The sequence below is a fragment of the Delphinapterus leucas genome, chromosome 7 (genome assembly GCF_059928025.1).
Source record: "Delphinapterus leucas isolate spDelLeu-1000000601 "Yukka" chromosome 7, BTC_Dleu_Yukka2, whole genome shotgun sequence".
Lineage (NCBI taxonomy): Eukaryota > Metazoa > Chordata > Mammalia > Artiodactyla > Monodontidae > Delphinapterus > Delphinapterus leucas.
In genome coordinates this window covers 102041598-102185776 of record NC_143135.1, presented here as the reverse complement: position 1 = coordinate 102185776, position 144179 = coordinate 102041598, and positions in this window count along the sequence as shown.

Here is a 144179-nt window from a genome sequence, read left to right as displayed (position 1 = left end):
CTCAATATGACTGTTCAAATGAACCACCCAGGGGATTGAACTACGTGGCCTTTGAGGGCCCTTCCTAGGTTGAAATGTAATGTTGTGAATCAAGCTGTCTTATGAGGTTTGAGCTGAGTTGAGAAGACTGTCTCCCCTCCTTCACGGACAGGCAAGGACCATCCTTTCTGGACCATCCACTCTACCCGGCCTGTATAGTGGTTCCCCCCTTATCCGCGGTTTCACTTTCTTCGGTTTCAATTACCACGGTCAACTGCAGTCTGAAAATATTAAACGGAAAATTCCAGAAATAAACAATTCATAAGTTTTAAATCGCATACCGTTCTGAGTAGCGTGATGAGATCTCATGCTGTCGTGCTCTGTCTCACCCTGAATGTGAATCATCCCTTTGTCCAGCACATGTGTTAGCTGCTTGGTAGCCGTCTCGGTTATCAGATGGACTGTCAAGGTATTACAGGCTGGCATTCAAGTAACCTTTATTTTACTTAATAAAGGCCCCAAAGTGCCAGAGGAGTGATGCTGGCAATCCGGATACACCAAAGAAAAGCTGTGAAGTACTTCCTTTCAATGAAAAGGTAAAAGTTCTTGACGTAATAAGGAAAGAAAAACTCGAATGCTGAGATTACTAAGATCTATGGTAAGAATGAATCTTCTGTCCATGAAATTATGAAGAAGGAAAAGAAACTCATGCTAGTTTTACTGTCACACCTCGAACTGCAAAAGTTAGGACAACAGTGCATGATAAGTGCTTATTTAACATACAAAAGGCTTAAATTTGTGCAAGATATTTGAGAGAGAGTGACAACATTCACGTAACTTTTAATGCAGTATACTACTTAATTGTTCTATTTTATTATTAGCTGTTTTTCATCTCTTACTGTGCCTAATTTATAAATTAAAATGTATCATAGGTGTATATGTATGGGATAAAACGTAGTCTATATAGGGTTTGGTACCATCTGAAGTCCCAGGCATCCACTGGGGGTCTTGGAATGCATCCCCCAGGATAAGGGGAGACTATTGTATAAAGGGCTGGAGGGGCACGTGGGGATGGGGGTGGGAGATAGATAGGACACCATGAGAAAGGCAAGGCAGAAAGAAGCCCAGACAATTTGTGATTTGCAGATCTTTACATTATAACAATGAATATTAAGTAAATCAGTATGTTCTCCATTGAAGTGATAAATAATCAATCAGCTATAATAGCACAAAATATGTCTGAATTCTAATGTGGCCATAAAATAAAATGTCAAATCTGAGACAGACTTTTTTTTCGAGAGACCTGATATGAACTTCCTGAATTCCTCTCTCATCCTCACTTGAGTGCAGGCAATGGCTGTCTCCATCCTCTGGTACCTATGGGGATGATCTCAACACCTCTGTCCCCCTCATTTGGAAACCTTGAGGAATGACTTAAGATACAAGAGATAGTCACAGCCCCTGGTGAGAATTTAGACTCTTAATACACACACACACACACACACACACACACACACACGTATACGCCTGACAGACCTGCATCTTGTCGTACACCATTCAGCAGATTGTGCTGTGAAACCCAGCTTCAGCAAAGAAAGAAAGGGGGAAAGAAAAGGGGAAAGAAAAGATCTAAATCAGGATAACATAAATAAGCCTGTGGCAGGCAGAGAAAAACCCAAACAAGTAATAACACCAGGGAAAAGTCACTGCTGAATTTATATGAAAACAGGATGTCACAAAAGCTGTTTGAGAGACCTCTGAGAGGCAGAAATCACAAAAATTCTTTCCTGCCAGCCTGTGGTTTGAAAGTGTAAGAATTACTCTTTTGTGAAACATTGGTGACGAATTTGATTATTTTCTGTCAGCAATCAGCCTTTTTGTCTTATCATACTTAGTAGATTTGTGACTATTTCTTGCTCTCTCTCTGAAGTGTGTGTGTGTGTGTGTGTGTATTTAAGTCACATTTGCATCTTTGCTCTTTTCTACAGCCTCTTCTCTTTGAACTATCAACGTGTTCAAGTTATAAACAAATAAACAAAACTCTATTTGCTCTTAAACCCTCATTGTTCCTCTAGTCCCTATCTTTTTCCAACCTCTTCCAGGACAAATATATATAGGATAAATGCATACATATTGGTCCAAGCTCATTTTGAGCCTCAAGCCCACAACTGGCCTTTTTTTAAAGCAGAGTTTCAGTTCTTCTTTCCTTTTTCCTTTTGTCAATGGCTTCTTTCCTCAAGGTGAGTTCACTGCTGTAGATTTCAGTGGAGCAGAAAGGATGGCCGGCAAGTGGTCAGCCGATTCTGTCTCTCTGCGGGATTGATGGGACCAGTCCCTTTGCAGTTCCTTCCATCACTCAGAGGTTTGGTTTGCCTTCTGGTTGCTTTGTTTCCAATGTCTCATATGCCAACCTAATGATGGGGACAGCTGTCTTCACACCTCAGATGCTATCAGCCCTTCCATCATGAGGAAGAGGTAGGATGTGTTCCTCACTGAGAACTTGGCCTCAAATCCTAGTCCCCTGACACAACAAAATCTTCTTGTTCAGGACTGTCTACTACTCTCTGAGCCACTCCTAAGCAGAACACACCCATCCACCAGTAGCAGACACCTCATAACTTCCTCCTTGCGCCAACACTCATGCTGGGCAGTAAGGCATTATTGAACATTTACTGTGTGTTCTGCAGTAAGCCAGATGCTATGGGCAATAAATTGGAAATTGTAAGGCATGGTTTCTGCCCCTCTGGAGCTTATGTTCTAATTAGAGAGAAAATCCAAAAATATGAGCGTCCATTATCAAATGCTCAAAGCGTTTCTGTTGATGCACGTGCCTCTCTTTTTAACCTCAGGTCTCTGGATTATTAGGCTTTTTCTGTTACTTCTATCTTGTCTTAAAGCAAAAGGTACATGTGGTTCTTCTCTCCCATGGCTATTCTCAGAACCTGTGCTTTATGTACCTCTTATGTCAAATAGATGATGGCTCCCAAAGATGTCCACGCCTAATCCTGAAGGCTGTGAATATGTTACCTTTCATATCAAAAGCACATGAGATTTGGTAAAGGATTTTAAAATGGGGAGATTATCCCGGATTATGTGGTTGGACCCAATGTAATCACAAGAGTCATTATATAGAGAGGCACGAGGGACGGAGTCAGAGACGGGGATGTGACAATAGAAGTAGAGGTAGGAGTGATGCAGGATCCGGAGCAAAGGATGTAGTCAGCCTCTAGAAGCTGGAAAAGTCAAGGAAGTAGATTCTCCCCCAGAGCTTCCAGAAGGAACCCGGGGCCCTGCCAACCCATCTTCGACGTCTGACCTCCAGAACTGCAAGACAGTAAAATTGGTGTTGTTTTCAGCTACTGAATGTGTGGTCCTTTGTTACAGCACCAACAGGAAACTAATACACAACCACACCATCCCTGGTTACCTGACCCGCATTTGCGTCTTTGATCTCCTTTTCTACAGGTCACGTATTGTCAATACATTTAGGTCATAAACAAATAAACAAAACTCCATTTGTTTTTAAACCCTCAGTGCTTCTCTATCTCCTATATATTTTTCAACCTTTTATAGCCAAATTACTTCAAACATGGCCTAAGGCAGTGATTCTCAAATCTATCACCAAAATCACCCATGGAGTCTTTAAATAATACATCTTCCCAGGCTTCCCCACAGACCTGCCTAGCTGGGGCTCCCCATCCATCACTGATCTTTGGCACCTACCACACTAGAGAGAAGATTCTCAAGGAAGTTTATGACATTGCTCCTCCTCCCGCATTTGCATAATCACTCAACCCACTGGCTTTTCCTTAGTCTGCTTGCTTTGAAACTCTGCTGCATTTAACCATACTTCAACTTCTTCCTGAAGATTCTTTCTTGGCTTCTAAGTCCCTTTACTGGTTCTGCTTTCCTAATTTCTCCTTAACTGCTCATTTGTTTCTTTCCTAACCTTAAAGATGAGTCATCAGATCTATCTGTTTATCTATCTATCATCTATCTATCTATCTATCTATGTATCTATCGGTCTATATCTATCTGTCAGTCTATCTATCTATCTATCCATCTGTCTATCTATCTGTCGATCTACCTATCTATTATTGGTCTATCTATCTCTCTATTATCTATCTGTCTGTCTATTATCTATCTCTCTAACTATTGGTCTATCTTATCTATCTTTCTATCTATCTATCTATCTCTGGTATTTTCATTGTTCATCTCCTTCCTCTCTCGCACGGAGCTCAGCTATTCTCATGGCGCCACAGAGTCCCTCCATCTTCTGTGTGGACAACTAACTGCTAAGCTTGTAGCTTCGGCTCTGACCACTCTTCTAACTCCAGCATCACTAACAACTGGATGCTAAACCCTTCTCTGTAAGTAGCTACCCTTTGTTAAATGCTTTTAGTCTTCACCACAACCCTACAAGATCTTAGCCCTGTTGTCACAGATAAGGACACTTAGGTTCCTTAGGAGGTTATGCAACCAGCCAGAGGTCATATCTCCCTGTGAACCAGATTCAGAATGTGCCCTCAACATTCCGTTGGTCACCAGAATTCTCGATTCTTCTTCTGACAAGCTTTCAGAATCAAACTATGTAGGGAGCTGACCTCCTTCTTTGGGGGGTTCTGAAGGCCTAAGTCCATGATCATGCCTATGTTTCTTACTAAAGCCAAGAGTGAATCTATCTGTGTGTACATCTCAAAGATGATCTGTCCAAGAAAAGACAGCAGCTTTTCTCAAAGTGGGGAACTCCCTATTTTTCCATTTATTTAAAACTTATCCTTCAGTGCTCAACTGAATGTCTCTGTGCACAGAGCTCTTCCAGACCAAGCCCACAGGGAAGAAATCACCCCTTTACTGAACTAAGGGTGTTCAGGATGTTCAGAATAGGGACGATATAGTAAACACTCCCGTCCACACCCATCCCAAACCCAAGTATCTGGGAACATGATTCTAGGGTGTTGCCAAAGGTGATTCAAATGATGACATATTGTATTAAACTTGGGAATACTTTTCTCTGCTATCTAGTAACTGGTTTTTCTGAGCAGGACACCTAGCTTAGAACTGTTTCCTATCTCTGAGTAACTTCTCTGCTCTCATGGGACAGGAATCCTCTCTCTGAGCTGGTCTTGGAAACTCCCCTTTATTTGTGAAGGTCGATCTTTGTTCCCCAAGAGGTCATTCAGCCCAGATCTGCTTCATCACTTTTCTACCAAGGTGCTTAGGTGCTCTGTGCAAATGTAACCAGTCCTAGCTTCCCGGAATTCCTAAGATAAGTATGCAGATGGATGGTTCCCCACCCCTACCCTCAGCTGTGCAATGGGAGATGGGAGAAGAGAGGGACCAGCCCTGATCAGCACCAGGCAAAGGCATTCATTACCAGCTTGACCTTAGAGAAGGATGTATATTCCTACATGGAGGAGGAAAGTGTGAGCTTCTTTTTAATGCACCAAGCTTAAGTAGAGACCTGAAGGTAGAAATAAGAATGAATGATGGACAAAGTTGGCCATAATGAGGAAACTAGTCTGGTTGAGCTGGAGCATTTATGAGACGTGAAATTAGTTAAGTGTGCAGGGTCAGATTCTGAAGGCTCTTAACCACCAGCCATTAGCCTTGGTGTTAGGGCATTGAGTATCCTTGTATATTTTAAAGCTGGAAAGTGATCTAATGCTTAGGTTTCCACAAATAACAAACCAAAAGGAAGAAGAAAAAAGTGGCCAAATATCTTAAATTCCTCTTGGGCTTATTGCCTGAATTATCTTGGACCCCAAACACACAGACTTGTGCAGATTTTCTTGGATTATTTATTTTGGTTTGAATGTACACAGTGGAGAACTCGATGTGAGCTTGGCTGGATGCTTCAGAGAAAAGGACTGTGTTGTATATGCATCTGTTGATGCAACTGGTACCCGGACCATCTGTGGGTGGTTCCTGCCATTCTTAGCAGCCCTCCTCTCTTGCAGAAAGAAGGCTCCTACACTGAGTCATTTGGTGGCCACTGAATTTTATTTTAGAGATGTGTCCTAAATACTGAGAGCTTCCCACTCACTATGCAGAAGAGAATGCCCTTTGAGAAGAGGATTCCTATTTGTCTAACAACAGCACGCTGCCTGGGCAATCTCTCTCTTTTGTCACAGGCTGGATGAGGACACGCTCAGCCTTTGAGCTCCAAGGGTGAGTGCATCCAGGGAGGATGCTTAGCAGCCTGTTAGGGTTTGAGTCTGAACTATACCTTTATGTCACTCTACATGTGAAGATGCGTGTACATCACCATTTCAGTGTTCCAGAAGAATCAGAATCATAAAATTTGAGAACTAGAAGGGACGTGGGAGTCCAACTGCCTACAAATCACTAAACTCCCTTTATAGCAGATCCAATTAAGAGTCATTCTGGAATGAAATAATGCCGTTTGCAGCAACATGGACGGACCTAGAGATTATCATACTAAGTGAAGTAAGTCAGAAAGAGAAAGACCAATACCATATGATATGATTTATATGTGGAATCTAAAATAGGACACAAATGAACCTATCTATGAAACAGAAACAGACTCACAGACATAGAGAACAGACTTGTGGTTGCCAAGGGGGAGGGGTGGGGGTGGGTTGGATTGGGAGTTTGGGGTTAGCAGATGCAAACTATTATATATAGAATGGATAAACAACAAGGTCCTACTGTATAGCACAGGGAACTATATCCAATATCCTGTGATAAAACACAATGGAAAATAATATGAAAAAGAATGTGTGTGTGTATATATATATATATATACACACACACATTCTTTATATATATATATATATATATAAAACTGAATTACTTTGCTGTACAACAGAAATTAACACAACATTGTAAATCAACTATACTTCGACTTTTTTAAAAAAGAGTCATTCTGCTTCTTCTGACGGAATACTTACCACCTTACAAAGATATCTAATCCACAGTACCCATTAAGCTCATACCCTGCTTCCATACAGCACTTCCAGAGAGCCTGAGTTATATGTCTGAAGCTCACCATAAATCATACCTGCAGAGCCAGCAAATTCATATCTAGGAATTTATCTAAGGAAAGAAATGAATCAAACAATCAATTAATCAAGGTATTATATTCCTCTCAATAGTAGTAAGGAAATTAAGTGAATTACAAATCTTGCTGTAGAATAATAAATATTAATGGAGAAAACCAGTAATAGCTAATATTTTCGGCACTTGCGCTGTGCCTTTGCTGAGAGCTTTATATGTATTAGTTCATTCATTATTCACTCAGCTCTGCGATGTTTACGGAATGTGTGTCTATGAGAGTGGGTTTTGGAGGCTGGACGGGTTGGGGATTCTGTGAACACGTTAGGGTTTGTGAGGACCAGCTGGCAGTGTCTCCTCCCTCACATCCCCTACTCTCACTTCTGAGTTGCTGTCCCGCCCCCAGGCCTCTGCCTCCCTGGAGTTGAACAAAACATTTCCCCAGTTTGGTTACACCGTGAATGGGGCCAGTTACCTTTTCCTCCCATCCTGTCAAGGCGGGCACCCCCAGGAGGTAGGATTTCTAGGAGTGCTTTGAAGAAAGAGGAAACAGCATTGGGCAAAGTTCTGAAGAAGGAAAATTGAATCCAATGGGTCTTTTACATGCATGTTAATACTTAATTGTTTTCGTTGTTCTTTGGAAGCCAAAAATGCCTCCTAGCTTTCTGGACCTCACAACCCTGGGGAAGAACTGTGTTATCTGTCAGACACTGGACTGTAAACCCGGGTTTCTGCTAGCTGTGAGCGTAACCTTTGTGAGACCTGGACCTTAGCTAACATCACAATGATCAGAACTGTATCCAGGTCCCCACGAGCTCTCAGTTGAACTGCAATCCTTCTATAAAGGGGGACGGGTTCATGTCAGAGAGTCTTTCTTATGCCGTTCTTAAAAACTTGACCATTTTTTTTTTATGATCAAGTATGATTTCAGTAATACAGAATTGGTTTCTTATTAAATCAAAGGAGAAAGATATCAAGCGTGGTAGGTATTATACTTTAAGTTGATTACAAAAAGCATTTATTGAGGGTTAACCACTAGGCACTGGATAGAAAATCAATTACACGGTAGTTAAACATCCAATAATATGTGTTTTAATGAACGATTCATATTTAACACCTCTTATGAAATCATGGCCTCTATTGGAGTTTGGGGGAGCTAAGCTGCAGTTGGGATGTCTGAGTTAACTCTTGAAGAGCCTGGCGCCATTTAAAAACAAATTGACATGTAGTTGATTTACAAATATATTGGTTGCAGAAATATCACTCATAGGTGGAATCTGATGCCATGTTTTGTCAAACAGCATTTCACAGCCTCATGGGAACTGAGGGCTGGTTCACTTCGATTCTAGCATCGTGCCTCCTGACCCACACAGCTTCTAAGAGTCACCATCTGGACTAGGCTCAAAGACGACGCCGACATCACATTGGCCTGAAAGAGCAAGTCGTTACTTTGCAGCACTCACTAGGATGATGCTGTGCATTATGAAATGACATTTCCAGGTTTCTTTAGGTCACGTGAAGAGCCACGGCATCCCAGTCCATAGAGACCCATCTCTCCATCATCTGCCGTATCGCCTCTTACGTGATGTGTGATAACCTGACCCAGAGACCTTTATCTTGGAAAGGTGTTTGTATGTACTGTGTGCGTGTTTAACTCAACTCAGTTGCTATTCGTGCTTTCTCTTTTCACTACACTGTCCAGTCGAATGTGGTTTCAGGATAGAAAGAGGCCATCCGGTTTCGAAACATGCCAAGACACCCACACTCCCAGCTTCATTGAACGTTGCTCTGGAATTCCCTAGCTCTGCTGCTGCTCTGGGTTCTATAATGTGTGGCTACTCTTTTCAAAGGAGTTCATAGTCTGTGCCTCTAGAATCAGACCATGGGAGAGTCCTTCAGTTTAGCCAATTCACAGCTATTTTACAGAGTTATAGGAGAGGTGAAGGAAAGAGCAAAGAGTGGAAGACAAGAAGAAAATGGCAGTGTGCATGTGGCAGTTGAAAGTGAGAACCAGTGAAAGAGGGAGAATACAAAGTGGGTACTTCATAGGTAGAGGACGGCGGTGGGGAAGGTTAGCTCCCATGTGCGAGATGCTGAGTGGGCAAAGGACCATGGGAGTGAGTAAGCTGTTGACTCAGAAAACACCGGCTTTGGCTGACAGTATGGAGATCACCAAACAAAGCTGAGGAAGGTAGGATGGTTAGCACTTAGGAGCTTGGGCTGTGGACCCTGGCCGACTAGATTCTTTCTGCCACTTGCTAGCTTTGTGGTTGGGAAGTCAACCCCTCTACGCCTGGAGACATGATGCCAAGTACCTAGTACAAGGGCTACCACATCCTAATCACACAGTAAACCTTGGCTGAACAATGTGTGCACAATGATATCTACCTTATATGGTTGTTCTGTCCAGATAAATTGCAAAACCCACATGGAACATTTAGTGTATTGCCTGACGGGTAATAACTGTAACATTAATAAAAACAATTCTTATTATTACACATATTAGTAGGATATCCAAGTGTTTGATTTTCTGTAGTCATTTAATCTTATTATCTAAGTGATGTCCTTCCTGTTATGATTACTGGGACATATTTTGTGAGCTCTTATGATTGTGAGTGACATAAGACATGTTTTCAAGATACATTAAATAAGTGAATCAATTAATCTGTAGGACTTCAGAGTGGAAAGTCACCTTACTGAACATCTAGTCTAGCCTGTAGATTTTATAGGCATAGCCTATAGATCCTTTTCTGACAATATATAAATATTATAACTAAAGCAGAATGGCATTTTATTAACGAGGAAGCTGAGGCCCAGAGAGGTTAGTTGGTTTGGGCTGGGTGACCCAGTACATGAGGACCAAATCAGAACTACAGCCCAGGTCTTGCAGCTCCCAATGTGGTAGCATGTCATGTCAACCAGATCTTCCCTTCTGGGGGACAAGGGTGGCTGGCCAGTTGCAGAGCCTGGAGGCTACTGCCTGAGATGTGACTTCATTTTGCAGTTTCAGGGTCTATACCATCATTTCAGGGGAAGAAATGCAGCTCGAGTCTATGCTCCAGGTTCCTGTCCTCACAGGGGGTGTTTGAGCCCCAGTTGGAGGGCTCTGGGTTCCTTTGTTCCGGTTCAGAATTCTTGGCAGTTCTGGTTAGGCTTCCTGACTTGATCTGAATTTCTAAAGCACCCAGCTCAGGATCTGAGATTTGGAGAGGCATCACCTAGCAGCTGTCACCATAGGTTGTGGGAAGGGCACATGAGGAGTGCCAGGAGCCAGATGAAAGAGGTCAGTGCCGCTTGGGGAGGGAAGTGGCAATTCTCCTTAGACGGCACATCCCTACTTTTTATGGCTGATGTGCTGGGTGGATCAAAGGGAATCTGCAGAGAAAAAGTAACAAGGAAAGAGAAGATATGGTGACTGTGGGGGGACAAGAAGTGAGAAGGGTGTGTGGGGTACCTGCATCCAGGAAGCATGTGGTCTCACTTCCCTTCCAGCCTGGCTGACTCCAGCCCGTTCCCTTGGAACTTCAATCCGGTGAACCCTAGGCCAAAGGATACATGACAAGTACTCAATAGGTATTTGATGAATGAATGAATGAACCCATAAATGAATAGAACTTTAGGGAAGTTCTAATAGCTGAAAGCTATTAGAGGTCCTTAATGGACCTCAAGTGATGAAGATAATCAACATGGTTGCAATGATTAATTCCAATAAAGCAACTCTAAAATAAAGCACTAACAGAAGCTTGAAACTGCAGAGTTTATAGTCATCAACATGCTTATTGTTGTCACCATCTTGATGGTGACCTGCCTGGAATTGTCCCCCCTCTTTCCAGCTGCCCTAACGAGGTGGGAAGGCTTAAGTCTAGGAACCCAGCAGAGGAGGGGTACATCTGTTGTGTGTCTAATGAGGCTCTTAGGGTGGAGGAAGGTGAGCAGCTTTCCCCAAAGGCACCAGTGTAATCCTGAGATCTGTTTCCGCACAGCTTGGGGGAACGTATCTGAAGATTCGCTCAATTGCAAGTACAGATGAAAATGATACTGAAAGGCCCCAGGCCACATTCTTCCAGGGACCTTGTGGAGACTGGGGAAAAATGACTTTTTTCAACAGGACAGCAGTGCTGGCTGGGAGGAAGGTGAGGAAACAAGGTGTAGGACTCCTTCCTCGGTCCTTCCAGGAAATAAGCGGAGGTGTCCTCATGCCGCAGACACAGCCAGCCGTGTCAGATCCACACTTGTGGCTGAAGGTTGCTGACACGTCGCTGAAGAGCTCTAGATGCTGGGATGCCCGAGAAGGATGGCAATGGCTCTGTCGTGACAAAAATCACGCTGGACAGCAGCCAGGCGGGGACGGGGGCTGCAGAGAGCGGGGCCCTGAGAATCTGAGCACGTGTCAAAGCAGTTTTATCATCGGGAAAGAAAACCGAAAGCGAAGCATAATGGAGGACTCAAGGCAGACAGGGTGTGTCAGTGAGATTTAACTTGTTTCAGAGCAGAGGGAGTCACGAGGGCCCCCGTCCTTGATTGGAGTGGACCCGCGAGGTGGGCACAGCTGGAGGGCTGGAGCTCTTCATCCCAGACGGGATGTGGCTCCACCCGTCCCATGAATCTCTTCACCAGCATCTTGAATAAAAGGCAAGTAGAAAGAGGGCAGAACATAGCCTGCAGATTAAATCTGGTCAGAGCCAATATCTGACAATCCCCCATGCTGTTAGCCAAATGAAAGCTAATGCAACTATGAATTAGCAGCTCCGGGAGCCAGGGAGGAGGGAAGTGGGTTCTCCTCCGACTCAGCTCCAGCCCAGATGGAGACGGAGACAGGAGCCCCGGGAGGCCAGTGTGTGCCCCCCAAGCATGCAGGTGTTGGAGGGGGTGGCGGGTGTGGGCGCCCCCCTTGGGCTGCCCCGCTCTGGTCTCAGAGTCGTGCCTTGTCTCCTATGGAGCCCACATGAGCGCTGCCTCTTCTGGAAGGTTTCACTGGCAAAGGCGCCCTGTCCCCTCTGAGAAAAATTGGTTCACGCTCTCATCTTCCTCCTGCCCACCTGGAGCGCGACTCTTTCCTCACAGTGAGCCCTGGACAAGGTTCCCTGGCCTGGCCCTCGACATCCAAATGAAGTCCCCACCAGGCTGAATCCAGTGACAATGTATCCCCCAAACCTTGAGACTTGGCCATTTCCCCACTTGGTTTTCACTCACCGCAACAGGATGTTAATGAAACAAAGAGGACAAAGGGGAATGCGGACGCCTTCCTTTCACTTATGGAGATGGCTCTTTAATGCTCCCCTTAGAGGACATGCCTGCCCTTGACCCCTTACATCAGTCATTCTGGTCCCCCAGACCCTGCGGTCGTGCCCACCTCCCAGCCTTCCACTGCCCATGGCACTCACGCTCAGAAATGTATTCAGTATTGATGCCTGTGGTTCATTTAGCTTTCGGTCCGTGATTTAATCTCGCCCTGGGCTCGTCCTCACCCGTACTCCGTGGCAGTGTCAATGTGCTCGCAAGCGCGTAAGAGGCAAAGTCGGCCATGTCTAGGCGATTCTGTGTGCACAGTGCAGTCTGTAAAGGGGCTTCTTTTGATGATGACGGTGATAATGATATCAGATCGTGCTGAGAGGGGCAGAGAAAAGCTGTGATTAGTTCCAGGAGTGAGGCTTTCTGTGGCAGAGATGGAATCTCCATCCCTCACTGAGACACAGCTTTCACTGGGAGTGAGAGGAGGGAAAGGAGGAAGATGAATGTCTTACCATGAGGGCTGCTCAAGGCCCAAAGGCATCTCAACAGCCAACCCCCGAGACCCCCAAGAGAAAGGCCCAGTGGAGAAGCACCAGGGTCCATGACACTGATGGGAACATTTATCAGAGATCTGCAAATGGAGTGCCGGAGCAGAGACTTGTCCCAAGAGACTTTGTCTGCAGTAGGTGGGAGGTTGGAGGGAATATCTTAGAATAAAATCTTTTAATGTTCCTCTCCACAGCATTAGAGCCTCCTTACTATGACAAATCGGCGCCCCTGCCTACTGTACTGCCTGCATGTTAATGAGCAGAGCCCCGGTAACGGCGCCATTGGGTGGGGACAGTTTACAAACAGCTTGGCTTTGAGATGCTCAGGGACAGAGAAGGAAGATGAGGTTGCATGAGAGCAGCAAGCCCGGAGGAAGAGGCTGCCTCCCTGCAAGCCCTGGGGTCTCAAGGAGAGCCCCCAGGGAGTGTCCTTGCTCTAGGAGGGGCCACACAGAGAGAGCCAGGGGAGACCTGAGACTCTCTTCCACTGAAGGACCCCATTCATTAAAACAATATACAAAACACCCTCCAGTGCAGGCCACACGGCTCCCAGGATGAATGCAGGTCACTGTCCCTGACTGGCTGCCACTTTGTGGTACTTGAGTGACCCTCTCTAGCTGGGAGAGCAGGGGAGGGAGTGGGACCTGGGCTTTTGCAGAATGTGTAAGCCCTTGTTTTCTCAATCCAAGGTAACTGATTCTTTGTCACCAGGTTCTTGAGGTCACTTTGTTACCTTGACAGGGTGATACAGTGGCCAGTGTTAATCAGGCCCTTGGGAACACTGGAGATTGTGTGGTGGTGGTGATGATGACGATGACATCATGTAACAGGTACCCAGTGCTCACCATGGGCCAGACGTGGCAGTAGGTGTTCTAGATGCCAGTATTATCTAATCCTTACTCAACTATTTGCTTGATAATGCTGTGACTCCATTTTTATTAAGGAGTAAACTAAGTCTCAAAGAGGTTAATAACTTGATTACAGTTATAAAGCTCTTAAGTTATGGAAAATGCAAAAATATTCATCATTGGAGGAATGTATACAGAGCTCCCTTGGACTGTGTTATATTACAGAGTACTTGAACCAGAAGGGAACTTAGATATTATCTGGCCCAACACTTTTTTTTTTTTTTTTGCGGTACGCGGGCCTCTCACTGTTGTGGCCTCTCCCGTTGTGGAGCACAGGCTCCGGACGCGCAGGCTCATTGGCTATGGCTCACGGGCCCAGCCGCTCCGCTGCATGTGGGATCTTCCCGGACCGGGGCATGAACCCGTGTCCCCTGCATCGGCAGGCGGACTCTCAACCGCTGCGCCACCAGGGAAGCCCTGGCCCAACACTTTTTATTACTTGGGTGAAAATAACTGAAGCCAGGAAAGCTGAAGAGACTCCTGTAAGGCTACAGCCCTGGAAGTTGGCAAAGCTGGCGTGAGAGGCTAGTTTCTGTCGAATTCTAGCCCTTTGTTCTTTGCACTTTGGCAGACCCCTTGTCTCATTGTCTTCCCGTTTGGAGTGCTGCAGGATTTTCATTTTTAAGTAACTTGTTGGTGGCTTGTGGTGAATTAAGTGCATGATGGAACTAGAACATCTACAAATTGGAAAATAACCAGGGGGAAGCTTGTGTCCATTGAGCAATTATAGGTGCACTGAGACAGACAGACACCTGGGAAGCCCACCATCTTCCCCAGGGAGGCAGCCACCTCCATCCGGCCTGCCTGGGGAACACTGCAGAGTTGGAGGTGTCTGGTTCTGGTCCTGGTCCTGGGACACTTGTTCATCCAGGCTGGTGCCCGAAGACTGAAAAAGGATGAAGAGGAGAGTGGGAAAATGAGCAGAGATGAGGCCTTCCCTCTTATCTACCTGAGTGTGCCCAGCACATGCTCCAGACTGGAGTGATATAAATGTCAGTTTATGTACCACACTGGGCTGGCTGCCAGGAAACACCTGCAGAGTAAATTAAAGGCAGATTCCTAAGGCCTTCTTCCAGAACTTCTGATTCAGTAAGTCTAGGTTATGATTCATCTGTATTTTAAAAAATTGCTTCCCAGGTGATTCTGATTATCGGCCCAACTTGGAGGCACTACTGAAGGCTCTAATGTCACCAGGCAAAACACAGGGGAAGCTGGAGAGATAAGCGACAGTGTGGTCAGTTAAATAAAAGAAGATGGTATAGGGTTTGGAGGGATGTTTTTGGTTTTGTTTTAACTATAACTCCTGGGCTATTGCTAAGAGAGACACTGAGGATGATTCCAACATTGAGAAACAAGAAAAAAAGGTTTTATGGGTATGATCCACTATTTGAATGCAAATGAAATTTTCCATAATTACAACTTCTTGTCCAACATGAAGGCTCAATTGAAATAAAATCATGAATGGTGTCTGAATTATCTAGATCAGTTCTCCTGTATGCATTGTCCCTGGTAGTCAACAGATAAAGCTTCCATCACACTAGGTAATTATCTGGATAAATGAGGCAACTAATAACTCCACAGTAAACCAGCCATAAGTGAATTGTCTAAGTGACAACTTAGACTGATGGACCCAGAGGAGAGGAGGGAACCAGAGCGTGGTCCAAAGGGCTACATGGCAATCATGACCTCATCCGGTGCTGTCGTCATTTAAGGGCTGAATTACTGCCTATAGGAGCAAAGGTGGGGGACAAGGATAAATTAGAAGTCTAAGGTCGTCCCTCAGTTTCCCAGCAGGCAGGCTCCCAAAGTGAAGTATTATGAGCCATGTGACTGGAAGAATACAGCAACTTCAGTACTGAGAACATGGTCTTGCACGTAAGATGAATGTCTGGACACTCTGTGGTAGCAGAGGGGGGTGAACACACACACACACACACACACACACACACACACACACACGCAGCATAGATATGGGAAAAAATTTACGTCTCTCCATTGTAAATTTAAATGAAGTCCGGAGTAGTGAAGGCCATTTGTAAGGTCTGCTGAGCTAATGGATTCATAATGACTTTTAAAGCTTCACTCGGGTAAGAAATACGGTTCATTTTTTAATTGCATATAATTATACTTTTTCATAATCTAGGGTGGCATAGCAAAAGTAAATCTACTGGCTTAGTTATCAATCTTTTTATTATCTGGAACCCTGCTGAAATAAAAAGAAAAAGAAACAACTATTGTTTTTCTAATCTAGGAAAAAGGATTTTTAAAAATACTCTCAATGTTAAATGAGTTATGATGCTTTTGATGGGAAAACACTGGTTAGCTGCAACGGTTGATACTCCTTTGGGGGAATGCTCTTTGTAGAAGTGCCGGGGTGTTCTGACCTACCTGTGGTGCGCACTGCTTCTCATCCTGGAGGAGTGGCATTTGATGGTCTGTTCAATAAGCTAAGCAAAGAGTCCATTTTTATCCCTAGAGGTGGACTCTGTGAAAATCTTCAAGCTTGAAGCGGCAGGAGATTGGGGGAAGGGACAGTGAAGAGAGTGGTAGGAAGTCAAGGAGGTGAAGTTCCTGGGAACATAATCAGATTTATCTTTCTGCTGGGTTTCTCCTAATGATTTTCCCAAGGCCCTCCTAGGACCCTGTGGTTCACTCAGAGTGACCCTGGGGAAGAAGATGTATCTCTGAAGGACACGGGATGATAACTTGGCCAGGAAGATTCATTGCTTTTGTGGAGATAAGATTTGCTGTATTCTCAGTTTCTTGCAAAGTGGAAATGCTGAATCAATCGTATGTAAGGAAGCAGCCTCATCTGGGAGGAGTGAGGGCGAGTTCTGGTCTACAGGACCATGCCAAGGGAAGGAGGGACGTTTTGCTCACGCAGGTACAGCGTAGTTCTCCACATCCAACTCTCCTTGTGTCTCATCTCACTAATCCGAGAGATGCCCTCAGCCTGCGAGAGGCACCGTCTCTAGGAGACAGCAGTTGGGTGGCCAGTGGAGGCCTGTTAAATGAGGCAGCCTCTCGACAGCACCGTCCCAGCCCTTGCTGAGCTGCCACGTGGGCCTGTCTTCTCCCTGGCCCAGCATCCCATGATCCCTTGAAAAGGCATCAATTCCGGTCGCCCCATGTTTGAGTGAATCAATTATTCAGTCATTGTTGGGGAGGCAGTAACCCAGAAAGAAAAACTAATTAAGCTCTTAAAGGTTGAGCAACCCATTTGGGTCTGATGGAGATGAATGATGTTGCAGTACATCTCAGAAGGGGGAGATGACTTCCTGTGAAGTGACAGCAGTTAGCAATGAACATCTCTGAATCCCTTCAAACTATGTTTTACCATCCTCCCCTAGTCCCAAACCAACATACACATCAAGCCCATTGACAGCTCAAGGATGCTACAGATTTTGCATCTTACACCTAGAATAGCAATAATGACCATCACGGTGGTGCCTGCGGTATGTGCCTGGTGCTGGCTAAGAGCTTCTCTCACTGAAGCCTTTGCCCAGGCAGGTGCTAGGTCTGGGCTTCACCCGCCACAGGGACTCCTTTCTCCTTTTTGCCTATTCTAGGCTCCAGGAGCTATGCTCATGCCTGGTGGTGCCAAAAAGCGGTGTTTTAATCTTTACTCCTGTCTCTAGAAAGAAGCAGAACCTCACATCTCCCATGGAGAACTCCTTTACTCTCCTTTACATCCTGTAATCAGTGTGGGTTTCCTGAAAAAGGTGGAGTTTAAGGTACAAAAGTGGTTGTAGACAGTGAAAAGACACTTGGGTCCAGAAAGTGTCTTTATTTTACAGTTTAAAGTATGAACATTGTGATACACATGGAAACATTGTGAGTTTTGCTAGCTAGGGAATCCCACTAGGGATCATCCAGACCCATTTCCAAGTAGATGATGTTTTTAATCGGTGGTGACCTAGAACAGCTGGTCCCTTTATCCTAGGGCATGTGCTTTATTCCTTTAATTTCCCTCATAGCGGGCAAGACACAGGACAGCTGAGGATCCTGGCACTGCCACTTGCCAGCTACTTGACCTTGAGCAATTTACTTAACCTTTCTTAGCCTCAATGTGCTCAACCACAAAATGGGTATAATGATACCTAGTTTTCAGAGTTGGAAGAATTACAGAAAAGATAAAGCTCAAGTACCTGGAGTCAGAGACCTGGTACCTAATCAGTGCTCAGTAGGTGGGTTTTGTCCTTGTCACTGTTATTACTATTACATCACTAGATTCAGAAAACTGGGTACAAGTCACTCTTCTTCCACTTGCTGGCACTTTGACCTTGGATGACTTGTGTAGCTTTTCAAAACCTTAATTTTGGCATCTGTGAAGTGTGACTAGTAATTTCTACTTTACCAGATAGCAGTAGGTTTAGCAGCAACAAACGGAAAAGCCAGCCACAATGGTTTAAACACGTAGGGAGCCATTGATCTCACTTAACAAGTCTGCCAGGGACACGATGCTACAGTTGGTTCAGCAGCTTGACCTCAGCAGGACCAGCACCTGGGCGACTCTCTGGGGTTCTCTTGGCCTTTTCCACAGGCTCTGCCCTTCGTGGTCCCAGTATGACTGCTGTCCATTTAAGGCATCATCTTTGTCCTAGGCATGGAGGAGGGGGAAGAGGAAGCACAGAAGATAAGCCTCTTTTTGTCAGAAAAGCAAAAGCTTTCCCTACAGCCCACCCAGCAAACTGATGCTCACATGTCACTGACCACAACGGGGATGAGGGTCAGACCAGCCAGCCAACAGAGTTTGCCACGTCTTGTAATAGGGTTGCTGAGAGAATATATGAACTGGTGTATGTTAAAGCATTTTGTAAGTGCTTTACCAGAGAAAGTGATTATTCTCACCCCAGCCCTTGCACAAAGCAGAGGCCAGTCAACTGGTTAAGTGATAACTTTATTGTTCAGGCCTTTTAACCCACACAGAGATAAATGGAAGGCGATGGGTGTTTTAGGACTAGCCGACAGTTCATACCCTCTTTCTGACCAAGCTGGGAGATATCCTGTTTGATTCTGTCAGCGCGATGATGTTCGAATTGGGCTTGGTGGCTTCAATTGTCTCTGCTTGATCTAACTATGAGGCCACGACCTAGATAAATGCGGCAAATTTCTAGTACCAGCAGGAGGTATTGCTGAAAGACCCGTTCACCAGTGATGGGGTGATGTGAAATTAATCACAGGTAGTCTTCTTAATGTGTGCCCTCCCGTTCGTGTACCCCCACGACGTCCTTCATCAGCATCCACTATTTTGTAACAGCTTTAGGGAGGTTTAATTTACATACCGTAAAATTCACTAAATGTGCAATTGAATGGTGTTCAGTAAATGTACACAGTTATGCAACTATTGATACCATCCATTTTAGAATAATTCCATCTCCCTGAAAAGGTCTCTCATGCCCATTTTCAGACAATCCCCAGAATTGCCCCCCACCCTACACTCACGCCCGCCTTGCTCTGGGCAATTGCTAAAAGCTACTTTCTGTCTCAAGGTTTGCCTTTCCTGGGCATTTCATGTCAACAGAATTTCCAAATATGTGGTCTTTTGCTTCTGGCTTCTTTCACTTAGCATGTTGTTGAAGTTCATCCGTGTTGTAGCATGTATCAGAAGTTAGTTCATTTTGATTTTTAAATAGTATTGCATTGTACGGCTATACAGTTGATGATAAACATGTGAATGCCTTCCACTTTTTGCTTATTATGAATATACTGCTACGCACATTTTATGTACATGTCTTTTGTGGCCGTGTATATTTATTTCTCTTCAACAGATACCTAGGACCGGATTTGTTGGGTCATGCCATAAAGTTATGTTTAACATTCTAAGAAGCTGCCTAACTGTTTTCCGCGTTTTACCAGAGTGGAACGTTGGTTACAATCCATGAACCTACATGGACCCATCATCACCCAAAGTCCATAGTTTAATTCAGGACTCACTCTTGGCGTTGTACATTGTATGGGTTTTGACGAACGTATAACGGCCTATGTCCACCGTTACACTATCGTACAGAGTAGTTTCCCTGCCCTAAACATCCTCTGGGCTCCACCTATTCACCCCCCCTCCCAACCCTCGGCAGCCACTGATCTCTTTACTGTCTTCATAGTTCTGCCTTTTCCAGATGTCATATGATTCATCATAAAGTTTGTAGCCTTTTCAGATTGGCTTCTTTTACTTAGTAATACGCATTTAAGTTTGCTTCATGTCTTTTCATGGCTTGGTAGCTCATTTCTTTTTAGCCATTGTCTGGATGTACCACGCTTTCTTTATCCATTCATCTGCTGAAGGACATCTTGGTTGCTTCCAAGTATTGCCAGCTATGAATGAAGTTGCTCCTATAAATATGTGTGCAGGGGTTTCTGTAGACATAAGTTTTCAACTCAGTTAAATACCAAGGAGTGTGATTGCTGGATTGTATTGTAAGCGTATGTTTACTTTGTAAGAAACTGACAAATTGTCTTCCAAAGTGGTTGTACCATTTCATACTCCCACCAGCAATGAATGAGAGTTTCTGTTGCTCTTCATCCTCACCATCATTCAGTGTTGTTAGTGTTTTGGATTTTGGCCATTTGGATAGGTGTGTGGTGGTATCTCATGTTGTTTTTATTTGAAATTTTCTAATGACATATGACGTTGAGCATCTTTTCACATGCTTGTTCTCTAGGTATGCATCCTCTTAGGTGAGGTGTCTGATCAGCTCTTTTGCCCATTTTTTTAAACCAGGTTATTCATTTTCTTATTGTTGAGTTTTTAAAAGTCTGCTTATATTTTGGATATTAGTCCTGTATCAAATGTGTCTTTTGCAAATATTTTCTGCCAGTTTCTGACTTGTGTGCTTTTGCCCATTTTTAAATTGGGTTGTCTGCTTTCTTATTATTGAGTTTTCAAAAGAATTCTTAATATGTTCTGGATATAAGTTTTTTATTATTCATCTGATTCAGAAAATGTTCTCCCAGTATGTGACTTACCTTTTAATTTTCTTAATGGTGTTTTTTAAAGTACAAAAGTTTTAAATTTTGATGCAGTCCAATTTCTTAATGTCTTTCTTTATGGATCATTCTTTTGTTGTGTATTGAAAAACTCTGCCTAAACCAAGGTCACAGTGGTTTTCAACTATGTTTCCTTCTAAAAGTTTTATAGATTTACCTCTTACATTTAAGTCTATATGAATTTGGGGTAAATTTGTGTGATGTGAGGCAAGGATCTCAATTCACATTTTTGCATGGGACTATCCAACTGTTCCAGCACCATTTGTTGAAAAGGTTATTCTCCCACTGAATTGCTTTGGCATCTTTTTAAAAAATCAATTGGCCATAAACCTAAGTCTTTAGTTCTGGACTCTCAATTCTATTCCATTGATCTATATGCCTAACCGTATATCAGCACGACACTGTAGGGGTTACTGTAGCTTTAAATCATGTTTTAAAATCAGAAAATGTAAGTAATCCAACTTCGTTCCTTTTCAGAATTCTTTGGGCTATTCTGAGTTCTTCCATTTCTGTGTAAATCTTGGCATTGTGTTGTCAATATTTAAAAAAAAAAAATCCTGCTGAGATTTTGATAGGAATTGTGTAAAATCTAAAGATAATTTGGGAAGAATTACCATATAACATTTTTGAGTCTTTCTATCCATGAACATGGAATGTTACTCTATCTATCTGAAACTAATTTCTCTCAACAATGTTTTTTAGTTGGCCGTGTACGAATTTTTCACTTTTGTTAAATTTATTCCTAAGTGTTTAGTATTTTTAGGCTACTGTAAATGGTATTGTTTTCTTAGTTTTATATTTGGATTATTGCCAGTATACAGAAAGAAAATTAATTTCTGTATGTTGATTTTATATCCTGTGACCTTACTGAATTCTTTTATTAGTTCTAGTAATTTTTATTATAGATTCCTTAGGATTTTTAATATGTAGGGTCTTCTACAAATAACAACAGCTTTCCTTCCATCTTCCTTCTAGTCTGGTTGCCAAGTATCTGTTACTGAATTTGAAATTTTACAGAACGCTCAAAAACAGTAAAGAGGAGGTCCGCAGGGGAGCTAGTGTGATGACTTGGGGGAGGAAGAGCCTGCAAATTGGGGCTGGGGTGGCAGAAGGGACCAGGGAGTCCCTCATTAGCCTGTGATGAGTTTGGACTCACTTATTCACCTTGCAAAGCACTAGGATGAAGGAACTGGTATAAGAAAGGCATGTCCACGTTTGATGGTGGAGACTTTGAGAGTGGGACAGAAGATGCGTTATTGTTGAGCCCCTTTCAGAGAAATTGAACTACATACTCCAGTATTTTTTATTTTGTTCCATGAAGAAATGGTTTGTTCCCTTCCCATTATTTTGGATGTCCTTTTCTGCTCAGTAGGGAATGGCTGGTACACTGTCCCTTCCAAGTGAAGGTGGGGAAACAGTGACACGAAGGTAACCAGTTGAACAGTCAAGAGGCCTTGAGAACATGAGTTTATCTGCCATCATAGCAGTAATTCCAAACCATAACAACCATGCTTCCTCCTCTCCAGTGAAGAGCCTTTTAAATAATCCCTCATTATTTATTTTTTAAATAAATAAATAAATTTGTTTATTTATTTATGACCATGTTGGGTCTTTGTTGCCATGCACGGGCTTTCTCTAGTTGCGGCAAGCGGGGGCTACTCTTCGTTGCAGTGTGCAGGCTTCTCATTGTGGTGGCTTCTCTTTTTGCGGAGCAAGGGCTCTAGGCATGTGGGCTTCAGTAGTTGTGGCGCGTGGGCTCAGTAGTTGTGGCGCAGGAGCATATGGGATCTTCCTGGACCAGGGCTCGAACCCACGTCCCCTGCATTGGCAGGCAGATTCTTAACCACTGCACCACCAGGGAAATCCTCCCTCATTATTTAATATGCAATGGCTATATGGTTATATGAGCTGTTATCTATTGATGTTGACTATTAATAAATGATTAGACCATATTGTGTGGGTTTTAATAACTCCATAGGGAGGGAAGTGTGGCCAGGAAGTGAAATCTCAAGCAATTACACATTAGTAGGTTGAGTTATTTTTTTTCTAACACGCAGAAGCTGTTCACTTACAAGTAAATTGAACACATAAGCCCGCAGCCCTTACTTAGGATCCTGTCCATGCAAAAAGAAGGCACTCACAGCAGATGCATGGTTCCTGGTGGGAAGAACCTGCGGGGAGCAGGCGTGGCAGGGACTGCCCAAGGCAAGAGCTGATGCTTGTTAGGTTGGATGCATTGCACTGCACCTTGGCTTTTCAGGTGGGCTGAAAACCTCCATGGGGACAGGAATGTTGAAGGTCATGGTCATATCTGTGTGATGCCAACCAGGGCTTTTAAAATGTATTCTTCCAAATCAGATAGGTCCCCCCCGCAACTTGGCCTGCTTGACTGCTTTCCAGATAAGACCCAGGAAGGCACATGGCACCCCTTGCACACATGCCCTTCCCCATTCTAGACAAACAGGTGAGAGACTATTGGAAAATCAGGATTAGAGTGTCAGCCAGGGAGATTGGACAGAGGCAGAGAAAGCACCAGGCTTCAGCCCCAAAATGGAAATGGACTCAAAACGTTTTCTTGTCAGCAAGGATTTTCCAATCAATACCAAGCCTCCTTGCTACATCCTTATTCTTTTTCTTCTTTTCTTGCTGTCTGCTGAGGGTGATGTTGAATTTCTTTCTCTAGGCAGCTGTAGAAATAAGGTCCTTATACTCTCCTAGGTACCAGGTGAGAACACAGCACGTCCATACCCACCCAGGTGAGAACACAGCACTCCTGGGTGTCAGCCTACCTCAGGGCTCTGCAGCATTTGTCACCATCTTTCCTCTTTGCTATAACGGAAATTGAATCCACTTTTCCAGCCTCACTGCTCCCATCTGGAAACTGGTGAATTTTCCTAGGATGCTCTAAGGAAGAATGAGTACAGGTACATGACTGTTCCCATTCCGCATTTGAATTGTTTAGACAGCCAGTCCTACTCAGGGTCCTCACTGTTACAGTTGCTACTAGAAAGCAGATTTGGACATAAAACAAATTCATTCTCTAGGATGGCCATCCTAGAGGGTTCACTAAGGACTCCCTTCAAAAGAAAGTTATTGTAAGTTTGTCTCAAGCATGGATCCCACAGCACTTGGGCTCCTGGAAGACAGGGAGGTTCTCCTCTGTAAACTCCTTCTCTTTCCATAACCAACAGTGAATGCTTGTGGAGTGATTGAGAGCAAAGGATGGAGAGGGAAGGGAGGGAGGGGAGAGAGATACTGATTCCAGTGTGTCCATTTGTAAATAGGGAAGAACATTTTGTATTCTATTACAAGTTAATCACTAAAGGGATGTTGCCTATAAGCTAAAACTATACATAATGGTCCATCACTGGGGACCCTGCTTCCCAGGTGATGAGCATTAAGCTAAAATACCTTTGTTTAGCTCACAGGAGATATCCTGACCAGGCCCACTTGTGAATGACTGCGGGGAGGAAGAAATTAACACATCCCCTCCGGAGGCTGATGGGGACCAGGAAGTGTTTGACTTTATTCTCTCGCCTTTTAGTATAAAAGGAGCCTGAATTCTAACTCAGGCAAGATGGTTCTTTGGGGGCGTGAGCCCACCATCTTCTCCGTTTGCCGGCTTCCAGAATAAAATCGTTATTCCTGGCCCCAGCCACTCATCTCTCCATTATTGGCCTGTCGTGTGGTGAGCAATATGAGCTTTGACTCGGAAGCACATTCATCCAATTTGATTTCAGCACAGATGGTGTGCCAAGCAGTGCAGAAACAGGCCCTTCCCTCAGGGAGCTTAGCAATGGGCTGGCGAGGCAGACACATGTGGATGATGCACATAAGTTCTGTGCTGGGCTGAGCACAGAGGGCTGTGGGAGCTCAGAGGTAGGATGTTCAACTCCCCGAAGGTTTCTGAGAGAAGGTGAGTTGTACACTTCTTCTATGTGGGAAGGAAGATGGCGGGGGGACGTAGGGCAGAGCGAACAGAATGTAAAAGCCTGGAGACAAATGGCTTTTCCGAGTGTTCAGGGCAGCTGGGAAGAGTAGGTGTAGAAGAGGGTGGTCAGCTATGACGCTAGTGCGATACCCAGTCTGTAGATGATGAAGGGCCTGAGAAGAGGCTGTGTGAAGGATTTGGGACCTGATCCTGAGAGCAAGGAGGGCGGGGGGGAGCATGGGAGCAGTGTGACCCGATAGGCAGTTCAGTAAGCCCCCCACATTGTGTTGCATATGGGATGGGCTGGGGGAGCAGAGCTGAATGCAGGGAGGTGATACAGGAAGATGGCAGACCCAGTGGTGGCACAGGAATGCAGAGCATCCTGTGCCCACCCCTCATCCTCAGCAGCCTTCCTCAGCATCGGTTCCAGGCAGTCACTGCAGGAAAGGGCAGAAGACTGAAACCAAGAAAGTGGATGCATCACAGAGACAGCTTTTAAGCTTGGAGAAACTTTGAGGGACGAAGGGAAAACGCCTGCCGTGGAGCTCTAGAGCGCTTAGGAAAAGTAGCGAAAGGCCTGCCCCCATCAGTAGAGTAGGGTAGCAAGGCGATGGGCATCAAGCATGGGTTTGGAGGCATTGAGGAGTAACCCAGTTCCAACGCATTGCACACAGGGCTCCAGAGGCACGGGTGAGATCCAAACGTTGCAAAGAATGGGGGAAGAAAAGGCTTTGGTGCGCACAATAGGGTTCATTCACGAACTTACTGAGTGGCTCCTGTTACCACAGTAACATGTCAAGGGTTTTGCAGATCTGGGAGGAAAAAAAAGAAAAAAGCGAAACCCTAAGTTAACAGTAATCAAAGCAAATTAGGTCACTGTTACGAGTTATTAATTTTAATGCATTAAGAAAAGTGTGCGGGGGGAGTGAAGGGTTTGTGTGTGTGTGTTTTTTAAACATGGCAAATGGGAAACAGCAAAAAGTACAACAATAATTATGCTGAAAGCAAAGTGAAGTGTTCCATAAAATGTAAGAAATGAACAAATTACATGCCCCTCCTTCCTCCTCCCTCCAGTGTAGTTAGGGGTGGGTGAGGTGAGGAAGGGGCCCGCAGCCTCTCGTGCAATAACGAGCTCTCGGTTCACATCTCCCTGCATGTTCACGGGTGTTACTTAAGCCAAGCTGAAATTCAGCACTGAAAAGAAAGCACAGAGGGGCATTTTTCTGGGCTGAGTTATGTTTAGTGCGGAATCGCTCTTAGGCAAATGTGCCATATGATGAGGGGAAATTGGAAGCCGTGAATAGATTCTCCAGGAACGTTCGTACCCAAGGGGACTCCGGGCAGGCTGGCTTTTTTTGGATGCTGGGCCTGGCTGACTCATTCCACAGCCTACTTCCCTGATGGGGCTCTGGGTCCCCCAGCTGCAAATCTGGGTCATGTGCGGCTCCAGCCTGAACAGGCTTGGTATGCTTTTGTTCTGTCTTATTTGGCTTCCCTTTTGTTGTTGTTGTATTTGTTTGCTTTTTATCATCTTCGGTTTTGCTCTGCATCTTTGAGGCAGGACAGAAAATTCTGCGTTCCAGATGATGTCATGTGTAGAACTGACCTCCTTTTTTCTATACACACAGTCTCCCCCTCCCCCCGACCCTCTGACCTCTTCCTGAACACACCCTCATTGCCCACATGCCCACACATTCCCCCTTTCAATCCCTGTCCAGATGGCATTTGAGTCATTAGCTGCTTTTCAGATTTGGGAGGAGAAGCTAGGACTCAACTCTGTGGCTGCATCACCTCCCTTGACTCTTAGGATCTGACCACACTGTCCTCCTGGAAACTCTCTTCTCCTTTGCCTGTAAGATCACTTCCTCTCATGTGCCTTTTCTCCTTCTGACCAACTCAGTCACAACTGGCTGTGCATCGTCCCCATTCTCTGAGCCCTGCTGGCTGCCCACATTCTTAAAAGCTCCTAAGGAATCTGTGCATCTGAACTTGATAACTCCCCCTCTCTCTCTCTCTCTTAGGGTGATTTCATCCTCCCTTTCTCATAGTTTTACCAATTGGGAATCAGCTCATAACTCCCAAGCCCAGAATCTGGCCTTCACCTTTCACCTAAGCTCAGAGGAACCCACTGGAGATCTCCATCCATGTAGCCCGTAAGCACCACAAAACCATTTTTTTTTAAATCGAAACTCAACTTCCCCCTCTCCTCGGTAACCTCTTCTACTCTTATCCTCCCCAAGCAAACAAAGAAAACAAAGCAATATCATATAAAACAACAGCAAAAACTCTACTTGTCTTTTATTTCTTGTTGACATTAAAACATAGCATCTGCCAGCCAGTCGTGCAGGTGAGAGGCACTTGAGTTGACCAGGATCTCACCCTCTCAGTCCCTGCACGTGGATAATACTTCTGCAGTAGCCCACAGTCCTCCCACTGTCACTGCTGTGGTTCCAGCCATCACCCTCTCCAGCTCATGGATGGCTCTCTCAGAAGCAGTGTCAGCCTACAGGGTCTCCCTTCTCTAGTCTTCTCTACACTGATTTCAGAGCTGTCTTTCCAAGACCTGGACCTGATCAAGGCATTCCTACCTAAGGTCCTAGAATAAGCTTCTCATTGTGTAAAGGATGATGTAAGAAGCATTTCAAGGTCCAGTGAAATCTGGCCCCAGTCACCTTCACCGCCCTCAATTCTGGCCACTCTTCCCTACCCCGTGACTAGCCCCATATCCGATAGTTCCTAATGCTCCGTGCACATCCGTCTGTCTGAGCCTTTGCCCCTGATCTTCCCTCTGATGGCATCCACGCCATCTCTTCTCTACCTAGAAAATTCCTACACATCTTCAAGACCCCTGAGACCCCCCTGAAGAGTGAATCTCCCTTCCCTGGACTCTTCGGAAAATTGCCTTTACCGTAGCACTTTTCACAATCTCCTGTGTTTAACTGCACGCATTCCCGGTTCCCCCATCAGATTCTGAACCCCTTGAGAGACACCATCTTTGAATCCTCATCGAACATGGGGAAGTTAATTTTTTTTTATTCTTTATTCATGTTTTATTCTTTTCCTCAACGAAATTCTCACTTACAAATGGAAAAGTTCTGAGACGTCATCATAACCTATTCAAGACTGTAGATCCCAAGGTGGCAAAGCTGAAGTGAATTGAGAGGTAGAAGTACTAGAAATACTGATCAGACAGTCTCCTCTGGAGGATGGTCTCTCTCCAAGGTCACACATTCTAGGGATGGATACTCTGAGATCTGAGAACACATCAAGGCACCAGGTGGACGACACAGCAAGCTCCTGTACCTGGCTTTTATGTGAATGTTTCTGAAGGTTCAGGAGTCAGAGGGCAGGGGGTGGGACGGTGGACAACACTTGAAATTCTGGTTTCTTTTCTACTGTATTGTTAGGTGATTTGAGTAAAAGTCATTTCCACATTTTCCAGTAAAATAGTCCAAAGGGAGAGTGGTCAAAGGAGAACTTTCATTTTTCATTTATTAAAATACTGTTTATTTTTATGATAAAGAGAGAAGGAAAAATGTAAGCCTGGTGGAATCCCACAGAAGTCTGACCGATCTTATGCCTAGCATTGCTAAGTAAGAACAGGTATAGAATGTTGGGTATAACTGAATTGTACATATCAATATATGAGTGTGTATACACGTAGTCATAAATCCAACTAATATTTGTTGAGTAGCCACTGTGTCCCAAGTAAGCAGTGTGTGTGTGTGTGTGTGTGTGTGTGTGTGTGTTCCACATGCTATGTTGGGAAGCTTTCCTTTGAGTAATTTGTATGACCCTCATCTCATCTGTCTTAAGTACTTTCTGGACACTGGGAGAGAAAGCACATTTCTTTTCCCAGAAGCTAATTTACCTTGTGAGTGGAAAGCTCCATTTTAATTGATTCTATATTTCAAGATCCAAGTAACCTATAATCTCAGCTCAGTTGTCAGTATTTTGCCTGCCCAGCCCCTTAGCCTTGGACACGCAGATGGCGCAGGCAGAGAGCCACTGGCACGGCTCAGGAGGAGAAGGAACAGCAGCTCAGGGCGATAATCTCCTTTTGATTTCTTTCCCCTTCCATTTCCTACACCCTCTCTCAAATCCACTAAAACGGGGGAAAATCCATAGCGATTAGAGAAACTTCTGACCGAGACCTCTTTCTCCTTTGGCTTTCATTTTTTTCCCGCACCATCTTTAGTATTCAGAAGGCACCCAAACATCACAGGTTTCCATGATGCTTGGCTGTGCTCAGTATCCCAACCACAGAGTGGGAAGGAATTCTTACTGGAGATTTCACCGTTCGTTCCTTTCAGGCCGAGGCCAGGTGGCTTCTGTCACACTCCCAGGCATAATTCTGCCAGCGAGCCACTGGAGCAGTGATGTCAACAGTCCTGCAGAGACAAAGAGAGCATGTAGAGATGTGAATTAAATGGGGAGTAGCCTCTGACTGGACAAGGTACCCAGGGAGTCTCTCAGCTGTCCCGTAGAGCCGTGGGCCTACCTGGCAGAACCTGGGAAGGTGGACACACACAGGACTTCAGGTTGGCCCTACAGAGAGCTGCACGGGTCACCAAATGAGAAGAAAATACTCAAATTAGCCCAGTTAGGTTCAATGATGATCCTGGGCTCTATGTTAGGAATATTGACTTTCATTGTACAACCCACTAGCTAGACACTTGTCTTCCCATCTTACAGAAGACAAAACTGAATTGCTTAGCTCAGGGGGCACAACTAGCAGGCAGTTGATCCAGATTTCAACCCCAGGTGTGCCAGGATCCTGCCCTTTGTTACCGATGGGCAGGATGGACCTCCAACACTGTTTTCTGGTATCTCCTCCGCTCCTCTCCCCGGCCCTGATGAGATGTGTGGACAAGGCGTGGGAACACTGGGGAGTGCTGTGCAAGGTTGGGGTCATAGAAAGGACGTCAGGAAAGAGAAGCAGAGTGCCTCAGCTCTCTGCCTGCCACGCACAGGACAGGTGACTCTTCTGGACATGGATGTCCCAGGTCCTGGTGTGCCTGATTCCTGGCGGCCTCAGCCTTCCAGAGAGCCCTGTTCTCTGTCCGCTGTAGGTACAAGGAGGGTAAGTGCCTGGGAACGTACAGGGCAGAAGGGGGAGGGGGAGGCAGGTGCCCGCACAGTGGGGAAGTGGCGGAGATGGGAGGGTGGGAAGGGCAGCCAGGTAGTTTTAATGCTGATTCCCCGGGGGTGACTCTGGGATGCCGGTGTTCTTGGACCCTGCAGAGGGTGAAGCTGGGAACCTGGCGGTCACTGACAGCAGGAAGACATAATGCCAAGGAGGAGAGGGCGGGTGGGCAAGGTCCCAGGCGCTGGCATCTGCTCTCCAGCTCAGCCCTCATGCTGAGTTCAGCTCAGGCCTGACAGCCTCCTCCATCTAATCTGAAAATTCCCCCATCTGCCTCAGGCGGTTCTGTGACTCCATGCCTGTGTCATGGGGCAGCCACTGACTTTTCTTGCTCTCCATTCCATCCCTTCCTCGTTCCCAGGCTCCCCTCACTGGAAGGAAGCAGTGGCCTGCAGCTGCCTGGCAACCTCATCACAGGGGCTGGGCCCCCTCTCGATGGTCAGGACATACGCATGTGTGCGCAGGATCCCAGGGCGTTGACAGCCCAGGGAAAGGGCAGGAGAGCCTTCCAGTTACCAGTGGATTGTGATGGTGGGTGGCAGGTGGAGAGATGGCAGAGGGGCATCGGCCAAACCTTTGCAAGGGCTTTCACGACCTGTAAACTCTCACCCTTTTCCCTCGTGGAAGGAGAGAGCTGGGAAAATGAGCAGAGATCTTTCTAGAATAGTCCCTTTTAAGTTCACACACACCCTTTCCCTTTGCGCTAAGACCACAGCTCCCAGGCATAGTTATTATTCTTTCCCGGTCTCCTCTGCCACACCACACACACACACACACACACACCAGACACACACAGTCACGCTGAATATCCATGCTGTTGGGAAGTGAATCAGGCTACTAACAACTTCTATCCTCAACCTCCAGGGAACCTAACCAGGAGGGGTGGGGGAGCCAGGTGAGGTGTCAGTGGGCTGGGGGACAGTGCATCCAGTGTCACCACTGTAGTCAAACAGTGGCGGGGCTGCAGATGAGCACGGGCGCAGCCACGTTTGCTTGGAGAGGCAGGGGTTTTAATGGAGCCAAGCTGCTCCTTTTACTTTTCCTTCTTCCAAATCCCCAAATGGCCCTACCTTTTAATAAATGCCGTGCTGGGGCCAGTTTCTGGGAGGAAGTGAACAGAAGAGACTGTTGAAGAGCAGTCTGCGGGTCTGGTGTGTGAAGCCACATATGTTCCTTATTGCAAATGGGTAAATATAAGAATGACATAAAATTAATGGGCATTAGATTTCCCATGTGCCTCGAAATCCTCTCTATTTTAGATCCTGATCATTTTTTTCATTGAGCAAATATTTTGGAGTGCTTGATAAGTGCCTGGTACTCCAACAGGCACTGGCAGAGAGCTCTCTGCAGGTTGTAAACAGGACAGTGAGACCGAATTTATGTTTTGAAAGATCACTGTCTCTGCAGTGAGGAGAAGGGATGAGCCACAAGAAGACACGAGGGTCAGGAAAACTAGTTGGGTGGGTTCATCCAGGTGAGGATGATGGTGGCCTCAGTTAGGAACATAGGGAAGGAGCAGGGGGCATAGAGTCAAGAGATGTCTCCCAGATGTAAACCCACTGTTTATTGAGTATCTACTATTGACAAGGCACTGTGACAAGTGCTGGGAGTAGAGGGATAAGCAATATTGAGGAGTAAGATGAAAAGAGCTTAGTGTTGCATTGGTCCTGGGAGCTGAGGGTCAGGGAGAAGCTGTGACGACTGATGCTCTAGCTTTGTGTTTGAACAGACAGGTAGATGGGCAAGCCCTCACAGCAACTGGGACCATGTGAGGAGGAGAAGGTTTGGAGGCAAAGCCAGTGACTTCCATTTTGGACATATCAAGCTGAAATTGGTTCTGGAACCTTTAAGTAGAGATGCCCAGTAAACAGTTGATTATGTGGGGCTGGAGCTCAGGAGAGCTCCAGGATTATGAAAAGAATCTGGGCAGGACCCCCAAGAAATACTAACATTTAAGAAAGGAGCAAGATGTAGCTGTCCAGTTTTCCCAGCACCACTTATTGAAGAGGCTGTCTCTTCTCCATTGTATATTCTTGCCTCCTTTATCAAAAATAAGGTGACCATATGTGCTTGGGTTTATCTCTGGGCTTTCTATTCTGTTGCATTGATCTATATTTCTGTTTTTGTGCCAGTACCATACTGTCTTGATTACTGTATCTTTGTAGTATAGTCTGAAGTCCAGGAGGCTGATTCCTCCAGCTCTGTTTTTCTTTCTCAAGATTGCTTTGGCTATTCGGCGTCTTTTGTGTTTCCATACAAATTGTGAAATTTTTTGTTCTAGTTCTGTGAAAAATGCCATTGGTAGTTTGATAGGCATTGCATTGAATCTGTAGATTGCTTTGGGTAGTATAGTCATTTTCACAATGTTGATTCTTCCAATACAAGAACATGGTATATCTGTCCATCTGTTTGTATCATCTTTAATTTCTTTCACCAAGTGTCTTACAGTTTTCTGCATATAGGTCTTTTGTCTCCTTAGGCAGATTTATTCCTAGGTATTTTATTCTTTTTGTTGCAATGGTAAATGGGAGTGTTTCCTTAATTTCTCTTGGAAGGTGTGGAAACCTAAATTGATGTTATAAAATTTTATTTCCGGGCTTCCCTGGTGGCGCAGTGGTTGAGAATCTGCCTGCTAATGCAGGGGACACGGGTTCGAGCCCTGGTCTGGGAGGATCCCACATGCCGTGGAGCAACTAGGCCCGTGAACCACAACCACTGAGCCTGCACATCTGGAGCCTGTGCTACACAACAAGAGAAGCCGCATTAGTGAGAGGCCTGTGCACCGCAATGAAGAGTGGCCCCTGCTTGCCACAACTAGAGAAAGCCCTCGCACAGAAACGAAGACCCAACACAGCAAAAATAAATAAATTAATTAATAAACTCCTACCCCCAACATCCTAAAAAAAAAAAATTATTTCCTTGGGTCTATAGCAATACACCCCTTCCCCCCATCTGGTGTCATAGGAATGTCTTGCGTCCAACAGCCCACTCTCTCTAACATGCATCAATTAGAACACTCCCTAACAACATACACAAAAATAAACTCAAAATGGATTAAAGACCTAAATGTAAAGCCAGACACTATAAAACTCTTAGAGGAAAACATGGGCAGAGCACTCTATGACAAAATCACAGCAAGATCCTTTTTGACCCACCTCCTAGAGAAAGGGAAATAAAAAAAATAAATAAACAAATGGGACCTAATGAAACTTAAAAGCTTTTGCACAGCAAAGGAAATCATAAACAAGGCAAAAAGACAGCCCTTAGAATGGGAGAAAATATTTGCAAATGAAGCAAGTAACAAAGGTTTAATCTCCAAAATTTACAAGCAGTTCATGCAGCTCAATATCAAAAAAACAAACAACCCAATCCAAAAATGGGCAGAAGACCTAAATAGACATTTCTCCAAATAAGATATACAGATTGCCAACAAACACATGAAAGGATGCTCAACATCACTAATCATTAGAGAAACGCAAATCAAAACTACAATGAGGTATCACCTCACACCAGTCAGAATGGCCATCATCAAAAATCTACAAAAAATAAATGCTGGAGAGGATATGGACAAAAGGGAACCCTCTTGCACTGTTGGTGGGAATGTAAATTGATACAGCCACTATGGAGAACAGTGTGGGGGTTCCTTAAAAAACTAAAACTAGAACTACCATACAACCCAGCAATCCCACTACCGGGCATATACCCTCAGAAAACCATAATTCAAAAAAAGTCATGTACCACAATGTTCATTGCAGCTCAATTTACAATAGCCAGGACATGGAAGCAACGTAAGTGTCCATCAACAGAGGAATGGATAAAGAAGATGTGGCACATATGTACAATGGAATATTAGCCATAAAAAGAAACGAAATTGAGTTATTTATAGTGAGGTGGATGGACCTGGAGTCTGTCATACAGAGTGAAGTAAGTCAGAAAGAGAAAAACAAATACCATATGCTAACACATATATATGGAATCTAAAAAAAAAAAAAAAATGGTTCTGAAGAACCTAGGGGCAGGACAGGAATAAAGACGCAGACATAGAAAATGGACTTGAGGACACAGGCAGTGGGAAGGGTAAGCTGGGATGAAGTGAGAGAGTGGCATGGACATATATACACTACCAAATGTAAAATAGATACCTAGTGGGAAGCAGCTGCATCACAGCCAGGCAGGGGGTAAATACAATGAGTGACTTGGTGGTCCGTGGCGTCTCAGCTGGATAGGGAAGAGAGTGAAGATGCAGGATCTGTAGGATAAGGAGAAAGAAAGAGGCCAAAGAGGTGTTTCAATAATATCCAAGAACCTATCTGTCTTAGAACACATTCTGAGCTATAGCCAAGAAAGATCAGGAAAATTAGGAAGCTGTGAATAGGAAATAAGGCATCTAAATTTATTCTTTCAGAAAAAAGGACCATGGCACGGCCCCACAAGAACAAAATGAACGCCAATAGAACCTCTTCACAGGAAGACTTCTTTAACTGGAAATCCCAAATCCAGATCGAATGGATTAAATTCCACAGTGAAGTGAGGATCTTTGCATTTAGAGAGATTTCACTCTACCTTTTGTTCCTCGGAACAGTGATTTGATAGCATTATTATAATGCTGTGTACTTGTCTATGTCTAATCGATAGGTCTCTTGAGATCTACTCATGCATCTTATAGTGGTAAAAAAAGACATTTTATAGGTAGAGTCAGCAGTGGGAGAGCATATCAGACTGTGTAAAGGCAATAAAGCATGAGTGTTAGGAGCATGAGTTTTGGGGGGCAAATCTCTAACCTCGCCAATTATTGTCTGTTTGACTTTAGGAAAGTGATGTAACCTTTCAGAGCTTTCATCTATACGATAGACAGAATGATGAGTGCTTCATGGAACTGATATGAAGACTAAATGATAGAATTAAATGATGAAATAAATGATAGAATTATAAACACAGCATTGTGCCAGGCGTGTAGTAATGGTTCAGTAAATGACAATTAGTGAGAGTAGTAGTTCTGTTACTGATTAAGGCAGAAGAACAGTCTAGACTCTATGGCTCATCCCTAGCTAGCAACACCTATGGCCCACATTTGCTGATGCCAACTGAGCTAGTCCCACACGTCACCCCAGCCTGTGCCACTGCCTGTCCTCTTTGGAACCTCACAGGCTGAAACTTCTCCGCATCTACTCTGAAAGTCATGTACTCTTATCTAGCCCCTCTCAGGAAGTGCTTCTCTCCCAGAGCACGGCTGACTGTGGGAGCTCAAAAGACTTCTGCACAACAGGCCTCACTAAACCGAAGCATGTCTCAGCCACTGCGGCTCAAGCACCCAGAACAACCGGATCGCAGCTCTGGTATCTCCCCCAGCCAGAGGATCAGGCTCGCCACCCACGTGTCGAGGCCTTGGGTGGTGGCTCAACATCAAGGACCTGGTTATCAATTATTCTAATTGTTATACCTCACCACGGCCAGAGCTGCTGAGGTTTAAAGCAGTTTCCATCCTCCAGATCCATGAACTTGCCCTTGGCTTATTGAGCCCAACCACACTAGTTTAACAGAAGTGATTTTAATTACTCAACTGGAACTACAGAAGGAAGGAAGTGAGGAGGGTGTGGGGCTGTGATCAGTGTTTAAGCAAAGGGCTGGCATTCTCCTATCTTAGGGGCAAAGCCACTCCTGATGGCTATACCTCCCACGAGCTCTCTCCCACCCACACCACAAGAGCATCCATGCTGAGGGATCAGACATATTGAAACCCACAAAGTTTCTATGCCTTAATTCTAAAAATTACATGTTTATTTAGAACTTGGAAGGTATGGAAACTTAAGTTGATGTTATAAAATTTTATTTCCTTGGGTCTGTAGCAATACACCCCTTCCCCACATCTGGTGTCATAGGAATGTCTTGCTGGTCCAGCTGCCACTCTCTCCAATATACATGGATCAGGATTTCACACATGTACTGAGATCCATTGGTAGTGGCTGCCTGGCCTTCAATGTAAGAAAAGACGCTGAAAAATAACACTATGCTTGACTAGTAATGTCTGCCATGGGCACAGGCATGAAGATTGGAACTACCCTTTCTATGTATTTGCAAACCCCATCTTAGATTACAAACTTCTGGGAGGCAGAGAACGTATCATTTTCGTTCTCTGTGTAAATGTACCTGACATATGTCATGAGTTGATGATGGCGACAAATATTTATACCAAAATACAGTATTTTAACTAGTTGTAGCCAGCTAAAATCTGATAATTGTCCTTTACCCCTTAAGCTTGCTCATCAACTTGTCAGAGAACAAGCGATACAGATTACAAAGTCTTCACTCCTTATCCGAAAACTACTTGGCTCGTCTAAAGCACTGTCGTAAATATTAGACACCAAATTGTCAAAATAGATAAAGAGGGAAATTTTGTGGTGTGGCAAATTCTTCTCTTCTCCTACTAAATCATGTTTATTTGCTTATTTGAGATTCACTAGATGTCCCCAGCATCCAGCAATGATTTTGAGGCTCAGCTGGACACATGCAGGGGAGAGGGAACAACCTTATGAGCAAATGAATGACCGACATTTTTTTTGCTTCAGCATCATTTATCTCACTCGAGTCGTGTGTCCTTCAACTGCTACGTCATGGGTCCCCGTCTTCCCTCTGAGAGGCATGTATATCATCATGTGCTAACCTCATAACACACATGCCAGAGATCAGCGTGGACTCCAGTGGAAGCCCAGCTTGAAGAGAAGAGTCACAAGTCCAAATTCTGCCTCACCCCTGTAAAATTCCCACTAACCTTCTTTCTAAGTTGGACTATTCCTAAGTTGGTATCCCCTACCCCATGGTCTATATCAGTAAGTTTGTTGTTTTGCTTTTTAATGAAGGAGGAAAAAGGCTTCTGCAATGAAGCCTCACGGGCTGGCTTTCTACACTGATCAGTTGAATTTGAGAATCTAGTCGTAGGCCCAGAGGATGTTCAGAAGAGTCTGTCTCTCTCATGCGCCTTTGTCTTGCTCTTTATTAGCTATGATGTTAATGAATGGCTCTCAAAGTGTGGTCCCAGAACCAGCAGGAGCAACATCACCTGGGAACTTACTGGAAATGCAGATCTGGGTGGTCCTCCGAGACCTACTGAATTGACAATGTGCGGGTGGGACTCAGAAATTTGTGTTTTAATAAATCCTCCAGGTGCTTTGAGGCATGCTAAACCTTCAGAAACACTGATCTCCCTGAAAAAAATAGCACATGCTGAGAATCAGGTGACCTGAAATAGACTCCGGTTTTCCCACTGACCAGCTGTAAGATCGTAAGTTACTCACACACTCTCTGGACCTCAGCTGCTTTATAAGGAAACTAAGGATGACTTTACCTCTGTTACCCATTCGGAGTATCAGTAGGCTACAGTTCATCAGTAGGTGTGGAAATGCTGTGAGCAGTTTGAATATATTTTTCATATGACTAGACTTTTATTCATTCATCCGTTTAACAAATATTTTTCATCACCTATATGCTCTGGGTCTGGAGGACACTACAGGAAGAAGACAGATGAGGCCTTTGCTGTCATGGAGTCTACACTCCACCCCGTATCGTTTGTGATACTGTTTAATATTTGCAAACAGTTACACAATCCATTTTGAGATTAGGTTCAGATCTCTCACGGGAATGGGAAAATGTGAATTGCTTTTACCAAAGAGTAAGAATCAGGTTATGTCAAGCATAACAAAGCAGGAGTTGACTACAATGCAGCTAAAGCAATATGAGCTACCAGGAGGGAACATAGGAAGAGATTTAAAAACTGTCAAACTGGACCTTGCCTCTCTACGATGGAGGCTTGGATGAATGGTACTCTAGGCCTCATCCGGCTTATGATACTCCAGTTCTGCTCTCTCCATTTGAGCCAACTATTGTGGCTTGGCTTGGACGAAACTGTATGCTATTCGGTACAAAGAGTAAAGCAAAGCATATACTTCCTGAGCTCTTTTCCAGAATCATAATTGGTTAAACCTCTACCATCTGAGATATGGGCCTGGTGAGAATAAACAAATGTTCGTCAGATGGATGGACCCCAGGGCACATTTTTAGAAGCAGGGTTTTAATCCTTAGCCACTATCATTGACAATCAGCTGCGTTTTCTCTTCTCTTCAATCCAGAGCTAAAATTCAATTTCCTAAATTTTATGAAAAGAAATGAAAAATATGCTGGGGGGAAAACAGTGGCTCAGGAGAGTTTTTGGACTTCAAAACCCTCAAAGATCTTTTAATGATTTAAGTGTAAAGGAATCAGAAGCATACTGATGAAATTCCCCTTGATATCCACATGGTGCTTACAAACTCTGGAGGAAAGGTTCCAGCAATGAAATCTGCTATTTTTTTATCAAACCCAAACCATTTGAGATGACTGGTGAACTCCAGTATGGTGCGGTCATATCTTTTTCACAATAATCCCTTCTCCTCAAAGGCAGAAGGGGAAGGAAAGGCCTAATTAAGGAACATTGGTTTTGGAGGTCAGCGTCTTAGAGGGGGTGTCAGGTTACATCATACCCTGAGCTGTTTGCGATGTTTACACTGACCCACCGGTGTGCTGTGAATATACAAAATTCAAGTGGTAATTGTCTAATCCTCTGCTACTTTCCAACATGCATTTGGCAAGACTTGTTGCATCTTAAGTTTGAAAACAGCAGATTTCCAAGCTGTCATAATATTGAGGTCTCACGTGTATTGCTTGCTCTGCATAATTAATTGTAAAGTGATAATTGTACACTAAGATATTTTCATTCAAGCATGGAAGTGCAAGTCTCCGTGTCTTTGCCTCCAGCGGACAGAAGAAAAAGTGAAGCGGTGTGTGCTTTCTAAGCATTGACAATGCCTCTCCTTTCACTGAGGCCAGCTGATAAGGGGCTTGGAGGATCTTCAGCGGGTCAGGCTTTGGCACCTACCTGTTGTGAACCCTGCGCAGTACTTTCTGTAGGTCTCACCCAGTCTTGAAGGTTGTCCCAACAAGCATAGTCCAACTCTGGTGTTCTTCCCTCTGAGTTCTGGTGGCCCGCACAATATCCGTGTATAATGTATCCCTGAATTTTGTACTCTCTGTAATTCTTTCTGGCCTTACTGTCTTTGTAAACTCTCTGAGAACAGAAACCATGCCTCATAATTCTGTGTCTTCCAAATCACCCTGCAGAGTTCTAAGAATATGGTGGCACTTGATATATACTTTCATTAGCTTGAGTGCCATAACAAATAACTCCAGCATCTCATCGGCCTACAACAAGAAATGCTGACCCCTTATTAATGTCACAAGGGGGGCTGTGGGTCAGATGTGCCTCTGCTCCACGTGACTGCATTTAGGGCCCTGGGTGAAGCAGTAACACCACTCTGAGACATTCCTTTCTCATGACAGAAGGCAGAAATTGGTCAAGCCAGATCAGACACCTACGGTCAGAGCATCTACTCACATGAGGCATCCCTCATCTTTACTCATCTCCTGTCAGCCAAAGCAAGTTGTAAAGCAAAGGCCAGTGCAAACCTGACTAAGGGGCGAGGAAGGAAACTCTGCCTACAGGGAACACTACAAGTCACATGGCAATGGGGGGAGGCAGTCGAATTGTGGGGAGCAAAATACAGCCTACCCTAATGCTGCCGATGGATTGTACTCAAGGTGGGGAGAGCTGACCTGCTCTTCCTGAGCGAGGATGGATGTGCTGCCTGGTAACAAGCTGCCTCTGAAGCAAGCATGTAGGCATCAGTCACAGGGACCCCTCCCTGGCTTTGCAGACCTTACGATCCATGTACCTCTGCTCTGCCCAACCACTTCCTGTGTTCTTCCGTCAGCACTTAGGTGATGGTCTCTTCCCAAGCAGACTTGGAAGGAGGTATTTTTCAAGTATTCTTTGGGTTTCAAATAACAGAAACTGACTCCACGTGCCTAAAGCCATACAAATTTTTGCTAACATAAACAGAAATCCAGAGTTAGGTGCTATTGAATAAAGGCTCTGGGTCTATTTTTCCATCTTTGTCTTAACTGCTTCTTTCATGGATTGCCTTTTGCCCCCAAGCAAGCCTCCTTCCTGGCCATAAGATAGCTGCCAACAGCAATCTTGGCAACATGATTCTGGGTTTACATCCAGGGAGAGAGAGAGAGTGTGTGTGTGTGGCTTTCCGTCACTCTCTTAAGAGGGAGATGAGTTTCCAAACACCCCTCAGCAATCCTCCCTTGCATCTCGTTGGCCTAAAGAGGGCCACTTCTGAACTGATGACTTGTCAGGGGATTGGATAGCCCTTAGACCCGTCAGGCTCATCCAGGGAGCTGGTTGTTTCCCTAAAGAGTATTGCTGCTATTCAACGGAGGGGAAATTGAACGGATCTTGGAGAGTGAACTGCATTCCCCAACTACATTTGGAAAATCTGGTATCCCAGATAGCTCATGGAGAAAGAAAATCGGAAGATGGGCGAGATGAGCCCAGCCTCCCTGGGCCCTGCTCCTCGTGTTGGATCCACATTCGAATCAAATTGGGTAGTTCAGGCCAGAGGTGCATTCTAAATTTCACCTGCCTGTCAGCCACTCTTGTTAACTGTGTTTGCTTGGCTGAGAGCCTTTCCAAGGGAGCCGGTGGTTCCCTAAGGATCGCCTCTCGTGCCTGCTTTGACTGACTGTCACACCTCAGATGTCAAGACTCAGCAGCCCCTAGCATGTCACCATGATGAAATGGCACTGGTAGTCATGATCACGAAAGAAGTTCATCACTAGTTTCCATTATCATGTCAAGCCCTTCTTGGCCACGCTTCACCTGCCACACCCGTGGGAACGAAGGGAGAGGCTGGTAGTTAGGCTGATAAAGCGGGATGCTCCGTGGTGCCTCAGGTTCAAAACAGAGACCCTGGACTCATAATGAATGGCAGGTGCAGAAGCCCCATAACTACACAGCATGACCTCCAGGAGGAAGGCGAAGTGCCTTGCCCTTCCTCTGCTTAACTAATAGGCAGGCTGGGTTATTTCTATCTAGCAGCTCATGGTGGGCTGACTGTTCTGGATGTGTGTGAGAGGTCCTCCTGGCTGATGTGCAGTGTGGCAGGCGCTCAGGGCTGGGGCCGGTGAAAGTGCTGAAATCTTCACACACACTTGCTGGAGGAGTATGAGATGGGCAGGGGTGATTGGTGTGGACAGAAGTGAAGAAATATCTCAGACGGTGGCAGACAGGGTCCAGAGAGGCAAGGAGAGGGAAGACCGGCTTGAGGTACCCATGGGCTTCACCTTTACGTCCTGAATGCCACGTAGCTTGCTTGAGGTGTGGATTGCCCACATATCTCTGGGGAAAGTGGCTGTGCTACTGATGGCTGTGCTTGGGTACTATCTTGTCTTTCTGAAAGGAGAGCTGGTCTCCAGACGGGCTTTCTGGAGGCCTGACTTACTTCATCTGGGCTTCTGAACCCCACCCCAGTCCTGCCAGGACTCTGAATGGTTTGGGCTCCTCCATGGGTGCCTGGGCCTGGAAGCAGCCCTCCAGGGCTTCTTTCCTGGTCTCTACTGAGTCCTCCCACTACCCACCGGGGCAAGAAGAGGAGATTGCTTCATAATAATCCCTCTGCCGCCACCCCCATCTCCCACCCCTACCACTTCCTGGGGGTTTGTCCACATGTAAAGTCATTCCTCTTGGAGCGGGGAAGAGCGAGGCCAACAGAAATCTGGGCTGAGCCTTCCCTTCTCTGGCCATCAGTGGCCAGCCGGGCACAGAGGTAATTTAATGGTTGGGCAGCCTTAACGCTAGAATGCCCTGCTCAGTGTCTGCAACAGAATCCACATCGGATTGGGCCATATGGAGACTTCACCAGCAGATGCACTGGTTGCGTCCCTCTGTTGCAAAATCTCCATTAGGTTTTTTTAATTAGACAAATATCAGTGTTTCACTCGGGATGAGAAACTGTTTTCTGATTGCAACAACAATGCCTCTTTCAAAAAAGCAGCTCAGCATAGGGACTGCCTTTCCTCTGGGTGCCTCCTTCCCCCTTTGTAGCTCCTACTCGGAGAGGAAGGGTAGACCTGGGAGTACGTGATCATCGTTGTCATCGGCAGTATCCCGAGCTCTGCCATACCTTGGAGCTTCCTGCTTCTCATTGCTTCCCCTGCCTCCCCTCCCCTCCACCCCACCCCCTTCTGATCACAGTGACTTCCCCACCCCGCAACAGAGGGTAAAATACAGGAGGAGTGAGAGTGGCCCAGGGCAGTTGCAGAGGGGATTGTAAAGCCCAGCCTTCCTTCTTCTTGGCTGTTGGAACATATATCTTTCTGTCTTGCTCACTGCTAAGCCCAAGGGTCCGGGGCAGAGCCACTGCTGGGCTCCTTCTGCTTCTTATATCATCTGATAGCAAGGACACTCCACCAGAGCTGTTCCCTCGACCAGCTAAGTGGAGCCAGAAGTGTTGAACACTTACTGAATTCCATCAGAGTACACATACTGTTTCCTGGGAAGCGGGGCAGGAAACAGCGGCTGACGTGTTAACATAGATTGGTTCTTTGGGGCTTGGGACCCGACCCACCTGCCTTAGTAACCATGTGACTGTGAGTATTGTGAGTCTTGGAGAGATTGACAAACTTGCCCAATGTCACCATCCACAAAATGGGGATACTATTATTTACCCCGTGAGCTTGTGCTAAGAATTGAATGCGTTAGTTTATGAAAATTCCTCAACAGGGGTCTGGGCCTTCGTACGCTCTCCATAAGTAGTAGCAAGGTGTATCATGAAAATGCCCTACTGACCACAAGTCTGCCCATAGGTGCCTCAAAACCTTGTTATGCCCCTTGTCATCCAGATGGATGACTACAAAGTCCCGATCGAGGATTTCAAGACTTTTCTACTTGTTAGCCACCAACTCCAAAAAGGCCTTAAAATCCCCCCAGATGATCCCTTCTTCGCAAAGTACTCCTTGGTTGACCGCTTCCTCTTCTTTTAAATGAGGGCCTTTATACCAAGGGCTGTGCCTCCATCAAATGGCTGCCCCCTTTCCCTTCCTGAGCATGAAAAGCCCACCTCCATGGAGGTCTTTTCAAAGTCTGGATGCTTCTGGGAGTGGAAGATGAACCCGTATATCAGTTGCAAGGCACAGACACATGGTAAAGGAAAGGATATCCGGTGGTAGACTCCGGGCTGAGTCAGTTTGTTGCTTTGAGTTCAGGTAGACAATTTAGGGTGATTTTAATGACTCTGAAATGTTTTATCTTTTACAATCCCCACAACTGCTGCTCCACCGCCTTAACAGATTGCTGGCTTTCCATCCCTTGCTCCCTGCCATCTTCAGTTAACGCAGGGTCCATTAGGACTTGAGAAACTTATTATTGCAATAAAAAAATATATCCTATCCATATCACAGACCATATATCTGAATCTTGCCTAACACCCTCCGGGGATTAATACATATTTTAACCCAGTGTTTTACAATGCCGATGCTTCGACCCCCTACACAGCCCTTCCCACTGATGCTGAGACAATAGAAGCAAAAGGTCATCTCTGAGGTCAGGATGCCGCTTCTCCTGGGTTTTGGGAGAACGAAGCGCATCTCCCCTCCTCTGGCAGGCCTCCCAGGAGACACCGCGCCTCCCGAAAGAGTGGAAGACACCACAGAGAAGGGGACCATCGTGACCCCAGTCAACAGAGCCTGTTCTCAGTTGTAAATTACCCATGGGGGGGGTGCATGTGCGTGGGGTGTGTGTCTAAACTGAGATCAACATCTCGTCACCAGAGCCACCCCTCGGGACCTGGTGCTCAGCTGGTGTTGCGGGCACCTTGGGTGCGCTATGCAGCGTGCCTGGTGTTTTCTCCAGCTACAAAGAGTGCTTGCTCTTTTGCTTTGAGGAAATATCAGGCTAGCGAAGAAGTCCACACTCAAGCCCATGGCCATTTATCCATGATCAAAAAAGCCCGCAGCTGGGACCTAGGCTTTAGTTCCACAACCCCCTCTAACCCCTTCCTCTCCATCCCCACCCCCTCCCTGCCCCACTGTGGCTAATTCACATGCCGGCCATTTCTCTAAGGATGCCCCCCATTCCCCCTCAGCCCCTGGAGGATGCAGATTACATCTCCTACCCTTCAGGGTCATGGTTCCCTGTACCTTCATACCTTCATCTAATTTGTAATTACATGTTTATGTGACTTTTCCAACATTCATCTTTCTACTTAGATTACAGGTTCCATAAAAGAAGGAACTATTCTAGTTGATCTGTTGAAGAATCCCCAATTTCTAGTAATAGGACACACTTAACTGTGTTAAATGAATGAATGATTTTGAGCAAATTACTTAACTCTCTTAGCCTTCATTTTTCTTAATAATAATAACAATAGCCAATGCTTCTAAAGTGCTTACCTTATGCCATGCCTATTCTAAGTATTTTATATAATAATTAATCTTCCTAACAACCCCATGAAAGGGTCACTGTTATTTTCCCCATATTACATATGAAAAAACTGAGGCACAGAGGGGTTACATGACTTGCCCAAGGTCACACAGCTAGTAAGTGATGGAGCTCCAGTTTGAACCCAGGGAGTCTGACTCCAGAGCCCCTGCCTTGGTTGGACAAAGTGATCACAAAAATCTCTTTAGCTCTTGGCCTCTATGAATTTAGAAGCTACCCATTGGCATATCCACCTAGATTCATTTATTTAATAACTGTTTATCAAATGCATGTTATGTGTCTGGGAACTGGAGCTACCACTGTAAACAAAACAAAGATTCCTGGAACGTACGTTCTGATGAGGAGATCAGCATAGTTAGCAAACTACACAGCAGATTTGGCCAGTTAGATAAGAAGTGCTACAGAGGAAGATAACACAGGGGAGAGGTTTGGGGGTCTTGTGGGTGGTGGTGTAATTTCATGTCAGGTGGTCAAGGTAGGTTCTGTTGAAAAGGCAACACACGAGTAGCGACCTGAAGACAGTGGGGGGGTGGGGGGCGAGCCATACAGAGACCCCCGCAAGGGAAGGGCCTGGACGGGATGGAGAACGTGTAGAAAATGAGTGGGAGAGGCGAAGCTGGAAGGTAGCAGAAGCCAAGTCCTGCTGGCTCTGTGTTCATCTCCGTCACTTTACACTCATTTTCTGTTTACAAGTTTGGTCCACCATTCCATTAGACTAAGGGAAAGACACATTCATCTTTGTAGCTCCCAAAGTCAGCTCTGAGCCCTGCCACAGCTGGTACTCAGAACACTTTTTGAATTAATGCTAGAAGTGCTAGAAGAGCTTCAATCCTAGACTTCTTTTCTTTTCTTAATTTTGTTGCTGAAGTTCTTTTAAGCTTTATAACCTGTCCTTTCAACCTTTCAACCTTTCAACGAAAGGTTCCTTGCCTGGCCTGGAATGTGCAAGATTTCAGATGTCTTTTTCTGCTATTTCACTGTGTTATGTGCCATTGGCAGTGACCTTCCATTTCAACTTCCTCTGTATTGCAGCCATCCCAAAGTGTGGAGAAGACTATGATAGTCTTTGGTGAATACAGTCATAGCTATATTTGTCACAGATAATGATTTGATCAAATGCAGACCCCTCCCTCTCAGGAGATGGCACAGTCTTCAGTGCAGATGTGGAAGTACGTGGAGCTTAAGATCAGTCACTGTGTCCAAATAATGGAGGGTCTGGGGATAGAGTTCAAGGGCATTTCCAACTGGAAGAGATATAACTTTGCACTTTGACCAAATCTCAAGTCGAAATTCAAGTCCAACAGCAACTGTAATAGTGACACCCTCTACTGTTAGGTTCATTGACTGTGTGCCAGGCCCCATGTGGGTGATTGGACACACATCAGAGAGGTGCTCTCATTTGAAAAAATAAGGAAGCTGTGGGTTCCTTCGTAGACTTGCCTCCCTCTTCTGAGCCTTTCATCATGCTTTTCCTATGTGGAATAGAATAACTCAGAAGCAGAAAACCGGGGTTCAGCCAAACCACTCTGATTTCCCTCCATGGTCCCCAGAAAGGCAGAATAAGTCATGACAAGGCAGATGTCCCAGAAGATTTCCATCAGGTCCCTGAGGCCAGATGCAGCCTCGTACGTACGTGGGGCTACAGAGGAGAGCTCTAGGGTCTAAAGGGATGGTAAACTTTCAGGATTTAATTTTATAATGTGTACAATTCACATCGTCTGCTTTTAATACTATTCCTGATTATTAGTGAATATAATGTTCCCATACATGCTAAAAACAATGAAAGGAAATGAGATCTGAAGCAAAAACACTGTTTCCTGCAGCAGGAGAATCCCCGTCTGCTTATCTGCTGGAAGGAGAGTCAAGTTATGGGCAGAGGCAGCGAGGAGATCGTTTGTAAGGTCCTCACCATCTGGGAGGCTCTGTGACTTGTCTCTTTGGTAGCCATCTTGCTGTTAATACCTCCCTTTTCTGAGCCTCAGTTTCCCTCTGTTGATAAAAGACTAAGGATCCCAGTTCTTTCCCAGCCTCCCTACCTTTGAATGCTTCCCTTTAGCAAAATCCACACCACCAACAAAAAGACCTTGGCAGCTACACAAAGCAGAATAACTTTGATTTCAGAGACTAGGAGCCACGTCTTTGAACCTCCTGCCTCTTGAGTGGTCATCTGGCAGAAAGAGGCCCATCAAAAAGTCTTCAAAGGAAATGAAGGGCATGGGGAGAAAGAGGACTGGTGTCTGCAGTGAGAGGACCTGGAGTGGGGCAGGTCGGAGCTGGGACTCACCGCAGTGTGATTGCAGCCTAGGGCTCTGCACACCGCCCAGCTGTGAAGCCCACCTGGCACTTTGTTCTACAAAGCTCCTGGTTTAGCAGATAAAACAATTTTTGACCCGGAGACCTGAACTGACAACTTTGTGTACAAACCCCAAACAGAATCGCCCTATCAGCTCTTTCATCCCCACCACGCTTCCCCACGCTGCTGCACCAGGGTTTTTGCACTGCTGGGTGTGGACGAGGGAACCCTGGGGTCCTTCGGGGAATTACATCCTCCCTGAAGCCGCTCCCCAGCCTCCCAGCATGGAGTGACAGCCGGTTTATAGGGCTCCGTGTTGTCAGGCCGTGGAGATGCGCGATAGCTCCATTTCACACGTCTCCAGTGTTTTGTAAAGGTTCACAGTCAGACAGGTTAGACAATGGTGGTGCCTTTCAGCAACCGAATCTGAAACCCATCCAGCGTGTAGGCTGAGGCTGGTGATGTGATTGTAGGTCACAAGCGCGACAGTCCAATAAGGCCTGAAAAGAAAGACCCTCCCTCCCCACTCTCTGACCCCTGGGCAGGGAACGGTAAATGCCACACATGGGCTCCTCAGCTTGGAATCCCAATGAGAAAGGGCATACAGGGCATATAGGAAGTGCCTATCTAGTGTGTTGATGAATTACAATTCTTTAGGGCTGTTTACGTCTTTGATACCATTTTGCAAATGAGAAAATAAGGCAGGTGAAGCTTAGAGGATTTCCATTCATCTCACAGGAAGTCTGTGTACCCGGTTGAGACCCGCAGCTAGCAGCCCCCTCTATGAGCCCCTCCTTCATTAAAAAACATTAACCGTCCTCACCCCACCCCCCAACTGTGCATGGCAAGTCCTGCCCTCCAGGATGGAACCCTCTGAATCAAACCTAGCTCAGCCTCTACAAATTGAGCTGTGTGGCCCTAGAGCCATCCATCCAGCAGTGGTACAGAGTGGACACTAGGCGTAACACTGCCCTTTTTGCCCACCCAGGGAATGACCCAGACGCCCCCAGCTTCTCCTTGGAAACATTGCCACAAATACCTATCTGAAGATGGGTTTGTACATTACCTCCTATATCTGCATCATCATTTTCATCATTCATCATTATCATGATGTCAATTATTTTTTATCTACTTGACAATAATACTTGTAGCTGTCCTAGATACCTTCAAAGAACATTTTCACAGTTTCTATTCTCTGGGTGGGGTCTTAATGTCTCAGAGGGATAGCATCCATGCTTACAGATGCAAAGAGAACGTTACAAACATGAAGTGAAAGTGGACTAAAAATAGATAAGGAAAGATTAAATATGTACATTATGCAAACCTCCCCCTCTTGACCACCTCCCCCCCCCAAGCTATAGATGTGCTAAATGATAGCAGGGGGCAGATTTTCTTGGCCCAAGTAAGAACAGTCTTATAAAACAGATGATTTTTTTCCTTGCTTGTCAAAAACATATAGAGTCATCAGTGGAAAGCCATCAGCAGCTGAGCTAAGAAGCGTGGCTGAGAAATTTTAAGGAAATATTATTAGGAATGACCTCTTATTCACAAAAGATTTTGTGACCGAAAGTCTGTTCTGTTGATGTTGCTTCAGACCAGGTCTCTTTTATCAACTGTAATATCCCTACGAGTAATCAGCCTGATTGGCGTCAGAGACGCAGTAAATATCAAGGCACAATTTAACCGGCAACAGCAAAATAGCAAGTAATCATACATGTGTGGGCCTTTGGCCATAAAAATGCAGATGTCTACCTTGAATGTTGATTTAAACCACCTAGATTTTGCGCCAAATGAAGCTTGAAATGTATCATCTGAAGTACAGTGTCCAACAGATAAAAATATTCCTAAAAGCTTTGCCTTTGTATGAAAAAGACGTTTCCAAGGGGATGGTCCTCTTAGAGCCAGGCAATTTGCTCTATGCCATTTTCATAAAATCATAGTATTTTCAAGTTGCAAAGGACCGTCGGGGTCTTATAATCCAGCCGCCTCCCAATGCAGAAACCCCTGCTCAAGAATTACCTCCAGGCTGAGCTTGAAATATGCTGTCTACCCAGGGCAGATCTATTATAGGGTCACCTTGGGGAGGGTCGATTCTGTTCCAGGGTGAACCAAGGGACTACGTTCATTGTTGGGCACCTGAAGCTGATGTGAGCCTCCAAATCAAGGTGCCCAAATAACCCAGTCTCCCTAGAGGAGGTGGCAGGAGGACTGGTGATAATTTGGAAATTTCTTTGGTAAGACCATCTTCTTATTTTTCCAGCTGGCAGCATCCATTGTCATGCTGACCTATTAAGGTGATTACAGAAATTGTTGGTGGCCCAATATATCTCATTTCCATCATTGCCAGCCTCCTGCAATCACAACCTCTGGACATGTCATAAATCCAATAGACTGAATGGCTCCAGGAGCTCAGCAAAGAGGCTGCAGCTTTTTTGTTTCCACTTAGGCCAGGGTTATGAGTAGTAATAAACTCAGCAGTCAGGTCCAGAAGTGTGATAATAGGGGGAAATGAAAAAGGGTTCGAGAAAGAAAAGCAAAGCCAGAAAAATTCTCAGCGTTCCTTGCTTTGCTGAGTTCTCAAATTCATTAGCCACCCCAATTATTCAATTCCTCAGTTTTAATCTGTAATTAAACACTGCCACAGACACTATATCTACGGTGGGTGGAACTTAAGTGGCCTCTTCTTAATAATTGTGCAACTATGATCCCTGCATTGTTAACCCAGAAAAAAAGAGAAAAAAACTTTATTAAATAAAAAGAAAGAGAAGAAAACCATGAATGCCTAAAGCTCATACCAAATGGTAATTGCAGAGAGACATTATTTCCCTCTAAATATAGCAAAGATGACTACGAGGCTTCCAGCATTTTCCTATAATAATTTCTTAAATCAAAAGCATATTTGCCGATTTGAGGATGTATCCCATAGCTATTCTTTCTGGAGTAATTAGACAAGCTAGAGAACAACAGGCAGAGGTACCATATATTGCTGGCTGAATGATGAGACTATTTTTTGCTTATTTCACAAGGTTGAAGAATCCTGGGCTTCCTTTAAAAAAATGATTATTCGGATGAAGTAATGAAATAAATATAGACAGAGATGTTGGATGAAGTATTTTGGTAACCAGATTTCTGTTTATTTAAAGAAAAACTCCCTGAGAGAGGGAAGGCACATCTACATAGCCTCAGAAGGAAATGTGATTAAAACACAGGTAGGAGGAAAATAGAACACAAAAGTGCATCTCTTCCACAATGATAGGCATGTAAGAACTAGATTGTTCCATACAGGACATCGGAAGGGAGCCGCGTCCTAGCGTTTGCCCAGCATCTGTCCACTTCCTAACACGCCGCATTATAGTTGTTGGTTTTCTCACTCATCTGCCCCATTGATTGTGGACTCTTGAGGGAAAGGAGTTTGCCTTCCACTTTTGTACCCACAGGAATTAACACCTTGCCTGACACACAGCAAGTACCATGTACGTTAAACAAATCTGCTGCATTAAGGCAGTTATAGTTAGGAGTACATTCTTTTTAATTCCCCTTTGTAAAGTCTTAAACTAATTTTATGAAATACACACTTCAAAGTCATGAGAGAATGTATATTACATACATACATGTACATGTGTGTATATACATATTTCAAATAGGCCAACTTGACCCAAAGAATCAAACTAAGAGTAAGCCAGGAACTTTAAGCAATGGGAAGGAAACTCTTCCTCTATAGGAGAGACACAAAAGTATGCTCCTTCTGGCCGGAACTGGGTCTCTTTTGTCAGTTATGTAGACCCTTCCACCAAGTGGGTGTTTCCTTGCCAGGGTCAACCATAGCGCCTTTAGGTGGCCCCAGAGCTCTGTGCACACTCCACGAAGGTAACACCATCGGACCAAGGCTCTGTGGGTGTTTCTGACTGGAGGGTGACACCCAGGGGCCAAGATGTGCTTTGTGGACCCCAGAGTGCTGGGCATTGGAGGTGTTACTCATCGTCCTGTGGGGGAAAAGAATGGGGCCGCAGAGGTTCTGTTGCAAGGCTCTTAAAATGTTTCCCACTACAGTAGGGGTGTCCCAAGAGCCACCTGGCAACCAACTGGGGTCACCACAGCTGTGAATTATAAGATGGCATCAGTGCCAGGCAAACTCATTGGTTGTTTCTTTGCTTCGAGGAGGACAACCAATTATTGAAAGAGTTTGCACTGGGCACCCTCAAGATGCATGTATTTTATTGAGACCGTCAAGTGAGAAAAGGACTTTTTTAGTCTCTACCCTCAAGAAGTTTATAGTTATGTAGGGGAGATGAGTTCGAATTACAAATCCATGCTTGGGGCTAGTCAGCAATTTGTCAGTATCATATGATGGCATTAGACACCCAGTAGGGTCATAATTCAGATGATCTTATGGGGTATCAAGGGCTTTTAGCCCCAAAAGAGGTTCCCTGCAAGTTTATGACTGACCCAAGCCATCACCCATTCTTTCTCCAGTCAACATCCTGTTTCTTGGCTGATCGAATTGACCCTGAGTGTCCTCTGACTCTCCACATATCCTTCCCGAGAAAATGGGGCTTGATTTGCTGTGACTGTGCAGATTTTTCAGACTAGCAACTAGCTGTCTCCTCTTCGAGAAGCCCCTGCTCCCCAAGGGAAAGTGGACAGCTTCTTGCCACAAGGGTGAAGATGAATCCTTTGTCAGCTTTTCCCACAGAAAAGAAAAATGATGAGAACTGAACACTAAAAAGAATCTGTAACTTGAAGCAGGTACCATGTACTGGTTTGAGCCAATATCCCAGCAACTCTCTCTTGGTTCCATATTTTGGTCTTTGCCATTGATTTCTACCTTGAGTCTCCTCCAGGTCCCTTTCTTCTCTCCCCTCCTCTCCTAACTTGCCCTCTTTTCCTATAGTTTCCAAGAAAAATCAGCTACTTGACTTAACTTGCAGTTATTTTGAAAGTGTCTTTAAATAAGTGCAATGCATTCCTTCCAACGGAATACTCTGGAAGAGCTCAACAGCCCTGAAGATATACAATCAATACTTTGCCTGAACCATTGATACCCTTGCCCATCACTTAAATATTATTACAGGAAAGATTTCAACAAGATCACGGCACATTATACTTTAAAGTTTGACTTTAAAGGATGCCTGGGCCTTGCTGAAAGGCATTAGTAATGGAATTCTTTATCTCTGAGCTTAATTTATTCTGAGGAGAATAGGGCCATTATCTTAAATCTATTTTTTTTCCAACAGAGAAAACAGGCCTCAGAAGTCCAGCACTTATAAAGAAATTATTGTTTAATTACTTTTTTGTTTAACCCTTTGCAGAAGGAAAGGGAGTGGGAATGCATTATTGGCAAATGAATATGCATTCCTATTGGGTTGCCATCAATAGACTTCCAGTATTTCTTTTCTTGTCATTTCTATTCCTATGCTTCTCGGCATTTCTCACATACAAGAACTCTGCAGTCAAGGAAACCTGAGTTGCACTGAATCCACTTTCGTTTTGAGCATGGGTGATGAAGTGGTCTTTGGTTTGAAGAATGTAAGCGATCAGTAACTGAAGGATTAGTGTTCTGGTGTTAGGCTCCATACTTGGTGTAAATTAGACACGCGAGAGCTGTGTGTTGACACACCTGGGAACAGACACACTTGCCTGTAGCTCCTTGACTCTGGCAGAGTATCTCCACTGTGCAAAACACCTGGTTTGAAGAGTAGAGAAAATGATCTATCAACGGACTCCTCCTTTTACAAAACACCAACCACCAAGCAGTTAATAGGCACACTGTTGCTTCCCTCCATCCCAGCAAATTTGCTTAACTGAAGGGCAGTTTGGGATTTGTAGAAGGAGACTTGAGCTCCAGGAAAGACTCTAAGAAGATGCCATATGTCTAGGACCTCTTCCAGGGCCTCTACTTGCTTCTTTTTTTTTCATTCTAATATGTAAAACTCAACCACTAGGCCCCCATGAAACATTTTGGGCCAGGTTTGGTGATCACTTGTGAACTAAATAGAACCAAATATTATAGAACTTCAGGAATAGCTGCTTTGCTGGCCTTAGGCTTCATCAGCCTCCCTAATCAGCCCTTTTGCTTGATGGCATCTTTCCCTCATCCCTAGGATTCATCTGGTCAGACACGCCAGTTGGTGAGAATGGCATGGCTTTCCAGAGGTTGAGGGGTGCTCCAACTTTGAGGAATGTTTGTCTTCCACTACATTCTTGCAGATTGATTAGATGGAAGGAGAAAAGTAGGCACCATTATAATTCCAGGATCAGAGAGTTTATCAGCATTTCACATCTAACTTTCAGCTCCGCTCCTTCCCTTCCCTTTCCTTCCCTTTCTTTCCCTTCCCTTCCTTTTCCTTTCCTTTCCTTTCCTTTCCTTCCCTTCCCTTCCCTTTCCTTCCCTTTCCTTTCCTTTACTTTCTTTTCCTTTCCTTTCCTTTCCTTTTCCTTTCCCTTCCTTTCCTTTCCTTTTCCTTTCCTTCCCTTTCCTTCCCTTTCCTTTCCTTTCCTTTCCTTTCCTTTCTTTCCTTTCCTTTCCTTTCCTTTTCCTTCCCCTTCCTTTCCTTTCCTTTTCCTTTCCTTCCCTTCCCTTTCCTTCCCTTTCCTTTCCTTTCCTTTCCTTTCCTTTCCTTTCCTTTCCTTTCCTTTTCCTTTCCTTTCCTTTCCTTCCCTTCCCTTCCCTCCCCTTTCCTTCCCTTCCCTTCCCTTCCCTTCCCTTTCCTTCCCTTCCCTTCCCTTCCCTTCCCTTCCCTTTCCTTTCCTTTCCTTTCCTTTCCTTTCCTTTCCTTTCCTTTCCTTTCCTTTCCTTTCCTTTCCTTTCATTTTCTTCCCTTCTTTTTCCTTTCCTTTCCTTTCATTTCCTTTCCTTTCCTTTCCTTTCCTTTCTTTTCCTTTCCTTTCCTTTCCTGTCAGTTAGAGTATGTGACACTTTTTTCTTTTTTTACTGCTATTATCAGAGATTTTGTGTTTGCTGGTTGCTGGGTCACATTTTACAAGTGCACATGGCTTGGATGACCTCCATCCACTTCTTAGCTATCTTCACACTTGCAGAGTGAAAGGCTGTAAAGAATCCAGACCAGCTCTTTTTCCATCAGCCTCTCTGGATGATCGTTATCCGCAAGTCAGAAAGTCAATGCACTTCCCGAACTGGAGTCATATATGTAAGAAATCTCCATTTTACAAGAATGTAGAACATCTCTTGGGTTTCTTTCCACCCAGGTGGGTCAGTTAGTTTGTAACTGAGTCTAACTGACCTTCTACCTTCTGTTAGCCTTTACTACCTAGAGTCACAGGGAACTGAGAAGTGGGAGAGATTTTCCACCTGCTTTTGAATCCCTGCCCCATGACCCGTCTTACAGCATCCCTACTGATTGTACAAGATACGTAGGTTCAGAGGACCATTGGAAAAGGGAGCCTGGATTGTAATCATCAGAATCACCATTTATGTTGGAATTTACATACTCTATGTTCTAAGTTAATGTGCTATCTTTTTAATTGAATATAAGCTATGAAGACTTTGGCTAATCATATTTCTCACCCAATGGACATTGTCACCCATTTAAAAAGAACTCTCTTTTCTATATTTTTTTACCTTTATTTCTGGTCCTCGCTCCTATTTCCCTATCTCTACCCCTAGGTAACTATTCTATGTTTAATATATGTCTTTGAATATATATGTAAATATGTAGCATTTCCTATGTGGATGACTTTAATTTACCTAAATGACATTGTACCACATATATAATTCTGTTTTCTTCTTCCACCCAACTCTATGTTTAAAAATTGCTATTGTTCATGTTTACCCAGTTATTCTCTCTAATTGATGCAATTATGAAGTTTTATTTAGCCATTCCTTTTTTTTTTTTTTTTTTTTTTTAGCCATTCCCTTTTGATAGATCTTTAGGTTGCTTCTATTTCCACTCCCCAGTACCATGAACCTGTTTGAGAATTCTGGCATTCATACACCCAGACAAGATTTCTGGGTCTTAGGATAAATAATTTTATTAAGTACTGCCAGATGTATTCTAAAATAATTGACCAGTTTACATTCTCACCACTAGTTCACAGGGGTTCTGTTTCCCCTCCATGTTCACTAACTTTCAGTATTCTCCACTTTTCTAGTTCTTGCTAACCTAATTGGTACAAGTAGCATTTCATTGTTACTTTCACTTATTCTCATTACTGTTAACTTTGATGTTAAATCTTTACTCTCAACTGTCCACAAGATAGGAAGGAGTAGCACCAAAGAACAGAACCAGGGCCAACAACCTGAGGTTGCCAGAAATGGAACACTTGGGTCTACGGGGCAGCTGTTCAAACTCCCCAACTTTTCTGAGCTGCAGGCCTCATAATGACTGCTCTACTGCTGAAGGAATTCAGTGACTCGATAGTGCTTGATGGGCTTGGACAACCCAGGCATCTACTCCCCCTTCCTCAGGAGAGGCAAAGTTACGTGCCCTCCCTGGACCCAGCTGCAACGGGAGGTGTCATACATCAGTGGATATGTGCAGACTCACTTAGTTTAATGTTTCTGTCAAAGTAACCCACAAGTGCCATCTTATCAGAGGATCAATTTCATATCAGAGGATCATTAAATTCCTTTTTCATGAGAATAAAATGGGCTTTTGCTGCTGCCTGTTGAAACTGGAGATGAAATCAAAGTGGAAGAGATTTAACCAAATTTTCCATCTTCAGAAAATAAGCTCCACTGTAAATGTATCTTTGATGTGGCATTGTGCAACACGGAGAGAGGAGAAATAAAAATATCCTAATGGTTCTGTTATACACAAACAGGGGGAGGCTGTAAATTTAACCCTCTGTGGAAGCAGCGTTTCACTCTCTTTCCCACTGGCAGTGAGGTAGGGAGTGGGGTTGGTTAGGAGTTCGATAGGTGAGTGACAGAGATCTAACCCCCATGATAGGCGGTGCTGGGGTCCAGTTGAATGGCACATTCATTTGTTATTTTTTCCCAAGTAAGAGAACACTTGGGGAAGGCTTCTGATTTTCTATGAGGGTTTGAGCACCTTCAAGGGAAGCCTTCCTAAGCTGTGTGATCCAGGGCTGGCCTCATTCCAAGACTGACCTCTTCATCTTGGAGTTTCCCATCAGCTTGGGAGGAAGGCTCCACCCCCAACCTGGTAGGCCTGGGGCCAAATTTCTGCTCTTCCCAGCGGGGGCACCTGTGCTCCTCTGGTCCAGTGGCCAGAAGGGATTGTTTTAGTTATGAAGTTGTTTGCGGTCCATATTTGTGAGGCACTTTTCTTAGGCTGATAACTTGGATTGTTGCAAAAACAGGGAATAAAGAGGTCAAGGCACAGCATGCTGGGAGCAGATCAGCACAAGAAAGGCACTTGGGGCCCATTACTCCCTGCAGCTCCTTCCCTGACCTTTTCCTAGCGTCCTGCGATTGCAAAGTCCTAGAAGAACAAATGAACAGAGCCAGAAGCATCAAACAGAAGCCATGGTGATGCTTATGAAAGTAGCCCTAGGAGGAGCGCAGTACTAAATGCGATTGGGGGTAAGGTGTGTAAACAATAGCAAAGGAGAAAATGTGCTTGGATAAGAAATAAGGAGGAAAACAGACACAGAGATGAAACCTATGGTGAGTGTGAATTCTCAAGTGCTAGAGATTACCGACCGCACCACCCCTCCCCCAGGGGTCTGAGCAGAGTCAGAACTCTGGGTGGCATTAAAGTCCTGGCCAGTTCACACAGTCTCCCATACCCTGGATGGAGGGCACTGAAGCCGCCGATGGGACCCACATATTTTTGTAGGGCATCTGTGCCATTATTCCATCCACTGGGAATACCCCTCGCTCTGCCTGCTTCTTAGATTTTGATGTGTTCTCCATTCCGAGTAAAGAGCAGGAGAAGTCTTTAGAAAGCATGCCTGTCAGTGGTTCTGCAAGGGCCACGGTTACCTGGAGGGGGTGTAGAGGAGAGCCCGTGAAGCCCGCTCAAAAGCCCAAAGCCCAGTATTGGGAGAACTCAGCGAAGCCTTCTTACTGGCTCAGCTTTGCTCTGAGATGCTGCCCTTTCTCAGGGCTCATTTTCCCCTTCACAGACTAGCAAAGAGGCAGTTCTGCCTTGGACGCTGTGGGGTTAGTTGCTTAGCTATCCAACCACCTGGCAGTGGATTAGAGCAGTCACGGTATCCTGGAGAATCACGTCTCTGTGATTAATGGAGGCCTTGTCTTTTAAAAGGCCCAGCTACATTTTATATTTGCCATAAGCCATGCGTGTGCTCTTCAGAGAAAACAAGAATAAAAAAAGCCATTTGCAAGATAAGTAAAGAGAAATGTAATCCCTTAGTGGAATGAAGGGTGCTTTGAAATGAATGGGGGATAATCCTTTCGTTGTCTGTTACAAATGCACTGTGCTTCTGCATTATCTGGCTATGAGAATGTGCCATTCGCTCTGGTGACAAAGCCACTGCAGTTTCTCCTCTTGATGTCATTTTAAGTGTGTGCTACAAAGTAGTGTTTATCGTCTGGGGTCTGAGGCATCTGCCCGATGGGGGCAGCTGGGTCGTGTGGCCACTGAGGGCTCCTGACAGGATGAGTTCTGTTTCAGGCTGTAAAAGGGAGGCTTAAGGCAGGGATGGAACGAATGTCCATCCCCCACCTGCTCCAGAGGTGGAAGGACCTGGCGCTCTATTCACAGGGTCTTTCAGTAACCAGAAGAGTCATAACTCAGACCCTCGCTCCATCTAAGACCTGGGACTCATCTCCCGCTTCCGGGATCTGGCATGTAGTTCTCTTAAAGGGAGAGCAGGAAAATTCCAAGGGCTTCTCAGAAGTTTTGCTCTGAATGTTTCTTCCTTCCTCCCACCTCTTCTCTCAAGCCCGCTCTGCTTTTCTTTCCCTTCCTCCCACAAGAAAGATGCTCCTTGTTGGGAGGAAGCTATCATGGAAGCACTAGGAATGATGGCAAGCTGCAATATCCGAGAATCTCTGTTCCTGGGAGTTACTTCCTTTGAAGCTCAAATTTTCCCATGCTAATCTGTTGAGTCTCACAGAGAGCTTTGGAGCCCTACACCCTGTAGATTCCCAGAGAAGATGGAGTGTGATATGAATGATTTTATATCTCCCACTCTCAGTGCCTAGACAGCTCGAGAACTCATCTGATCACTGGTCAAGAAAATATTGGAGGGACGGGGGTGGTGAATGATCATGTCGCTTCCTGCTTTAAAGGCTCCAGTGGCCTCCAATAGCCAAGGACAAAAATGAAGTTTTGTGGCAGGGTCTGCAGAGAGCTCCCTGCTGCAACCCCAGCCTGACCAGACAGCCTCAGCTGGTACCACTCTCCTCTTGTTCTTTTAGCTCTTTGCTACTTTTTCTCCTGGGACCCTCATGCACGCTACTCTCTCTCCATTTCCTGTTTGTCTAATAACTTCTACCCATCCCTCACAGCCCAGCTGAAGCGTCACTTCCTCAAGGAACCCCCCTTGGACCCAATGAGTAGATCGGGCCATCTCTTCTTTCGTGGCACCCCGTAGCTCTTTATATTACTTAGCGTGATTAAAAATGAAGAATCAGTTGAGGAATTTGCTGCTTGCTGTGATCTCCTCACACTGGAATACAGGTTCAAGAGGCAGGAAGCATGCCTGTCTTGTTCACCACTATATCCCTACACTGGGATAAATACTTACTGCACTGAACGAAGAAATAAATTAAAACAACCCTAGCTTTCTCTAGTTTGCATATATAAACCTCAATTCATCACTTCCTTTCATTCCCTTAGAAGGGAGACAGGAAGCTTGATTCCCAGTAAAATCACATTATCCCCCGAGGTCACCCCAGACGTGATGATTTAGGCATGTCAGGCCTGGAAATAGATTTTGTCATGACTTCCTGCAGCTGCACCCTGGGGAGAATTCTGCTGAGGCTCCTTGAAGTTCATCATTGGCGTTCCTGCCACCTCATTCAGCGTCCAAAAGCCCACACAGAGCACTGAGTCACGTGTGGCTCTGGGATAGGCATGTACAGAGACCGTCTCATGGGTTTGCATTCTACCTCCTGAGAGCTTACAGTCCAAGAAATAGAAACTGATTCTAGAAGTAGTAACTGTATCTAGAATATCCTGGCAACATGATCAAAACCTGAAACTATGAATGTTAAGGCATTTACAACATACATGTTTAATAATATAACATATTTCTTAGCAGGAAAGAGCCAGTTTAAGTTCATTTGGAGGTAGGAAATGGTTAGCTGGCTGAGAAAATTAGAGAAAGAGGATGTGGGGCTTGGAAGTCCAGGCCAAAACAAATGATTTTCTCATAATAACCCAGATAGCCAGGGCTTCAAGAGGGTCAATTCCTCCAGAGTCTAAAACTTCTAGCCTTTCAGGTGGCTGGTTCACTGGTTCTGTTTAGGGCATGAGCTCAGCAACAAATTAAGTAAAGCGTCCCCAATAAATGCTAATAAGTCCCAAGAGGAAACAGGGGCATCCCCGTGCATACCAAATGCACTCATTAGCATCCCTGCTATTATGAAGGATAGCAGAGTGACCTTGCAATCATTAGAAGCTTAAAACGCTATGACTTAAGTTTAGGGGGATACATATTACATTGTAAAACCTAATTAGTGCTACCTTTGCTAATTGCTGCCTAGCACTGAGCTGGATAAAATAAATGCATGATGGACGTTCCAGGGCAACAGACATAACCCCATCACCGTTTTTAGAGGAAGTGAAATTATAGGAGAAGCGCCATTTGAAAAAGTGTTTATCTGAATTGTTTTGAGTGGTTTGAAGGAAGCAGGGAAGCGTGGTCAGTGAGTGGATTTATCTGCATGAACCCTAAATGCTGACGTCTTCTCTGGAGAACATGGTTCTTCTCCTGTGCTTCTCTAATGTGAACTCAGGGATGCCAAATAAGAGGGGAAAATTACTAGGGTACCAAAATCCCTCCCCGGCATGCAAACAGCTGTGCAGGGAGATAGTGAAAGCGTGTCTAAACAGGCAGAATACTCAGCACTGGCCCAGCCCAGACCCGCAGCCGGGATGTCAGGCAGTATGCTGTGTCCAGGGCTGGTTTTTGTCCGCTAGACGAGCTGGGCCTGAGTCTCTCTCATTCACACGGGAGACCCAGTGGGCTCCCTGCACTCACATGGGGTGTGAGGAGATTCACAGCCCCTTTACCACGCCGTGGCTGACAGTGCGCGCAGTGCCAGGGGCACAAAACTCAGATCTGACCGCAGTCTCTACCCTGTTACTGCAGATGACATCAAAATAGCAAAAAAGGATTGACCCTCCACCCACACCCACCCAAACCACACACACACACACCTCACACACTCACACACACGCAGCCTTGCCTTGCTTTAGCTGTGCTCAGCATTCATAATAAAGTTGTGAAAGGGAAATCATTTTCTCAGGGTTGTCATTTTTTTTTCCTCCTTAAAGATAAGTGATAGCTGATTTTTCCAAGAAAAAAGTCTGTCACTGTGCCTCTCTCAGAGCCCCTCCTGCGTGTATCCTAAATGGCACAGATTAAAATCAAGTCCTAGATATTACAGCCAGAAGCCGTTGTAAAGATAGTTTAGAGCTTTGTTTTCATGGTGGGTTCTGAGGAGGGCTGGGGTGCTCCGAGGTCCCCCAGCCTCTGCTGGGGCAGCAGGGTAGGAGGGGGACCAAGAAAAACAGAGCATGCTGGGACCTCCTGCCACCAGACCAGCCCCTCTTAGCTATTTTATATAGTGAGTTTGCACTTAAAATTTCATTTGGAGAAGAAAACACTTCCACTGCTAAAAAAATGGCTGGAAATCACCAAGGCCATTGAAGACCTGGGAGGCTCTGTGACTTCCCTCAGACTGCACCCCAATGCTGGTAGGGCCGGGACCGGCAACGAGGCCTCACGTTCAGTGATCTGTCTCCAGGTCGGGGTGGAAGGAAAGTGAAGAGTGCCAACTGCTCCCAAATCCGTAACAGGTGACTCCCTAAATAACATCAAACCCAGCCTTACTTTTACAGACATTCTTAGGTGGTCTTAGATAAGATGCCTTCCCCTGAGCTAGACTTCCCAAGGATCGTGCTCCTCTTTGAGGGATAACAGGGACTTCAATGAAGTGGGGAAGGGGGTTGGCTTTTGCCCACTAGCGCTGCTCCAGCATCACCTCCACCACTGCCATAGCTCTAGGCTCAGCAGGTCCTGGTGGCCGTTCCTCTCTGACTCAGCTGGTCAAGGCTGGATTTCAAAGCTAAATTGCTTCCCTGTGGTTTCCGGTGTCTGTGCATTTGCCTTGATTGTTAGCCCACGTGGCTTCTCTGGGGTCGCCTCCTGCCATTTGCTGCCTGACAGTGTTAGTGCAGCGAGACAGACTAGCGGCCGAGAACCTTCTGCACCTGCAGCTCAGGAGTCCCTCCATCCAGCGGGCGGGACCTGTCAAAAGAAGCAGGATTTCATAGCACTGCTATTTCACCTGCTTCCTCCCCCTCACTGTGCTTCCTCCCAGCTCCCCTGTCCTTTAAAAGCACTGAAGATAAAGCAAACAAACAAACAACACAAAAAACAGAGCTGCTGATAATTAAAATTAAATCTTTGTTCCACCAATGTCTGAAACTCTGGGAAGTCATTATCAGAGTCACACAGTGATATTTTGATATTCCAGAATCTTTTTGATATGAGGAATAAAGTTCTAAGGCAGGAGAAGAGAGAGCACCGTGCTATTTCCTAATCAGCCTTTATAATTTGCAGTATCTTGGGACTCTTCTCAGATGTTTCCACTGTGGCTTATGTATGCTTCAAATCCATGTGCCATTAAATGCAGAAGCTGGGCCCTGAATTAATGAAGGGAGCTTCAAAAGCGTACCTCTTTGGCAGACTGAAGATCTGAGGGCGGACTCAAAGAGGGTGATGGGGCTTTGAAAATCCCTAAGCACAAACAATAAACCTCATTAAGTAAAGTCAGTGGAGTGGGCTCAGGAACGGAATAAGGCAAGTGGGGAACAGAAGAGGCAAGACAGACTGAGGCCTGGCTCAGTCGAGGGGGCTGGGTTTGGAGTGGAAAGCATTGTGTTTGGGGAAATCACATGACCCCAGAAGAAGCCGTGTTAAGGAAAGTAGTCAGGAGGATGCTGGAAGAACCCAGGGTACAGGCAGCCACCACGAGGATGGTGATGGTGATGGCCTCCCGGCACGAGCATGCTGTGAACTAGAGGCGCTCTGAGTTTAAGAGTGGGGCTGCCGGCTCCTGTCTTACTCACCCCAGCAGCTTCAGGAACGTCTAAAGAAGGCAGAGCTTTTGAGCAGGGTCTATAAAGGAAAAGAGGAGCTGAGGGCAACTGCTCGGCCATCCAAATGAAGTCCCCAAAGGTTGGTGAGGTTGTGAGTCACCCTGTCACACAGAAGCTGAGCTGGGACTTCCACAACCCTCAAGGCACCTCTGTGTGCAGTCAGGTAGTAGGAACCTTAGGGAGTTGATCGGTGTTCAATGGGAGAGTTCTTCATGAGATTCCACCGAAAACTGGCCAGCACTTTGGACGATCAGAGTGCCAGACCAGTGGGTAGAGTTTTCAGAAGTATCTTAGTGCCACCGGGTAATACGTGGAGACATTTCATTAGGACACAGCAGGAACGTGAAGAACTGCTCGGTGCTGGAGCCCATGCTTCTCCCTCTAGACCCTCCTGCGGGAAAGCCGAGACCACTGGGCCAATGCAAACCCTTCCTGGACCATCATTGCTAGTCAAGGCCATCTCTCGTAGGTACCAGGCACTCCCTGGGTCCAGGTGGGAGGCCAGTTCTCTCGTGAAGCTGCTGAGCACCACAAAGCATCCCCCTCCACTCCCAGCCCTCTGCCTCTAATAATTATATCTTCATTTTAATTCAAGAATTTAACTACAGAGATAAATTTAAATATACTGACCCTTTCCCCTAGAATGAAAGGACGGAGGATCCTCCACCAGATAGTTACATGTGGTTGCAGCTGGGGGTTTATTTAAACTAATTTTATTATTCATGACACTGACAATTTATGCAGTGAATGCAATTATAGGCTATGATTGGCTGCCACCGCTAAGGGCAAAAAGTGTCACTTCCCTGGATGTGCAAGAAAGAAAGGCAGAGAATATTAGAAAAATAATCAGTCCCAGGGATATTTTTTATGAAGTGTTCCCCCCAAAACCTTCCCTGAAAAAAAAAAGGCTAATTTAATTTCCCAAACACCCTGCAAAATATATCTAATTATCCACTCCTAAATTGCTCTCATAATTTCTCCAAAGTTCTCTATTGTTTATGCCTCTGTGAGTTCTCCTCTGCAAGCAAAGAAGCTGTCGTCTCGATGTGCAAGTCCCAGTAAAACCTACACACGGTGATGCTTTCGCTGCTGGGTTCTGAAGGCCTGTGCAGCCTCCGATACGTTTGTCCGTTTAATTAGGAAGTATTTGAGGAGCAGACTTGAATTGTTATCATCTACAGTTGAAGGAGGAGTAGAGGGAATTGACTTTTTCTTCCCCTTTTTCCTAAGAGGAGCAGTTAAAAAATATCATTAAACATCAAATCAAGACTAACTGTGGTGCATCTACACGGTGGATACACCTTGGCAGTAAAAAGCTGTGAGTTACTGATACACGCAACAATGTTAGATGAAATCTCAAAATAGTTATGCTAAGTGAAAGGAGCCCTGCAAAAAGGAGCTCCTAGCATGTGATTCCATTTACATAAAGTACTAGAAAAAGCAAACTCATTTTTAGAAACAGCAGATCACATAGTTGCTTGAATGGGAGGGAGAGAGAGAAAACTTTGGAGGGAGTGATGGAAACGTTCATTATCTTGATTGTAGAGATGACTTCACGGGTGAATACATGTCAAAACTGATCAAATGGACCCTTTAAATACGGGCAGGTTATTGTATGCTGATCAGACCTCAATAAACCTCTTACAACAAACACACACCCCTAGTTAGATCTTGGCTCCAGCATTTACTAGGTATGTCAACTTAACCTCTCTGGATGGTGGTTACTCATCTGTAAAGTGGGGATGATAAGATCTTCCCTGCCTACCCCGCAGGGTGTCACGAATATCAACATGAGAAGACAACAGCCCAGGTATATACATACTGATAACTTCACAAATGGACTTCCTCAACCTCGATCCCTGGAGAGGTAACAGGGGTCAGTGCTACTGTCCCAGAGCCTAGCAAACAGTCAGCACTCAGTCTTTGTTTAATTGAAATGATGGACGTCTGATGTTTAATGCTTAGTAAAACTCCATTGGCACCACAGAGTCTAATTATTATCTATTGATTGAATTTCTGATAGGGACTCATAGAATCCTGAAATAGCACATCATAGGATGGAAGGACATCAGGAGAGCCTCGGCACCACATCCTAGTCTCAGACAGATGAGACGTAAAGACGTCTAGTACCCGATTTGGGGCCCAGCCTTTAAAAAGGATGCTTAAGCATCCTTTTTTTTTTTTTTTTTTCCGGTTCGTGGGCCTCTCACTGTTGTGGCCTCTTCCGTTGCAGAGCGCAGGCTCAGCGGCCCTGGCTCATGCGCGGCATATGGGATCTTCCCGGACTGGGGCACGAACCCGTGTCCCCTGCATCAGCAGGCGGACTGTCAACCACTGCGCCACCAGGGAAGCCCTTAAGCATCCTTTTTAATGGAGGAGAAAGTGGTGATCAAGACGAAATTCCTAGAACTTTCTATGTGCTCTCCTATGCTATTCCCTACTATAGGAATTGATCAGTTGAGAGCCTGGTGTGAATCTGGTAAGAGCCCTTTAAACTCACAGCACAGCCAAGTGGAACTGCAGTGGGGGAGCTCCTGCACTTCAAAGCCTCTTGCAGACCTCAGAGAGCTCCAAATTGTAAATTGTCTGATGCCAGCCTCGTGGCTGCTGTCTACATTAGCATCGCAAACTCTCAGAATTTTCTCCCTAGCTTCCTGGCAATCAGTTCAGCCCACTTGATCACACATCTGCCTCACTCCAACCACTACTAAACATTTGTTTATGTCTCCCTTTGCAGATCTCAAAGTACTTTCGTGTAATTATCACATTTAGTCCTCACCTTGGTTCTGTGGGGTGTTTAGGATAGATCCTTCTAGGACTCCTGTTTGTGGTTAGAGGAATTGATGCCCGTGTCAATGAAAGATTTGCCCAAGATCCCTCACTGAACAGAGTAGAGAGAAGAACCAATTCTCTACCTTCTAACATTGTTTCCCATACTCTCTCTACTCACGCCATCCCCAGGGAGATGGGTGACCTCACCTCCACTGGAGGCAATGTTATGCCTATTCCCACTTTTCAGATGTGATGGGGAGAAGTAATGTGACCTACGTAATAAGGTCACCCGGTGGCTGAGTGGGGATTAGGTCCTGGCAAATGCAGCCTCCTTTCCACTCTACCAACTGCACCTCCAACACAGGCAAACCTTGTTTTATTGCACTTTGCAGATACTGCATACTTTACAAATTGAAGGTTTGTGGCTGTCCTGTGTTGAGCAGCTCTATCAGAGCCATTTTCCCACCATCACTTGCTCACTTTGTGTCTCTGTGTCACATTTTGCTAATTCTCACAATAATTCAAACCCTCCACCAGCAAAAAGATTATGACCCACTGAAGACTCAGCTGACAGTTAGCATTTTTTAGCAATAAAGTATTTTTTAATTAAGGTATGTACATTTTTTAGGCATATGCTATTGCACATTCAGTAGACAACAGCGTAGTGTAAACGTAACTTTTATATGCACTGGGAAACCAAAAAATTGGTGTGACTGGTTTTATTGCGACGTTCGCTTTGTTGCAGGGGTCTAGAGCCGAACCCGCAGTATCTCCGAGGTATGAAGTTCATTTCAAACTCTTGAAATGTGTGTGTCATTCTGCTGCCTTTACATTCCTGGCCAGGTTTGGGGAACCCTAGGGGTGTCAAGGGATGGTGGGGAAGAGAGGTTGAGAAATGAAAACCAACTCAGTGGACCAGCCCAGATCCCTGCCTCTCCCATCCCCTCCCCGTGGTGATGGATGGGTTGCAGAAAAGCATACCTCACTCCTTGCTGAGGAAAGAGCGGTGACCCTTTTGACTTCAAGAATTTGGAAAAATAACAGCATGGAAGCTAAATTTGGGCAGATAGGAGAGTCCTCCCTAGAAAGCACGCTGACCGTGACCATAATCAGTAAGGCTCCTTTCTTCTTAGCCTCCAATCCCCAAAGCATCACCTGCCGTTCCACCAACAAAAGTACGCTTGTCTTTTTGTCTTAAAGTGATGTGTGCATGCTTGTTCTAATATTCATGGGCTACGTTCAAAACTGAGCCCGGGCAATTATCAAGAGTTTTGGAAAGTCAGACTCAGTTGTTTCAGATGACACGATACCTCAATTATTCAGAGGCCACCTTTTCCATACTGCCTTCTATAACTTTGTGTCCTGTTCACCTTGCATGGGTCCCTACACATCCCCCCCTCCACCATCACTCTGCCTTTCCCAAGGTCTTCTGGGAGGCTAGTCAGGGTGAAGCAGTGCAGGGCAGGAAGAATGATCTCTAACTCATGTGTTACCCTTAGATTTTGACTTTCCTGAGCCCACTTGGAACCATTATCCTCTTTTTTGAATGTTGAAGGTTTCTTTTTTCCCCCCGAGGAGACATTTATGAAACGGATCACCATTGGACTGTGAATTTTCCTGTCAGAGGTGGGACAGAATAAAGAATGTGACTGTTATTCTCTGCTCATAAAAGGGGCCTCCCTCCAGCCTCTTTGTCAGTTATTCAAGACAATCTAAGCCCTCCTGGCACTGGGTCACCCTGCAGACGGGTGTTCCCCAGTCGAGGCCCAGCCCAGCGTTCGGTACATGGGACCAAGCTGTCCACTGATGGCAGCGCTCGGCTCTCCAGCCCGACTGTTCAATAATGCTCTAATTAACTACTGCAGACTTCAGAGGACCCACTAACTGTAATGGAGAGATCAACAGAGGCTGCACAGATTTAGATGTGCATACTAATTACTGAATTAGCCATCACCTGTTTTGGAATGTAATGCTGAAACATGGCTGCGTTTTCAGGCAGAGGACCTTCAGTTTAAGAAAAAAGTCCATCTTTCGTGAGAAAAGTGAGCCCCACTTCTTCTCTGATGAACCAGACCCTTTTGTTGGCACCGGTAGGTGATAAAGCGAGGGCTGAGGCAATGCAAATGAAGCGGGTACATGAAGTACCCGTGCACCTAGACCTCAGGGGAGACTCTGAAGGGGAAGACAGGGACTGCTCAGAATGGATATTAATGAGGACTTTGATATCAGGGAGGGAGCCATGCTTGGCATCTGTGTGTTTCACGGCTGTACCCAGACCACGTTTCTGCGTCTTCTACATCTAGCGTGCACCACCATCTTGATGCTGGTAATGGGTCAAAACCACTTAGCGTCTTCATTAGGACTAGAAGAAACAGCATGGGGACAAGCTATGTCAAAGGACAGTGAAGAGGAAACGGTGTAAGAATCAGGAAGAGAGGAGAGCAAGGGCTGAGAGAGAAGAGAGAAGACAGAACTCAGGTGAGAAACAGATTTGGACAGGTGAAGAAAAGTAACTATTTCTTAGTCCCATTCCTTATTTTTACTGATTAGCTTCAATACCCCGTAATCAGTGGATTCAGACAGTGGAGAAATCATGCTTACCCTGTGAGCCTCATAATTTTTTAGATAAAATATTTGTTGCCCAATAGAAAAGTGAGACCTATTTTTCAAAGCCCCAAATACCCTAGAATTGAGCACAATGGAGCAGCCCGAGGCATCCGTGAGAAAGCTCCGGAGCCAGCTGGCTGCCCTCTGCTCTGGGCTCCACCTAACTGATACGGTCTTATTCAGAAAAGAAAGGACTCCCAGTTACCACGAAAGAATTGCCTGCAAGACAATAATAAGGCAGATTCAGTGTTTCTGGTTTTTTCTCTGTTGGGAGATGTTGATGCTAACGATGATGGTGTTGGCAACGATGGTTCTAATGACTAGTGCGTTCACACACAATGCAAACAAAACTTAACAAGATCTAAGCGACGCTGGGATTCTAGGGTGATCTCTCCTTAAGCTGTCTTTTCTAAGAAATTCAATGTATTTGATAAGAACGTGCCTGAAAAGTTCTCAGAATATCCATTTGGGGAATACGCTGCATTTTCATGCCTCCATCCTTTCCCTGGGGAGGCTGTGCTATGAATGAGACCGACATGGGCGTTGCAGAAGATCTCACCACACTGAGATTCTTTCTGTTTCACACTGTCTTCCTACTTGAACGTGAATCTTCTCAGACTTGACACACCTCTGCCTTTGAGATCGTTCTCACTGCTGAAATGCAAAAATGGCGGGACTGTTGTCCAGGACGGAAGAATGCAGTACCCATGGTCATCTCTTGGCATCAGATTCCTCTCCCCTACTCAAAGCTTTAACAGCCTTTGAAAGAACCCTATACCCTACCAGTGCCCAATCTGAAGGGGTGGGGTTGGGGGCTTCTATATTAACACTAAATCCACGGAAGGGTTTTCTATTTAAAAACAATATCCTAGCCTCTTAACCTTTTGCCCCCTTCACCCAACATCTATTCACAAAAGTTTGGGTTGAATTATGAACCCCGGATGCTGTTAAACTTTGCACATGTTGTGTCAATTGTCTTAATTTGGAGAAACCCCATTGCCGAGCAACCCCTGGTTGTCTTTCTCATATTGACTGACCGCTGCACCTCTGTGCTAAAATATGCTTGTTGTGCTTTTCTAGATGAACTTTTCCACTTCATTAGCCTCTGCGGAGAGGTGACATCGTTGCTTTTGAGCTCTCCCACAACCTTTGCAAATCTCCTTGTCTCATTTCTCTAGGAATAGGCCTCAAAATCTGTCATCTAGCTGGTCAACTAATTAGTTTCCTGGATCATGACCCTTGCTTGCTCGATCGTTTGTTACTCTCCCCCATAGAGCACTGAGCTGTCCTTGGCTGCAGAGATGCGTGACCTGTATCAGTTTTGTGCATGTGCCCATTACCAACCTGCCCAGCCTTCCTCAAGACTCTCCAAGCACATCCTCCCTACATCCTGACAGCCTGGCTTTGTAGACTTACACATCTCTCTGTGCTTGGACTTGGAGCCCAAACTGTAAACTTTTCACACTCATGTATTGGGAGATACCTGAAGCTTGGGTCGACTTCATGCCAATATAAAGAGAGATTTGTCGAATAAAGTGGTCTAGGGTCTGTTCATTGGCACCTTCTAAAACAGTGTTTCTCCAATGATAGTCCAGAGCTACTTCCAACAAAATCATCTGTAGTGATTGTTTAAAATGCAAATTCCCAGTGGCCGCCTCCACATTACTGAACAGGATTTCTGGTAGTGGAGCCCAGGATTTTAACAAGCTTTACAAGTGAGTCTTATACACGCTGAGAACCACGCAGTATTAGAGAACTTTTTTTTTTCTTACTTTGGAAAAATATTTATCCTATTCACTGAAAGGTAAATCAGTTTGTAATAAATCCCTCTAAGTTTGAGGGAAAAAACTGATGAAGAAATGCATCACGAGGTCGCTCCAATCTGCCCTGATTTTTGTCCAGTTGTAAGGGGCAGCAATCATGCTAGGGCTTCTCTTCACTGCAGTTAGAGAACTTTTTTAAACTGGTAGACACGAACAATTGTTTGTTCATCTATATAGGCCTAATGCTTCATAGAATCTTAAGGTTGACATGTGTCATAAGCGTCACTGAAGTCATTTGTGCCATCTCCCAGGGAGCACACACTTCCTCCAGTTTTATATTTGCAGAGATAAGGAGCTTATGACTTCAAGAGACCTCTGCTGAAGCTGCTCTAATGATCAGAAAGGTCTTTGTACCGATTCAAAGCATCCATCTTCCCCTCTCAGTTCCAGTTCTGACTCTGAATAAATATGTAATGGCCCTTCTTCTACACAACATGCTTTCTAATACTGGATCATAAATTCAAACCAACAAGCATTTTGGAACATCCTTTATGAATCCATAAGCCAACCTGTGTTCAGCTTTGGAATTCCAAACCTAAGTTTGGTGCCTAATGCTTGCCCATGAGATTTTTATATTGTGATGTGGGGAAAAAGAAAACTCTATGTAAGGATGTGAATGCTAAAATAGAGGTGTATGAGCATGCTAAGGAGAGAGCAATGAATTCTTCACTGCAGAAAAAGTACGCATCATGTAACTTGAAGAGAGTGTTGGATATTTTCCAGGTGGAAAAACGAGTAAAGGACATTTCAAGGTGCCAGCATGAGTAGCGTTATGGAAACTGTGATGGTGACCATGCACTTATGAACCAGTCCAAAGTTGTGTGTGCATAGAAAGTAGGTGGACAGGATGCAGGGAGGAAGGTGACAGGAAGCAAGAGTAGAAGCAATGGGTGGGAACGGGTTGTGAAGGGCTGTAAATGCTGTGTTGTTTGGAGATATCTCTCACCACCCTGGTGACCTGCTTTGCCGTTGCACATTGCCTTGCTTTCCTCCTGATGATTACTGGCTTCTCCGTGACTCTCTACAACACATGATGATTCTCCTGTCTCCTCAACTGCCAAGATGTTAGGCTCCTGATTCAGTATCTGATTCAGTCCCTGTTTGGAAGAGAAAAAAGTAAAGTAACAAACCCTGAGGACTTTCACTTAAACAGGAGGAGGTTTATTACTTATAAGGATATTTGCTCTAATAGGGAGCATGCATATATGCTGAGTTGGGGTGTTAGCAGCTGGGCTCAGCGGGCAGACCTTTGAGGTCTATCTAAACTCTCACCTCTTGTCTCTCCTGCATAGTCATCAAATGTCCAACAGATCATATCCAGGGAGGTGAGGGGCTTTGCATCCATGGACCCTGAACCTAGGAACTCCAAAAGTTTCTTTGTTTGGGTGACTTTTAAAGTTTCTGTAGAACTGGAAAGCTGCCACTCAAAATGCATCCATTAGTCAGTCCAAGCATGTGATAGCAAATTTCCCACCAGTCAGGGAGTCACAGAAGGGGAGCAAAATCAGCTCTTCACTGCACTTCAGACAGCCAAGAACGTCCAGGATGGCTCTTGCCATTGCATCATTTGTTGGCATCACCACAAAGCATGAAAAATAAAGGAAATAATATTGCCGACAAGCAGAGGGTTTAGGGACATAGTTTCTGCCTGCATTCTGCTTTCTGCTGGGATGCCTCCCTTCCCAGTTTCTCTTTGTGCCAAGAACCAGAGCACTTCCGCTGGTTACAATCTCACACACACAAAGGGCAGGGTGGACAACCCAGCCAAGTGTTTTATAACAGCAAAATGCAAATACACAGGTATGATTTGTGCTCTGAGTTCAGTCAGCCAGGGAAGTGAACGCTGTAACTATGGGGTTAGATTTACGCCCACCAGCCCACCCTACGGTGCCTTAGCAGGATGAAATTCTAAAATGCCCTGTACTGAACAGGAGGTCTGCAGTTCCTGATCTCAGGAAGAAGGTGAGGTATGCACCTGCTCCTACTTTAACAAGTGGCTGGCAACTTTTAGATACATTTGAAAGGATCCTTCAGTGAAAAGTGTTCTCAGAGAATGTCAAGAGGACATGAGTCAGGGTGAGCAGAAAGTTTCCAGAACTAAAGTGCTCATTTCCCAGATGTTCCAGAGTACAAAGAAATGATATGGAAAATGACCTTATCAGGGGCCGATTTAGGACTGGACCCCGCCCACTCTCGCACCCCAGGAAAGCTCCAGAGTGGATCTTCTATTCTCCAAGCGCTGCTTAGCTCATCCTACTTTTAGTTCAAAGTAATAAATACATTTTTCCCCAGACGTTTTGACACTCGTTTTTTTGAAAACCAGGCACCCCTTTTTTTTAAAGTTGCATTAAGAGATTTAAGCAAAAACAGCTCAGCCAATTGCTGAGACAGGTCTTAGCCTAGGACCTTCTGTCTCAGTGACCGTGACCGAGGGAAGCATAGTAGGGTTTGTTCTGAACCAGGCTCCTTGGCCCAGTCTGAACTGAGTGTTCGTCATGCCAGCCTGTTCATGGGCTCTGCAATCTTTGACAAGGGCACGGCTCTGGAGGAGCTCGGAGAAGGGAAATGGGATCAGCTGGCACCTGAGAGAGGCCCCATTAGCAGAGCACGAGGAGAAGGGAGAGGCGGCCGCACACAAAGTTCAGCCCATTTATGCCACTTGGTCCCATTCCGGCTAATCAAAGATACACTCCCATTAAGTACATTACACTGACACTGTGATTGGTGGAGGGAGCAAAGTACTTGTCAGCTGAGTGAGTATTGGCTGTCACTTCTGTTATCCAGCTGCCTGCTTATTTGCGATTTTATTTTCAGATGTGATTGACAGTTGGATGGCTCTGACATTCTCGGCGCAAACATACAGCCTGTTATTATGCTTGCATTAACATTTTTATAAACACACGGTGCACATTGGAAAAGTAATTATGTGTCATCACTTCAGTGCTTCATCAAAGAAAAGTTTACTGTGTAATTGCTCTGTGATTTACCTAGGTAGAATGTGTTACATTCCACAAAGGCTCTCTCTATTTAATAGTTTACATTTACTCTTTAAAATACACAAGATCCCTTCCCAGGGGCTTCCTTGGTCTAAAATAAACTTGGCAATATAATTTAGCTTTCCATAAATATACTTAGATATTACTGTGGAGTACTTTTGCATAATAGTTATTTAATGCCAAGTGTAAATATGCAGTGCATTATGCTGGCTGGGCTATCAAAAAAAAAAAAAAAAAAGAACTTTTTGATGACAAGGAAAAATAGGATATTGTTACCCTGGTTTCCACGTTAAGAAAACGGCCTTTTGCTCTTATATTTATATCCATGCTTTTCACAATGACATCTAATTTTACAATAAAGTAACTTGAGCTGAAGCGCCGAGCAGTAGAATCTAAAATGTTGGTTCTTGTTAGCTTTTCAAGAGCTCTTCTGATGTAGCGCTGAAAGAGGTATATTCTGGAGGAAAGCACAAATGATTGCAGGGTACTTGGGAACCGAGACAAAGGGACTGTTTGACTGATGTTCCCTCAGTGGGATCTCTCGGAACAGCTGGATATCTAGGGAGCAAAAGGTAGGGGTGGATGGGTTGAAACAAATAGTTGTTGAAAGCCCCCGCCAACAGAATCTCAAAACATAAATTGCTGTTATGGCTGATATCGGTCAGGCCCTTTGATTGTCATGTACTTTGTAATTACTGAGGAGCAATTCCTTACAGCTACAGCCAAGATCAGAGAGGTAAAGCTTTCCTAGGATGCTTTGCACATCTGGATTAGCCTCCGTCTGAGAAAGGGTAGGCACGGAGAAGGGACAGAGAGGAGAGGGTGGGCCAGATGATTTTCACAGTAGCTTGGACCTTTCCTACTCAAGGGGTCTCCTTGGGCACAACTCTTCCCAGTAAATACCACAGCTTCCTCCTTGAATAGCTGAGATGGAGCGTGGGGCAGTGGTCTATCCTGAGATGGGCCAGTCACTCAGTGAGAGACGTGGTGTTGTAGGTCTCTGGAGATACAAACTTCTGGGTCATGAGACCAATTGTGGCCTTGAAATGGTCTTTACCATGAATCCAAGTGGTCTCTTTGCCAAAGGATTATTCTGTTGGGTGACCCACTCGGTACTGTACCGACGTTAAATGAATGAACCACAAAAATCTAAGTGAAATCCAAAGGCTTTTGATTCTCTGGCTATTTCTCCACTCTTTTGGGATAACTTATGCCTGCATGGAAAGTGGTTTAGCAGTGAGAGAAGCGGGGAGACATGGTAGAGGTTGCAGGCTGATCTTGAAAACGAAGGTGGGAAGCTGACATTCGGACACAGATAAAGAGGAGCAGTGAAAGGGTCGGAAGTGGGTGAGGGCCGTGGTCTTGACCAGAAGGGCCTATAGTTATCCCAGTAGCATGACATCGATTCATCTGGGCCTAAAAAGCAATGGCAACTGTATCAGCTGCTTCCCCAGTGCAGCTGGAGCCACAAAAAAGAAACAGTTAAAACCCGCGTTTCCAGATGTGTGTAACGGTTCAATAATTCCACATCAGTGTATATTAATCCTCTCTGGAAATTGGCATTAACTCGGCTTTAGCACCAATCTAAATAAACACGTCAGCTCTTAGAGCAGGGGTTTCTTTGCATAACAGCTGCATAGAGCATCTGCATCCTGGTTATAGGTTCCCTCTACATTACCTCTGAAATGAGCTCCACTCTCCCACTTTACATTTAGCCAGACTCAGGATATTTCCTCCTTTTGCTGTCACTGATGAGAAGAAAGATGCCATTGTAATTGCCAGTTGGCCTGTGGAGTAATGCCCTGTAATTGACAAAGATTGCTTAGCTGCAAGAAAGAAAGATACACTGTTTAGGAGAGATCATCTTCAATATTGTATTTAACCCTCACTCTTTTTCCACTTTACTTTTCACCTGAGCCCTGTAAAGGATGTCTTCATTCTTTGCTGTGCTATTTTACTCTTTGCGGGAGAAAAAAGAAGTGCAGTGAGGTCCACGAGGGAACACTTCATCCCTTGGGAGTAATTTCACTGAGTTGGGAGACTTAAAAGCTTTAATATGGTTATATGCTGAACAATCCAAAAGCAGAATTTGTTCCCCATCACATTTAACACACCCTTTGACCTGCCAGTCCCGAGGGTGGCCAAGGCTTATGCCGTTTTTCATCCGTGCCTCAAATTACTAGGTCAGGTCTTCACATCTTCATTATTCTCAGAGGGTTTTTTTTTTTTTCCTTTGCTCTTGAATTCAGGGTTGTGTTACATTTTTCCTTGAGAATCACATTGACTTTTTTTTTTTCAGAGAGCTTTAAAAAATTGCAGTTAGAAAAATATATATACAGGTTAAAATGCATTTTTCATGTCCTTTCGTACTTTATTGATATTCTTTCCCTCGTTTTTCTTACAAAAGAAAGTTTAAATGCAGTTTTGGGGAAAAAAAAATAGCAGTCAGCAGTTGCTCCCTCCCCCAGGAGTAAAAATACTGGCCACCTTGCTTAAGAAATGCAACAGCAGCTGTATATAATGGGAGTGGGAGGTGGTGAAACCCCATTAGTCACCTGTAACTCAACTCTTCCTGTTACACACTATTTTAATAGCTACAGGGGACTTTTAACTCCCCACAGTTTCTAACTGTGCAGTAAAGTTTAAATGTCCTTAGGGGAGTTTTTGATGTACCTACGGGATGTTCAATCTGAAGATGGAATAATTGTGTCTGAAAGCTACTACCTAGAGAATATGTATCTATCCGTCTATCTCTCATCCACATACATACCTGTGTCTCTCTCCCTGTGAATGAAAGGTCGTGTGTGGAGTGGAAAAACACTGAGTTAGAAATCAAGGGTATCCAGGTTTTAATCTCAGCTCTAAGACTCTGGGCAAGTTATCTCACCTCTTTGAGTCATCTGTGAAATGAGAAGCTTGGATTATATCTCTAAGGAGAAATCCAGCCTTGACACTGCAACTGTTTAGCACCTATTACATTAATATTCTGCCTTCCCATGCATTAAAAAAATGTAAATGGTGAGTTCAAGATTGCCGTTATCACATACTGCTGTATGCCACTTCCTTTATGTTATGTAGTTTCCGTCACTCCTGTGTTTTTGTACGCCATCTTGAGCCCAGAGATACTGTAGCAACAATTCAACCACTCTCTCCCTGTTCAAAGTTATACTGGCACATTCACAAGTTATGCTAGACAAATAAAGTTGATAAATTGGAATGATTTTCTAAATAACCCAAGTCAAAAATGCTTTCATCTAAATCAATTGATGCTGGAATTATTTTAGCTCCCAATGTAATTTACTTCACTTTTCTGGGGTAGACCCGTGTGCATTAGGTGTGTCGGGGAAATTGAGGAGAGAGATGAGTAAAGGAACAGATACTTTCCACTGCAGGATCACAGATCTTAACTGTAAACTGCTTGGGTGTTATAGGTCAAATAATTTACTTTCCCTGCCCCCTTACCGACCAAACCCTTTCCATTCAGACTTGCATTTGGTTTGAATGTACAGAATCCACAGGAAGATTTGGAAAATACAGTCATGCATTGGTGTCCACAGGGCATTGGTTCCAGAAACCGCCCCCCACAGATACCAAACTTCACAGATGCTCAAGTCCCTTACATAAAATGGTATAGTATTTGCGTATAATCTACACACATCCTCCAATACACTTTAAATCATCTTCAGATTACTTGTAACATCAAATTCAATTTTTGCTTTATGGGACTTTCTAGAAATTTTTTTTAGCATTTTCAATCCACATTTGTTGAATCTATGGATGCAGAACCCGCAGATACGGAGGGCTGACTGTACTTGTATACACGCAACCCAGTTTTCATATACGAGTCCGGTTTCAGGTGTAGCTCAGCTCTTGGCTGTGGCCATTCCAGAGAACGCTCTTGCCCCCAGTGGGTCCACACTGCTTGCTATCAGCTAAGAAGCATACAGTACTATTTCTCAATCCGTGGTCTCTTAACAGAGCTGGACATCTGCTTGGCCTCCCCCTTCCCGTTCAAACACCTGCCAAGCCTCCTATCCACCCAGCAAGGCGTCCCTAGCCTTGCCTTGGCCAAGTGCCACAAGCAACGTTGATATTTATGCAGACTCAAGCAGCCTCCCGCCCCTCCCTTGTCCGTTCTCCCTTTTCCTTGGTCCTCATTAATACAACTCTTTTCATCATTTCAGGGTTAGTCTGTCTTAAAGCTTTCTGTCATCTCCTGTAGGCGCTATCAATTATGAAATAGTCCGGCTTAATGATAAAGTCAGTCTTTTTTTTTCATTCATTAAAAACTATTTACTGAGTGTATACTGTGAGCCAAACCCTATGATAGATGCCGTGGGTGCAATAATGAAGAGCACAACGTAATCTGTACAAGCTGACCAGCTATGTGCTTATTTTTCCCTGAGTGTGATAGGAGATTCAACTCTCCAGATGGTCACCAAGCTGCTTTATACCACAGGGACGCCCCTTCTCCACATTTTTCTTTTCTCTCGTCAATGCCTTTAGTCTGGGAAACTGATTCTAGTAAGCCTGCACCCAGCAGGTGCGTTTCTGCAGGCCAGCTGTAGCAAATCTTGGTCAGTAGAGAGAACTAATGCTGATTCTGGAGAGAAAAGACCCAGGCCTGGTATTTAAGAAAAGACCCAGTGTGGTATTTACGCCCAGGAAGTTCTGAAGGACAGATAGAAAGATGTGCTTTGAAATGACTATTTCCAACACGAGGTCGCCTGGCACACCCTGCCCCCCATCACCAAAGTCAAGCATGGCTGTGCTGTGCTCACCACTTTTAGGGAATCAGAGATTTAATTTCAGTTTCACCTCCAAGCCTTTGCCTGTTTCTAATGTCTTATGATATAGGGACAAGTCCTCCCGTGAAATGCCATGTTTTCTCTCCAAGTATTCACCTCGTTAATGATGGTGCTGCGTTACTCTGTTTTCCCTGTACTATTCTGTAGATCATTTTTGTTATGTAGATACAAACTCTTTGATATTATAATTGTGAAGTACATGTGAAGACAAATGCATAGGGCATAATGAGAATGGATTGCCAATAAAAGCTGAAAAACAATGAACCAGTTTTAAAAGTGAACCCTTATCCAGAGCACTGTCACTTTGAATGCTCTGTAGAGGCCCTTGGATGGAAGAAGCTTATTTTTAGTCTAATGTTGATAGAGGTTTGACTTTGGTAGCATCTTAATTATCTGATAAAAGCCAGAACCCTGTGCCTTGCTTACCTCTAATGTCTAATGCCTTCTACTGCCATTAAAATTATTGCCACGGCTCCAGAGAGAGAAACAAGATAGCGGCATTGGATTTCCAAGATGTGAATTAGAATTTAAAGAGTCACTTGGTTTTGTTTAAACAAATTACAAAAATAATGGGTTGCCCTTAAAAGGTCTGTTTCATGTATTGTTATCCTTCACTTGTGACACCCCTGGCAGTGCTCTTCCCAATATTGTATCTCCCGTTAGTTGCTAGGGAGAATAGTGATTTCTGGGGGTCTCATCTGCGTTTTTGTCACTTTGCCTCTGATTCTGAGGAGCCGAGAGAGGATGTTCAGCGTCACAACTGGAGGTGCGCAGAAGAATAGAGTGGTTGACTGGTTGATGTAAATTCAAAAACTCTGAATTCACAGAGGGCTGGGAAAATATAGAATGGGGCCAGAAATTGAGATGGGGTCCCTTAGAGGCCAATGAGTATTCCTAGAATATGCAGGAAGCAAGAGGAGCAGACACAGACCTCTACCAGGTCAGGGTCAATCACATAACAGGAGAGCATGATGTAGACTGGCCCATTAGCTGTGTGACCTTCCCAGGTCACTTGACGTCTCTGGACATTCATGTCTCTGCTACAAAATGAGGAGGCTGGACTGGGTGTTCTCTGAGGTTGCTGAGCCTTTAATATTTCATGAGGCTCTGGGGGCTGGAAGTTCACAGCTATGCGTCCAAGCAGAGCCAAGCGGGAGGCTGAATTCTGAAAACGTCCCCTCTCAAAGAGAGAACGTGCCTGTGGAAAAGTATTTGAGCAAACATTTTGTAGGGTTGACCCAATTCCCACATTAAGGCAATAAGGCCCGGTCCCATGTGGCTAATTCCTCCCCAAACTGTTTGTTTGCCATCACGCAGACCTACCCTGAAAATAAAGTGTCTAGGCGAGTTTCAGAACCCAAATGGAGCAGAATGAAAATGAGCAAGATAATGGTGAATAGTACATTTACTTTGAAAATTCGTTCAGATGCAGTCTTCAGCGGCAGAAGCACCGCGAGTGTTGATTTTTAAACTACGCCACTTCGCGATTCGAGCGTGTAATTTTTACCTTGGATAAGAGATGCCGTTTATTGAACGCCTTCCTCCACTCCTTTTTTTTAACTCTTTTTTTTTTTTCTTTGGCAAGTACCTAGTCTTGTTTGCAAGCACGGTTGGAGATCTGAGATACAGGATTTTCTGTTGGGTTGCAAAGGAAAGGACTTTGACCCCACTGTAAACCATGACCTAGGTCCCCAGAGGTTAGGAGAGTTCCTGAAGACCCTGTAGCTACTTCATCTCTGACTCCTATCTGTTTTATGCCAGCTGGGAATAAGAAAACGAGAATGAAACCAAGGCCAGAGGGTTGCATTTGAGTAACAGTTGGGCGGGTACCTTGTATTACCTTGGTACCTGGAGTATACACAGCACAGCGAGATGCGAAGCTGTGGACATTATTGGGTTAATTTTGATGGTGCAGACCCCCAGGCTGGAGAGATGGGATTCCTTAGGGGAATTTTTTGGGAACAGAGAGAATGAAAGGTGATCTTGGTGTCCTAATCTATGGCCTTGCTGATTGGATTAACCTTCTAATTTCCAATCTTGGCATCCTTTAATACTAGGTAAAGAGTTACTGTTTCTTTGCTTGAAAAAGCATCTGTCCAGCGCACAGGTAGTGGAGTCAGGCCAGACAGATGCCTGGATTCCTCCTGTCCGGGAGGTCGCTGGTCCCTGAGTACTTGGAGGTGTCCCAAAGGCCTTTGTTCCAGTTGTGAGTCACTCCTCTCCTTAGCTTTTTTTTTTTTTTTTTTTTGCGGTACGCGGGCATCTCACCGCTGTGGCCTCTCCCACTGCGGAGCACAGGCTATGGACGCGCAGGCTCAGCAGCCATGGCTCACGGGCCCAGCCGCTCCGCAGCATGTGGGATCTTCCCGGACCGGGGCACGAACCCACGTCCCCTGCCTCGGCAGGCGGACTCTCAACCACTGCGCCACCAGGGAAGCCCATCTCTTAGCTTTTAATGCGTTGAAAAATAATTTTCCACAGGCCAGTAATTGTATAAAAATTGCTTTTTCTTTAAACAAGGATTATGCTTGAACCTTTTGAGCCAGAAGAAAAATGTACAGAGGGAATCATTAATTTTGAATAAAAGCACTTACTTTCCCATAGCCAACAAGGGAGTGAAATGTGAAATTGGTGTTTTCTCCAAACAGCCCAGCACTGCTCCCCAGTCTGTTTGCTTGATCTATTATCCAGTCACCTGCAAAGTTGAATGTCTTGTTTGGCCTGAATCTGACTTTTATTCTTTTCCCTCTACCTATTTTTTAAGGACTGTGTTATATGCATACCTCAGATTTCATTTGCATCCCATTAAAGTAAAACATTTTAAAGTTCTTCACAGCAGAAGTAAATCTGACAGACTTTATGAAGCTATTATACCTGCAGGTATTTTATACTTTTAAAATACATTCTTGTCAAGCTATCTTAATTATATTATTATATGTACTTTTGAACTTGTATCCGCTATTCCATGATATATTACACTTTTGACAGAGCCCTCCAAAAAAGCTACAGTTTCTATCAGAGTTCTTTGGCTGAACAAAGGTGTATCTGTTGTGGATTCTGGAGGTATCTGTTCATTTACACACTGGAATGTGTAACCATTGATGGAGCAGGCTGCTTTAATTTTCCGTCCAGGTGATGACACATGGCCAGTGGCTTTCAGGACCCGTGGCCAGAAAAGTAGCTCATCTACAGCTGCCTAATAACTCAGCTTCAGAGGTGAACACTGGCCATGCCCTGGATGCCTTCCAGGCCTGCTCTTGGAGTTGGGCTGCCTTTCAAAAGACCACAGCTATCCTTGGGGCGCTCTATGGCACACCAAGAACGCAGAGGGTTGATCTGTATCTTGTTCCTTTCTCATGTCTATACAACACCGTGTGGCCACACGGAGCAGGAAAGTGCCCCCACTCACAGAGAAGATGAAAGCAGGGCTGGGCTGGGCTGGAGACAGGGAAAGGAAAGCTAGAGGCTCCGTAGAACTGTTTCAAAGGTAACACAGCCCGTGGTCCCTTCGAGGGGCCGCTGCGTCTTTGCTGTAGCCATTCTCTGCATTCAGTGCAAAGTGGGGGGCACTGTGGTCTGTCCCGGGCAGCCTGACCAGGTTGGGGGTTATCCTGAACTGGATGGACCATGCCTTCTCTTCTGCTTCTGATGGCAGGGCGTCCTCGCGGTGCAAGCTCTGTGAGAGCAGGCACAGGGATGGATGTTCTGTTGACCTGTGTCCCCAGCATCCTGCATGGGCCCTTCATGAAACGTGCTGAATGAGGGCTGAGATGGTTTCGGGCCCATGTACACCAGGCTGTCTGTCTCTGCTGGGCTTGGGTTTTCCTTCCTTTTTACATTGACCTGCTTTCCGTATCCTCTGAGAGCTCCCCCCACACACCGCTGATCTGAGGGACACAAGCTCGTCATGGACGTGCTCAAGCAAATCCTGCAGAAGCGATTTCTGCTTCCAGGAAGAGGCTGGTGCAAATGACAAAAAGGCCCTTTTCCCCTACGTCTAGATTCTCTCATAGCGGGTCTACAGGGTAACTCAGCTCTCCTGACGAGAGGCCAGGAGAATGACAACAGCTTTATTCAGAAGCCTCATCATTCTCTTGCATAAAAGGTTTTATCCCCTTCTTTTTCATGGTCTGCTGATCCCTGTGAGGTGTATCTGTATCCGGCATTGTTGAAAGTGCAGAAAGGGTAGGTGACTTACCCGAAGTCACACAACATAATGTAGCATGGAATGCTCTATACAGACCAGCTTGCCTATCATTCATGCCATGAATCTCCCCCTGGTTGCCTTTGAGCTCAAAGGTGGCTCTGCACGTTCCCCTCCCACTCAGACCTAGAGGTCCTTTATCAACGGTGGAGGGAATCACTTGTTTGTGCTTCCTCTTCCTTCCCAAGGACACACAACCATAGTCTGGGCATCAGAGCAGAAGGCCATGTGCTCAGCAGACCCTGGCCGGCAGGGCACAGCTGTTTGAGGGATGGAGATTTCTTCTAAAGAGTCTATTTGGACTGTTTTAGGCATCATCTCTGTTGGCTTTACCAAAGGAGGCTCCACATATGCTCTTGATGTCTGCTCCAGACCCCAGGCCAGGCCAGCTTCCAGGTTGACGGCAGACCTGCTTGTCTGGAGAAATGTGCTCCGTGCCTCTGTGCTCAAGTAGAATAGTTCGGGTCCAATCCTTCTGTGAGGCAAGAAAAAAATCCCATTGCCCAGTGCAGAAAGCACACATCCCAGCTATCACCGTATATATCCTGTGGCCCGTGCAACACCCTGCTCCAAGCCCTCCTTTGTTCTCTGTACAGAGTCCCAAGGCCTCCACTGAGCACAGACCATGCACGGTGCACCCCTTCTCCCGTGCTCTCCGCTCTCCTTCCTGGCAGATGCAGGAGGTGGGCGCGCCCCAGGCCTCCTGGAGTTCATGCTCACATTATCACTGCTGCCTTTGCAATGAGTGGAATTTGAAGAGAGGTTGAGGGAGCAACTGTTTGTCCAGTTAGGGGCCTGCCAAGCCTGGCATGATGAGGGTGTGGTGAAGCCAGGAGGACCTACAGTTGGAGGGGTTGGCATGGGCCAGAGCAGGAAGCTGCGCTCTAGTGAGATGTTTGCCTCTCACAAGGTGGTACTGGATTTTTGGTGACGGACCCGCCTTCTGGGGAACTTGCATCTTTAGGGGCAGGGACGGAAGCCTCAGGGGGAGGGCTCCAGTTCTGCTTTAGCGCTTTAGCTCTGACGCAGCAGTGGTGAGCCATGTCTGAGCGATGTTCCACTTGGCTGGATGGGGCCTCCAGCCGGCCTCGGCCCCCGGAAGCCAGGCTGGTTCCATTGTCACCTTTGATAATTATATCCTAAGCAGTAGTCAGCCATCTAATGGATCGACTGTCGAGTATACGGCACAGGCAGTCCTGGCATCTCAAGGAGGGCGTGCAGAGTGGGCCATGCTGCTGAGGAAAGGAGGAAGATGCACTCTGCAGCCCTGGCAGGGTATGAGGCTGGGCCAGAGCGGGCGCGGCCTTGGCCTTGGACTGAGAAGAGCCCTGCCCCAGGACGGGGATCGCCTGGGCCACACACTCGCCAGCGCTCACCCCTGCTCATTAATCACGGTGTTCTCAGGCCCCAGTTTCAGAGGAGGTGTTCGTCTACACGTGGACCAGGTGAGCTTTACTGAAGGTAGCACTGTTTAGGAACATTTGAAGCTGATTGAGGAAAGGGTCCTGGTGATGCCATTTGAAAGGCCACTCAGGGTTGGTACAACAGGATGAATAAAATAATGGACTGATTACAAGGCACTTGTGAACACTGTGGCTTCGGGAACTGAACTTTTATCACTTTAGAAGCCAGAGAAAGGCAGAGGGATTAGGTTGCTTTTGGACAGAGGGGTATTTTTTTCTGTTAACACAATCCAATTTAAAGACCATTCATGGAGCACCCACTCTATGAGCGGGATTTACGGTAAAGACTCAACGTGGCACAGCCCCTGCTTTAAGGACTTTACAATCCTAGTTTCGAGTGGGGTAAGGTCGGGGGCTGATAAATCAAACACCCGGATGAGCACACCATGAGAGCGATGCTGTCAGCCTCCTGTGAACATGTACGACACTCAGAGCTGAAGGTTGACCTGATTTATGACACTTGAGCAGAATCCATCTGGACAACTGGGGGAATTGATCTATTAGCAAATGTGCCTATCTCTACAACTAATAAAGACCCCACTGCCCTACTTTGGGTTCTCCCAGAAGTAGACGCTCCAATTCGAGAGCAAGCAGTTCATTTGGGACGTGATCCCTAGAAACACTGTAGGAGAAGGGGAGGAAGCCAGAGAAGGGAAGTCAGCCAACAAACAGTTCATTATGCAGAAGTCACCGTGGGGCAGCCAGAGCTCAGGCTGCCCAGACCAGGCCTCCGAACCAGCCGAGCCAAGGAGCAAGGAAGCAGGGCATTTGACCCCCTGCTCCCATCTGCCATTGCTTGAGAACTGCTTCTGCCTGAAAACACTCCCTCAGGCCGAGGGTTCCACCACAGACAGCCTCTGCGTGTAGAGTTGAATGCTGCTGAGAAGATAGAGCAGGGCACCAGCCTTGTCAAAGACGATAATAAGTAATGACCAGATGCTACATGTATATAAGACCTCCACTTCTGCACTGCACTCCCAGACTTGGTCACATTTTACCCCGTGACCAGCCCGTAAGCAAGGCTGAGCAAGCGCCATAGCTTAGCAGGCATCATGAAAAAGTCTAAGCAAACCCCAACCCGACGCTCCAGAGATCACTAAAGAGTGAAGGTGAGGAATCAGGGGCAATCTTTCTCACAAATGTGCCTCTCCCCCTCGCTCCACCTCGGGGCATATTGCCCATCCTCAAACCCCACTGGCCCCCTTTCTCCTGAAGCTCCCTCCAGCCACAGTGAGGACCTACATTGATCCTTTAATCCCCCTTTCCCACCGTGTACCACACAACCAAGCAAGAACCAAAGGCTGCCTTGCTTAGCTCTCTGGTTGCCTCTTTTCAGGCTCAGCTTTGCCTCCTTTGTGGCAGGAAGGTTTTTGATTCCCTCCTGTCCCCCACATGCCTAGCATGTCATAGTATGTGTTTAATAGACATCTGCTTGATTACCTTGAACTGGTCCAACATCAAACTTCCCTAAAGAGAACTGGCTATGCCCTCCTACCTGTGCCGCCACGGTCTGCCTTGAGCACTTTTCCATAATGAGAAAAGAGAGAAGTTTCCAAATCTGGAAGCTCTCTGGCCAATCAATAAATGATCAAGTTTATATTGAATGCCTCTTGCTTATCTGGCTCTGAGGTTAGGTACCGTAGGGGATACAGGTATATCAGGCATGAGAGGCCTCCTTAGGGAATCCACAGTTTTATTGCGGAACTAAACTAAAACCCAAAAATCAATTACCTCAGAAGTAATACTGGACTGAGAGTCAGTAAAGGGAGTGATTAAAGGCTCATCAAAAAAAAGCAAAACAAGAAGGCAGAAAGTCTGGGTTTAGATTCTGGCCAACTTACTTACCTCCTAACGGAATGTAAATTTAAATAATTACCTCACAGAGGCTAAGCCTCCATTTTTGTCACCTGGAAATATTCACAGCATATCCCAATGAGGTTTGTGAGAGTGGAAAGAGGTATTGCGTGGAAACCATGTGGTGCCCAAAAATCACTCAGTGAAATGTATTAGTATTATTATCTAACACCGGTATTATCTATTCTCTAATTCGAGTCACTGCTGACTCAAAGTGCTATGGACGTTTGGGGAATTGAATAAGCAGAAAGGCTTAGTCATGGAAAGAGGGATGGATGAAGTGGGTGTTAGATTGGCCCTTGAGAGAGTTTATAAATGGGAGGGAAGGGAGAGAGTCTTCCAGGCCAGGAGAACAGCTGGACGGGAAGTTGATGGCAAAGGTGTGCAGTGTGCAGGCATCTCGGGGCACCTGGCCCCAAGGGGGTAAATGGGAAGGCAGTCAGGCGTGCAGGTCCTGAAAGCTGGCATGCCTAGAGAGGAGTGATTCGATTTGCTTGGGGGAATGGCGTGATCGTGGTGGAGTTTCAAGACAGTGATTCCTATGGAGGTCGAGGATGGTCCTAAGTGCGAGAACCTGGGAACGTGGAGAACACAGGTTGTGAGGAGGGAGGCCCACCCCGCCTAGCCAGGTCAGGTAGAAAGGGAAGCAGAGTCTCCCTTCAAGACACAAACTACTTCCCTCTCATTCTGTTTCTTCCTAAATGCTGGGCAATCTTTGGCTTCTCCACAGTGTTTAGACAAGAGAGAAATCCCAGTCTACCACCCTCCCCCAATCGCTCTCCTAGGATCCCAATCCAGATACACAACCGAAGCATGCATATTTCTCTTTCTTCTATTTTTGTGCTCCAAAGATGGCCTGACATTGGTAAATCACTGCAGCAGGCTTTAAATGATGTATGAAATGAAAAATTCCTTCCCTGTGTATTGGGAGGCTCCTGCCCAGCAATGGGTTGGCTCTGCTGGGCTGGCTACTGTGTTATTCCGCCCAGAGGCAGCCAGGAACTCAGTGGAGGTGAGAAACTCAGCATCACAAAGGAAAACAAGTTAAAAAAAATTATTCTAAGGTAATAAAAATATCTACTGAAACATTTACATGCCTTTCTCCCTGTCTCTCGCCTTTTTTTTTTTTTTTTAATTTCTGCTAAAGCTTTTTGGATAGGAATACTTTTTCTCTGCTTCTTTATGCATTTTTCTCCCACCCAAGTGTCTGCTCTCATTCCTTAACTTCCCCAAAGACAGAAAAAAAACTTTGTTTCAGAGGCCTGCACAGTTGATGGCATTTCTGGTCCTTTTCTCAGGGACCATTTTTTAGTTTGACTTTGCTCCTGTGAGTAGTTCAGGACGGCCAAGTTGAGAGGGACTTCCTCATGGCCCAGGTAGACTCCCACCCCATGCAGTGTGGCCCTGCAGGGGGTACAGGATGGTCGTTGCTGCAGCAGCCTGGGTCTGCTTTAAAAAGCCTCGGAGGAAACTGTCCACCTGACCTCTACCCCAGGATCTGCTGAGTCCAGGCTAAACGCATCCGTGATCCACTCTGTGAACTCCATCAGTGCAGAGGGCACCAGGCAGCCTCGACTCAGAGCAGCCGCCTCGTGCCTTTCAGACAGAGCTACAAATAGACTGAGGGCCTCCTCAGTCTGCAGGGAGAGCGGGCTTGATCAATTGGCTTTTAGCCGATGAAATAATTATTGACGGACTTCTAATCTTGGCGCAGAACAGCCAAGAGGCATTTTAGCTATAGAGGGTAAATGGGATCATCTCAGGATAAATTTAGCAACGTGGCCTGGGGGCAGAAGAGAAAGAGGCTTTGGGATCCAGGAAACACGCGGTTAGAGCCTCTCTGCGCCTGGAGGCAAGTCGGGTGAGTCCTTCTGCCTTGTCGGAGGGGCCCTAGGTGTGTGTGCTGGGGTTGTGCACAGGTGCTTGCAAGGAGGGGCGAGGAGGAGCTCCATGCTGGGCGCTGGGCGTGGAAACACGAACGTGACACGCACACTGTCTGTGCCTACGCGCAGGAAAACACATAAGGGAGTAGAAGACTGGAAGAGCAGCGAACGTGCGCATGCGCAGGACAGAGGCGGGGCCTGGAGGGCTCGGAGCATGCGCCCTGCGGCCGCACAGCCCGGACTGGCATCCTGGCTCCACCAGCTTCAGGGGCACGCAGTGGGGCAACACGTCTCCCCACTGTCCCTGTGTCTCCTCAGCCGTAAAAGGAGGATAAATCTACACCAACTCAAGGCTTATGGTGAGGGACAAATACATGTAAGGCACGTACTTCAACGAAGTATATGTCACTATTTCTTATGGGGAGAAGAGCAAACCAGGGACACCCAATCTGGGGAGAACCTGGAGTCTACGACCAGTTCACACAAAGTCAGCTCGAGTCTTATATTTGCTTCTGAAAGGAGAGGGGCCACGGACGGTCATCCCTCGGTATCCGTGGGGAATCGGTCCCAAGACCCTCACGGATATCAAGATCCACCGATGCTCAAGTCCCTTATATGAAATGGGTTCTGCATCTGCGGATACAGAGGGACCACTGTGCTTTCCCAAGTAATAAGAATTGTAGAACTCTGCCGCTGCTCTCACCTCCACCATGTGGCCATCACGTGTCACCATGTCAAGGCAGATGTCATACAAGGCACATGACCCTCCTACTTCCACTCCCGTTTTTCTCCAGATTTCACAGGGGGGAAGGGGAGGGGTGATGCTCCAATATCAGCATCCTTAGGATCATTCTGGAAGCCATTGTCCTGTCTTGCAGGAGACAGAGATTCTGGGGTGGAGTGGAAGACTGAGTTTGAACTGGGTGTTACTAGTTCTTAGTGGGCCTGGGTTTCCTCATCCATAAAATGGGAATAATAACTCCATCTTCTTGACTTCGCAAGAGACATAGAGAAGGAAAAGGCTTTTAAAAACTGTAGAGTGTTCTATACTTTGCAGTACACATTATCTGTCCAGACCCTCTCTTCAGCCAAGTGTTCAGCTTCCGGCAGGATGCACAGGGAGGAAGGAGGGGGAAGAAAGTTAATACCCGCTTCACCACCTATGTCATGCGAGCCAACCCGGCCATCAGTGGGTTAACACATGGTGCAGCCAGGTAGCAGCAGTCCCCGCAGAACTTGTTCCTGGCCACCTGGCTCCAGGAGAGCTTTGGCAACCAGTTGAGACCTGCAGCCCCCTTTACTGTGTGAGCTTTGGCATAGGAGGGAGGCAGGGTGGAGGAATAGCAGCTACTGGGGGTTCTGAAAAGCCCAGAAAACCTCCCCTGCAAATCCAGCTTCATGTGACTTCGAAGACCTCAGCTTCACTGACTCAGTTCCTCTTCTCCCCGCAACTGTGTGCGCATGCAAGCACACACGCACAAATGCACACACATTCCCCCTTCCGTTCAAATATCCGGAACCCTGATTGGGCTGAGCTGTCTTCCTGGGCAGCTGAGAAGAGAAGCCTGGACCCCAGCGCAGAACAGCAGCTGAGCAGTCCTTGGTCGTTTCCCCCAGGTAGCACATTCCAAACCAGCAGCCCAGATGCTGCAGAAACACCTCCGTACTTTCTTCCACACCTCCGTGTAGGGGAAGAAGGCATCGAGGCCATGGCAGTCAGGCAACAGCAGGAGCTGCTGACAGCCTTTCAGACAGAAGGGAGCGTACGGGAAAGGAGGAGGCCCGTCCCTAACCATCACACTTGCTACGCCTGGAATTAACGCCTTGTCACTCACAGCTCTGGTCTCCCAGTGCTGGCTGTCATGGCCATGGAGCAGGTGTGATGTCCAGGAACGTGGTCAGGGAGCCACAGCAAGAAACTGCCAGCAGACGTCCCACTCTGTCTGCTTCTTGAGTGCCTGGCAGCCTAGGTTCAGCCTCAAGGGGCTGCACCGTCAGAGGCATCACTCTCTGGCAGGTTGATTTCTCTGTGCCTTCTCCATTTCTCAGGATTACAGAATGCAGAACTGGAAAGGACCTTGGTGTTACTGATAACATAGCATCCAGTGGGGTTAGAGTAGATGGTAGGAGTAGAGGCTAGTAACTGGAGACCAGAAGCCAGTGCCTGCCTCCTGGTGCAATGCTCTTCCTGTTGCCTCAGCATCGAGAGACCGAGTCCCCTCATTCATCAGGGCTGCTCACTGCCAACAAGGGACAGGGGCTTGAGGCCCCCTTCCAAGCCCACTGCCCATGTGTCCATGTCCATTAAACCAGCACACCTGGTGTCTGCTCAGATAGGTTCAGGTTTTCCCAGATCCCAGGAGGAATGGAGATTTTGTCAATACCCACAGCAGAGGTGCTGGCTTGGTTTCCAGTAAGAGTCAGTGAAGCTGGGAAAATTTCTCATTACAGTTGTATTGATATTCACTTCACTCTGCAAATGACGTGGGATGGTTCTGACAGGATGTCTTAATGGGATTGGCTGAGCATCCATTTGGGTGGATGTGGGTTAATGGGGCCAAATAGACTGAAGGGTTCAATTGCATCGGCCCTATTCCCCAGGCATCTCCTCCACCATCAGGAGCAAAACGACAGGACAGTGCCCAGCGTGATGCTTGGGGGAAGCACTGCTGCTCAGGAAATCCTCAGATGTCTTTTCCTCTCTCTTCTTCCATCACCTGAGTAGCATCCAACCTCTTTACTTGGCTGTGGCTTTGTTCATCAGGGCTGCTCACTGCCAAGAAGGGCAGGGGCTGGAGAGGCCCCTCTCCAAGGCTGATGCCCACCTGCCCAGGTGGCCACCTCATATTAAACTGGTTCTGATACTAACGGTTTAAAAGCAGGTGATTAGAGCTTCACCTTCTGCAGAAAGATTTCTTATCACCTGGTACAATCCAGTGCACCCAGACATCTGTGACAGCCTGCTGGATGAACATGTCCCGTGGACTAACCCCAGGGAAACACCATCAGCCCATCCCTACTCCAAATCTAGGAGGCAGAGAAGTAATGACTGAACAGTTAAATATGGATTCTCTTTGACTGCCAGACAAAACTCTAATACACTAACATAATTAAGTTCGGAGCTGCATTTGGGTAGCCTTCCGTAATTTCTGTGTATGTAATTTCCATGTATCATTCCATTTGATTCTCACCAATATCCTGTGAAATAAGTGGGGTTAGAGACATCTTGTGAATTTCCTATGTTGGTTGTTTGCCCGTTTACAGGCTCAGATACATTCCCCATCCTTCTGCAAAATACACCTCCCAGACTTCCTTCCAACTGGCATCTGTGTAGGTTCAGCCAACGGAGCCTCTGTCAAGGGATTAGCGGGTAGAGAAGAGGTGAAGCCAGTATATTTCGTTCCTTCCATCCTGGTTTGGGTGGCCTGTAGTTTTGTCTCTTTGGTGGTCTAGTTCCCACTGGGTGGCCCTATGCCCCCAGCTTTGGCCTGGCTGCCACTTGCTGCTAGCCTTTGGGCGCCCTCACCCTCCCCTTTTAGACTACCTGGCATGGGCTCTGTCCACCTGGCTGCAGCCTGACCAGCCCATTACCAGAAATGATGAAACCAAGCCCAGGGCAACATAGCTACCATGTACCATGTCGTTATTGCAAAACAAGTCCTCATACTTCCAGAACACACCCTTTCCCAACCCATGTGAGGGCAAAGAAAAGGGGTCAATTTAATAGCAGTTAATACAACTCAAAGTAATACAACTCAAAGTAATACAACTCTAGGGAACCCAGAGGGGAAAGCACAGACGTAAGCAGGGGAGCACAGAGGAGAGGGAGCTTGTTTGCAGGTGGGGCATCAGTAAAGGCTTTGTGGACGAAGTGACATTTGATTTGTGTGGGATATGATTGTGCTGAAATTTGGTGTGAAAGAAGGAGATACTGTTTCCCACACTGCAGAGAAGGGTCAAGTGTGGGACACCCCACTTTCAAAGTGCCCACGGCTGCTGCCCTGCATTTGTCCCTGTGCCCCCCTCCCCATGACTACCAAGATTGTCAACCTCCTCTCGCTGGCCTGCCTGTCCATTCTCCACCCTCTGTTAGGAAGTGTCTCTTTAAAAAACACACATCCCACCAAGTCAGTCTTCTGTCTAGACACCTTTGATGACTCCCTGTTGCTTATGGGACTGGCCCAAGCCCGAAATCCAAGGCCACGTGGGGACCAATCACCAAGTCTCCAGTAGACCATGTGCTTCTCTTGCTTTGCTCAAACTCTCCCCTCTGCCTGGAATGCCCCCGTTTTTGCTTTCATCCAGTAAATTCCTTCCCATCACGTAATGCTGTTAAAGCATATGACTTCTGTAACTCTCCCTGGCACTTCTACCAGAAACACAAATACAGACATTTTCCGTGCTCCCAGAACCCATTGCCCACACTTGTATTGAATTGTATCAAACTGTCATATCCTTATGCATTTACCAGTCAGTTCTCACACTAGGAGCTCACAGCTCGTCTTCTACGTCCCAGCACCACACACCCAGAAACTGGCACATAATAAATGCTCATTAAACATCTGTTGCACTGAAATGAATTCCATTGTTGTCCCTCCTCCTCATTTCCTTGTACTCCCTACTCCCCTCCTGAATTCCTCTACTTAGACTAGAGGTCAGAAGCGTCTGTCCCCTTCCACACTGCGGTGGGCTCTCAGAGGCGTCTGTGGGGCTGGGGGATGAGAATGCTGAGTATCCCCTGACACTGACACAACTTTATTTGGGGTGTGCTTTTCACACAACAGTATGATGATAGAGTTGAATACAGTTAGCAAGGTAAATAATAGAAGGGAAGAAGGAACTTAAGAACATTAGAAAAAGAAAGATTTGTTCTCAACTGAGATACAGAGAGATAAAAATGAAGTAAGGCAGGTATGCTGGGAAAAAGTGCTATGTTGAGGGAAAGAGAAATAGCCAGACTCAGGCTGAGGCTGGTGCTGTGACAAGCGGTCTCCCCCACCCCGTGGCCTCCTGGTCTACCAGCCATCTTTTCCTCACCCTGGTTCACTCGCAAGTTGCCCTCTCTTCCAGGCAGCTGGGCTGACTACACCTTGGGAAGAAAGTTCTTTCCACAACTGTGCTCTTTCTCAGGGTTGGGTAGTACTTTATCTCTAATGGCAATTAAATTCATGTATGGTTAGGCCAGTGTTTTCAGTCATTTCCCTGTGTATGTATGTGTGTGTGTGGTTCCCCCATTAGATTATTAACAAACTCCCCAGCTGAAAGACCATTTCAAGACAGTCCCTTCCTTGTCCCTCTTGGCGTGGCTCCCTGCCTGTCCCTTGGACACTGCCCACTGTCGTCCAGTCCAACCGTCCGTCTGTGTACAGAGAAGTTATATATAGCACTACGGTTAGAAGCATAGACTCCGAAACCAGAGAGCCTGGCTCCCAATCCCAGCTCTGCTAAATGTGGCTCTGCAGCCTTTCGTGAATTTACGTCTGCTTCCTCATGAGTAAAAACAGGGATAAAGATAGGAGGTCCCTTCCTTCCCATCACATAATGCTGTTAAAGGATATGACTTCTGCAAAACTCAACACTTGTCCTTGCAGAACTTCCTTAAAATGTGTTTGTGCCCCAGCAGCTCATCATGTAAATTTGAGGGAAACCAGAATCCTTGTCCACAGCTTGAGTCCTCAGCGGCTGAGACCTCTGTTCTGAGATCTCAGGAGCCCCAGCCAGGAGCAGTACAGCAGCCTTGTTTAAACCACACTTCCCTCCTAAATTCTTACCCCCAGCAAAAACCACGATCTCCCCTAGCAGCCCGGCATCCTACCTCTCCAGCTGTGCACCAGCTAGTGTGCAAGTCCTTCAACACAGCCAGCCCTGCCCCTCCTCCTTCTCCGACCCGAAACTGAAAGACACACACACACACACACACACACACACACACACACACACACACAGAGCTGACCAACCTCCTAAGAGATCAAAGCCAAAATATGAGTCTGCCTTGTGGATGACAGACAAAGACTCACATTGGCTGTGTGTGTGTGTGTGTGTGTGAGTGTGAGAGAGAGAGGGAGGGAGAGAGAAGGAGAGAGAGAGAAGGAGAGAGAGAGAGGGAGAGAACATGCTAACATGCTCTCGGGGGTCAGAACCTGGAGTTTAAACCCTTTTGCTGATGACAAACATGCCCAGTGGCAAGCAGTGTGCCCCCGGCCCCCCACACACACCCCGTTCTCGGCATTTATGGTGGGTCTCTAGTGTATTAAGAGAGAAATGCATCTGGCAGTCTAACATCTGCTGTTTAAGTCCTCTTGCTTTGTGGAATCAGGCCCAGCAGCCCCTCATAGTGGCCGACTCCAGAGCATCCTTTGACAGGATATGGAGCATCCTTCAAGGTTAATGAGAGAAAAGCTCCTTTGGTCTATATCTGTGTATTTTGCTGCCATGACATGAGAGCTGAAATGGACCAAATTGCTTCCCAGCGTGAGCCCACAGTAATATTTCTCCAGCTTTTGTACAGGAGCCTCTTGGCCTGGTTGGCTGCAGTGGTTGGCAGGTAAGTAGTGCCCTGGCCAGGTGCCAGCATGTTAGAGCTGTGTGTCTGTTGCTAGTTCATCTTCAGCACCAGCTCTGTACCCTTTGGCTGTCTGGAGCAGGGCTGGGGCACCCACACCGGTTAATTTCCCCGAGGTATATTGTGGGGGGCTTCTCTGCCTCCCTCTGAGAGCCTTCCACTGCCTCCAGCCCCTGCCACCCTTCTGGGCACATCCCCTGCAGCGCTGGAGGACCAGGCTCACCCCTGCACCCCAGATGAGCAGGTCTGCCCAGAGACTGTCCTCCCAACACGTCTGCTGCCTCCTTGGGAATCAGGAGAGGAGTGTCCGCTCTGGGTTCTGGATACGCTGCTTATGAAAGGTGTGACCATAGCGGAAATACCTGTGTCAGATCAGAGTCCCAGATGCAGTCTCTAAGTAAAGATTCCTGAACAAGTGCTCCCAGGAGAAACAGGCAGGAGAAAGGGCTGCAGATAGAGATGGAGAAGAAGCCAAGCAGGAGTGTGATTTTAGGCAGAGCCCCAGTCCCGCTAACCCTGCAGAAAAGCTCTGGAATGTAAATTACACCTTAGGGTGTACCTGACTCTCAGCAAACACTCATCCTGCCACACCAGCCGCTGGCTAAGGGCCCCAAGGAGCATAAACACTCTCAGGCATCTCCCCTTCTCTGAAGGTTTGGGTGAACAGTGAGGCCAAGCGTCTCCACCGCCCAAGGGCAGCGGTGTCCAGAGACCTGCGGGTGTGGGCCGGTAGAAGCAAAGCACGCAGGTGGGTAGGGACAGCATGTGGGACCAGCAGAAGGATGCAGGGGTCTGCGTGGACCACCAGTCGTACCCGCTGCATCCCCAAGCCCACTGAGTTTCATGGCCCTCGGTGTAAATGGAGGATACAGATAGGTATACCATAAAGTTGATGTGAGATCCAAAGGCCGTCACACACGCATAAATGTCAGCGCCCTTTTTTTCCCGTTCACCTGTCAGGTTTCCCGCCTCCTGTTGACAGTTGCACTCACTTAAGAAGCTGAATGCTCATCATATAATGTTAAGTGGGAAAAAATTCAGGCTGTAGAGCTGTGTCCGTGGCATACTCGCCATCGTATAAAATTCTTAAATATATATATATATATATATATATATATATATACATATATAAAATTTTATTGGAAAATACTCAACATGCTAATGGTGATTATCACTGGGTATTGGAACTATGAGTTATTTGTTATTTTGTCTTTATACTTTCCTGATTTTTCTACCGCAAGCAAGTGTTATTTTAAAAGATCACTTTAAAACACCAAGGCTTAGAAAGATCAAGCAGTTTAAATACTGTGAGAAAAACTTAAAGACCATCTTGTTTTCACCTGTTCCCAACTCCTACGTTTAGATGCAGAGGCAAAGTCGTGTGGTTGGGAGATTTTATCTTTGGTTCTTAATCCCCATCCTAGCTATGCATTTGCATTTCAAGGGAGATCTTGGTGGATACTGTGGTTTAAATAAGATTAAACGGGCTTCTTTACTGTGGAATTTTCCAGAGCCTTCAATGTATTAAGGTGCATCCTGACTCTGGAAATAAGTAGCCTACGAAGTGTTCTCCCACATTACCCAGCGCTAGGACCCTTTCCTCAAGGATCATTTGAGGCACTTTCAGCCCAGGACCAACTTTGGGAAACACCAGGCTTAAGGCAAAGAGAAGGAGAGCTCTCGGGGCAGATGTTTTAGGGGCAGGCACATCTCCCCAAATCTCCTGCTGGCTCCACGGCTCCTGCCTCCACCCACAGCCTGGACCGGGTTTGGGAGAGTCCAGATCCTGAGAAGACCTGATGGGTGAGCCACGAGTGCCAGCAAAGGTGGTGAGAGGGAGGAGGAAAACGTGGTCCATCGCCCCCAGTTGTGTCTGGTCATGTCATGTCTGGCTAGACCTTACCCAGAGGTGGCCAGAGGAACCTTGGGGGTTGAGCCCCCCAGAACGGGAAAGGCTGGTGACAGGACCAGTGGGAGAGCATGACCCACTGGGCAGCCAGAGCCTCGGCTTTCACAAACTGTGGACATAATGCTGCTTGCTAGAAAGCAGTTCTGGGTGGCAAAATGGCAAATTTGTAAAATAAGGTCAGGGGGCCGCCCCAAGATCAATGTCTCTGAAAGCCAATATAACACGGCGATGATGCGCCCAAGCTCCTTAGCCAAACTCCCCTGCGATGAGTCCTCTTCCATCGTGCTCTGGACCCTCAGGCTGGGGTTGAACTTCTCTGCCTCTGATCCCTCCTCTGTAACATGGGCATTACGTGAAGACAAGGATCGCTCTACATCTGTGAAAGATTATTTTAATGAGGACTGTGGCTAGTTATTCCATGCGGACAGAAAGAGAGGTTGAACTGACTGCAGGAAAAAAATTGGAACCTTGTGCGTTGCTGGTGGGAATGAAAAATGGTCCAGCCACTGTGTAGAACAGTATGGTGGTTCCTCAGAAAATGAAACAGAATTGCCATATGATCCAACAAACCTGCTTCTGAGTATACACACAAAAGAACTGAAAGCAGGGACTCAAACAGCTGTTTGCACATTATTTACAAGAAGCAAGAGGTGGAAGCACCCAAGTGTTCATCGGTGGATGAATGGATAAACAAAATGTAATATATCCATACAATGGAATATTATTCAGCCTTAAAGAGAGAGAAAATTCTGATACATACTATAACATGGATAAACTTTGAAGAGATTACGTTAAGTGAAATAAGCCAGACACAAAAGGACAAACACTGTACGATTCCACTTATCCTTTATAGAGACAGGAAGATTGGTGGTTGCCAGTGGAGGGAGGCAGGGGAGTGGATGATGGGGAGTTAGTATTTAATGGGTATAGAATTTCAGTCTGGGATGATGACAAAGTTCTGGTTTCAGATGTGATTATGTTTGCATAACTGTGTGACTGTACTTAATGCCCCTCAACTATACACTTAAAAGTAGTAAAATTTTATGTTATATATATTTACAAAATAAAAAAAGAAGTCTCAACATTAAAGAGAAAAATAGAGTCTAAAAAATAATATCAACCCCATGGGGAGTTGGGGCCATAGGTCAGAAGGAGTTTTTCCTGAAACTGGAGGCCCCCTGTCCTTCAGGGCTTTCCAAGTGGACTTGGGTGAGATAATTCCTGTACCTTGGTTGTTGATCCAAGTGTTGAACTAATTGACCTTGGCGATCAATCGCCATGAATTTTCCACCCCACCTTGAATGTCATTAAAACTGAGAAATATATTGTTAAATCTCTGACATTTAAAGTCCCTGTCATATATCTAGGATGAAACATAGAATCAAGTGTTCTGCAAAATAGGTGCAGAGATCTTGAAAGGAGGTCAAGAGAGTGTTTTTCTAAGTGCGTGTAAAAAATAATTTTGACAATTTTTACAGGATCGGTACAAGGCCATGAGAAGCATGTGCATGGTGACAAAAACTTGGAGGGAGTCTGCTTAAATGTTAAGCACTCTGAGGCCGGCGGAACTAGGGGGTGGATTTTTTCATGTTTTAATTTCTTTTGTGTTGTCAAATATTGTTTTAATAATTAATAAAATGGACAAAATGATAAAAGTAACATTTGAGAAACTAAATGCATGAAAAGCATATGAAGACTGACATCCCTTCTTTTACTCATTTAAAAACCCAGGGCTTCCCTGGTGGCGCAGTGGTTGAGAGTCTGCCTGCCGATGCAGGGGACACGGGTTCGTGCCCCGGTCGGGGAGGATCCCACATGTCGCGGAGCGGCTGGGCCCTGCGCGTCCGGAGCCTGTGCTCCGCAACGGGAGAGGCCACTGCAGTGAGAGGCCCGCGTACCAAGAAAAAAAAAAATAACCCAGATATGGGAAGTGGGATGAGCAGAATATCTTGTTTAATATAGATGAAAACAGCTCCTCATATTAAAAACTCAAACTACAGCCACAGGACAACTCCACGAGATGGCGTTCACAGAATCGATAAAACTCCAGTTTGTTTGGAAAGTCAGGTTGCCTATGTGCCAAAATACATATTTTGCAAATTGCTTAATTTACATTTGAAAAGACCCAACCTTAATTCTTCAAGAAACTGAATAGAAGGACGGAGAGAAAGGAAAGGAAAAAAAACCCCACAACACAGCCATTTAAGCATCTTTTTTGTCTCTGCAATATACATAACTTGATTGAAATTGATAGCATTTGGAAAAAGGAAAGTTTTTTTCCATTAAGAAAAAAAACAGCAACAACACAAAAAACTTGCCAGAGTTACATGAAACCTTTGTTGTCAGTGAGCTTTTACTGACTCCAGAATAGTGGTGACACACATTCTGACAGGGGTGCACAGCCTGCCATTGCTTTGCTGTGGTGGGACCTTAACCCTCATGCTTCCGTTTCTTTGAAAATTAATATAATCAAAGCACAGCAGATATTTTGAGCTCAGATATAGTACCTTGAATTTGAATTCACAAGGTGCTTTCTCTGCTGTCACCACATCACTGTGTCAGTGGTGCTCTCAACGCATATCGAAGTAGAGACGGCATAGGCTTTCGAGTCCCAGAGCTGGGTGACCTTGCACAGACGACCTCTTATCTCAAGACTAGGTTTCCTGGTTGCAGTGAGAAGTGAGGAAATGTATACATGTGGTGTTTGGCACAGAGTAGGTGCTCAGGAGTTCACCCCTTTCCTGCCATGCACATAGAAGACAGATGGGCTTCAGGGAGAATAGATGATTGGTCTCAGGCCGGACAGCTAATAAATGGCAGAGTTGAGCCTGGAACCGTGATCTTCTAAGTTCCATCAAGCCCAGTGGCGTTCCACTGAGTTCCTCCCCTCCTTCTTGTCTAGAATTCCTGAAAGCTGTGCTTTATAAAAGAATGGCAGATGGAAAGTAGCTGGGTCAGGTGGGGTGGTGAAGAGGCCGTGGCCTGCTTTATAGCTGCTCCTGTGTCCCCCGCCTATTTGCTGGAGCCACCTGCACGTGGGCACCTTCATGGCCCCAAGGGAGCTCAGAGGAACCATCCAGCTTTGCACTGTCCCATCAAAAATCAGCAAATAAAGAGCTCGCCTCCCTGCCAGGATGTCTTAATCGCTCTCACTGGAGGCCTGAGTCCACCATTCACAGCCTGCAGGCCAGAAAAAAGAGAGAACCACAGTGGGGAGACAGGGTGGGTGCCCTGGAAAAAGGCACCTTGGGCTTGAGGGGGTTGAGTATGCGGCTCCCCAGCCAACAGGAAAGGACGATGGGTATGCTCTCTCCGGCTGAAACGAATGGTGTGGCTTGAGAACGGGGGAAAGGGAGCAGATATTACCCAGGGTGACTCCCAGGGCATCCCCCTTGGTAGTTCCAACAACTTATCAACCATACATACGTGTTTGTTTAGCACCAAAGCGATGTCACTGAGGATGCTTCCGCGCAGCCCCGTAGAGAGGTGCCTCCCCCCGTGGATGCGTCGCATGTGTCCCCCAAATGCCTGCCAGAGCCTACTGGTGTCCGTCAGTTTATAAGTCATGTTCTGCCCCCGGTCCAGGACTTTTCCCACTGTACCATCAGGATGTCACCTAGGGCAGCACAGCCCAATGACCCACACACTCAGGTTTCCAAAACACAGCCCTTTCATTCAGTACACACGCACTGGCTGTCTGGTCCACGTGTAACTGGACACAGACAAAATGATTTGAGATCAAAGCCTTCTCTGTACAGAATCCTTCTCCTTCCTGGCCCTCAGAGCTCCTACCAGAGAGCCTAACGCCCTGGCACCTTCCACGTGGGCTGGAAGTCATCTGAACTCCAGCAGGTGGCGCTGCTCTGCGTTTGACTTGGTGTGCAGTGTTGATGAGGCTCAGGGCCCGTTCTATCCCCTTGTCTTGTGGTCTGACTGCCTCTGCGGCCTGGCTTTGGGTGTGGGGTCTCCTGGTGGACCAGGTGCAGTTTTCTCCCAATCACAACCCTCCGGGGTCCTGGTCTTTTAGCTTCACTCCCCTGCACAGTTGGGGCCCCTCACAGATTCCCAGACCCAACATGTCAATCGCTTGAGTCTGTCTTTTGAATTGGGTAATAAACCTTTACCAAAGCACTGTTCTCTGGAGTCCTGGCAAAAATGTGCCTCTGTTGGCAGCAGAGGTGGTGACAGGGACCGTCCGCTCACTCCCACCCTCAGACCCTTATTAGTTTGTGAGGTTGGCTCATGGTCACCACGGAAGGGGCAGGGAGCCTGAGCCCAGAGCCATGAGGTCCAAGAGGAGGAGGGGTCCGGAGCCTCCGTGGGGACGGGCCTGGGTTAGCTTTGCCTCCATCTTCCATCCTGAGGAGGCCGCCCCGTGGTCCTTTCCCCTTCAGAGGACAGGAGCAGAGCTGCAGAACCCCAGCAGTTTCCTCTCTATCTCCACTTCCTCCTCTGAAAAGTGGGAATAATAAAATCCACCTGCCAGGGTGCTTGTGCCACTCAATGAGATAACGCAGGGGAAATCTCTCTAGAAAGTCCGAAGTGCCCGGCAGGCGGTGGCTGTTGGCACTGGGCCTTCACTGTTTAACTCTGCCTCCTCTGCCCCAAGCCCAGGCCAGACAGACCTCAGGGGCCTCACCTTCCACTGGTGGCCCAGGAAAGAGGCCCTGCTGCGACCTGACAAAAACAGAGAGTTTGTGATTACTATTCACCTCTTCTTTTAGAAGGCGCAATGAATAAAACATATGCAGTTCATGGACGCTAAAGAGCCTTTTCATATCAATTTGGGAGGAGTTGTCAGCTTTGATTTATTAAGTAAAGTTCTGAAACAGGTTACTGATGGGCTGTCAGTCTCCTGGTAACGGATGGGCCTCAACTGGCTGCGTGGTGACGGACTTGCATCCCGCCCCTGCCACCTTCCAGAGAGGCAGCCCTTGAAGACGCAGCGCACGTGTGAAGGCAGCCTTGTGCTCTCTTGATGGATCTGCCCATTTTCCATCACCCCTGCCTTTGGTCTCTTTCTGTTTCTGCAGTTCTCCCCGCCCCATACCAGTTCTCCTCCCTCAGACCCCTGTCTCCCACCCCACCCCTGTCGCCAAGTGCTTGTGACTGGAAAACATTGCTGGGTGTTTCAAGCCTGCCTCCTTCCACATCTGGTCAAGGTGTCCCATCGGTCAGGAGGGCCAGGGTGGCTGGGAAGACCCTCTAGGAGCAGGCTCGCCTGGAGACCCCCATTTCTTTGCCAGGCTCCATGGTTTCTTTCACAGTGGTCAGCACTCTGGTCCCTTGTTCATAGTACAAGCCACTAGGCTGTGTGATTCCTGAGTGGGGGTGAGGCTAGGCAATCCCACGCCGAATGCAGGAGCTGGGGCTGGGATTGCTCCTTCTTGTAGCCAAGGGTCGAGTGAATGACTCACCCACTCCAACACCACCATGAAATCTCTTTTTTTTAATTTTTATTTTATATTGGACTATGGGAACTCTGCTTAATATTCTGTAATAACACAAATGGGAAAAGAATTTGAAAGAGAATAGCTATATGTATATGTATAACTGAATTACTTTACTGTACACCTGAAACTAACATGAAACCTCTCTCTAACATGAAGTAAGCATTTCACCAGCACCTATATACTTGGAGATCTTCCAAATTCCCTTGACCTCCAGGCAAGAGCGAACACCCATTAAGCTGCTTCAGTGGGTTTTCTGTTAGTGTTTTACCTTGGTTTTTGTCCTGCTCAGAGACCATATCTTGGTCACAGAGAGCTGTTCTGTGTCTCCCCTTGCTGCCCTGATGGTACAGGATGTTGTCCTAAAGGGCAGGAGAGAACGAGGATGCCACTCTACAGAAGTAGGGACCAGCCTCTCAGTTACTAGGCTTTGGATTGTGTACAGTGAGGCAGGGAGTCTGTGGCACAGTTCTTCAGAGTGCCAAGTAAATGCCTTGCTTTTGCAGAAAGGAGAGAAAAAAATCTGTGATGCTCGGTCTTTCTGAACTTGACCCATATTCTCTCCTGATTGGGAGGTCAGCTCTCAATCCAGCTGGAGGATGTCATACTGAGTCAAACTCATGGTCAGCCCACTGTCTGCCTGTGACAGGGGCCGATAGGACACTGGGCCTTTGACGGGTGATAGTCCAGTCCACTTTCTGAGAATAAACACGGGTCCCCATCACCCATGCCTTGCCCTTCCCAGCCCCTTGATTGTGGCTCTGTCATCTCTGTGCCACCTCTTGGAATGTGTCCTTTAGCCTCATTGTATAAACCGTCTCACGTGGGCCAGAGCCAGGTCTGACCATGAAGCTCTGCGGATTCCTCTGCCTCCAGAGGAGGGACCATCAGTCCCACCCTAGCACTGCGTTCCCAGAATTAGATCCCAAAGGAAGGCAATCCGTAAAAGACATCAGGGGACTCAGTCTGAAAAAGAGGAGGGTGGGCCCTAGTGTAATCATGGTCTTCCAGTGGATACGTGCTTATTACAAGAAGAAAAGGGCAAGATGTTGGCCTCTCCACCTGGAACAGAGTAGATGGAAAAGCATTTGCATCATGGAATCCTGAGAGACTCAGACTTGATACAGGGGCAGTTTTCTCATGACTAAGAGAGTTAGGTCCTAAACAAGTTCACAGTTCTTTAGCCGTTCAGACGCAGACAGGTGAGCAGAAGGAACCATGTGGCAAGGGGCAGACTCAGCACTACAGGTTGGATGTGCCATCTCAGGCAGTGGACCTGTGTGCAGAGACTGACGTAGACAGGGTTCCGCACGGCAGCCCCAACCAGCCAGGCTCAGCGATTCTTCTTCCTGCCACCTCCTCCCAGGAGTGCTCTGTCCCTCCTCTGTCCCACCTCTTCACTGCTGCAGAGCTCAGCAGAGCCTGGACACATCCAACCACTCCTCACCTGTCCCATCCTTCCTGGCCCAGAGCCTGTCTGGGGACACAGGCTGAGGGGAAAAGGGGGAGGAAGGCTTACTCCCTAAGACTGCCTCCTACTTCTCCTTGTTTCAACCCAAAGGCTCATTTTGACCATATATGTAGCTTTGTCTTCTCCTGCAGAACCTAGTTAGAAAAAAGACAATTGTTGGGTAGGTGCACATAAGAGTAAGGATTGTTCATGATCCTTTCTAGCCAGCTGGGAGGGCACAAAGATGACGTTGCAGGGCACACAGGAATGAATAAGTTTCAGGTTTATTGCTGCAATTAATTGAACTGTAATGGATATAACTCTCTTTCAATAAGCAAACGTTTATCAAATACTCATGATCCTTGGTCCTGGGAATACAGATCAATAAGGTGGGACTTCGGCCTTTGAGGGCCCAGCCGTCTAGTGGGCCAGACTAATATGTAAGCAAATACTGACGCATAGTAATCTGATAAATATTCCAGAGAGATCTACACAGTATGCTGTAGACACCAGAGGTGGGATTCCCTTTTTTTTTTTTGCCGTGTCATGCGGCTTGTGGGATCTTAGTTCCCCGACCAGGGATTGAACCCACGAATTCAGCAGTGAAAGTGCTGAGTCCTAACCACTGGACAGCCAGGGAATTCCCAGGGATTCCCTTCTGAATGCCTCCTCCACTCCTGGCACTGTGCTGAATGCTGGGGATGATAAAGAAACAGATATAGGCCTTGCCCCTCGAGGAGGCTTACAGTCAGCTGAACACACCCCAATCTGCCCGGGGAGCTCAGGAGAGAGGACCCAAGGCTTGGAGAAGGAGCTTCAGTTGTTCCACAGACACGCAGGGGACAAGGGCTCTCTAAACAGAAGAAACAGAAAGTACAAGAATGTAGAGATGCGAAAGCATGACCTACTTGGGGAAGTATGAAAAACTTCTTTGCTTCTTCTTTTGTAACCCTAGCCCCAACTGTCCTTTCAACTCAGACCCATGAGTAATGGGAAATAGGACTATGTCACTGAGATACAGTTTGAAAACATTAACTGAGATCCTTAGACTTGACCACGGGCACTGGAACATTCTTGAAAATTTTGACTAGGATGAGTCCGTTCTCTTGTCCATGAGACTCCTACAGAAATCATACATAAACCAAAAGAAACTGGTCTGAATTTCAGTAAGTTCTAGATCTGTGATTTGCATGAATTGCCTCTTTCTGCTAATAGGAATGATAAAAATAATAACTCTTTCCTAGAGCCCTGTCTCCAAAATGGCATGAAAAGGCAGTGATTACCAGTGTCAGTAGATACCCATATAATTTAATCCCGGTAGTGGATCTTATTTTTTAATGGATCAATCTCCCAGGGATTTCTCAATGTTCATGTCCCCAGTGAGAAGTCGATTTTATTGCTCTAGCTGTGTGCACTTCCCTTCCTGAAATCAAGAATACAGAAAGCAATCTGTAAGGCACACAGCAGGAAGAGGATTTATCCTTGTCCACTTAAATATTCATGGCAGCTTGCATTTTGGTTCAAAAAGACCCTTGTTTATTTAGATAAGATTTAATTTATTCATAATTTACCTAAATTTGCAGGCGCATGCATGTACATTTTAGCGTATAAGTAGCATAATACATAAAACATCACCAAAGCATGCAAATTGTACATTGACAACAGTGGAACCCGCCTGGATGTTTTAGGGAGATAACACATTTCCACCAGAGCAAAGACCTGAGCACAATGGCCTGGGATTGTTTGCCTGTAATACGATGAGTCATCATTATCTTTTTACCCAAGGCACACTTCTCATTAAAAACTAAAATGTATGTAATATAAAGTGATGCTGAAGAACAGCTTTCAGAAACCAATGTTGTGCTTCCTCCTCTTCTCCCTGGTCCTTTATTGTTGTACAGCCGACCCCTTCTCTTCCCTCAGCCCTCAAACAAAATAAAACAACATATTTCAATGGCCTCTAAGTTTCCGGTTAATTAGTGACAACCTTACATTCCCATTCGTTTATTCGTTCATTCAAGTAATATCCATTGTCCACTTGTTGCATATAAATACCATTCTAGGCTATTCCAGCAGCCTTGTAGAGCACCTGATCTGTCTTCTCCACAAGACAATGAGCCCTCTGAAGGCAGATGCTGTGGTTTGTCCTGAGACAGGCTGGGACCTGAGACCTGGGACCCTTTGCTGCAGTGTTTGCTCCTGGACAAACATCTCCTCAAGCAACAAAATACAAAGAAACTCTAAGGGACTAAAAATAACTGCATGCATGAGCAGTTGGGGCAAATTATGGACAACAAAATACAAAAAGACCAAAAAATACCCAAAAAACCCAACTGCCACTTCTGAAGAGCCAGTAGCAAGAACAGGGTGTTGGGAATAAAAGCAGGGTACTGCGTGTGCCCCCTGCACTCAACACCACCAAAGGGGTGGGCAGACTACCTAAGCCACCCCTCCAGGCTGACCCCTGGACCTGCCCTTACCCTCAACCCATGTAAGGAATCAGCTTGCCCCCACTCAGGGAGAGAGCAAAGGAACCTGTTACTTGTTTTTGTTGGCCCCAATAAAGCCTTGCCTGAATTTCTTTTCTGGCCTCTTATCAATTTCTATTGGTTGGGGAAGGCCAAGAACCCTGGTCAGGATTCCGGTGCCCAGCCCTGACCCTGGCATATTGTAGCTGATGGATAAATGTTGTTAATAGTCTGGACCATTGTTTTCAGCAGCATATGGGAATTCTTAGAAATAGAGAGAAAAAGGAACTTTTCATGAAAGTTTTTGCCATGAGAACTTTCTCATGACTTGTCGCTGGTCATGAGTCTGACAAGTCCTTCATCCTGACTCTTACGAAAGAAGAAAATCCCAGTTCTCGCCCAGAGCTGGCAACAGTGTGCCTTCCCTTCTTGGTATGCATGGTCTCTCCAGCCAGAGCACCGTTTTTAGGCTTTGGAGGAGGAATTGGAGAGACATAATCTGAAGAGAGTGTAAGAAGATTTAAAGGAAGGGGATTTGTTTGGAGTCTTTGCTACCTAAAGGCTTTAAAACTTTATAATGCCAAACAATCCCGTTTTTCTTTATTTATGGATCATATATTCCCCCCGTTATTACTGTCATATATTTTTCCAACCTGACAGCTGGTAACACCGAAAATTCACTGCTAGCAAAAAAATGCCATTTACCACTCTCTCCAAGATAATAATTTTAGAATTAAAGGAAAAAATACATATACATGTCTATGCAAAAATACCCATATTTATTTTTAGCCCCTGAACTCATACTCCAGACTGAATATGGATTGGGGGTCTAGAATCACGTTTTGATCAGAGTTCAGGGGGATTCTTTTAAAAACATAACCCTCAAACATCCTCTCTTACCTGTTAGCTATTAACTCGGGTAAGAAATATCAGAGCAGGTCATCCTGGTTTCCCCAGAGTTGGTGCAATTTAATTTCAATTTGTCAAACGTGGCACGATGGCAGAGAATTATTTTTCCTCTTGATTTATTAGAAATATTCTAAAAGGGGCAGTCTGTCACTCAGGTTATTTTAGCCAGTCCTCTTGTTGAAGTTTCTTTTCCTTTGGCTTACAATCCAAATCCACAAGAAGGGGAAAAACAACCCAAGAGATAAAAACCACAAGGGGGAAAAAGAAAGAAATCAATGTGTTTTAAACCTGATGACAGGATGGGTTGTTTAAATTGCTTCTGCACATTGATTTAAAGCACGCCCAGTAGAAACCTCGATTATGTTAACAATCTTTTCCCTTCATTTCAATCACTGTATTTGCTGTATCTGATTACCTTCAGAAAAATGATGTCCAAATATAATGTTGAATACGATTTTATTATTATTATTTGTTAGAATGATGGGCAATGACTTAGACGTCTGGGGACAGGATTAGTAACATAAATAATGTGAATTCCAAATAGCCCAAGATACTGATAAATCAACTGCATGTTTAACTATAGGTTATGTCCTAGACGTATTTCTGAAAATGGCAGTTCTTTCAGGCTTCAGGAGTGCAGAGAGATAAGAGGTAATCCTGGCCATAGACTGCAAGTGGTGGGAAATGTCCTCCCAGGTGAAATGAACAAAGCTTCCAGTGTGAGAGGCTGTGTTGTGTTTTGACAAAGTCACCTTTAATCTCAATAGTTTGTCATTGAGATACCATTGCCAAGGCCACCGACATCTTTTGTAAAAATACTTCTAGTTAGCCTACCTGTACTTCAGCTCGGAGGCAATGGAGCCATTATTTCCCATGTTGCTTTGATATTTTCACACCAGTGTGACTCCCTGATGGTGGTTAGGATTGGAAATAATGGGAAGTGGTCTTTCCATTCTGTACCCATATCTTAGACAGATCTGGTTCCCGAGTAACTGTTGTGGAAATAACCCAATCATAAAGAATCCAACCGACCCATTCACTAGGTTTCTGTTTCTACTCTGAGTCTAGCACCGTCCTTATATATGAGGATTGTTGTTTTTCATTCAGGATTGTGAAAAGTTATCTGACCATATGTGAAAGTTTGCTTTTTTGCGCACTGAACACGTGCTTTCACATATGCTGTGTCCTTCAATCTCTTGAAGCTGGTTAGATTTAACCCATTTCACCATTGAAGAGACTGAGTTTTAGCCAAAAATGTCACTCACCTAAGGTCACCCACTTGTTAAACACTGAGATTAGATTTGAACCAAGTGTTGTTGTTTTTTTTTACTCCAAACCTTCTATTCTCTTCTCTATACCACATTACCCTGAAGCTGTTGTTTTGTTCGATTCACCAAAAAATACCTACTGAATAGCTTCTATATGTCAGGCCATCAATGTTCGAGGTGCTGAGAATCAAAGCAAGTACCCACTGAGCCTACTCTTAGGGGCACAGTACAGAGATTAGTTTGCTGTGTGTTGGAAGAGCTATGCACAGGGTATCATGAGGGTGTATCCGAGGTCTCCATGTCCACCAGGCTCAGGGAGAACTTCCTGAAGGAGCAGACCCTGTGTCAAATCTTATCATGAGACACTTACATGATTCCTCCCTCTGGGCAGTGTCCACCTTGTGCACATAACTAGGAGGTCTGTTGACCCATTCTGCAATGAGGAGGTCAAGGACAAATCTATGAATGTTTTCTCTTCCCTACACAAGTCAGAGGAAGCCGACCTTCTTGCTAGCATGTTCTTTCATGAGATTAAAAAGGAAAAAGAAATAACTCTATCCTCTAGGCATCTCAGACAGGCATCTTTAACCAGTCAATACAGTAAACACTTTTTGAACTGTTTGGTTTAACTGAAGTTCAAGAGGCCTGTTCATCTTCCTTGTAGCTGCTTGGCTCACATGCTTATCATATACCTTAGGATCCTGGTAGGGAGAACAAAGGCTATTTATCAAGGCTTTGCTGGAGTCAGGATTTATACCAGGCAAGAATCTTAAAGGTATCAGATTTAAAAGTGAGTCTATGGCACCTTTATTCTCTGCCTACCAAATTCCCATTCATTCTTGTGTGAGTTAGACCCACCCCCTTGTGTATAGTTAGAGAGAACAGCCCTCACAAGAGACCACCTTACTTCTGACATCAGCTGGAAGTCCAGGAGGCTCCCCCAAACCACCATCAGGTTTGATCATTTTCTAGAGTGACTTATCGATGGCACTAGAAGCTGTTATAGTCATAATTAAGGTTTTCTGCAGAAAAAGGATTAAAATCAGCCAAGGAGGGAAGACCTCAGGGCAGAATCTGGGCAAACACCAAATGCAGAGCTTCATTTGTCCTCTTCTTGTGGAGTCAGGATGGTCACTTTCCTGGTGTCCACATTTAACAACACACAGGGAGAATTGTCAACCGAGGATACTCACCTGAGCCTCAGTGTTCAGAGCTTTTACTGGGGTTCCATTGCTAAGGCATGATTGGTTGATGGACTGATCAATTGCTCTCAGGGTTGATCTCAGTCTCCAGGTCCATTGATGCCAGGCAACCCAAAGCCCCCAACCTAAATCACATGGTTAAATTGCATGGTGTGAACCAAAGCCCCCCAGACAAACGAAGGCACTAAAGACACTGGCCAAGACATTGACAACAGCCAGACCTCTTTGGGGGCAAAGTTAAGTAATTTACGGCCCCATTCTCAGTACCAGCTCAAAGATGCACTCCGCCGTGCAGAGTCTGCTTTCTCCCTCTGAGTCCCCGCAGCACTTTGTCCAGGTCTCTGTTTGCGCTGATTGCATTGTAAACTCCTTGGAGCTGGAGACTGAATACTTGTTCTGCCTTCAACACCCAGCACCTATAGGGTCAAGCACATAGTATGTGTTTAATAAATTTTAATTGGGTTGGATTTTTCTGTTTGATGAAGAAACTCATCTTTAGATTTGTAAAGAGTTTGGATCTTACTAGCTGCTTTTCTTTTGTTTTTCTGGTGGACATTTATGGGTTTTAGGTGTAATTCTGCCCTTACACCCAAGTGCAGGACATCAGAAATATTTTTTAACTTTCTACCAGCCTGTAAAACCCTCAGCTGTATCTCAGTTTCCACTGATGGTTGCAGAAGCTTCTTAAGCCAGAGCAAATGCCATACCCCTTCCTGGGCATGTGGATGACGTTTATAGGAGAAAATAACTTCCAAGCCCTGGGAAGTATAGAGTCCAAAGCAGCTATTCCTTGCTTTGTGTTATTTCTCCATTTGGTGACATTATTAAAGATAAGTCTGCAGGAGAATTCAGCCCACTGAGAATGAAGCACAGGACTTTGAGGAGAAAAACTCCACTATCTTAGGAACAGAACATTTCAAACAAAATACAAAAAGGAGAGAAGTGGCAGGGAAACCACTGAAAAATGCACAAGTGGATGCACCTGGGTCTTTGTCCCCTGCTATCTGTTTGTTGTTGCATGTTTGTTGTCTTATGGGCGGAGCTGCTGTGCTCTGAGCATGAAGAGTAGGCGGAACGCTCACAAAAAAATAGCAATGATTCGCTTGCACTGAGCTTATAATTATGTGCCAGCTGTGGAGTGTTCCTAGTGTGTCTGCAATGGTGGCGCCAACTAGGGGCCACTCTGCCACCTGTGCATGTGAGAGTGTTTCATCAGTGCAACACCATGCAGCTTGCCATGCTCCCTGTTAGTGAGGATGGGCTGCAGGTCTGTGTCTGCTGAGACACCTGTCATGAGAATTCTCTTCTTTACAAATTGGGGAGATATTCAGTAATGGCATTCGGAGTGCCCCTGAGTGATCTGATTTCCAATTTTTTCTCAATAGTGAGCTGCTGAGGTGATATACAGTGTCATTGGCTGTTCTCTCTCCTGCCAAGAGCCAGGGTCTGAGAGTGGAGTTTCTTGGGGCTTGTGAAAGGATGGGAAAGTCCACGTTGTATCCATGACTCAGGCTTTTCTCCTGGCCCCAAATCGGATTAGGTGTTAACCGTTACACTAATGAGTAGTTTCACCCTAGGTTGGACCTCTTCTGGTGGCTACAGTCATCTGGAAGGTACACTCTTGAAAGAAATCAATCCCCACCCAAGTTCCAGGTCATGTGAGCTATGGCACCCTCAGAACCCAGCCTGCAATAGGAGGTCACGTGATGGGGTGACCCTACAGAGTGCCTCCAGGGATTGTAGGTAATCCAGCCTCAGACCACAATTTGAAATTCTATATATATCACTGTATATGTAATGGCTGTGTTTCAGCTATCCCTGGTACAAGATTATGATGTAGAAAAACTCAGAAAACAAACTTTCTCCCAAGTGCTGTCCATTTGGGTGGTACATTGGTGGGATGGGGGAGGCAGAGCAGATGCTCAGAGCAAAAGAAGTTGAGAAAAAAGATGCAGTGGACCCTGAGGGCTAAAACAGACTTTCAAGGGAATGAAACCTCAAGAAGTGGCTGGGTGTTAATTCTTCCTCACAAGTCTGAAGTCAGATGTAGGCTGAACATCATTTTCAAGAGTCTAAGGCTGAGTCAGACCTGTAAAAACAACGCACAAGGAGAAATGTGGAACTCAGGAAGACAGGAACGATCTGTGTACGATTTCAAATCAAGGCCTTGTTGAACACAGCCGAGAGCTCCGTGTGTCAGCAGCCTGTTCGTCTGCTTGGAGCCGCACCGTGCTCAGGGGACTAAAGGTGTGAGACGTTCATTCTTCATACACGGTAATGTGTCACCGACTGTCTTCACAACGGAATTCCAATTTGCATGTTTCAGTGCAAAGGAAACACTTTAAAGACTCCGTCCATCACTGCCTTAACGGAGTACTGTTGATATTCCAAAGGGTTCTTATTGCATGGGAGCCACAGATGAGTAGACAGCAAGGCAAAATATAGCTAATACAGCAAATGTTCAGACAGAGGTAATAATGCGTTCCTCTGTCCACAGGGAGGTGGCCGTGTGGACCTGCAGTGGCCGACTGGTCTGGGGGCCCTAGGTGCATCCCTTTTGCCATAGACGATATGAGCTTTGCACTTGGGTGTGCCCATTTGTGATATGCGGGGATGCCTATTTCGTGCTTTTAAGGGCTCATTGCCCCGTGAGCAAAATACTTAACCGAGAAAAGGGAAGAAGATTGGGCTGCAGAGGAAAGCAAGCTTGCTTCATCCTTGTGCTGTCTGCAGGAGGTCAGGTGGACCTGCGTGACAAATTGCTTCTGTTTGAAATAGTTGGAACTGAGCATCTCGGAGACTAGATAAGCAAACTTGAATGACCCTGTTAGGAGGATAACAGCAGTGAGAAGAGGGGACGGACAGCCGTGTGCAGGCACGTTCCGCTGGTGTAAAGGTGGTGTGGCAGCCTGAAACTCGGGACTCTCTGCTTTGGATTGCTTCAGTAGAGACCTTTAACATTTTTTTAAAAATTTTTATTGGAGTATAGTTGCTTTACAGTGTTGTGTTTGTTTCTACTGTACGGCAAAGTGAATCAGCTATGTGCATACATATATCCCCTCTTTTTTGGATTTCCTTCCCATTAACATTATTTCAGTGTAGCTTGATCTGGGCACTACGGCTGAGTCCCCTTGAACACATCCATGTTCAAAGGAACGTGCCATCTGGGCATCAAACAGAAACACAAAAATAAGCACTGCTAGGTCTTTGAAGAGTGAGGGTGCCAGGGAAGAGTCCAGGCAAAAAGGAACAGGTTTTCCTAGGTCCCAGTAGCTGCATCGTGGGCCATGCTGACCCTTTCAGAACCCACGTCTGCTCATGATGACATTCCCAGAACACAAGCCCAGTGCTACCTCTGAGAGCAGGGTCCTTCGAAAGGAAGACCCTTTAGCGATTTAAATTTCCAAGAGTAATACTGTGGCCCCATGAGTTTATTCTTCATCTGATTCTACCCTAATGAGATACACAGCTCTGGCTCTGAGTAGTTCTGAATGTGCAAGGAATCTGCTGTCCTGAAAAACAGGATATTCCTTAGGATAATTTCAGCTGCTGGGAGGGGCAGGAGGCTTGCTTTTCTGTGCAGCCTCTTCCAGGGATCTCCTTACAGGAATAGGTTTATTATAAATTTTCACATGCTCATTTATTATTTTCTCCAACATATTTATCTCCCAAGCATATAATCATAATGTGAGCTTCACTTTGAAAACAAACATACATTGACTTCTAGACCTTATATTAATAGATGCTGTTTATTCTCATTTAATGCAGCCCTGAGCCAAGGGAGAAACATCTATTCACACAGTGCACGTACATATGGTGGTTTTGAACATACCATCAAGCACAGCGATGACTTGACCCTGCTGTTCCATTCAGACCCCCACTTGCTGTGGAATCTGGGACACGTGCTCCTTTTCCTATTTTAGAAGAAAATGAAGAAATATTTGATGGAGAAATAACCATTTAATTTTTGAGAGTTTCCGAGGTTTAAATAGTATAAGAAGTAAAAGACCAATTAAATATAAAGATTTAAGGAGTATATTATTTGTACAGTTGTAGAGATAGATAGATAGATAGGTAGATAGATAGATAGATAGATAGAGATAGGGTAATGCTTGCTTGTCAATCAGTTACATGCCATGGAGGCAATTGCTAAATAATGTTTTACAAATAATAAGACATTTCAAATGCTCAGCCAATAGTATGAATGTGTCATTAGTTCTTTGACCACCTACTGTGTCTAACTATCACCCTAAATTATTTCTCTAAACTTACAACCATTGCTTTAATAGGATAGTGGAATCCCTTCAGGAAGGATTCCAGGGTCAGTATCCTTCAAGCAAACAAACAGAAAATACAGATTTTTCTGTTGTATGTAACCCCAGATTATAAGGTAGGGGTAAAAATTATTCAAGGACATATTCGGCAATTGCTGAACCAATTAAGGAGGGTTGTAGTTGTCACTTCTAAGGAGCCTTGGGACCTTCAAAATTATGTACCTATTTTTTTGGGGGGAAATGGTTCAAAAGAATGCTTTCCGGCTATGCAAAGGTCACCCAGTGGCCTAGGTTGTTATTTATTTATTTTTTAACATCTTTACTGGAGTATAATTGCTTTACAATGGTGTGTTAGTTTCTGCTGTATAACAAAGTGAATTAGCTATATGTATACATATATCACCATATCTCCTCCCTCTTGCGTCTCCCTCCCACCCACCCCCCATCCCACCACTCTAGGTGCTCACAAAGCACCGAGCTGATCTCCCTGTGCTATGTGGCTGCTTCCCACTATCTATCTATTTTACATTTGGTAGTATATATAAGTCCATGCCACTCTCTCACATCATCCCAGAATACCCTTCCCACTTCCCGTTCATTCTCTACGTCTGCGTCTTCATTCCTTTCCTGCCCCTAGGTTCTTCATAAAGTTCTCTTTCTTTTTTTTTTTTAGATTCCATATATATGTGTTAGCATACAGTATTTGTTTTTCTCTTTCTGACTTACTTCACTCTGTATGACAGACTCTAGTTCCATCCACCTCACTACAAATAACTCAGTTTCGTTTCTTTTTATGGCTGAGTAATATTCCATTGTATATATGTGCCACATCTTCTTTATCCATTCATCTGTTGATGGACACTTAGGTTGCTTCCATGTCCTGGCTATTGTAAATAGAGCTGCAATGAATATTTTGGTACATGACTCTTTTTGAATTATGGTTTTCTCAGGGTATATGCCCAGTAGTGGGATTGCTGGGTCGTATGATAGTTCTCTTTTTAGTTTTTTAAGGAATCTCCATACTGTTCTCCATAGTGGCTGTGTCAAGTTACATTCTCACCAACAGTGCAAGAGGGTACCCTTTTCTCCACAGCCTCTCCAGCATTTATTGTTTGTAGATTTTTTTGATGATGGCCATTCTGACTGGTGTGAGGGGATACTTCATTGTAGTTTTGATTTGCATTTCTCTAATGATTAGTGATGTTGAGCATCCTTTCATGTGTTTGTTGGCAATCTGTATATCTTCTTTAGAGAAATGTCTATTTAGGTCTTCTGCCCATTTTTGGATTGGGTTGTTTGTTGTTTTTTATATTGAGCTGCTTGTAAATTTTGGAGATTAAACCTTTGTCAGTTGCTTCATTTGCAAATATTTTCTCCCATTCTGAGGGTTGTCTTTTTGCCTTGTTTTTTGTTTCCTTTGCTGTGCAAAAGCTTTTAAGTTGCATTAGGTCCCATTTGTTTATTTTTGTTTTTATTTCCATTTCTCTAAGAGGTGGGTCAAAAAGGATCTTGCTGTGATTTATGTCATAGAGTGTTCTGCCTATGTTTTCCTCTAAGAGTTTTATACTGTCTGGCCTTACATTTAGGTCTTTAATCCATTTTGAGTTTGTTTTTGTGTATGGTGTTAGGGAGTGTTCTAATTTCATTCTTTTACATGTAGCTGTCCAGTTTTCCCAGCACCACTTATTGAAGAGGCTGTCTCTTCTCCATTGTATATTCTTGCCTCCTTTATCAAAAATAAGGTGACCATATGTGCTTGGGTTTATCTCTGGGCTTTCTATCCTGTTCCATTGATCTATATTTCTGTTTTTGTGCCAGTACCATACTGTCTTGATTACTGTAGCTTTGTAGGATAGTCTGAAGTCTGGGAGTCTGATTCCTCCTGCTCCGTTTTTCTTTCTCAAGATTGCTTTGGCTATTCGGGGTCTTTTGTTTTCCATACAAATTGTGAAATTTTTTGTCCTAGTTCTGTGAAAAATGCCATTGGTAGTTTGATACGGATTGCATTGAATCTGTAGATTGCTTTGGGTAGTATAGTCATTTTCACAATGTTGATTCTTCCAGTCCAAGAACATGGCATATCTCTCCATCTGTTTGTATCATCTTTACTTTCTTTCATCAGTGTCTTATTGTTTTCTGCACACAGGTCTTTTGTCTCCTTAGGTAGGTTTATTCCTAGGTATTTTATTCTTTTGTTGCAGTGGTAAATGGGAGTATTTCCTTAATTTCTCTTTCAGATTTTCATCATTAGTGTATAGGAATGCAAGAGATTTCTGTGCCTTAATTTTGAATCCTGCTTCTTTACCAAAGGATTCTCTATGTGTAGTATTATGTTATCTGCAAACAGTGATAGCTTTACTTCTTCTTTTCCGATTTGGACTCCTTTTATTTCTCTTTCTTCTCTGATTGCTGTGGCTAAAACAAGGTGGACAACCTTGTTTTTTTCCTGATCTTAGTGGGAATGGTTTCAGTTTTTCACCATTGAGAACAATGCTGGCTGTGGGTTTGTCATATATGTCCTTTATTATGTTGAGGTAAGTTCCCTCTATGCGTACTTTCTGGAGGGTTTTTATCGTAAATTGGTGTTGAATTTTGTTGAAAGCTTTTTCTGCATCTATTGAGATTATCAAATCGTTTTTATCCTTCAGTTTGTTAATATGGTGTATCACATTGATTGATTTGCATATATTAAAGTATCCTTGCATTTCTGGGATAAACCCCACTTGATCATGGTGTATGATCCTTTTAATGTGCTGTTGGATTCTGTTTGCTAGTATTTTGTTGAGGATTTTTGCATCTATATTCATCAGTGATATTGGCCTGTAGTTTTCTTTCTTTGTGACATCTTTGTCTGGTTTTGGTATCAGGGTTATAGTGGCCTCATAGAATGAGTTTGGGAGTGTTCCTCCCTCTGGTATATTTTGGAAGAGTTTGAGAAGGGTAGGTGTTAGCTCTTCTCTAAATATTTGATAGAATTTGCCTGTGAAGCCATCTGGTCCTGCCTTTTGTTTGTTAGAAAATTTTTAATCACAGTCTCAATTTCAGTGCTTGTGATTGGTCTGTTTATATTTTCTATTTCTTCCTGGTTCATATTCAGAGGGTTGTGCTTTTCTAAGAATTTGTCCATTTCTCCCAGGTTGTCCATTTTATTGGCATATAGTTCCTTATAGTAATCTCTCATGATCCTCTGTATTTCTGCAGTGTCAGTTGTTACTTCTCCTTTTTCATTTCTAATTCCATTGATTTGAGTCCTCTGCCTTTTCTTCTTGATGAGTCTGGCTAATGGTTTATCAATTTTGTTTATCTTCTCAAAGAACTAGCTTTTAGCTTTATTGATATTTTCTATTGTTTCCTTCATTTCTTTTTCATTTATTTCTGATCTGATCTTTATGATTTCCTTCCTTCTGCTGACTTTGGGGGGTTTTTTGTTCTTCTTTCTCTAATTGCTTTAGATGTAAGGTTAGGTTGTTTATTTGAGCTGTTTCTTGTTTCTTGAGGTAGGATTGCATTGCTATAAACTTCCCTCTTAGAACTGTTTTTGCTGCACCCCATAGGTTTTGGGTCATCGTGTTTTCATTGTCATTTGTCTCTAGGTATTTTTTGATTTCCTCTTTAATTTCTTCAGTTATATCTTGGTTATTAAGCAGTTTATTGTTTACTCTCCATGTGTTTGTATTTTTTACAGACTTTTTCCTGTAATTGATATCTAGTCTCATAGCGTTGTGGTCAGAAAAGATACTTGATATGATTTCACTTTTCTTAAATTTAACAAGGCTTGATTTGTGAGCCAAGATATGATCTATCCTGGAGAATGTTCCATGAGCACCTGAGAACACAGTGTATTCTGTTGTTTTTGGATGGAATGTCATATAAATATCAATTAAGTCCATCTTGTTTAATGTATCATTTATTTTCATTTTGGATGATCTGTCCATTGGTGAAAGTGGGGTGTTAAATTCCTCTACTATGATTGTGTTACTGTTGATTTCCCCTTTTATGGCTGTTAGCCTTTGCCTTATGTATTGAGGTGCTCCTATGTTGGGTGCATAAATATTTACAATTGTTATATCTTCTTCTTGGATTGATCCCTTGTTCATTATGTAGTGTCCTTGTCTCTTGTAATAGTCTTTATTTTAATGTCTATTTTGTCTGATATGAGAATGGCTACTCCACCTTTCTTTTGATTTCCATTTGCATGGAATATCTTTTTCCATCCCCTCACTTTCAGTCTGTGTGTGTCCCTAGATCTGAAGTGGGTCTCTTGTAGACAGCATATATACGGATCTTGTTTTTGTATCCATTCAGCCAGTCTATGTCTTTTGGTTGGAGCATTTAATCCATTTACATTTAAGGTAATTATCGATATCTATGTTCCTATTACCATTTTCTTAATTGTTTTGGGTTTGTTAGTGTAGGTCTTTTCCTTCTCTTGTGTTTCCTGCCTAGAGAAGGTCCTTTAGCATTTGTTGTAAAGCTGGTTTGGTGGTGCTCAATTCTCTTAGCTTTTGCTTGTCTGTAAAGGTTTTAATTTCTCTGTTGAATCTGAATGAGATCCTTGCTGGGTAGAGTAATCTTGGTTGTAAGTTTTTTCCTTTCATCCCTTTAAATATGTCCTGCCACTCCCTTCTGGTTTGCAGAGTTTCTGCTGAAAGATCAAGGGGATTCCCTTGTATGTTATTTGTTGTTTTTCCCTTGCTGCTTTTAATATTTTTTCTTTGTATGTAACTTTTGATAGTTTGATTAATATGTGTCTTGGCATGTTTCTCCTTGGATTTATCCTGTATGCGACTCTTTGTGCTTCCTGGACTTGATTAACTATTTCCTTTCCCATATTAGGGAAGTTTTCAACTATAATCTCTTCAAATATTTTCTCAGTCCCTTTCTTTTTCTCTTCTTCTTCTGGGACCCCTATAATTCGAATGTTGGTGTGTTTAATGTTGTCCCAGAGGTCTCTAAGGCTGTCCTCAGTTCTTTTCATTCTTTTTTCTTTATTCTGCTCTGCAGTAGTTATTTCCACTATTTTATCTTCCAGGTCACTTATCCATTCTTCTGCCTCAGTTATTCTGCTATTGATTCCTTCTAGAGAAATTTTAATTTCATTTATTGTGTTATTCATCATTGTTTGTTTGCTCTTTAGTTCTTCTAGGTCCTTGTTAAATGTTTCTAGTATTTTCTCCATTCTCTTTCCAAGATTTTGGATCATCTTTACTATCATTACTCTGAATTCTTTTTCAGGTAGACTGCCTATTTCCTCTTCATTTATTTCGTCTGGTGGGTTTTTCCCTTGCTCCTTCATCTGCTATGTGTTTCTCTGTCTTCTCATTTGGCTTAATTTACTGTGTTTGGGATCTCCTTTTCACAGGCTGCAGGTTCATAGTTCCCATTGTTTTTGGTGTCTCCCCCAGTGTCTAAGGTTGGTTCAGTGGGTTGTGTAGCCTTCCTGGTGGAGGGGACTAGTGCCTGTGTTCTGGTGGGTGAGGCTGGATCTTGTCTTTCTGCTGGGCAGGACAGTGTCCGGTGGTGTGTTTTGTGATGTTTGCGCCCTTATTATGATTTTAGGCAGCCTCTCAGCTAATGGGTGGGGTTGTGTTCCTGTCTTGCTACTTGTTTGGCATGGGGTGTGCAGCACTGTAGCTTGCTGGTCGTTGAGTGGAGCTGGGTCTTAGCGCTGAGATGGAGATCTCTGGGAGAGCTTTTGCCCTTTGATATTACGTGGAGCCAGGAGGTCTCTTGTGGACCAATGTCCTGAACTTGGCTCTCTCACCTCAGAGGCATAGGCCTGACACCCGGCCGGAGCACCAAGACCCTGTCAGCCACATGGCTCAGAAGAAAAGGGAGAAAAAAAAGAAAGAAAAAATAAATAAATGAAGAAAATAAAGTTATTAAAATAAAAAATAATTATTATAAATTTAAAGAATTAAAAAGTAATAAAAATAAGGAAAAAGAAAGAAAGAAGAGAGCAACCAAACCAAAAAACAAATCCACCAATGATAACAAGTGCTAAAAACTATACTAAGAAAAAAAGGGACAGACAGTACCCTAGGACAAATGGTAAAAGCAAAGCTATACAGACAAAAATCACACAAAGAAGCCTACACAGACACACTCACAAAAAGAGAAAAAGGAAATATATATGTGTTTATAAAAAGGAGGAATAAACAAATCTACCAATGATAATAAACTCTAAACACTAAACTAAGATAAACATAAAACAGGAAACAAATTAGATTCAGAAAACAAACCCCAAGTCTACAGTTACTCCCAAAGTCCCCCGCCTCAATTTGGGATGATTCATTATCTCTTCAAGTTTTCCACAGATGCAGGGTACATCAGGTTGATTGTGGAGCTTTAATCCGCTGCTCCTGAGGCTGCTGGGAGAGATTTCCCTTTCTCTTCTTTGTTCACACAGCTCACAGGGGCTCAGCTTTTGATTTGGCCCCGCCTCTGCGTGTAGGTCGCCTGAGAGCGTCTGTTTTTCGCTCAGACAAGACGGGGTTAAAGGAGCCGCTGATTCGGGGGCTCTGGCTCACTCAGGCCGGGGGGGAGGGAGGGGCACGGAGTGCAGGGCGAGCCTGCGGCGGCAGAGGCCAGTGTGACGTTGCACCAGCCTGAGGCGCACCGTGCGTTCTCCTGGGGGTGTTGTCCCTGGATCCTGGGACCCTGGTAGTGGCGGGCTGCACAGGATCCCGGAACGGGGGTGTGGATAGTGACCTGTGCTTGCACACAGGCTTCTGGGTGGCGGGAGCAGCAGCCTTAGTGTCTCATGCCCGTCTCTGGGGTCCGCGCTTTTAGCCGTGGCTCGCGCCTGTCTCTGGAGCTCCTTTAAGCAGCGCTCTTAATCCCCTCTCCTCGCACACCAGGAAACAAAGAGGGAAGAAAAAGTCTCTTGCCTCTTCAGCAGGTCCAGACTTTTCCCGGACTCCCTCCTGGCCAGCTGTGGCGCACTAACCCCTTCAGGCTGTGTTCACGCCGCCAACCCCAGTCCTCTCGCTGCGCTCCGACCGAAGCCGGAGCCTCAGCTCCCAGCCCCGCCCGCCCCGGCGGGTGAGCAGACAAGCCTCTCGGGCTGGTGAGTGCCAGTAGGCACCGATCCTCTGTGCGGGAATCTCTCCGCTTTGCCCTCCGCACCCCTGTGGCTGCGCTCTCCTCTGTGGCTCCGAAGCTTCCCCCTCCGACACCCGCAGTCTCTGCCCGCGAAGGGGCTTTTAGTGTGTGGAAACCTTTCCTCCTTCACAGCTCCCTCCCACTGGTGCAGGTCCCGTCCCTATCCTTTTGTCTCTGGTTATTGTTTTTTCTTTTGCCCTACCCAGGTACGTGGGGAGTTTCTTGCCTTTTGGGAGGTCTGAGGTCTTCTACCAGCATTCAGTAGGTGTTCTGTAGGAGTTGTTCCACATGTAGATGTATTTCTGATATATTTGTGGGGAGGAAGGTGATCTCCACGTCTTACTCTTCTGCCATCTTGAAGGTCTCCCCCTTAGCCTTCTTATACCACTCTCATTAACACAAGATAATTTGGGATCTTTTGATGCTGTAGATCTCAGCAACCTCAGCATATGATTTTCTTTCTTTCTTTGGCAGAGAACTTTCATCTTTTCGCTTCAGGGAAGCACCTTACAGCTTCTCTTTGGCATATCTGAATTGCCAGCATCACTACTCTGGTGCTTTGAGGCCGTTATTAAGTAAAATCAGGGTCACTTGAACATAAGCACTGCAATACCGCGAGGCGCTAAGTGACAAATGACGGGATGTGCTTAGGTTGTTATTTAGAATAGAAGAGGATGATGTTGGATGGATGGATGGATGGATGGATAAAGCATGGAGAGAGAGAAAGAAAGAGAGATTGATTTAATAAATAATGAGCATATCCTCCAAGAAAGCTGTGCCCTGAGTTACTTTACTGAGCCCAGCATTTCTTTGGCCGTCACTCTCGTCCTAGAACATCATCTTAGTGAAGGTGAACTTGCACCAGTGAATAGATAGGATAACAGCGATCTCAAAATTGAGCTTAAGCCACGAGCTATCAGTAAGTGCTGTGCCAGGCATTTGCTACATGCTCAATAACCTTAAAGCAAACATCACTCTCCCTCTTTCCAGATGCAGACATTGAGGCCCATACAGAATAAACGATGAGCATAAGACCAGAGAGCTAGTAAGTGGCAGTGCCAGTTTTCAATCCCAATTTTGTGTGATCCACGATCCATGCTCTTAATCCCTATGCTGACGTTTAGCATCTGTAAAGTCTGGGTGATGATAAAACCCAGAATGGTATTCTTCACATATGTGAAGTCATATGTGGATGTACTATTTGGCCACAAAGCAACATTCCAGTAATTATGATGTGATCTTTCTTCTAATTGCTCTAATGAAGGACCAAGGGTGATAAAATGCATGGAGGGCCCAGGCTCCAGTCATCAGTGACATAAACAATAATACCATCCCTTGGCACAGGTGGGTGCACTGTTAGGAAGACATCACCTCAAGAGCTCTCACACTTCAGCTGCTATGCTCAGTGAGTTTTGCATCCAGGCAGTTAGACAATGAATGCATCTGGCACTGCCAACACCTTTCTGAATGCCTACCTGTCCAATTCCTGCTTAGCTGGCTCTTAACAGCTGCACTGAAATCGAAACATTAAGAGATGACTGTCGCCAAGCCACCTGTAGAATCCAGGGATGCAAAAGGATAAGCCCCTCATTTAATTGTAAACGGAGCTTCTGGCGGTCCGATTCAGAGGACCGTCACTTAGAAATGTTAACGCTGTTTATTGTAGCATGCCTGGGATAATGGCATTTCTCAACATCTGTTTTCATTTAAAATTTCTACGTTGCCTTTGTGTTCCGTTCTGTGGACGCCACTTGGTAAGGATGCCGTTCATACTTATGAAGCAGGAGGATGGAAAGTGACAAGTGGGAACCCAAACGAAATATTATTAATAACTATTTGCAGCTGCCGCTGGGACTTGTTGAGTAGCTGCCAGCGTCGCTGACAGAATTCATCTTGCAAAATGTGCCTATGATAAATATCAACCAGGAGTGATTAGCAAAGGTTGCTAATTCATGAATGACTTGCAAGCACACCAGCCACTCAATCGCCACCAGTAACAGGATGCATTTTTTTTTTTCTTGTGCAAGGCAACCCAGGAGCTTAAGATCATAACATGGTCATCATGGTCCCACTCTTAGCTCTCTTTTTGTACCTTGATAGGTTTAGTCTGGAAGACAGATAAAATAAAAGAAGCAGAAGTGTCTGCATGTTCAGGGAAATGAACTGTGGAAAGACCAGGCACGTCTTTCCAGGCTCACATCAAAACTCATTTCTTCCCAACAGGCTTTTTGGCAGCATCAGCCTTCTGGAACCCTCCCTTCAGGCTCTCTCTGCACTCATCTGACTCCGTCACACTCATTTACCAATAACATTTAATCGTGTTTTGCCTTTTATGGTAAAGCCTTATAATTGTGCGTTTCTTCTCTTCCTGTGTGTGCCGCAGGTTCTTAAAGGGTATCCATTTTCACCTCTTTTCCTCCATCATGGCCCCACCGAAACTCCCATGCCTGGTCCCTGACACCTAGTCATTCTAGGTGTCTACATGCTGTACTATCCCACAACTGTATTTTTTTAACACTTTTATAACTATTTCAATGTAATTGCTTTCTTTGTATCCTATATATTTTGTTTTATATTTGAAAACATTATTCTGAGAAGAGGTCCATAGTGTCGGCAGATTGCCAAAATTTAAGAATTCTTGTTCTGGGCCAGGTGCTCAGACTCTAAGCATAATTTTGAGGGTGTTTCATACCCAAGAACCCCATTTGTATTGTTCTACCTGGAGCCACAGTGTCGTAGCCACTAGATGGTGGAAAGCATGCTGGAGTAAGAATCAGAAGGCCCATATTTATATCTGGATACTGCCTATGGATAGCTGTGTGGCTTTGGGCAAGATATTACCCTCTCTGAACCTATGTGTCCTCATAGCAAATCTTAGGTAATATAATTCCTGCCTCACCAGTTGTCATGAATAGAAATGAGATCATTTATGTGAAAACACCTGCACAGGTAGACCTTCCCTAAACATTTTTTGAATCTGATTCAAGGCCGTGGGCCCTTCAGCCCATTTGCATATGCAGACATCAGCTCCTAGGACTGACAAGAATGCTTTTTTGTCTCCCTCCTGCTGGGACTTGGGGGCCTGCCAGGAAGCTTGGGGATGGCTCTGACAGAGAGGTGCCAAGAGGAAACCTGCCTCCATTTCCAGCCCTGTCCCCACAGGCGAACCAGGCTGAGCCAAAGGGTTCGCAGGGATCAACAGGAAAAGGGAAAACAATTTGTTTGGGGGCCCTAGAGTCAGATACTCAGCATGCTGGGCTGGCGGGGTTTTCCAGCTTTAATCAGCATCAAGTTGATCTCATTTTGAGAGATGCTAACAAATCCAGGCTATCTAGAGGTAGCTCCGGCCAGACATCCCCTGCCCTCCACCTGTTCCCTGCCCTCCTGAAGGCCAAGGGCACCAAGGTGCCTGGACTGCTGTCCTGGACCCAGTTGTCAACATTCTCCTCTATGCTTCAGCTGGGGGCAGTGGGCAGCAGAAATTGTGTTTTCTCTTTCTGTCTTGACAGGTTGTTTGTTTTTTTTTTTCCTCCTCTCTCTTCTTTTGTTGAGCTGCATTTTTCTGAAAATTAATTAATTGTGACTGAAAGGACTGCCGACAGAGAACCCTGGAGACTGATTTCCCCCTATTTATCCAAGGTATCAGCCTGGTGCTAGCAGGGACCCACCAATGAGACCAGAGTTAAATAGCTTCTGTTCTCTGAGGAGCTCAAAGCACTTTAGAAACATGAGCTCATTTGGGGTCCGTTCTGACCTGAATTCAAAGTGCCCCACGATCCTCCCAGGACACAGATGTCTAAGACAGCCCGCATTCCTGCTGAGGCCATTCTGTCTGCCTAGAGTCAGAAAAATGGAGGCATGAAGCCCAAGTAAGATGAGCCTATAATGAAAAGCAAATGCCCTGGAGGTTAGATGAGGAAATTTAAATTTGCCCGCCAGCCCCCCACCATGTCCTCCAGGCTTTGGTTTGTGCCTTAGCTGAAACAAGATTTTCTTTTCAAAGGATCAGAAGAAATCATGAATATGAAAGCACCAAGCATGATGTGTTGCCAACAGTGGATACACAATAAATGTTAGTTGAATCCAGAACGTGCAGAGTGATGCAGGCCAGTGGGTTCAGTGCTTGTTGTATTGCCAAGGATGGACAGTTTAGTCCCTTACATCCGACTCCCATTTCTCTTATTCTGGGTTATCCCTAAGGAATACTAGATTTATGTGGTGGATTACAGAGGGTCACAGAGTCCTTGACATTCTTTCCATTGAGAGGTGCGGTCATTGGATCCCATTGAATCTGGGCAGGACCTCTGGCTGCTTTGACCCACAGGAAATGGTGGATGGAATGCTGTGTGTTTCCTGGCCCAGCCCTTAAGAGACTACCTCTGCAAACACTCTCTCTGGAAGCCCTGCTCTAAAGAAGTCCAAGCTAACCACCTGGAAAGGTTATGGAGAAAGAGCAATGCTGGCCAGCCCCCAGCTCTCCCTGCCAAGCCAACCCAACCACAAGGAACATGAGTGAAACTGGCTTGGACCCTATACTCTAGACCAACTGAATAACCCGGATACCATGTGGAGCAGAAGAACACTCAACCAAGCCCTGTCTGAATTCCTGACCCATGAATCAGGAGCTCTAATACAATTATTTTAAGTCTCTAAGTTTGGGGGTATTTTGCAGTACAACAATAAAAACCTCAATGCTACACGAGTTATGAAAGGTAGCCAGGTCAGACCACCTTCCTCAAGAAGACACATATGTTAAAATTAAATTAAAACAGGAATTGGGCAGGCTTCCCTGGTGGCACAGTGGTTGAGAGTCCGCCTGCCGATGCAGGGGACATGGGTTCGTGCCCCGGTCCGGGAGGATCCCACATGCCGCGGAGCGGCTGGACCCGTGAGCCATGGCCGCTGAGCCTGCATGTCCGGAGGCTGTGCTCCACAGTGGGAGAGGCCACAACAGTGAGAGGCCCGCTTACCGCAAAAAAAGAAAACAAAAAAACAAACAAACAAGGATATCTAAAAAACAGGAATTGGGCAAAGTCTGTAAGTGCAGGACCTCCTGGAATTTGAGAAATGTGCCTGGATTGCAACTGGGAAGGGAAAGTTCTAGAGCGGTGGACAAGGTCCCTCCTCCCTTCACCTTTCCATATAGCAAAGATAATCGTTGTTATGTTTGAGGACATAACTAAGTGCTCTATGGAACAGTAATACCATCAGCGAACCCTTACCGTGTGTCAGAAAGCATTCTGGTACCTCACACGTATTGGGCATTTCTTCCTGACAGCAATTCCACAAGATAGCTCTCACTTTCATCGCCATTTTACACTTGAGAAAACTGAGGAGCAGAGAAACCAAGTATTTCCCAAGGTTACAAATTTAGAAGTACATTGTAATATTTAATTCTCCCATTAACCCTATTGTTGCTGTAACAGATTACCAGAAGCTCTGTGGCTTAAAACGACACAAAGGTACTATCTTCTAGTTCTGGAGGTCAGAAACTCCAAATGGATCCCACTGGGCTAAAATCAAGGTGTCAGCAGGGCTGCCGGCCTTCTGGACGCTCTAGGGGAGAATGTGTCTCCTTGCCATTTCCAGCTTCTAGGGGCCGCCTATACTCCTTCGTTCCTGGCCCCCTAATTTCATCTTCAAAGAAAACAATGACCAGGCAAGCCTTTCTCATACTGCATCATTCTCGCAGGAACTCTCCTGCCTCCCTCCTCCACTTATGAGGACCCTTGTGACTACATCAGGCCACCTGGATAACACAGGATAACCTCCCCATCTCAAGGTCAGCTGATGAGCGACCTTACTTTCATCTACAATCTTAATCCCCTCCCCTTGCCGTGTAACGTAACATGTTCACGTGCTCCAGCAATAAAGACATGGACATGTCTTTGGGGGAGAGGAGGGAGGGGTATTATTCTGCCTACCACACCCTATAAGATGGGAAAGGCTAGGTCTCCCTTTTATAAATGCGGGAGCTGAGGTTCATGGCAGTTCAATAATGTTTCCAAGGTCACACACACCAAATGTCACTTCACCTGAAAACCGTAGGGTCTCGGGCTAAAAAGCAGGAGTATTCTAGAAAAAGGCCAGGTAAGCCCCTTCCAAAAGCAGGGATGTTATTTGGAAGTGGACTAAACAAATCACCACACCTTTCCACCGGCCCGTGGAAATGTCATTTTCTATCAGCTTTACTGTGGTGAGAGCATTATTGGGGGTTTCCCCCCTGCCAGCTTCTCCAGCCTGAAAAAAAGAGAGAGAAATCTTGTCTAGGAAAACCCCTCTGAGAGTGCTCACTTATCTGTCCGTGAGAATTGAAGAAACACCATTTCTCATCTCCAGGAAAGGCTTCCGATAATGAACTCTGTGATAAGGGGACTCCATTCACCATGAAGCCACAAATCATTCCAGCATATCAACCCTGTCAGTCCCAAGGGAGATAAAGAGGGAATGTTTTGGAGCTCTTTAAAAATATTTTGTGTGCCTCAGACCTAGAAAGCTCCAAATGTGTCCCACGTGGCACTTTGCTAGCCCTGCCTCGAATGCAAGGCTTGCTGTCCCGCACACGCGAGACATGGCAGCCAGACAGACACCTGAGGGAGTGTCCTTTAACCCTCACCAAAACGCCCCCGGGTAGCTGTTAACCTCTCTTAGTTTCCACATCTGCAGAATGGGGATAAGTCTGCTGTCGACAGCCAGTAAGTGGCAATAGGATGCGAACCCAGCTCTGTTTGGCCCCAACCCCGTACCCTGGCCACTTTACCTTCTGCCCCCCCCCACCCTGCTTGCTCTGCCCGCTGAGCCTCTGCTCACTCCTCGGTCTCCCAGGGACACCATCTGTTACTACACCTCCCATCCATCAGAACCTCTCATCTGCCCTTCCATCCCACCTCGCCCACCAAGAAGCCTGCCCTACTTTCTCCTACTTGGTTCCCTCCTTTGGCCAAAATCCTCTACCTCTTCAAGTGCAGTAGCCCGTAGCTATGTGTCTTTATTCATCTCCTTGCCTGGATTTGAGTCATTCTCCCAGGAGAGGTTGTGAGCACAACTGGGACAAAATCCATCCCTTACACAGGATTTCCCTTGAGTTCATCATGGACCCACCAGAAGATGAGGGGCACAGGTGTTTGATAAGGGTAGCCTGATCTGCAGATTGACCTACTTTATCTTCAGAACATCTTGGTTATTACTTAAAGAAGCTTACTATAAAGTTTCATTCAAAAAGTTAAGGAGCTTGCTGTACACCTGAAACTAACATAACATTGTAACTAATTTTTTTAAAAAGAAAGTTAAAGAGCACATGTAGCACCCACAGCCAGTTCACTGCTGGGTTCAACCTCAGCCTCAGGGGTCCTGGCTCCCACTGCAGCATCCCCTCTACCCCATAGGCCAGCTGTAATCCTTTTCTTAAAGAAAATTGCCACACAAATAAAATGGGACAGGGATTTTTTTGTATGTTTTGTTCATGGGTGGGGCCCCCAGCACTTGGAACAGTGCCTGGTACAAATATTGCATGAATGAACGAAAATTGTGGGAAAATATTTTGAATACAGATTTCAGATGCATACCTTAATTAGCTATTACTTAGCTGACTAAGTTCATTAGCCCTCATCAAATGGAAATCAGATGTTCTGGACCCAAAACAACTGCAGAGTCCAACTCTGAATGTTTGGAGTGGGGTCTGGATGATGATATTATTAACACCCTTCCTGGATAATTCTGATACATTAGAGAAATGCAAATCAAAACTACAATGAGGTATCACCACACACCAGTCAGAATGGCCATCATCAAAAAATCTACAAACAATAAATGCTGGAAAGAGTGTGGAGAAAAATGAATCCTCCTACCCTGTTGGTGGGAATTTAAATTGGTACAACCATTATGGAGAACAGTATGGAAATTCCTTGAAAAAGTAAAAATTAAACTACCATATGATCCAGCAATCCCACTCCTGGGCATATATCTGGAGAAAGCCATAATTCAAAAAGATATGTGCACCCCCAGTATTTATTGCAGCACTTCACAATAACCAAGACATGGGAGCAGCCTAAATGTCTATTGACAAGGAATGGATAAAGAAGGTGTGGTACATATACACAATGGACTATTACTTGGCCACAAAAAGGAATGAAATAATGCCATTTGCAGCAACATGGATGGACCTAGAGATTATCACACTAAGTGAAGGAAGTCAGAGAAAGACAAATACCATATGATATTGTTTATATGTGGAATCTTAAAAAAATGGTACAAATGAACTTATTTACGAAACAGAAGTAGAGCCACAAATGTAGAAAACACACTTATGGTAACCAAACGCAGAAGGGGGGGGAAGGATAAATTGGGAGATTGGGATTAACAGTACACAGTACTATATATAAAATCGATAACGAATAAGGACCTACTGTAGAGCACAGGGAACTCTACTCAATATTCTGTCATAACCTATATGGGAAAAGGATCTAAAAAAGAATGGAGATATATATATATATATATATAACTGATTCACTTTGCTGTACACCTGAAAATAATACAACATTGTAAATCAACTATACTCCAATTAAAAAAATAAAGTACTCCATTAAAAAAACAAAAAAGAACCACTGCTTTATAGCAGAATTGTTCGTTGTTGCTTCTGAACCTGGCGAAGGGCTCTAAGTTATATTGATAAGTTGTCTGCAGGTAAAATCCTTTTGACAGCCAGAGAGGTTGGCCAAATTTTCCCTTTCACCATTACTCAGAGAGGTGTATGGAGGACCATATCCTCCAGTCAGTCTTCCAAAGTCTGGCCTGAGCCCCACCCAAAGGACCCTGCACATAGTAACTGTGGGAGGAGACCCGCTGAGATACTCTGATTGGGAGGCTGCCGGGAAGAACCATCCATCAGTTCTGCCGGTGACAGCAGCAGGATGCAGCAGCCCCCCCACTCTGCTCGTCCACACCTCGTTACACCTGAGAAATTGACATCCTGTTGTTCTGTTTTGACACGCTGGGTGGAGCCACATCAGATAGTTGCTTCCTGTATCTGTCCTCTTTCTTTATGTTGCCCTCAGCAGCACACGGGGATGGACCTGCCCTCAGAAATCGCTCATGCCCCTCAGCCTGGGAGAGGGTGGTGTACCCTGAGAGACACCCCCATGGGCAGGAGGAGCCTGGCAGACTAGTCCATCACCCCAGGCTGCCTGGCAAGCTAGGGACCCCAGGTTTTCTGCCACCCTTCTGTTGACGTCATCTCCTGGGGCCCCGCCTGTCCTTCCACTAGGCTGGTGGGGGAGTAGATACCTAAAGCTGCCCACATGTCCTTACCAGGTACATGCCTTTTCCTGCTCCTTGTCCCCTGGCCCACCAGGTAAGCTCAGCACAGTTCAGTAAAATGTATTGGGTGTTCACATGGCCCAGGCCCTGGGCCAGGGCAGGGATGTGGGGATACAGTCCCTGCTATTGGAGGGTTCAGCATCTAATGATGTCTTGCATTCAAGGAAGTTGAATGACTGTAAAAATCCCTGCAGAATTTGGGGACCAGAGACCAAGTAACGGACTCTAGGTGGAGGCAGGTCTGGAGTCAACAATTACAATCACTTTGTAGTCTATATTTGGGGGAATCCTGACAATCAACAAGGATATCTCTGCAGTATTTCCTAAGCCTCCACATAAGGATCTCTCTCTCTCTCTCTCTCTCTCGCTCTCGCTCTCGCTCTCGCCCTCTCTCTCTCATACACATGCACACACACACACACACACACACACACACACATACCAATTTCTACTTTAAACAACATGTATAGTAAAGTGGAATGGTTAACAGTTTATTGTCATCCTATAGCATTCTGGGTGCTTTGTGTACATACTTTTATTTAATATGGGCAACAACTCTGTGAGAGATATGGCATTGCAATTAGGCGAGAAAATTGAGGCTCAGAGAGAGGTTAGGGGACTTGCCCAAAGTCACACAACTTGTATATGACAGAGGCAGAATTCAAGTGTCTGCCTTACTCCCAAGCTGGTAGAGCACCTCAAACTCTGCCACATGGCCTCCCTATAGACATATATTTGCTTCACTGTTCACCCTTCCTAAGTCATTATTTGCCTTTTTGATGAACCAGAAGCAGTTGCAAAGGGCTGGCCTATCGTCTGTGCCTCTCCTTCCCACTGGAGGCCCCCGGCCACCTCCCCAACTGTGAACACATTTCACGTGTCATGAGGCTGACTGCTCCCCTGCCGTGCGGTGCGCCTGGACTAGACTCGCCTCACAAGCTGATTTTGAACAGATGCTCTCGCCCACCTGAGCGCTGCGTGCCAGGTGTCTGCTAGGTCTCAGCATCCTCGAAAGGTTCCTAATACTCCCGACAAGATTGAGCCGTTCTGTAGAACATAGTGACCCTCTTAATAAGCTTGGGCTCTTTCGAGGCTCTTCTGCTGAAGCCACTGATTAGAGAGCTGACTGGCCCACCTGAGGCATTGGTGAAGAGAACCCCCCAGAACCAAACAGAGTCTGTACCCTTGGACTGTTAGGAGTGAGCGAGTCAGAGCTTCTTCCCCATGGGTTACCAATGGGTTAACACAGTGACCCCTCAGCCCTCAGATCAGGGTGGAGCTGGGACAGCCAGAGCCCCAGGGAGTCAAATCCAGATTTGAGCCCATCACCTGTTTATTCCAAGCACCGTAAAGATATTATCATTTTCTCTGTGTGTCATGAACAAGTTTCGGGAGCTCTAAACGGGGAGCTCAGTGGAGCTTCCTGATCCCTTTGACACGTGACATTGGGTCTGACTGGTCTTCTGTATGTGACTTCATGAGAGTCATTTTGCTTTCCCTTAGACCAGAAGGATGAGAAAGCAAGGTATCCCCTTCCGGTCAGAGTAGGGGGGCGAGGTAACTGAGATAAAGATCCTATGATAAGACATCAGAGACTTGGTCATGTGGATGTGTAATTGGTCAGAGGAGTGGCAGGAATGGCCCATCTCTCCATCTGGCCCTTCGCATAAGCAGAGGAAAGAGCAGCACTGTTATTCCATCCTCTCTGCCTCTGGAGACTGGGAGGCAGACGCCCTTGGTCACCTGCAACCCTCGGCCAGCAATGGCATCTAAGTCACCATGAGCTTTTGCTAACTGGTTCTGCCATGGCCACTGCCCTCAGCACGCTGCATCCTCCCTCTTTGGAAACCGATTCTGACTCAGAAAATCTGCATTTCTTTCCTTTATACTTGACAGTCGCAAAAGTAAACACCTGCAGCACCGAGTGCACTGTTTATCCTCTGGTCTTAGACGGGCCGCTTATACACTTGGCTTTTTTGCTGTGTATCGATGGCCCAGCAGTTTAGATTTTTTTTCCTTTTCTGTTAATTTCAGTAGAGTTGGCTTTTTCCTCTTTGGTCTTTTTTCCCTGCACTCCTACGATTACGGGCTCTTTTCCTGGGCCCTGTTTTTAATGCAGCGGGTTCTCCCTTTCATCAGGTAACATGCTCCCTGTAACTGCTTTTGATTGTGCCCAGTGTAAATACACTTGCTTAACGAGGCTCTGCTCAGCTGCTCCTCTAGGTGCCAAGTCTATGATTAGAAGGAATGCTGTGCTTGTGCCATTTCCACATGCCTTTTCAATAAATCACTTATTTCTCTTCTCTGAGTTTGTTTCCTGGACAATTATTGATTGTGGTGAGCCTCCCACGGCTCCCAGAGTAGCTCTGGTCTGGAACAACATGGCAAGCAGGCCTTGGAGCAGACAAGAGCCTGACATTTGCTTCTGCTGACCTCCCAGCTGGGGTGGAAGAGGGGTGGGTGAAAAGAAGATTGACAAGCAGCCCTGAAACTTTGTGAGCACTTGGGAAATCCCTGGTTTGGAGATTTGTACTTGGATCTGACCTTAAAATTCAGCATTAGGGATTATAAATGAAAACATAGCCAGAACTTTCTTTTTCCCCCGTGGGTCTCCAACTGTACAATTCTAAGTGGCTCTAACACACTTAATTCAGAACTGAGGCAATGAATCCAGAGCAGACAGATGAAACCTGCCTTCAGCCCAATTCTAAATCCAGTGGCCATTATAATCCTGTCGGCTTGTCAAACAGTGGATTTCTCACTCTACCTCAGGAAATGTAAACTCAAAAAGAAGTCTTGCAACTAGAGATTATCATACTAAGTGAAGCAAGTCAGAAAGAGAAAGACAAACACCATATGATACCGCTTATATGTGGAATCTAAACTATGACACAAATGAACCTGTCTACAACACAGAAACAGACTCACAGACATAGAGATCAGACTTGTGGTTGCCAAGGGCGTGGGGGAGTGGGGGAGGGATGGACTGGGAGTTTGGGGTTGGTAGATACAAACTATTACATTTAGAATACGTAAACAACAAGGTCCTACTGTACAGCACAGGGAATTTTATTCAATATCCTGGGATAAACCATAATGGAAAAGAATACAAAAAAATATATATATATATATATCTGTATAACTGAGTCACTTTGCTGTACAGTAGAAATTACCACAACATTGTAAATCAACTCTACTTCAATAAAAAATAAATTAAAATATATTTCTTTTAATCTTTAAAAAAGAAGTCTTGCCCCCAAAAGGGGAAAAACGATTTGCCTCTTGTCTGTGAAATTTTAGGATAACTGAACTGACATACCTTTGAATGATAATGACTAAGTACTGTTCTTATTTGTTATTTACCTACTTTCTAATTTTAACACATAGCACTAGTGATAATTACCAAATTCTTTATTTATAGAAAGCTGACTCTTTCTTAAGAATCCAATGGGGCAATTATCTCCATACTGTATGTGCTGTTTCTCTATAAATGTTGAAGATTCAATAATTACCACTAGAACTTGCTGTGGCATTTTGAATACGGATACATAATAAGGAAGGAGGTCATTTCTTCATTAATATTCAAAACACACACTAATTCCTGCTTTTCTCTGGTGGATGAGCTCAGCTCTGGGTTTTGTAAGAACTTTACATAAGCCAGTTTAAAACTCTGTTATCATGTGGCTTTTACTTATTGAGAGTTGATAAGTGCTGTAATAAAGGGAAAAGAGAACAAGAAGTATATCTTATAATAAAAATAATAGCTCCCACTGTTATTATATATCAGGTATGGTGTGGCTTCAAATTTGTCCTCTTCATTCTCTCAATACCTGTACAAAAAAGGCATTACCCTTCCCCCATGTTACAGAGAAGTCAATTGAGGGTTCAGAGAAGTTAGTCATGTGCCTGAGGTCACACAGAGGAGTGACAGCCAAGAACAGAAGCAGGACCGTCTGGTTTCACAGCCTCATTCCTTCCACCCAGTCACTGTGGTGGCTGAGCTGGAATCTTGGTGACCCCAGACTTTTCAGTGGGGAAATAAAGTGCGTCGACGATTGTTATGGAAATGAGCTCAGAAGCGCTACTTGCTCCTATGATCCTAGAGAAGAACGATGAATGTATAAACCAGAACCTTCCGTTATCTGTCTCAAGTAAGCCATCACCATAAGAGCCGACCTCCAGAGCCAAAAGAAGGGATCAGCAGGTTTAGGTACTTCCGTGTCCATGATTAATCCTCTAAATTTAGGGTAAATTGCAGGAAGGTAACCTAAAAGAACTTATTTTTGTTTTGGTTTGTTTTGGCTGTGTTTTATCACTTTGTAGATTTTGAATAAGAAGCTTTGAGTGAAGGACCCCATTCACTGACTCATTACTGTGACCTATTTGCTTGAAAGTCATCACAGATCTAAACCTCAATACAAGTGATCTAAGCTCGTGAGTCCTAATGGCAAAAGGGTTCATGCTGGTCAAGGTGCTAATGAAGATATTAAGGCTAGGTGAACAAGGGAATTCGTTCTTCAGTCGCTCTTTGGGCAGAATTCCCACTCACTGCAGTGAAAGTCAAGTGGGCCAAATCTCAAGGTAATATTTTGGTCCAAAATACTTACAACTTTTTAACTGAAAATATCGTCTTGGCAGTGTGAATATGTGGGAAGGAGATAAATGAGGGACTGCCTAAGGAGAAGCTAGCAACAGGGATCAGAGATTCCACCAATTTATTTGCTTCATACACAGGTGGTGAGAGGTGCTTTGGACTAATGAACATGTTTTTAATGATTTTGAAGTGAATGCCAAAGCCTTGTTAATGCTCCAGCCACAAAGGGAAACAAGGCTGCAAATGCCTTCATCTCCCTGAATCCTAGGTATCTGAAGGCACAGTCCTTGAATCAAGTTATTTTCAGCTCAAATCCGTTGCTGAATTATTTTCGCTAGATAGCTACTGCCTCCCTAAAATCTTGCAGTGATCACAAAGAGAGGTACATCCTATTTCGATGATGGAAGCCAGTTTATGGATCTGAACTGGGGAAAACAGGGCCTGACGCAGAGTGAGCTGTGGCTAATGAAATGGAGAAACAGGCATCATTGCTTGATCTGCCCTTCATGTTGTGCTGTGTGGTCCCACCTGGCCGTGGACTCCCGCTTCCCGTGTGAGTGAGGTGAGCAAGCTCCCAAGGCCCCTTTCCCCAGGACAGCGCCATGCTCTCGGGCAGGTGAATGGAGATGGTTCACACAGGGTCTGAGAGACAGCGCCCAGCCCAGAATGTGGACTACAGTCGAGCTTGATGGAAATGCAGGTACTGATTTCTTGAGCCTGTGTCTCAGCGAAATAGTAGCTGCTCATCCCAATGAAAAGAAGCTGAATTTCCAACACAGAGGCTCAAAGTCCAAAGCAAACTAAGAAGGCTTAAATACTAACAATTTCCTTTCATCTGTAACCCACACAGGTTGGAGTCTAGTCATCAAATAGTCACTAGATATATACAAATAGATAAACAGCAAGGACCTACTGTATGGCGCAGGGAACTACAGTCAGTATCTTGTAATAACCTATAATGGGAAAGAATCTGAAAAACAATATATGCATATATATATATACATATATATGTACGTATAACTGAATATGCATATATATATATACATATATATGTACGTATAACTGAATATGCATATATATATATACATATATATGTACGTATAACTGAATCACTTTGCTGTACCCCTAAGACTAACACAACATTGTAAATTAATAATACTTAAATTTAAAAAGTGGTTATAAAAACCAGTCACTAGCATTTGTGACATGTGTACCATGTGCTGAGTACTGGAGGTGCATCTCCAGTACTTGTGGACGTGTTGTCTTACCTTTCTAGTACTGGAGGTGCATCTCCAGTACTCGTGGACGTGTTGTCTTACCTTTCTAGAACACCTTGTTCTGTCCACTAGATAGCATTCAATGCACATGCTGTCAGAGCTCATCAAGAAGTGCTGTTGTAAAGTGTGAACACATTCTGGACGAGCTCTGCTGCCTAGACCAGAAGTGCTTGGCAGCCTGCCCCATCGCTGCGCCCCCCATTCCTCGCCACTATCAACATCAGCTGCGTCTTCAAAACAACGTGAACGAGAGCCTACTGTATACACAGCTCTGCCACAAATGCCCCAAGTACCCAAGTAGGAAAGTAAAGGCCTTTGGGCTTCTGTTTCTTATGATCGCAATAGAAAGAATAGGTGAAGTGGTAGAAAATAGCAAACTGTTTGCTTAATAGGTAGAATCTATTATATCTTGACATCAAGGTGAATTGTTCAAATAGAAATCATGTTTAAAAATTCTCCAATCCTGGGACTTCCCTGGTGGCGCAGCGGTTAAGAATCTGCCTGCCAATTCAGGGGACACGGGTTCGAGCCCTGGTCCGGGAAGATCCCACATGCGGCAGAGCAACTAAGCCTGTGCGCCACAACTACTGAGCCTGCGCTCTAGAGCCCGCGAGCCACAACTACTGAAGCCCGTGCGCCTAGAGCCCGTGCTCTGCAACAAGAGAAGCCACCGCTGTGAGAGAAGCCCACGCACTGCGACAAAGAGTAGTACCCGCTCACCACAACTAGAGAAAGCCTGAGCACAGCTACGAAAACCCAACGTAGCCAAAAATAAAAATAAATAAATAAATTTATTTTTAAAAATGTTTAAAAAAAAATTCTCCAGTCCTAAAAGTGCCATAACCTTCTCAGTGAAAATAGACGGTCTGTGATGTGTCAGTATCAGTGCTGGAAGAATGGGAGGGCTGGATTGAGAAATTAGTCTCTTGACTGTAAATTAATGTTTTGAGGGCTTGGTCTGATTTCTTTTAGTCTTAGAGAGGTCCATTGCTAATGTGGAGTGCTATAAAAGAAGGCATAGCTGTCGCTGGCACTGTTCCTGCCCAGTGTACACTGGCCCCCATTCATTCATTCATTCACTTGTCTGTCCATCCATCCAAACAGTCAACAGCTATTTATTGAGAATTCTTCATGTGTCAGGCCCTTTGTAAGGTTCTAGGGACACAGCAAGAAATAATTCAGACACAGTGCCCCTACCCTTAACAAGATAGCAACCACATGGAAAATTCAGAGAAGGACCACGTGACTCCATAGCAAAGTCATTTGGTTTCTGGGTCAAAGTTCTCCCTGGAGAAAGAGCATGATGGGAGGGAGGGCAGGAGAGTGCTGAGGAGGACCTGCTCTGCTCGAGAAGAGCAGCCTTCTTAGAACAGGAGGAAAGAGGCAATTGCGAATGTGAATGGGCCCTGGTGATGCACCAGGCGTGGAGTTGCTTGTGCTGGCTTCTCAGAGCCTGGTCGCAGCAAGAGCTTAGAATCGGGGATTTAACACTCCCGTTGGTCCCTCAGCAGGGACCAGCACATGCCCAGGGTTGCCGGCTGAGCAGACAGAGAGCCTAGGTGGCCGATGGAAGGGAGCAGATGGGGTTTGTCAAACGGGCTGCACAGCTCGTTAGCGAGCTCCCTCCTTCCTGAGCACACTCTAACATTCACCCAAACAGCTGCAGCTGTCGGGGAGACAGCTCAGAGCTGGGGGGCTTCAGACAACGTCCAGAAGAGTATCATACTCTCAGGGTTGCAGCCAGGACCGCAACAAAAGGTGGCAACTGCTCTCTCCTGCTCAGCCTCCCTGATTAATTTGGTATTTCAGACTCAGTAGCCCATGAGGTCTTCATCTCTTTCAGTTACTCCTCCAAACAGATGTCCATTTTATGAACCATTCCTGAGCCTTGCCTTGGGAGCCAATTCCCCACCTCCACATGAATGCCTCTGGCTTCAACCAGTTTCCAGAAGGTTGCCGATGCCCAGGTACAGGGCTGAGCACAGAGAAGGTCTCTGGGCTGAGCGTTTTTTGCCTTATGGTTCCATGCTCCCATTTATGGGATGTTTGCAAGACACTTAACCTAAGGAGAAAAAATACATTACAGCTTGGAAACGTACGGAAACCAGAGATTCTGGAGGGACCCTATGGGACTTGAGGGCTTACACAAAATGTTTTAAAGTGCTGTCCAGAAAGAAGGCCCCTTGGAAAGTCCTCACATGTCTTCAGGAAGCTAATATATGGTAATCAGAGCCGTGTGCAGCGGCTGTAATTTTCGACAACGTAACAAGGAAATTATCGCTATTTTCCGCTGTTGCTGCATATTCCTAGGATCCTTGCTTGCTGGAGAGGCGTGAATAGGAGATTTATTTTGTATTGTTAGACTGTCAAGGCACTCTAGAGCAACAACTTTTAAATGATAACTTCCCAAGCTTACAGGAGTTGTGAATTACACACTTTTAGTCCAGTGTACTTGAGGGGCTGACAGCTCTCCCCTCCCCGCTCATTCTTCACTCGGTGCCCTATATGATCAGTGACTGAACACGCTGCCCTTCCCAAACCCAATGGGACCATTACGAAGAATGACAGAAATCTATTTAGCCACGAAGCGAGCTGAGGCAACTGACGTGGCATCGCAGAAAGAGAACTGTTTCACACCTCGGCCCCCGGGGGCCCGAGGAGAGTCTTCTTTGCCAAAATTGAGACCATCTCGAATTAGCTGAATGTGAGAAAGGATTCTGAGGTTGGGTGGGGAAGGGAGGGAGGGATGTGCAATGAGATGGGACACAGTTTCAGGGAAGTTTTGTCAAATCTTCCACCTTAGCAGCCATTTAGTCTTGGGGGCTGCCCAGCCGCTCCCTAGAAGCGGGCGTGATAGCAAAGCTTTGTACAGGGCAGCACCCGATGTGCTTTGACCTTGACCTCTAAGCAGCTGATGACCTCTGTGAACCCTCCAGCCTCTCCAGTTAGCATAGAGGAATTGAGATAACGAACAAGTCTCTTGAATGGGGTTACTAACAGAGGATCAGTCTAAAGACACTGAACGCAGCAATTTCATTTTTTACTCCTGCCTCGCCCTTTCTTTGCATCCACATAGCACTTAGAGCTCTCCTTATTACACGGGCAACTGAGGTTACTGAAGTGTCTCTCTCCCCATCTGCCCATTGGATTATACAATCCTTTGAGAGCAGGGTCAGTGCCTTATTGGTTGTCTTCTGTGTCACCCAACACACTCGGCACTTAGTATGCACGTAAATAAATGGTCATTGAATTGAATCAGGGTCCCAGCTGATCATAAGGCCATCATCCCCCTTGATCATGCCCCTTCTTGAGCCCAGAGGAGGTGGTGTTTTTCCCTCAGCCTCCTGCCTAATTTCATTTGCTCCTGGGGCCCATGAGTCAGGGCTTGTTTTCCAGATTGGGTGAACCTCTTCTCTCCACTGCCCCTTAATGAAGGTTCTGCTGAAGCCAAGGGCTCGTGTTGTGAGACTGTTACTGGTTTACTCCTGCCTGCCGAGTTTGAGTTTATTATTAGAGGCCTGTACATAAGGGCTGGCTCCTTGCCTGTTTTTTTTTTTTTTTCCTAAGGCAGCTAAAAACAGAATAGTTGCATTTGTTTTGAGGGGGGAGAAAGAACAAGAGATTTTGCAAACAGTTATAAAAAAAAAAGCCGAATTGGTCCATTTTGGAATCTCCCGACCTTGAAAGTGTCCCTCTAATGCTCTATAAACATTTGTTTGGGGTATTTAGTAAGCGGCCAGCTGACAAATGGCAGAACTTTTGCAAGAGCCCCTTATCTTTTCTAGAACCACTGAGATGGCAAAATATATTCTCTGTCTCCACAATTCACTCTCTATTTGCATGTGGAAATTGGAAAGCAAGTTGTTTTTCTTCGTTTGCATGACAAAACTCAGACCCCAAAATACAATTCAGCATTTAATTTGAGCTAGTTAGTGAGTGCAGAAAAGGACCTCAGCCCCCGGTTGGCTCCCTTTTGCTGCTGCTGTTTCTGCTGTTACAATTGAAACTGATGTATAACGCTGAGAACATAAAATACCTCCTTGGACAGTGCTGCAGTGAACCTGGGGAGTCGTCTGCCTCAGGAGGTCATGGGGAAAAAACAAACCCCATGAAAATCTGCCTTTATTTTAAGGCCTGAATAACCGGGTTTCAACTTGGTAGAGGCCTCCCCTCAGCATGAGAAGGGGGCCACTCAGCCCTGGGCAAGGCCGGAGTTGCTAGAATGACCCCTTGGAAGCAGCCCCTGATCACAGCTTGCCAAAAGCGGATCATGAGAACGAACTTAGGACAGGTAGTGTTTAAATAAGCGCTCTCCTTGGCTAATGACTCCGCCGAGGCATCCTCCAGGGACAGTGGTGCTCTGTTCCTTTCCCCTCCCAGCCTCCAGAGGGCGCTCCTTCCGCCAAACTGCATGCAACTGTTCCTGCCCCAGGGCAGTAGCTGCTCCCTGCTGCTTACAAGGAAGGAGTAGAGGGCAAGCAGTAGAGGGCACTTCCAGTCTGCAGCGAACCCTCTTCACTCTCCTTGAGACATTCACCCACTCCACCTGTATCCAGTGCTGACTGTGGAGATGAGCACCCTGCCAGCCACTGACGGATGCAGATAGCCTATAATGGAAACAATCTGATTCTCTTACTCAATCAGTTTGCTGTACACTTGAAACTAACACAACATTGTAAATTCAGTATACCTCAATAAAAAAATAAAAAACTTATCAGAAAAAAAAAAAAAAAGAGGATCTGCTCCGTGCCCTCGGGGTCCGATGAGGGAGGCAGGAAAATGAACAGGCACTTATAACGCCAAGTGAGTCTGTGCAGTGAAACTTTGGAATCAGAAATTGGATCAGATTCTGACTCTGACATCCAGAGGTTCTGTGTCCTTGGGCAGGTTACTCACACTCCCTAACTTGGGTTTCCTTTCATCATCTTCCCCTAGGAGTGCAATGAGCATTATATAAGGCAACATATGTGAACCATCGAATAGCGTGGTACTAAGTGCTGAAGTAGTCACGTCTGTCCCAATAAAGAACAACCTCCAAAGAGGAGTCCCGAGCCGTATCGCAGAGCAGACATGTGGAATAACCTCAAAAGCCTTCTAGAAATGCTTAAAAGACCATTTTGCAAAATTCAGGTGATAGGTGAGGGGAAAAGACTTTCCAGGCAGAAGAAGTGACAAGTTCAAAGACCTGAAGATGAAAAACAGCAGAGCATCATTGGGTACCTGCAGGTGGTTTCATGTGAGGACCCATTCGGCAAAGCTGGTGTTGGTTGTCGTGGTGGGTACATGTCCCAGGGGGGTCGGGATGACTTTTTTTAAGTTTTGAATTGAAATGCATTTTAAAATTTTTTATAGTAATATATGTATGAGTGGTGAAACATATAGCTAATGAGAAGCTCTCAAACACTAGAGGCTGAGGGTAAGTTTGAGGGCTGCCTGCCAGTTAGAACGTCTGTTCCCTGCAGAGAGGGGGAGGCAGGGCCGGGCAGTCTCATTTACCAGAACTATCCTTTCTCCTAACATCTTTCCCACCACATGGAAATGCAACCATAATTCACCTTGGTGATCTGATGATTCTCTGTGCTGAGTTCCAAAATTTCAGCGTGAGAAGTTCCCTCATTAAGTGAGAAGTGTAGGGTGTTATCAGGGAAGGTCTGATAGAAGAACTAAAACTCTGGCAGGGAGTAGGGTCTGAGCCATCCGCCCTTCTACTTTCTCATACTGTATCCCACTCCCAAACAGGCCTGTGTACTAGACTCTCTCTGGGTCTCAGTTACACCCCCTCTGCAGAAAGCAACATGGTTAATATCTGATCCTCACCTAATAATACTACAGGCAGACCTCAGAGGTATTTCAGGCTGTGTTCCAGACCACCCAAATAAAGCAAATATCACAATAAAGGGAGGCACACCAAATCTTTGGTTTCCCAGTGTATAGAAGTTATGTTCACTATACTGTAGTCTATTAAGTGTGCAATAGCATTATGTCTAAAAAAACATGGCACATACCTTAATTAAATAATACTTTATTGCTAAGAAATGCTAACCATCATCTGAGTCTTTAGCAAGCAGTGGAGGTAACAGCAAAGATCACCGATCGCAGATCACCATGCCAAATATGCTAATAATGCAACAATTTTGAAATTTTGCGAGAATGACCAAAATGTGACACAGAGACACAAAGTGAGCAAATGCTTTTGGACGAGTGGCGCCATTAGGCTTGTTCGACATACAGTTGCCATAAACCTTCCATTTGTAGACGTACACATTACCTGTGAAGCACAATAAAATGAGATGTGCCCGCATTGCTGTCCCTAACTTATCGGTTAGAAGTCGAAGGCATAGCAGAGGTCATAGAACTTGCCTGAAGTTATCCATAGCAAGTATGCCATGGAACTGGAGGGCGGCACTCCAAAGCCCAGGAAAAGTGACCACTATACCGAGTTCCATCTCTGGCTGAATAAAGGACTTTTGTGATTACTATTTGAGCTTCCTATCATGGACTAATACAGTCTTAGGACTGGAAAGGACTTATTCTCCTACACCCGCCCCCACCCCCTCCACCCCCACCCCCGTTTATAGATGGAGCTCGGCAGGAGTAAGAGATTGCTAGCCCAGGGCCCCAAGGCTACTCTGGAGGTAGCCTTGGTAAAGGATTGCATTTGAAGGCAATCTCTTCTTTTTTATTACCATCACTATTAGTACTCAAATTGTTGTTGTGAGTATATGAGGGAAAATATTATTCATGTTCTTATTATCTCCATGAGGCTCATCAAGGCTGAAGAATCAAGACAATAGCTCTCCCTGAAGATCTTAGCTGGGTTTCCATCTTATTCATTCCCCAGCCTCTCTTTTTGTTTGTTTTTCTTTTCTTTTTCTTTTTTCTTTTTTTGCAGTTTGAACTCAAATTGGGATGCAAGGTCTGGATGTTTGTACAACTGCTGGGCTGGTGACTGTTCAGGCATTTAATTTGGCACGTGACAGGCTCCGTGTGGATTTTAAAAGTTTGTTGAAATAGTTGAAGGGAGGAGTTGGGGACACAGGCATATTAAGAGGACAGCCAAGGAGCAGGCGACACTAGGACACGTAGGCCACCCACCCCACCACTGCCCACTGGCTTGGGTTTGAGCCTCTGGTCCCATGGAGATGGAGAGCAGGCTTGGATGGAGAGGCTGAGCTGAAAACTGTCTAAGGTCTAGGGTACCAATAACTCCTCCTCCCCTCCTTCCTTCCTTCCTTCCTTGTTTTTTCTACCTTCCTTCCCTCCATCTCTCTCCCTTCCTTCTCTCTGTCTTTCTTTCACTTACATAATAAACAAATATTGAATGTCTGTTACATACTTTGTACTGTGGAGATTAGCAATCACCCAGAAAATAAATGTTCTTCAGATGACAGGATGACCGGGTGGGGAAGCATTATTTAATTTATTCCTAAATGAATAAGCAGCAACTTAGAAACAACAGTCTGCAATGAGATCAAGGTTTCTTTTTTGGGGGGACGTCACATCACACTAAACATTGGAGTTCAGAGCAAAGCCAGATGAGGTGGGTTGAGGCTTGTAGGGGAAATTGTCCAAATAGGGCACCAGGACCTTTGAGGAAGATGAGCAGGACATTTGAGTAATTAAAACCCCTCCATCCAGAATGGCTCCTAACAGGTGAATCTCCTTCCCCCGCAGGTCTATTTATTAATGAGAGGTAGCCCTTCTCCCCACCTTTAGGACGAGACCTAAATTCATAAACAAGTCTTTTATGGTTTCTAGAACACTTGTCATCACTGCCTCATTTTTTGTATTCATCTATGAAGGAAGTAATCTAAATACAAAGATGCTGTTTTAATACATTAATGTATAAATATATACACACATACATATGTAATTGTTTCATTATAGGTTAAGACCCATCTACAAAAACTCCTCAGACCTTATGAACTGTTCTCCTTAAATGATAAGCCTTAAATCTTTCTTCATCTCAATCCCCTTGCAACCCCTCCCAGAACCAGGCACCCGTCCAACCTCACCTATCCTTTGATCTCAACCCTTAGCTAAGAAATGTCCAACAAGGCACTAAAATGTGATTCTTGACCTTTTTTGTATCAGCGATCCCTTGGAAAACCTAATTAAAACCTGGATTTTGCTCCCTGGAAAGATGTGCCCAACATTTGCAGATGGTTTATCCACTCTTAGGGATCTGAATGTTCCCAGGTTGGGAACAGCTGCTTGGAGCAAAAGTCATTATATACCAATGACTTTCCAATTTCTGTTAGCAAATGTCGTTGTAAATGTGACCTATGACTTTTAGTTTCATTCAGCGGACAGATGCCCATATATTTTTTTTAATTTGGTTGCACCATGTCTTAGTTGCAGCAGGCAGGTTCCTTAGTTGCGGCTCACAGCCTCCTTAGTTGTGGCATGTGAACTCTTAGTTGCGGCATGCATGTGGGATATATTTCCCTGACCAGGGATCGAACCCGGGCCCCCTGCATTGGGAGTGCGGAGTCTTATCTACTGCACCACCAGGAAAGTCCTGCCCTGTATTTTTTTTTAACAGAAAGAAGTTACAAATGAAAACAGGGAAGCATATTTCGTAGTTTCTTTCTCCCTCACTAAGATGATTTGTCAAAAGATATTTACCCACAGTTCACCCCCTCCTCCTCCCCATCCAAAAACCAGTTTCAGACCTATTTCTCAAGGTGAAGTTCACCAGGGAACTCAGATCGGCTTCCTCTGACATCTCCTCATAAGCCCCTAAATGGATCACCTTCCCCTCCTTCCACGAACAAGAGGAGATTTGCCATCGGAGAGCATCTTTCAGTTTGTAGGCATTTCCCTTCCACCCTTATGTATTTAAGGAAGAAAATTGCCACTTATTTGTACAGAGTAAGTTGGCTTATGTGCCATAATAGGCTTCTCCACTCTTGCTTCTGCTGGGAAAAGGTCATCTTCAGACTCTTGCACTCCACGGAACTCAGGGATTCTTGACAGTAAGTAGAGAAATCACACGCTCCTAAACTGTAATTTCCTTCTCGGATTAAGACATCACCGGTCACAGGTGTTTGGTTTCAGCAGGTTTATTTTCTAACACTGCTGGCTATTGACTGGCATGTACATTGTACCTCATGTGCCCTTATCGAAATACAGCCAGAGTGTCTGAGACACACATAAGCACGAACCTACATGCATACTTCCAAGCAAACATGTGTGCGTACACACACACAAACACAGACACGCACACACACACACACCCCTGTCTTTGCTCTTTTCAGTTTGGATAACTCTTCAGCATACCACTCAGCAATGTCTCACTGCAAAGGGCCCTGTTCCAATTTGATTTTATTAGCCGTTGCCTTGGCAACAGATATAGATGTTGTATGTGTGACAGTAGGATCCCAGGTCCCTATGGAGCTCTTACCCTTGAATGTATATAGTTTACAGCTGAGACAAAGTGAACATAAAACAAGCAGGTTAGAAAAGAAGTAAAACCCATGTAGTGTCCGGCTGATAGTACAGTTGTCCAAGGGATGCAAGTGGAAAGTTAGCTCTGATCATACTGGGATGGAAAGCCTCCTTTGATTAAGCAGTCATCTGCTCCAGCTTATCCTCACCCGGAGACTTAGTAATTTACAGGAGAATTTCATAGCAGCCAAGTGTTATAATTTTTATATATTATAAATCCCACTAACAATAGGATTTATAATACATATTCTTCCAGTCCTCTGAGAGAAGGTAAGAGTTTCCTACCCTCAATCCTCTGATGATGCTCATGGGACCGGAAATGATGCTCAGCTTTCTTAGAGAGAATCAGGAGCTTTCATCCTTCTGTGCTTTTGCAGGAGCTGTTCCCTCCGTTAATAATGCTGTTCCTTCAAATCTGCGCGTGGCCATCTCTGTTTCTCATTTTCAGGGCCCAGCTCAGTTGCGTTCACCCCCGTGAAGCCTTTACATATTCCTCTAAACAGAATGGCCGTAGCACACATCAGGTCCCACTGCACTGTGAACGTGCCTTGTGGAACCATATGTTACATTCAATCAGTTAAGCCCGAGCTCCTTGGACTGGGCGTTTCAGAGGCCAGGTGTGCCCCTCAGACTGTTGTCTGCTCCTCCCAGCACCTGGCATCCTGTCTGGGCTGGCACATCGTTTTCACGTTCTCAGTGTTTCTGAACTGATGAGTGAAGGAATCAATTAGGTGACTCTGTAATACTCATTTAGGAAGCTCCCTGGGAAAATGGCTCCCTCGTATCTAGAAACCATTTCTCACGCTGTGTGAATGATGAGTCTGGGACTAATGCCGTCTCCCTAGGCTGAGCTTCCTTTGTTTCTGCTCCCACCTGCCTTCGCCGTGCCCGTGTGTGGGAT